Source organism: Scleropages formosus, chromosome 4 (assembly GCF_900964775.1).
Source record: "Scleropages formosus chromosome 4, fSclFor1.1, whole genome shotgun sequence".
Classification (NCBI taxonomy): Eukaryota; Metazoa; Chordata; class Actinopteri; order Osteoglossiformes; family Osteoglossidae; genus Scleropages; species Scleropages formosus.
Window position 1 is genome coordinate 22,047,179 of NC_041809.1, and position 133,072 is coordinate 22,180,250.

General features: G+C 47.1%; 3 protein-coding genes and 1 non-coding gene across 7 annotated transcripts; 2 read left to right on the forward strand and 2 right to left on the reverse strand.

The window, feature by feature from the left end:
* Positions 1–22,222: 22,222 nt before the first annotated feature.
* gig2o (grass carp reovirus (GCRV)-induced gene 2o) lies at positions 22,223–23,598 on the reverse strand. Its single transcript, XM_018755229.1, has 2 exons — positions 23,573–23,598; positions 22,223–22,915 (listed from the first exon to the last, which is right to left on the reverse strand). The coding sequence occupies exon 2, from the start codon at positions 22,904–22,906 to the stop codon at positions 22,283–22,285; it is 624 nt and encodes a 207-aa protein (XP_018610745.1). The 5' UTR covers positions 22,907–22,915; positions 23,573–23,598; the 3' UTR covers positions 22,223–22,282.
* Positions 23,599–25,272: 1,674 nt separating this feature from the next.
* On the reverse strand, positions 25,273–25,354 carry trnas-gcu (transfer RNA serine (anticodon GCU)). The gene has a single exon. It is a non-coding gene; the product is annotated as a tRNA-Ser (tRNA).
* Positions 25,355–25,702: 348 nt separating this feature from the next.
* On the forward strand, positions 25,703–56,948 carry LOC108936233 (beta,beta-carotene 9',10'-oxygenase-like). Of its 4 annotated transcripts, XM_018755483.2 has the most exons (13): positions 25,703–25,790; positions 27,011–27,118; positions 43,750–43,918; positions 48,957–49,168; positions 51,043–51,158; positions 51,311–51,413; positions 52,305–52,433; positions 53,108–53,268; positions 53,616–53,783; positions 53,916–54,053; positions 54,275–54,457; positions 55,498–55,608; positions 56,207–56,948. In XM_018755483.2, exons 1-13 carry the CDS (start codon positions 25,742–25,744, stop codon positions 56,366–56,368), a joined length of 1,809 nt encoding a protein of 602 aa, XP_018610999.2. In that variant the 5' UTR covers positions 25,703–25,741; the 3' UTR covers positions 56,369–56,948. The 4 variants fall into 4 exon arrangements, with proteins under 4 accessions (XP_018610999.2, XP_018611001.2, XP_018611002.2 ...); XM_018755486.2 differs by lacking the exons at positions 25,703–25,790; positions 27,011–27,118 and adding an exon at positions 33,539–33,621; XM_018755484.2 differs by lacking the exons at positions 25,703–25,790; positions 27,011–27,118 and adding an exon at positions 42,542–42,655.
* An 11,548-nt stretch (positions 56,949–68,496) lies between these two features.
* On the forward strand, positions 68,497–121,529 carry sorl1 (sortilin-related receptor, L(DLR class) A repeats containing). Its single transcript, XM_018755386.2, has 48 exons — positions 68,497–69,352; positions 84,278–84,394; positions 86,362–86,490; positions 87,286–87,447; positions 87,791–87,858; positions 88,883–89,063; positions 94,978–95,079; positions 95,928–96,097; positions 96,259–96,451; positions 98,283–98,400; positions 100,169–100,242; positions 100,497–100,585; positions 100,724–100,902; positions 101,206–101,392; positions 102,098–102,226; positions 102,656–102,741; positions 102,926–103,098; positions 103,212–103,343; positions 103,542–103,633; positions 103,947–104,193; positions 104,345–104,483; positions 105,554–105,727; positions 105,870–105,983; positions 106,255–106,377; positions 106,766–106,885; positions 107,119–107,244; positions 107,535–107,645; positions 109,544–109,675; positions 109,934–110,065; positions 110,263–110,397; positions 112,564–112,716; positions 112,966–113,133; positions 113,331–113,459; positions 113,993–114,119; positions 114,344–114,513; positions 114,726–114,838; positions 115,088–115,192; positions 115,351–115,417; positions 115,627–115,709; positions 115,834–115,924; positions 116,033–116,217; positions 116,410–116,529; positions 116,768–116,932; positions 117,257–117,431; positions 118,039–118,145; positions 118,375–118,567; positions 118,658–118,873; positions 118,998–121,529. Exons 1-48 carry the CDS (start codon positions 68,828–68,830, stop codon positions 119,063–119,065), a joined length of 6,894 nt encoding a protein of 2,297 aa, XP_018610902.2. The 5' UTR covers positions 68,497–68,827; the 3' UTR covers positions 119,066–121,529.
* Positions 121,530–133,072: the final 11,543 nt, after the last annotated feature.

Here is a 133,072-nt window from a genome sequence, read left to right on the forward strand (position 1 = left end):
TGCATGGACTAAAATATTTATTTTTTGTCCTGTAAGGGCTTGGTTACCATCTCAGATATTTGCAGTTCATTCACGTTGAAGAAAAAATAACGACAGATACAGCTACACAACCAATCCTTAATGTCAGAGTGATTTCATTCCATTGTTATTCCTGCTGGGGCATCAGATTTTGTCTATTAAAAATGTTTTATGCTCTGGTTCATAAAGAAACAGGGAAATAAGTGGTTTTGTACTCCAGAACACTGAGATAATCCAGTGTGCTAATAATTAGGAATCTTACCAGACTGCAGTTACAGAAACTGCCATTGTGATGCTGAAATGGCCATCAGCTACTTGGTTCCCATTCAAATTTAAGTGAAGTTTTCTTTTTATTTCTTTTTTGTAATATAGAGCTAAATTAATCTGGCAACATAAAGTATAGCACAGAAACTTGTCAAAAAAAAACAGAGAACCCTGACTGGTCGTAAGTGCTTGGCTGCTATGATCTGTCTCATAGAAAATAAAAAAACAAGTAGCTGGACATGACACATTCATATTAGGTAAACAAAAGGCCAGCGTCCAATGTATTCATCCGTAGAAGCAAGCCACATATTATTCATTAGGTCTTTATAAAAATCAATACATCTACATTTTATTGAGATCCATTTAGGGTCTGGTTCCTCAATGGCAAGAAGCACCTAAACAAAGGTTCTAAAGATGAAGCAAACATCCATTCCTCGGCAATAATCCAACATTCTGTTTAAGATGTCCAGTTAAAAAAAAAAAAAAAGAAAAACAATGCGCTCTGGATATTGCAAGAACTCAAAATCTGCATTTAGCCCATACTCAGTTTGGTAAACTATAGAAATGTTGAAGCTTTAAACAAAAACAGAAGAGCATAAAACTAGAAGTTATTACATTTCTAGTTTTTCTTGAAGGCATTTTCTTTTGTGAAGATATTCCCACAACACTCATCATTGCAAGGTATTGCATAAAAGAAACACACGCATTACTATGTTTCATCAGTTATTTATAACCAGTTGATGTGGCTGAGACTTGTCGTATGAACAGTCCACTCAAACAATGATAAGGTTAATTGGGGTTTTATTACGGGTTACTTTTTCCCCACAAAAATATGCTTCTGAAGTCCAGAAAAGAGGAATGTATGTTTGTTTTCATAATTCTGCTTGCCAAGCATGCTCACAATTTAATTTTTGCAGAAGCACGCAAGGAAAGTGACTGAGAACTTGAAGCAGGCCTGTGCTGTACTCAGAAATCAGAGGTACAATTCAGTAAAATGACATCTGTGAAGAATGAATAATGAGATGACCTTAACCTGTTTAAGAGCCAAGACTACTGGATCTCTTTGGACAGTAATCTTAGATCCAAAGCAATCACATGACACAGTGATTAGCTGAGACAATGAAGGGGAAAGATGTTTTAATTGGATTTACCCTAAAAGCATTTTTCCGCTGTGTTTTAAAAACAGAACAACCACTTAGATCAGTCCACTTCACCAATTAAAGAGCCTGAAAAGAATAAACACAAACAATTTAAGCGCTCACAGCGTAGGACACAGAAAGCTAGGCCGACAGAATGGATACAATCATATTTGTTGTACTATACTCCACAGGAGAGATTTCCAGTGCAAAAACAGTCTGCTTCCAACAAGACACACTGGCCAGAGTGCCCAGAGGAAAGTGACTGTTTACCCATATACGGGCAGCATGGTGGCACAGCGAGTAGCACTGCTGTCTGACAGCACCTGGGTGATGCAAGAGATTATGGGTTTGGTTTGCATGTTCACCATGTGTCTTCTTGGGTTTCCTCTGGGTGCTCTGGTTTCCTCCCACAGTCCAAAGATATGCTGTTCAGGTTCCCCCATTGTGTGTGTGTGTTCCACTGAGGTGTGGATGAGTGACCCAGTGTAGTGTATCTAGCAGTGTAAGTCACCTTGGTGAATAAGGTGTGTCAGCTGATAACACTACAAAGAGTTCATTGGAAGTCACTTTGGAGAGAAGCATATGCAAAATAAATAAATGTATGTATAGAGTGCCATACTAAACATCAGGACACTGTACCTGTCACATTGGAGTGCATGTTATGCTACTAATAGTCACAGATGGGGAGGGGGGTTATCTTTGAAAGCACTGAAAAGAGGCCAGTTCTTCAAGTACTTTTAGTTTCCAACAATATCAAGACTAACTGTGAACTACTTGAACCTGGGACAGATCCTGCATAGCAGGAGACCTTTCTCACTGTGGTGGGCTTTGAAGCACTGTTGGCTAACTTGGGGGTTGTGGGTAATAAAACAACCGGAAACACAGAACGGTAGCAAAGTTCTGCTGACGACAGTAAACTGCTCCACAAACTTTTCTGCACCTGATTTTCGGAGATGTCACTGCAGTCAGGCAGTTTGGAAACTGACAGTAAGTAGGCCCAGCGGCACAAGAATGGCTTGGCGACCTTGGTTGCTCTACTGAACAACAGTGCACATTTCATTGCAGCAGAGGATGAGCCGCACTTCTGCGATGTCATTTTCGCAGTATCGGAACTTTGAGTTTGCTAACAACTTTTAAATACCTTAATCTTTTTACCTTAATCCTTTTGGAGCAAAACAAGAAGAATGAAAAACGTCCAATACAATGCTGCAAATATAACACCATCTTAACACAGCATTTCATTTGCTTGCTTACCTTCAGATTTCTTTGTTCGATCCTATACATTCGATACATTTGTTCTATGTATAAATCATATTGTCTGAGTGGAAATGAAGCTGCCTCTAAGACAATCTGTGTAATGAAATTTGGTCCAGTTGCCCATGAAATGCCACTCACATCATATTAACAATTGAAGGAGTGACTAAAGGAGCAAGTGGAATTGTGCTGTGATGGACTGGAATTTCATCCAGAGCGTACACTGCTTCCCACCGTAGGCTACGGCCGACTACGACCCAGCATTGCACCTCTTATTAATTCTGTTTTTCTTTCGTTGTAGTAATTTTGAAATGCCGTTATATTTTATTTGGTTCGTTTATTCTGAAATAATTGTTGTAATTTTTTTTGCTTGAGGAGTAATACAAAGATTTTTCTTTTTTTATATTGTAAAGGGATTCGAGAGGTTGTTTTTTACACGTACTACACAATTTTCCCCACTTTACAAAGGGGATTCATTTCTGAAAAAAAAAAAAAAAAAAAAAAAAACATTTGTAAGGTGACATCAAATCAAGACATAACTACTTTTAGTTTCAAACTTGTATGTACATAAACCTTTAATGGAAAAAACAAAACAACATTAAAGACAAAGGAAATCAATAGAAACAAGGCCCATGAATTCATAAATTCACCATTGACAAATGACATTTTCTGGACAGTCCAAACAGGGGCCATGACTGCTGACTAGGTAGGTCATGAGTGATGGGCAAGTAAGTGAAGAACAAGGAGAGATAAGCAGATGAAATTGTATGCAAGCACACATCAAATGAAAATATGTGCTTGTCAGAAGACCACTTGGCATACAGGTTCTCTGATTTGTGTAACATGTCAAAGAGGAGATGTGTTAAGAACTGTTCATTGTCATACCCGTCTCGCATTTTCTTGTGACACTGAAGAAGGTGTTACAAGAACCATCTTAAAACACTGAGTATGTTCCTCGGGACACAGGAGTTTCCAAGATTGGGGAAGTACAAGACAAGCAGCAGACGCACAAGCAAAGGCCGCATTACGTCAAACAATCCAAACATCTTGTGTTCGTCCAAGGAAGCGTGACATCACAGCTTCCAGTAAACTCCTGCTTCACAAAACAAGACCAGAGAGAAATATCAGCCTGGCTGAGGAAAGGAAATTAAGGGTGCAAGATGTGGGAAACACCAGGAACAGGAGTCTGAGTTCTGAAAGGGAACTTGGTGCATCCAAGAGATGTTCTGATAAACTACAAGACAGTTTGGTAAGCACCCTGAGTGGCTCTCAGCCAAAGTGTGTGGAGTTCAAGCTGGACTGGTTCTACCAGTTATCTTACCACACCATTTAGGTTTTTAGAGTTAGAGATAATTTGAGTGGTGTTGCAAAAAGTAACTTCAAACAAATGCTCGCAGGAAAGTGTAGACATGCTACGTTTGTATGTTTGACTTTAGAGCAGATTATATAAATTTGTCCTCAATGTAGAAGGTAATTAATAGCCTTGTTCCAGTTTACCTTAGAGATACTACTAATTCCCATATTCCTGAACATTTTCTGTAATCCTTAGAAGCTGCATATCTTAAAGTACCCACAATTAATAATGCTTCAGTAGGAAAGCATACCTTTAGCTACAGAGCACCAAAACAGTGGAATAAAATGTCAGGTAGTACAGGGAGTCGCCCTTCAATCTCTGCCTTTAAATTCAGGCCTAAGACTTACTTTTTTCCTTTGTGTACCCACTGTAGAGTTACTTGATGGTGCTCTATTACGCTACTCATGGTGTACTGCTGTTTGTGTACCTTGGTGTGATGTGCTTGGTGTACTTTGCTGGTGGAGCCGATTGACAGTATAACATGCAAAGTAGAACCATCGGCCTTGGGCTTCGACAACAAATTATAGCCTCTATAAACAGTATCATAGTCTTTACAGTTGTGCTGCTCTTATTTTGTATTAGACACACATATACCCTTGACATGGGTATATGTACACATACATGCACATGTACCCCTGAGCAGGGTACTTACCCTAAATTGCTCCAGTAAATTGTTACCCAGCTGTACAAATGGGTAAATATTTGTAAGTAACTTGTCACTTTGTGTAAGTCACTTTCAAGAAAAGCATCAGCTAAATGTAAATGTCACGTATCCAAACAAGTTCTGTCAACACAGCCGAATTCCTAGGAGAAGTGAACAGTCACTGAGTCACCAAAGTTTTTTTTGTCACTCCCTGTTAGAAATTAGAAGCTTATTGTTTTTCCTCTGGGGGGGTTGCAGTGGCGCAGCAGGCTTGGCCTGTGCCTGCCCTCTGGTGGGTCTGGGGTTCAAGTCCCACCTGAGATGCCTTGTGATGGACTGGCATCCTGCCCTGGGTGCGTCCCCAGCCCCACGCTGCATGGCCAAGCCCTGGCTCGCTGCAATCCCGCTCGGGGCAAGTACCTCCAGTCAACGTGCGTGCGTTTTCCTCTCCACCTCTGCTAGCTGGCTTAATCAATTGTTATTTACCTCTGTTATAATTTTCAGTAACTGTCTTTATCACTCTAAATGTGTTTACCACACTGTTTCACTCTGGTTAGAAGAGCGCTCTATAAAAATTTACTGAAATTAAGTGAATTACTCTTTCAGTACTGCCCAGCAGGGGGTTGTGGTGATGCAGCGGGTTTGGCCTGTGCTTGCTCTCTGGTGGGTCTGGGGTTCGAGTCCCGCTTGGGGTGCCTTGCGATGGACTGGGTGTGCATCCTCTCCCTCCAGCCTTCCGCCCTGTGTTGCCGAGTTAGGCTCCGGTTCACCGCGGCCCCGCCTGGGACAAGCAGCTTCAGTCAGTGTGTGTGTGTGTGTGTGTGTGTGTGTGTGTGTATTTCCTAGCATCCTGTGAAGTGATTTTGCTTCTGTCACTTCAGCACCACTCTACACTAAAGCCGCGTTCAGTGTACTTTTAACGCTACAGGTAGAATTGAGTTCCATATCCATGAAAATATTTCACCTCCAAGAGCACTAAAACTCTATAAATCAGTACTCCAGACAAATTGTGTTCCATCAGCTGTACAGAGTTACACTAACACACACCACAGCGAGTGTTTTCTTGGAGACGACTGAGGACCTGAATCAGACAACATAATGCCACACACGAGATATCTTTACCCATACATCTTCTGTGTCAGTGTCTGCTGAACAGCCCTAACACACTTGACAAGCTACCCAACAGGTAGATCTGGCTGGTCAGAAGCATTTTTGCATATATTCTGGGTAAATTATGTTTTCTGGAAATGCTCACCCTGATGAGTGGTGGCTGTGGTGGTCTTGGGGGGGGGCGGTTGTGCAGAATACAACCGGGATCTGATAGTGTCACCACTGGTACTATGTGACCTCCACTCTGCACAACTCCTTCCATCTCTCCTGGAACCATTGCCTGTAACCCTCTGCGACTGTATCTAATGCACTTCCCTGGCAACAATGCAAACAGAGATGTGCATATATGCTTTTGCTTTTCTCAGAGTATTCTATTTGTGTCTATACTTATCTTTTTTAATCATAGGATATTCTTTGTGTGATTTTAAATCTATAATTTGAATGCATGTTAACTGTTCTCACTTTTTTTGCATTTGTGTTTTTCCAGTCTATAAGTTAAGTATGTGAGTGCTTTATCATCTGTTAATGTGAAGGTCCTGCAGAGATTCCAGCACTGTCTCACAGCCCAGTTTGTACTTCTGTAGACCAAGAAGGTCTGGGATCAGATCTGGGCACAGAGGGGAACCACTGAAATGATCCTACACATCCATGAAAATATTCCACCTCCAAGAGCACTGAAACTCTATAAATCAGGACTCCAGACAAAAAGCTTGGTGCTGTTGAAAACCATGAAGCTAACCACACAGATGTGTGTATTTCATATTTTTTCAAAACTTTCAGCTTATGTCATGGAACTGAATGTTTAGCTTTAATTTCTGACTGCTTCTGCCAGTTGTTTTTCTCCTTGCTCTCATATTCCATACGAGTGGCTTTGGTTATCCATCAGTGATATAAATGTGGAAAAAGTCAATGGCACAAGTGAGGCTGTTTGAAAAATGAAATGAATTAAATAATTAGTGCACTACGGAATATGCAGCTCAAAGTATTTCATTTGAGCATGAGACCTAACACTGGATGAAGTAATGCATTTTTGGAATTTTTTATAATTTGCCCTAAGTTAAAAAACAAAAAAAAAAAAAATGATTTGCCAATCCAAGCTTAAACTCTGATAAAACCTCTTCACTATCATTAATTCAAAGCACAGATTATGCAAACTATGAGTGTCAACACTTATCTTTAAAAGATGTTTAAAATAAACATTTGATTGAAATAAATAAATAAATAAAAACTCCAGCGTAATGACAGCACAAAACCCAGAAAATCCTAGGAGCTATTTGTTTCGTTTTCATTATTACTTGGTTAACCTAACAGAGTTTTAAGAATAATGATATCTAAGAAAGTTACTGACAGGAGCTGCCCATTGTCACATCTCATGTGCCCCAAAGGACACCATGTTGTGATTGCAGTCTCACCTTGAAAAAGGACCATGAGGCAAAGCATAGACTTCTGGCAAGAGGGCTCCAGAAGGCCTTCTGAAGCACCGGCAGGTAGTTCACTCTGCAGGATGACTTCCAGTTAAATTTACAGCTATTACAAAATCCTCTTCTTAACGTACTGTACCAGCTGAACTCGCTCTAGTTTTCCTATATATAGGTGGTCCCTGACTTATGATGGGGTTACGTTCCGCAAAACCCATCTGAAGTCGAAAATATTTTAAGTCAAAAATGCATTTAATACACCTAATACACACCTTTGCATGGCTGACTGGGACGTACAGATCGTTGCCACTGACCAACATCACGAAAGAGTATTGCATCGCATATCACTCAGCTGGAAAAAAAAATCTAAATTCGAAATTCGTACTATGGTTACTACTGAATGTCTATCACCAGCTCACCATCATAATGTCGAAAAAATGGTAAGTGGAACCATTGTAAATCGGGGACTACCTGTATTGTACCGTTTACACACACACACACACACACACACACAGTCAAATAACAAGGGATGCCCGTTGAAGTTATGGGTATTCAGCTTCACCAGGAGTTTCATTTCATCTAACTCCTGCATTTTCAGGTTAATTGGTAACTTTCAGAAAGGGGGTGCGGTGGCGCAGTGGGTTGGACCGCAGTCCTGCTCTCTAGTGGGTCTGGGGTTCAAGTCCCGCTTGGGGTGCCTTGCGGCGGCCTGGCGTCCCGTCCTGGGTGTGTCCCCTTCCCCCTCCGGCCTTACGCCCTGTGTTGCCGGGTAGGCTCCGGTTCCCCGTGACCCCGTAAGGGACAAGCGGTTCTGAAAATGTGTGTGTGTGTGTGGTAACTTTCAATTGGGCTTATTGTGTGTGTGTGTATGTGTGTGTATGTTAAGTTGCTTTACTGTATAAATTAATTAATGACTGCAGGTGTTTAGTGCAGTGTAATATCATAAATCATCTTGGATAAAAGGCATCAGCTAAATGCTGCGTGAGGGGGCACGGTGGCACAGCAGATTTGGCCAGGGCCTGCTCTGTGGTGGGGCTGTGGTTGAAAGCCTACTTGGGGTGCCTTGCAATGGACTGGCATCCCATCCTGGGTGTGTCCCCTTCCCCCTCAGCCTTGCACCCTGTGTTGCCGGGTTAGACTCCGGTTTGCCACCACCCTGCTTGGGAGAAGCAGTTGTAATCATTGTATTGTATTGTAAATGCTACTTAATAATCATTTTATGTGTCTTTGAGAAAAGTGTCTGCTAAATGAAGAAATGTAAAATATTTAGCATTGTTTCTTTAATTAATTTCTGCGTTTCAGGTTTACTGTAGCATACCCCATAAGGTGTATGCAGTCAGGGTGTTTGATATGGTTTTTGGCTTTATGCGCTGTCTCAGTAATGCAGAAATGCATCCATATCTTTGGACTGTGATTGAAAATCAGAACACCTGGAGGAAACCCTTGCTTTGTTCAACACAGGGAACATAATAGCTATGAAAGTGAGTGTAGGCCAGCAGCCATACAGAAATTTGTCCAATTGAATGGGATTTCTTGACATTTTAGTAAAACTGGGTGTCAGGAACACATCAAAATTTTTTACAAAAACAAATTGCAATTATGCCTTTGACTTCCGAAAAGTCACCTGACAAAGAATTTTTCAGAAATGCATTACTTTGAATGCAGTCAACATCAGAGCAAGGCCCTTGAACTGGCATTTTTTTGAAGTATGACATAATTAACATGATACCCTTGTGCAAGATGTCCAAACTCTTGCAAACACTCTGGAACATAATCATATTTAATGTAAGCAAGACAAACCCAATGACCATTAAAATAACTTGTTGCAGATGTTTTTGCAGCTTACAGTGCTGGAAACTCCACAGCAATTATTTTAGAAGAGGCCCTTAATGCACATTATCCCCAGCATTTCCAGTTTGTTCAGTGCATTTTGGATTGTCTGTTAGAATTCACTTTCTACATGCCACATGATATATATTTATCAGGAGCAGGCTTTAACGGCCATCAAGATGTACGTCAGGCTTGGTGGGGGCACTAATGTGAATCCTAATACTTTATTTACACAGTTTTCTTTCTCATCCTTCAATAACATTCTGTTCCATAACAGGGAAGCTAGCATGACATTCCAACATCTGGATGTAACCACCATGCCTGTCTGCAAAACAGGGATATAATGACTGGTTGTGACGAGTGGACCACAAGGAATCCTCACGGGATTAAAGCAGGCAAAGTTCTCTCCTATCCTGGACCCCCATTCCTTAGAATGGTGTTGGAAATAGTCGTGTTAAAGCAGGCCCTAAAAAATAAGTGACCTGGGAAGAAACAAGCAGAAATCTCAGCCTGGTCTAAGTTTACACTTGTTTTTCCTCTATAGCCTTCAGAACATGAAGATACAAAGCTGAAATGTCCCTAGAGCTTCTGACTGCTCGCTTTGCAGGAAAACATGATGTACATTTGAGTTCTGAGCGAGCCAGATGTACGGACCACGTGGCAACATGTTTTATGTCTTTGTTATTACATTACGTTATTCATTTTCCTAGCAGACGTGCTCATCCGGAACCACTTACATAGCTTGCAGTTTCACACTCTGCCCATTCGTACAGCTGGATATTCACTGGAGTAGTTCAGGTTAAGTACTGCACTCCAGGGTGGAATAGAAATGTCCCTGTGAGAATTAAAGCCCATACCTCATTTTCTAGAATAAGCTATTACTGTACGATGTCTGAGATAACTACGCCATCTTAAAAAAACTTCTCAGATTAAATGTATTTTATCACATTTTGTTTGTTTTTCCTAGTACACTTAAGAGCATATAATAATTTAGTTCTTTTTTGTCTTCTTTTTTATTTCTATCTTCCAGAATCAGTCCAGAGAAGGCTCTGTCCAAAAATATCCATTATGGACAAAAAAAAGTGGAGATGTGTATTTCTGTAAGGTCAAGTTTGAGACCATAACTCTGAATGTACAGACTAAACAACAAGATTAAAGGGCCAAGGAGAAGAAAGACGTTTCAAAGAAACTTGCTGACAAGAAATGTAGCTGCAAGGAAGAAGAGACATTCTCCACCATCCACAGTGCATCTGTTTCGTCTGCCTATCTGTGGTCTTTTTCAAGTCGTTAACAGCCAAACTGGGTTACTTTTTGGACGGGAACAAAGTTTGACAAAAGCACATTCTCAGGAGAAGGAGCAACAAATTTAAACGGGTTCTATATCATTAAGATGGAAGCCTACTTCAGTATCTTGTCTGTTCTGTTTTCGGTTTCATTCCCTTTAAATAAATGGACGGGATTGTGTAAGGACACAGAAGAGACCGTGGCACTCCCCACCAATGCTGTAAGCCAGCCACACTTTAGACATAGTCATCTGTCGACGCGTCACACTGGCACCACGTCAGTAAATATACGGAATGTATTGCCAAAGCTGCACTTAAACCATGCAACTCATTTGCCGAAGGAACCAAACTCCAGCTACAATAGTATGCCCACCCATGACTAATTTTTTGCAGAACGCTCATGAAAAAATGAACAAATTAATCAAATTTCAACCCAAACGTGTCATAGTTCCTTATCGTTTTTGCATCAGGCTGTCGGCAATGGGAGTGTGCCACCCCAAAAGGCTACCAGCTAAGCCAGTGATCTTTCTCCACGGCGGAGGTCACAAAGCAAGTAGCCCCAGCCCTTCCTCTTACTGTTATGGAATTGGAATTGCTTTGGGTCACAAACAGGAGAGAGCAAATCTCAGACCTAAAAACCAGCTAAAGAACTCCTGTGCTCTATTAAGACCGCATTTGAGGAGAGCAGCTTTATCAACCATATTGACCATTCCAGAAATCTACAAGAAACTTCACAAGTGAGAGGTCTGCCATCTGCTGTCTGGAGTTCACACTGGGACTTTGCACCAGAGGATAAAGGGGGCTGAAATCACAGATAACTACATTTAACTATGAAATCCCCCAGTGCAACTCCAGCCATGTTGCAGGGAAAGTGCACTAAGATATTTCCCTCCTGTACCTGATGTATAATCACAAGTTTCTGCCTTAAAACATCCATACATCAAAAGCCCCCGCCCCCATGCAAAATAAATTGTAATCTGAAAGAATTAATGCAGTTTTCATGGACTCAAAAGCACTTCGACAACAACCTCAGGCACAAGCATCCCTCACATACAAAACATCTGGAAGCCATTACTCGAATAAACAGAAAGATCAGCCAGTGGTGAAAAAGAACTTGCAAGAACAGTATGATAAATTAAACATCAGGACTAAGATGAGGCACTGCCAAGGTGTAATAATCCTGGCTGTTAACATAATGCAATGAAATTTAAAGAATTTCAAAAATTGGAACAATCTAGAAGAATTTCGATCAATAAAATAAGAATGTAGTCTCTAAATCTGTTTCTCCTCCAGAGAAAAATGCTATCAGTAGAGGAGTGGAACACTGGCAAAGCCACGAAATGCCAGTAGTGAACACACTCCTCGATTGCCTCACTTATTTTGGAGGGACCTCGGGGAAGAACAGTTCTCAGGAAGACAGGCATCGGTGCCCATTGGTTGAGAGGGTCCCTGAATTAAAAAGTAAGTATGCCCACAGAGGCTCCATAAAGTAGAGGACAGTGAGGGTGGCAAGCCAGCCGAGCAGATAAAGACCATGCTTTCATGAAGATATCATCTCATCTTGTCTGTTGAAACAAGACACCCATTTGATGGCCATTATTTAAGTTTTACATTCTTGAAAGGAGCTGGGAAAAAAATGGTTGGCTGTATTTCATACTCTGGCAGTAATGTCTGTTACTCTCTTGGGCCCAGTCTGCAAATCTCCAGTTTTGACCTTCCTCCCACAGTCTGCCCCATTTCCAGAGAAGAAACACCTGGTTCCTCAAAACAACGGCCGTAATGCGATCCAATCATTATCCAGAGCATTCTCCATTTGAATGGGTTCTCCTGGCCATATCTTTACTAAAAACTGAGGTCACTAAAGCCCCAAACTGACATTACACTTGGTCTAGGTTCAGGAATCTGTTGGAGAAAGCACCACTGGCTCATCTGGCTGGCCAAAGACCAATTGACAAGATCCATCTGCTGACAGTAGTTCTCAGTTGAATGCTACCATTTAGGGTCAAGCAACACTGCGCTGCCCACTGCCCTGTGCTTGGACCACGCTAACCTACACAATTTTTGTGATGGCTGACAGCAGAAATACTCCTTTTCATTTTTGGAAACGACCAGGGCAGTCTCCTAAGCCTCCCGTGATCCAGGCCCGGGATGAAAAAAGAGTGGCCAAAGGGGTAGGGTAGTACCACATTCACCAATGACCTCATGGAACTGACTGTTTATGACAAGCAATCTTCCCTGTCACATATCATGCTAATATTACTCCACAGATTGTGTTGCTGTTTAGGCATCTAACAATAGCCCCTTGCAGGCTGACCATGTGGTGCAGGGTTCTTACGTCAAATGTTTGGTGTTCCTTTGCATGAGGCAAGAATAAGTGCAGCAGTAGTCTTAAGAGAGGCAAAGTGCCCCTCCCTGAGCGTAGTCTATCAGCAGGCTGCTTGATATAGCGACCTCGCTGTGTGTCTGAGAATGCTCAGCTAATGTGTGAACTGAGCGCAGGTTGCCTGGTCTGCACCGTCTTTTACACATGGCCATGCTTTGAAGCAGCTCGGGACACAGGAATGGCTCAGGGATCTAAGACACGCACATAAGTTCGGCAAGTGAAATGACCTCATCAGAAACCTTCGTAAACCCCAGCCATTCACATTTCTCTCCCATGGTGGCACATCCATATGCTGTCATCCTGCATCTGCAGTCCGTGGACTTAAAGTCTAGAAGACTATAATGATGCAAAACATATTTTGGAACAAAAATGAACACATGACGTAGTGGCTCATTGGATAGGGCTGTCATTTCACAGCTCAAGAGTTGCGGGATTGGATCCAGCGATGGCTCTGCCATTGCAGAGCTTGAAATTCATCCCTGAGTTTATGATGGTTTTTGCTGGGCATTTCAGTTTCCTCCCACAATGTGAGCAAGAGAGTCTGTGTATGTGCCCGGTGATAGACTGGCATTTTGCCCAGGGAATTCACTGCTTTGAGTTCAGTGGTTTGCTGGATTGGCTGCATAGCACCCAGACGCTGTTTGCATAAGCGGTCTGTCAAAATGAATGAAAAAACAAATAACAAAAACACTGCACCATGTTGCACGCATGCTTCCAGACATGGGTGAGCCACGACATGCCAGAGTCCTGAAGTTCAACTTTTTTCCACACCACATAATGTGATGATGGTCCTGATGGCAAATGGGAGCAGACACCGTGGTTCTTAAATGCATGTGGCTCGCAGGGTCTGCTGCTTCCAAGAACATAGCAGTCCATATGCTTGGGCAGCATCCATAGCTGGTAATACTGCTCCTCTTCCTTACCAGGAAGAAGACAGAGGTATCCAAGGAACTTAACCAATTAAGGGACATTTAAGGAAAAAAATCTACACCTAGGCTCCCGTGCACAGCCTTCTTAATGTCAGTGCCTCTGGGAGGTATTAACATTGAGAGTTGAGAATCAGCGTGGGTGCAGATGTGGGTGGGCTGGGGTCGACTGGTGACAGGTTGAAAACACTCAGCCTTCGCTCCTCTCATCAAGCTGTCAACGGTGCCCGCCGGACTGTCTGTGAAAGCACGGATGTCCGCTCAGAAGAATAAAATAAAAGAATATGTCTCCCGGGGTGACAGGTGCAGCACAGGCCGTGCCAAAGAGGGGTGCCAAGGAAGAGGTCAAAACAAGGAGTGAGCCTGCAGCTTCCAAAATCAGGGAGCCACGTAGGGTCACCATTGCCTGCTCAACCTACCCATCTAAGCTGTCGTTCAATTCCAGGCCTATATCATCAGGCAGCGACCCCCTCTGGCTAAAGAGTAACACCACAGGACTGAACCGTGATCTCTTGCAATGTCATAGGTTCCCTGCAGTCCCCTGGGTTCGCAGCTTTTGGAAAAAGTGGAAAAAGCAACAGTGTAGGCTACTACTTGTTAATTTTACAATAAAAATACAGTAATTTTTTTTTTTACTTTTAGCAGCTTTATTTGTTAGACATTCCATCCATTGCTGCCAGTCTTCATCGGTGTAACAAAAAAATGACATTTGCCCATCAAAAGGAAAAAGCAGCTGGTTTAAATCAGGCCCATTCAATATTTCCTCTTTAAAGAAACCTTAGATGGTGCTTAATTTAACTAAAAATAAAGAAAATTGGCCATGAGCATTATTTTAATAATGTATGAATGGATAAATCACTTCTGACCCACTGGGAGTCAACAAACGATACGGCTCAAAACACATCATTTCCACTTTAACCAGGTTACACACATCCATGTGAAACTTCAAAACACTGATCAGATGTCTTCTTGGTTATCCTGAAGTACGTCTAGGGTTCCAAGATGCTTTGCAGAGCAGTCTGTAACACTGAACAACACACACCTTAACAGGAAATGTGGTATTTTTAACATGTACGCATCCCACAAGTCACTCACTGCCTTTGCCACTTAATGCCACCCAGGGACATCCGTACTATAAGAGGGGTACCGCTTATTTACCAACTGTGAAAATAAAAATGTGGCTCAATTAGAACATAATGACTCTGCCATTTTCCAAGAACCATAACAACCTTAATATATTCCTATAAATGGGAGTGCCATTCAAAGCAGCAGGACGGACCAATCTACCACCTGAGAACTGTCAACATCTAAAACAGGAAAAACTTCAGTATGTTACACAGTATTGGAAAAATCTGGATTTTTTCAAGTTGATTAATATAAAAATTGTAACTAAATTAGAAGACTGGAAACACCCCTAATAGCATAATAATGTCTGCCAAATTCGCAGCTTGATATTTATTGGTGCAATCCCACAATGTCACACCATAACCAATTAAAGCAAGTGTTACTGGTGTTATTTTGGTTTGGTTCATTACATCTACAACTGAAATTCTACTGGGGGGGGTGCAGTGGCGCTGTGGGTGGGACCGGGTCCTGCTCTCCAGTGGGTCCGGGGTTCGAGTCCTGCTTAGGGTGCCCTACGGCGGACTGGCATCCTGTCCTGGGTGCGTTCTCTCCCCCTCCAGCCCTTCGGCCTCTGCTGCTGGGTTAGACTTCGGCTCCCCGCGACCTCATATGGGACAAGCGGCTTCGGGTGGTGTGTATGTGTATGTGAAGTTCTACTGTAGCAGATAGAGTGCCTTAGTAAAAGTTGTATATTATGCAAGAAAACTCTGTCCATACAGTTGGTGGTGGATGTTGTCATCACTTGTTTTAACTTTCTCATCTGGATGAGCAAGTAGAACCAGACACCTGCAAGAGCCAGGTTTAAATCCCATTTGATGCTGTAGTAACACTGATCAAGGTACTTATACAAAGTTTATCCGGTGAAAATGACCCATCTACGTAAAGTGTTGGTTTATTATTAGTATCTTAAGGTTGCTTTTGAGGAAAAATAAGTTAAATTAATGCATAATATCTGCAACATAGTGTATCACGAACTACAAAGGCAGACGGAGTCTATTGATGAGTGCACCTCACCAGCCCAGTTGAGCACACAGACTTGTTGAAGATCCCAGCTGTTTTTCTCCAGCTGTCTGCATGCGGCTGGTCTCTGCAACCTACATCTCTCACAGAACTGCCAGCACTATTACTTTGTTGTCATAGATGGTGGAGATGTGCAGCATCATGCAAGCACCATGCACAAAAAAACACAAGTGACAATGATGACATTCATCCCATGAACCGTGACTCACAAACTGTTTCTACACTGTTTTTCTCCTATTTGCTTTCACCGCAGGATAATGGACGTTAACTATAGGCAATTATCCTAAGGCTTATGCAATTCTCAGTGGTCTGGAGCCATCCCAAAAGCTTATGGCACTAAATTAGTCAGGGTACGCACCAGACGGGACACCAGTCCATCAAAGCCCAAATAAACAGAATGAGCTAATCTTCCTGCTCACAATAACTTTTCTAGGGAAGGACCAGAAGTGACTCACTTCTCTTTTCATACCCTTCCTGAGAAAATACTGAATCTACTTCACAGTATTCATATGCATAATAAACTAAAGTAGCAAACATAAAGGTGTTCATCACGCATAGGGTGGAACTGGCGTTGGATTTAGAAAGCGGATGGAACGCCGATATTCTGCCTCTGGGCCCTTCCTCAGCTGTTGTGTTACTGGACTAGCAAGAGGTAACACCCATAAACATGATCGCTCCCTCGGGTCAAACAAACCAATACTATCCCGAAAGCGGCTTGTGTATTTTAGCATGTAGCATTGCCCCTGTTTACCTCGGTCAGCGGTAACTTAAGTGTCTTATTTTTGCCATATCAATGACATTATGTGATCTATTAAAAACACTTGTGACGTTATATAAGCCTCGGTCAAAACACTGGCTTATTTATTAGGTGTCTCTTGCAAAAGGTTTCGGAAATCTCTGAAAAGAGTGGAGGAATCCCACGCTAAAGAGCAGGTCAAGTGATGCACCTAAAATATGCAATGCATCTTAATGCATCTAAACATCCATCGTCTCCAGTTGCGCACTCAGTAACAGATGTACTGGAGGAGGATCAGTGTCAAAACAAGAAAAAAAGAACCTAATCCAACTAATCCTTACGTGTCACAGACTGAATCCCCTTCATCCTTCCACTGCACACCACTGGTTCTTGTGAAACGAAACACTGTGTACGGAAAACACTGCCAGTCAGCAGAAACAGACAAGTAGCTGATACATAGAGTACCTACGTGCACCTTTACACTCCTGTCCCACGTCTGCTTCAAGCACAGCACAGTGATCCCACACCCATTCCTTCTGCGCATCGATGTTGTAGCTATATACTGCAAACCCTCACACAGGCTGCAGTGCATTTTTTCCCAGCAAGGTAAAACTGCAGAAAATGTTTTATGGGAATAAACTGATAAATCCTACATTTTCTCAGATAAATACAGGAAATTGTGAAGGGGCTCTTTAGAAAAACAGCTACGGAATAATTTTGACTTGATTGGAGCTACGGAAAGCTTGCTCTATCTTTTTTTTCAGGCTGATGCCCTTTACAGTTTCTCCAAAGAGGAATCTGACCTTTCTGGGCCGCACCATTAACCTTTGTGTGGTGCAGTATTTACCGTATTTCGGTTTTCGACAGAAAATCTGTATTTAAGGTCCCATCAATGAAAAACTGTCACCTTATAAAAATACATACCCCTTTTTCACACATCAGGCTTATTATTCAGAACTATTGTTATGCACACAGGCAGGACACTGGAGGTAGGACCCAAAAGCAGAATCTTATTATTAGAAATCTGACAGGCAATGCAACAATTATGGTCAGGGTTAGGCGTGGGTCAAGGAGTCAAGGCACGAACTTTGTTCTGTAGGATGATTTGAGGTCGAAATCGAAGTGGGGAGCATTTTATACCCTGCCTATTATGTCTTTCACTCTTCAAGGCAAGCAGATGCAAGGCTTCTTCCATAACTAAACTGACTACCGTAAAAACTTCCTACTTTTTATTCACAGACGGTCTCTATCACGTCCAAGTCTTAAATAATACGGCTCTACTACATCACAGCTGAAACTTTATATGAAATATTATCATTAATTCATTTAGCTGACTCTTTTCTCCAAAGCAACCTAAAGTGTTAACAACTGATCCACACATATAGCGGGGGAATTTTTACAGTAATGCAGAGTAATTACCTGGATTAAAGATAGTACCATGGGAGTGGGGATCAAACACTCGGCATACTGTCTGTGTCCTTTTCAGAATGAAAGGCACAGGCAGTGATCTTATGAACTTTATATCTTTTTATTATGAACATCCATTAGCCAAATTGTATGTGAAAGTGAGTCACAAGGAAGAGCTCTGCACTTTAAGTATATAAAGATATTTGGAGGAGCAGGAGTTCAACTCTTTGTTTGGGTAGGAGTTCAAAGCAGAATAATTAAAGAATGCAACAAACATTATTGTATTATACACTGCTACTAGTAGGATGATGGTGCAAAGGTAACAGTGTTGTTTACCAAGTATGGGTGGTTCGGGCATAGGCTAAATGCAGGTCAGGATAAATGGAGTTTGCACATTCTCTCTATGTCTGCACAGGCCTCCTCTGAGCGCTCTGGTTTCCTCCCACAGTCCAAAAACTTTCAGGTACACTGATGGCTCTCAACTGCCTGCAGTGTGCGATTGTATGTGTGGCTATCTTGTGATACGCTGGCTTAGCCTTGCACTCTGTGCTTCTGGAATAAGCTCTGAACTGCTATGACTCTGACTTGGATAAGTGGTTAAGGGTACTGAGTGAGTTTTGCACTACTGCTCTCTTGTGTCAAACAGACTGTAGTGCAGCCTTTTCAAGTAGAATAACCCACTCAGTTTCACATGACTTCTCTAATGCAAAAGGACAGAAGTTGTAACCCAAGAAGGATTACAAATAAATGTAAATGTAAGAAGGAGTGCATATTTTTGTGTCCGAATATGAACAGAATGCTAACCTTTAACACCTTGCACTTAAGAGACACAAAGGGTGGGTTTAGAATTTGGATCAGGCACACTCTCATGTCACCTTGAAGGATATCTCTGCAAATGAAGAAGAACAGGATGAGGATAGTGCAAGCATCCTAGTGCTGTTTTCCAAGGGTGATTTAAAAAATTGGAGTAGTCCACATAAATTATTGCTTGGTTCTCCGTTCCATCTTCTCTCCATGTTTTTCGTCCAATTCAGGAACATGTAATTAGCTACAAAGTATCTGAAGTAATCTGCTGATTTTTTTTTAAACAGACTGCAAATGATCACGAAGAAGGAAATTCAAAGGTCAGGGTGACAGTCAGTGAGAAAGCATTTAGAGCTGTCACCTTACAAGTTGAAGGGACCCAGTGTGAATTCCCCTTCTGCTGCATTTACATTTACATTTATTCATTTAGCAGATGCTTTTGTCCAAAGCAACGTACATCTCAGCAAAAGTACAATTTATGCATTACATTAAGAGAAGGAGACATAGCTGCAGACATGAAAGTCTCAAGCAAACCTAGTTTGTTCCCCACCACTTGCTGCACCGAGGTTCATCGTTCAAGTAGGTACATAGGACACAGACAAATCCCGATACCCACACCAATCTTTTTTTTATTAAATATTATAAAAAACACAAATGAGCAGTACAATACCAGAGTAATGGCTGAATAAAGGTTGTATCTGGGGATGCTTCTGGAGTTACGATGCGTGAACAGTTATACCATAGATGATCTGAAGAGATCTTGGGCGAAGTGAATCTGGAAAAGTTGGGTTTTCAGACCCTTCTCGAAAATAGACAGAGTTTCCGCAGTTCTGAGTGACAGAGGAAGGTCATTCCACCACAACGGACCCAGAACAGAGAACCTCCAAGCTTTGCCTTTCGTGCATCATCCCTGAGTGAAGGTCCTTATTGAAGGTTCCTGTAAAATACCTTTCTGTATAGCAAGGCATATAACTGTAAGTGGCTTCACAAACCAAACATTTCATACCTCTTTGGACAATGGTGTCACCTAAATGATGTCTAATAATAAAGATAAGGACCAACCAGCCACTAAAGACTATGACTGAGGCTACAATTCCTTATAGAGGGGTACCTGCATTAAACTACTTCATTGCACAGGTTCACTGTCCCAAAAATCAATTTACTAAACTGACAGAACAGCAAAATGGCATTAAAATGCTCTTCACTGAGAGCTGGGCACTTAACGTAAAAACACATTAGCTGACTGAGTCCACACGGGGTTACAGATCTATGTGATAATAAGAACCTAAATGATTACCATCCCCCTGCAGCTTTCTGCTCTCCTCCAGCTCCACTGCTCTAATCAGCAGCATCTCAATACCCCTGATGAAGACCTCCAGGCCCACAAGGGCAAAGCAACTGAACATCATTTTATGCATGGGTAGAGATGATATTACTGGAAGACCTATTATATATCTGTGACATTCTTGACTGTGTAGGTGTACCGTGAGTGAGTCACCAGTGACTTATTTTCTAATAACATACGAGTCTTTTAATCCTTTTTTAAGTAGGGTGGGGAGAAAGACACTGAAGACTATGAGCAGTTCCCATGTCCTGGGTAGAAGTACATTGTGGCATGCCCAGGCTGATGGAGAGGGGGAGGGACTCGCGACACCTGGGGCTAATAACTACCTCTATTTTAACCCGTGCCTGACAGTGAAGGAGATATAGTCCGAAGGTGAACCAAGATCCAAGCCATACTCCAAAAACCATTACCAAGCTGGTGAACATGCAGAGATCCCATGCATTCACCAGCAAATAGAATAGGACCAGTCATTCTTTGAAGGCCCCAAAGCCCAGCATTTTCCCCTGGCCAAACATAATAAAATTAATGAATAGAAACAATAACATGTTGAGAACCCAGACTACAGCAATCACAAAGTCAGCCTAGGACTGGACCAAACACATTTATGGAAAATGTGAAGCTGTTAAAATATTAAAGAAATATGATTCCATATCGGGGGGCATGGTGGCATAGCAGGCTTGGCTGGGTCCTGTTCTCTGGTGGGTCTGGGGTTCAAGTCCTGCTTAGGGTGCCTTCTGATGGACTGGTGTCCCATCCTGGTTTCAGCCAGTGCGTATGTGCAGGTGGGTTTTCATATCAGGGGGATGTGGTGGCACAGCTGGTTTGGCCACTGCTCACTGTGTCGCAGGTCTGGGGTTCGACTCCTGCTTGGGGTGCCTTGTGTATGGGTATGTATCCCTTCCGCCCTGTTTTTCTGGGCTAGGCTCTGGCTTGTCAAGACCCTGCTCAGGACAATGGTTTGTTGATTTCATATCAATAATTTCAAATATGAGGAAGACATTTCTGGAATCACCTTGGTGATAACTTTGAACAATAATCTGGGGCACTTGCTAATCTTAAATTAAACTGCATCACATGATCTGCTTTTAGCCATCAACGTTTTTTGTGTTATAAAGCAGCCATGACCAGACTGTTGCCAAATGAATTATCATACGCTGGAATAACGGACTCATACTGAATATATCACAGTACAGGAATGCAGCAGACCTCAAACACAGTATAAAATAAAATTAAATAAAAGTAATATTGACAACAAAACAAACAGGAAAAATTCTTTATTCTAGTGACCTACTCTTAACAAAAAAATGTGCTAAGAAATATTCATGCTGTTTTTTTTTTCTTTCAATCAAAGCTGAAACAAGTTTTCAGAAAGGCCACTACTTTACAACCTTATGTTCCAAAAGTTTTATCACTTCATTTGTATGAACAATAAGTCAGACTTGTACAGATGTATGGTGGTATACTAGAAATAGTCCGTTGGACTGACAGAAAGAGTAAAGTTGTTTCAGTTATCTATCTGACATACAAAGGTAAAATTCAGTGGGCAATTTCTGATGTTTTGGTGTTCACCCATGCAGAAAATTTATATTTTATAAACCACTTAAAAATATTTAAATATATGAAACAATCTAATAAGAGAAACTATCTATACTATGCCTGAATACCATGTTTGGACAAAGCCATTGTAAACCTTTATAATGTATCACTGATTAAAGCTTAAAAAAACATCTTTAGCAGGTTTTTGCAGCTTTATGCAAATATTGCGAATGTGTTCAGCAGTTTTCACAACCAGATTGTCAACACCTGCAGCTCATTGACAAGGGAGCCCTGTAACTGGGATTCTTGCAAATGCCTGCTTGTGTGGATTTGCAGTCTCAGCATCCTTAGGTCCATTATTATTATTTTAAGCAAGAATATATGAAAAATGGGGGGTGTGGTGGCGTAGCAGGCTTGACTGGGTCCTGCTCTCTGGTGGGTCTGGGGTTCAAGTCCTGCTTGGGGTGCCCTGTGACATACTGGCGTTCCTGTTCTAGGCGTGTCCCCTCCAGCCTCGCGCCCTGCGTTGCCGGGTTATGCTCCGGTTTGCCGCGACCCCACTCAGGACAAGCGGTTTCAACCAGTGTGTGTGTATGAAAAATAAAACAAAATACAAAATCTTAATGAAGAAAATCATTGGAGTCAAGGCAAACTTATGCAGCCTCACAGATAAGGAGGTGAGCATCATCAGTGCTTACAGTGGTGTTTCTGCTGAAAGGCACATATGGTTTTACCACACTGCCAGCAGCTTTGGACTGGATGTGGGTTGCAGTCAGACTCCTCATGGCACAAGTCGCACTCCCCTCCTGACCTGTTATTGTGCTGTATCAGTCTGCGAAGCTCCTTGCGTGTGGCCGGATCCACACAGCAGGCCACATCCACGATTGAGATCCTGCTGGGGTCCCATACGCAATCTTCCTCCCTGCCTGAGCGGATACTGCTGATGCTAGAGTTGGGAGGCACCCAGGCACAATCAAAACCGTTCTGGTGCCAGGTTTTCTGCATGGGGTGGTTGTCGCAATTTATCTTCTTCACCTTGCCCACACGTACCTGCAGCTTGAACACTACCTTGTCCTTTTTGTCCACCGTCAGTGGGTAGCATTTTGCTTTTTCAATGTTGCGGCTGACGTACACCCCTGGGCCCAACAGGCCATCCTTGGATGGTTGAAAACCCCGGGAAATGATGGTCTTAGCATTCTGGAGATGTGTACCATGGTACATCATGTAGCAGTGCCCTTTCTTAGGCTCCTCATTTGCACTAAGGTTTTTCCTGTCCTTCACAGCCTCCCACCCAGAAAAAGTGATTGACATCTTCAAAGCCTGTAGGAAAGTCATGAAGACACCAATGACAAATTATAACAGCTAACAACAAAGACTAAAGTATATTTAACTAAAAAAAAATTCAAAAAGCAAAGTTTATTTCTACAGGAGTCTCATGTTTAAATTCAAATCTGCTCTATCTATGTATCTGTAAATCTATGACCAGAGTTCATATAAAGAATCAAGAGAACACATGCTGTACTTTACACATATGATTCCTTCTCTTTCTATTTCCATTTCTACACATTTTCAACAATTAATAACTTATCTCTTTATAAACCTTCTGGAAAGGCATTACATAAGATACGATGTATAATTTTATTAGATGTAAACTCGACATGCCAGTGTTGCACTCACTGAAAAAAATTGTTACAATAATCGCTGATATTCAACTATAAATTATTAGTGTATAATCATATATTGCATGGGTGCCTCCTGAGAGATTATTCAATAAATTATTTCTGAAAATGGACACTGCGTGGAGAAAACAACACAAGTCATAGAAAACCACACAATGTACTATACATAAACATATTAAGTTACAATATTCCACAACCCTGCTCTGGACAAGCGGTTATTGAAACTGGATGGATAGAAGCATATTAGCCATATGGATATTTAAAGTAATTATAGAAAATCTAGAGTAAAAATACAAACCGTGATCGTGAAGGAACCCGGTGTGATGAGTCTGAGCCGAGTTCTTTCGGTTTCATGGAAATAAAAACTGAAAGGACACGCAACTCCACCTCATTCGGTTCAACTTCTGAAAACTACAATTTTTTTTTTTTTTTTTGCAGATAGCAACAACTAGTATACTTGCATATTTCTATGCATTATTATTATGTACACACACATACATCTAAAAACTGCATAGAAATTTCTTTTAAATTTTAGGTTGCGACAGGTTATCTCGAGTGCTAAAAAAGTAGAGACAGGGAACATGTAGCAGTAATTACAGTAATAGTGATTATGATACTGTAAATGCATTAAAAACCGCTGTGGGGATTGTGGCAACCAGCCTCTATTCTAACTAACTTTGCACAAGCCAAGGTGGTACTAATTGACGTCAATTTTCGAATTCGTAACGTAGCGGCTTCAGTGCGGTGCCTTAGAACAGGAGAATAGCTGCAGATTTCCGCCGAAAAATATTTTTAGATTTAATTAATATCTCTTCTTAAGAAGTGTGGCAAAAGTAAGTGACCGGCGTCCCCTTATTATTAACTTACTCGGGGAAGCATCACACAGGCCAGCTGGAGATAGCTAGTGTTAAGTTTCATGACTTTTTACCCTTTTTCACACAGTGATCTTTACTGCCTTGTTAGCCGGGCTCACACATGTATGTGAATCATACTGTAGCTGCCTGATCGCTGCAGTGCCCTTCGGCTTACTACGACAAACCAAACGCTGCGCACACGGTCGTATAGCAGCCACTCGCTTATTACGCCGCTGAAGGACACGTCATAATTGTGGGCGGAGCCAATTTAGTAAAGACTTACTCGTCTGCCTTTTAAATGCCATGTGTCGTGTCACGTGAATAAACATTTAACGATGTATGTTGCTGGGGTTTTTGTGTCAGAGCTAAAGACCTGCCTTGTCGGATTTTATATTTATTTATATTGTAGCGTCCCTCCGCAGAGCTACTAACTAAAAACAGGCTCAGCAGTTAGGGTAAAAAGGAACGTGCATTTTATTTAGAGAAACTTTTTTGGTATTTAAAATGAGCTTTATTGCACAATTATAGATTTTCTGCAATTAACCACAACACCGAGGAACCAGGACCTCCAGCTGAAGACACCTCGTATTTACAGGACTGTTTTTTTTTTTTTTTCTTTCGGATCAGAATAGATCACCAACCCACCTAGGCGTGTCTGGTTCCACACATTTTGTCCAACTCGACAGGTAAAAATTTCTCCAGTCATCATTTCCGATAATGAAAGTCTTTATTCAACAGCTGTTATTCAATACTTGTTTTCTCCATCATAATAAATGGATCCTAAAAACTGCCATGCCAATAATAAAATTTTAAATAAAACAATTAAAAATTAATAAGACCAGCTAATTTGAAGACCGCATGACAAAACCTTTAAAACACTAAAAACATACCCAGGGCTTAAAATGATAAATAATTTAAAGGAAACTTACCCAGTAACATTCACCGCTCAGGAGGAGCGGTCCCCTGGCCTGTTCCCACGGTGTTACCATAGACCTTATCAACTGTTAACTGTTCTTGAGTATTTCTCTTTTCGCAACACGTTTTCCCTACAAAAATTTTAGTGAAACAGGTGAATGTATTTATAGCTTTTTTTTTTTTTTCTTCCAACGTATCATCAGCCCACCATACGGGATACCTGGAAACACGACGAGGATGGGATTCGAACCCACGCGTGCAGAGCACAATGGATTAGCAGTCCATCGCCTTAACCACTCGGCCACCTCGTCTCATCTCGTGTTGTGTCGTGTCGTCTCGTCTCGTGTCTTTTCACAGCAGTCATAACAAAGAGGTCACAAGAAGTCACTCCTGCACACTGGAGAATTCCCCTAAGACTTAGGGGAATTAAGTCACTCACAGTCCCCCTATCGCACCCAACGGTTAAGGGGCCACCACTAGAACTCCCCAGAATTTCCCTCGTGACGAACTGCGCATGAACAACAAAACAACCAATCAAAACGGAACACCGGACTACAGAAATTAATAGACATAAATCACCACTATCTACACCGAGCTAAACCAACTCTCCCCAGCAGGTGGCAGCAGTAATTTGACTTCCTGAGGATGTAATACGAGAGAAGGGGCTTGTTTTCTCCGGAGCTTCGCTCGTGGGCGTAATGGCTGGTCTCGTGCGGATGGTCGCTGTCTGTTCCGGGAGCTTGAGACGTACGTGCTTCGTGTCCCATGCTCTGCATAATGTCATTGGAATATAGACCCTTGCGGGCTGTTAGAGTGCTGGAAGTTGGATGTGGGCATTTTAGGAAGCGCATGAGAGTGGGTCAAGTTAGAGCCGAATGCTTACTTTCGTAAAGCTGGCGTTATGACTGCTGTGTGTGTTGGGAAGTGAAGTGGGAAGTAGTGGAGTTGCGCCGCTGCCCGTTTCGATGTTCAGCCAGGCAAGTCGACTGGTGAGGTGGTGCCTCCTGAGGTACCATAAGAGTGGTAAACGGCGTGTTCTAAAAAATTTGAACACAACCGGAACAACGTAATGTTCGAGTGGCGGCCTTTGGAGTGTGTGTTAGTATACTTCCACAGATTAAATACTCGGCGCAAGCCGTTTTGAGTTTTCCTCAACCGCTTCTGTCAGTACCGTCCGGAAGTGCCGAAATGCCAGTGGCGCGAGAGCTCAAGGCTAAGGCGGTGGGAAGGGGGGGGGGTATTTCTTTAAGGTTTGAGCCAAATTCCCATGATGCCCTCCAAGTGTAACAAATGTTCAAAAGCATATAAATATGTCACAATAAGTGCTTTATTAGCCCGCGGCACTGAACTGGTGTTCTTGAGTGCTCACCTCTCACAATTCCTGTCACTCAGTAGAGACTTTCTATTACAGAGAAATCTTACAAAACTAATAATACAAAAATATTATTGGGGCCAAAAACAAATTGTCTCTAGTGCTCAGTGGAGCTGCACACAAATTTTTGGATGGGTATTTTGCTGCTTTGCATAGTGGCAGGAAATGATTCCCTTTACAACTCTGTCTTTTTAAATGGGAAAGAGCTGCTCTGTATCTTGTTTGCGGCAGTCTTAGTGTAACACTTCTTATTTTGGTAAGGATTAAATGAACAAGTGAGCCATTAAATGCTTCAGTGTAAGGTTTATTTTGAAATCCATTGCGCTTTAAACTGTAATCCTAATACAAATCCCCCTTCTTAATTCTTGAAACAATTTTTCTGCACTGCAACTACAAGCGCCATCCGAATGCAATACGAAAGTTTAGAAGGGCTCGATTATGATGAGGTTCTTTTTCCCTTTTTTTTGAGTTTGATAAATTTTTGCATGGTGATCATAACATTGTCATTTTAAATTAATATGAAAATGTCTGGCTCCCAGAATATTCTTGGTTGAAAAGCTAATTCAAACTGTCAGTTTGCTTCTTCCTCCCACAGCTTTGTTCCTCAACTCTTCGTTCTTTGTCCAAGCCCTGCCCGCACTGAGCAAATATGACAGACATGCCCAGCTGACCTTCCCGATCCATGTGCTTCCCTCTTATTCCAGTGAGTACTGAAAGAAATGGCACAATATCCTTGGCATGATAACTGCTGCCTACCCGTACCCCAGCCTAATAATGGATTATTCTTTGGCTGTTGCTGTCACCCTACATGGGCACTCCCCCTATGCTGTGGGTGGTGGAGTGGTTGTAAGCATTGTACTCTTGACCTGTATTATTGGGTTACCAAGGTTGTTGTTTCCTCGTTTCAGAAGTCTGTTCTTGACTTCTTTAGCTCACGTAATTTAATACGGGACTTAAAGAAGTTATAGTAGCATCTTTCTGGTTTCAATACATAGATTCACTGCTAGTGTTTCCTGTTTGTTTCCAACAGTGACAAGTTCTGTTTCCTGTACAGTAAGTTATGCGATGCAGGTTACTAGTATTGAGAAGCGGATGAGGGGCCATGATGCTTATCTGACACTCTGCTATGCTATACGATACCAGACATGTTACACAACTACTGCAAATTTGCACTCTGCAGTTCTTTTTCCTCTCTTCAACTATTTGCCCATACTGGATCATTTAGCTAGTCACTTGTTGAAAGCGACTGTGATGGTCATAACTAAAATTCTCTAAGGGCAATATTATCCCTCATTGCAACTTCTTCATAATGCTGAAGGAAGCCTCAAACATAGTGTACAATGAGCTTGCTTTTCCCACAGGGTGATAGGGCAGGTATTAATAAATTACATCCATGGTAATCTAAAGATGTGGGTGCCTGCAAGGCTGTGGCCATGTTGTGGGGCTTGTAAACTAAGCTATGAGGTCTGTTCCATATAAACATTAATATTAAAGGGACTAAACATTTTGTGTAATATACTGGGAGTGTCCCTGAACAAATTAGTCATGTAATTGTATCTTAAAGCCATTAAAAGACGCAACATGACTGTCTCTCTGATGTTAGCATACACCAAAGCAGTTTAGATTGGCAACAGCCCTGACTTGATCCTCCACATCTGCTTTTTATTTAAAAAGGGCTTTAATGAAAAGGTTTGTTTAAAAATGACATTTTTTCCTTTTAGTTAGGGGATGTGTGAGGATTAATATGGTAACCTTTTTCTCCCTCTTTTCCACCAAGTGCAGTTACACCCTTCCTTTGTCATTGTTCTATTTATGGTGTGTGTGTGTGTGTGTGAGGTTTTTTTTTTTTTTTTAAAAAAACTTCCTTCAAAATTGGTACCTCATTCTTCACAATGCATCCTTTGTAAAATTTGTGCTGGACCTACCCTTCAAAACTGATGGGTGGTGAGAGAGGGAATGTTATAGTATTTTGAACAGTGAAACTTTGTGTCTGGTGCTTGATGCATAGATCGAGTATTTTCCCACATCACTATAATTGGTGTTTGTAAATTTCTTTTTTCTTCTAAAAACTGACTTGCTCCAAATATTTAACGAAAGAATTTAAATTCTAATTACAATAAGAATTACTCAACAGCTTATACATTAATTATAAGAACTCAACTGTAGTTTTTTCCTCCCCTCAGCATGATTATTCTTTCCTACCTTTTTTATGTTTGAAGATGAGCTGTTCAACAGAAATTGGTGTGACAAAAGTCAAATGAGAATTTCCAAATATGCTGTGTGGTATTGTAAAGACACTCATTTAGTTTTTTCAAGTGTCCTAGTTATTTGTGAAGTGAAATGAACTTATCATTCAGTGGCCTAATAAGATACATGGCCCTACAACATTGACTACAGCTCCATGTTGAGATTACTTTTGTTTTCTGGAACTGGCTTATTACCTCAACTGTCTGCAAAAGTTCTTTAAAGCCATTAAAAAAAAAAAAACCCTATTTAGCTGAGGTGACTAATACTTTCCAAATGAATCAAAATACACAACAGTAGCCATCTTAGGGAAGCTCCATTGTTTAGAAGAGACTGATTAGCAGTTATCAGCTACCGGTATAATAGGTAGGGATTGTTGAATGTTATCTTTTACAAAAAATAAGAATATTGAAACCACAGCATCTCAAATACACTAGATTACAACTTGAACTGGTACATCATGCAAGCTTATACTAAGATGGTCACCTACATGAAGGGTTTTAGCTCAAGAATGTTTCTGAATCTGTTTGCCGAATTCAGCAGTTCCATACTAAAAGAACTCACAAACCTCCGTTTTAAGCTCCACTGGAATGTGGTTGCGTGGGAGATTTGCACCATGAATGTGCATCCCACATGTCTGCAATTACATATACACACACGCACATTTCCTGAACCGCTTGTCCCATTCGGGGGCGTGGGGAGCCAGAGCCTAACCTGGCAACACAGGGCATAAGGCTGGAGGGGGAGGGGACACACCCAGGACAGGACACCAGTCTGTCGCAAGGCACCCCAGACCCACCGGAGAGTAGGACCCGGTCCAACCCACTGCGCCACCGCGCCCCCCTTGTCTGCAATTATTACATCATAAAATGAAGTCAACATGGACAATCATTTTTTGGGAATTTTTCCAGCACCTTCCTGAATATATGCCACAAAGAATTCAGGCTGTTCTGAGTGGGGGGTCCTATTCAGTATTACAATGGTGTTCTGAACAAAGTGGCCAGTAAGTGTGTCAGTGTGTATGTGTAATATCTATAATCTCGCACACACACAGCTTTACAGTCCTAAATCTTTGGGGTTAATGAGCATAAGGCTGAGTCTCTCGATGCTCTCATTTGTATACTCCCTTAGGACAACTTTCTGTGGGTCAGTATCATCCCCTTCACTGGAGCCCAGAAAATGGTTTGGCCATTTTGCAGATTCCAGGACCCGCATGCCACTAAGCCCTTGGATGTCTCTCAGGAAGAACAGTGCATCGTGTTGGAGGTCATGAATGGCTGATGGCACAGGAAAGTCCTGGGGGACATGGAGAAATGTGTAACATTTGTTGTAAAAACTGAGCACTAGGGATAGTAGCCAGGACATCATGGTGTAAGACAGCTTGCATTCAGACAGAGAATTATTTTATAAAACTGAATACTGTCCAAAAAAATAGCAGAATTAACTGGGTGACTGGAATTTCCTAATTTAAATATTTCTTAGCTTTTATAGTACATGGGGGGAAGCATGCAGCACAAATGAGTGGCTCTTTATTTTTGTAATATTTTTACAGTTAAATCCTGCAGGTTTACTTTTGAGGAATGAACTATGCCTATTTCATCTAAAATGAGTTTCAAAACCTGCTTTGAGTAGCTTACCTGTTTCACATAAACACCTGCTTCCTGCTCACAGCAGCACACAGTGAAACTATGCATTTGGTCTTTGTCTTGGAACTGAAGAATGACTGGTCGTCCCATGGGAATGACTTCACTGGTCATGTTGTTGTAGAAGTGGATAATAAATCTGCAGTACACTAATGAAAATTTAATTAAAATACTAAACAGTACACATATGGTTCACATGTAAGTAATAAGAAAATATAACAATTATTAATGAACAGTACTACGAACCTAATTAGGACAAGCAGTTAATAAAAATGGATGAGTGGATTAATAAGTGGTATGCAATAACTCTTTTTTGTACCGCATAAAATATTTGAGTGCTTTTGTAGCATTAGAGTATGAAAAGTTTCAAATCACTCTGCTATATATACATATATATACTATATATATATACATACAGTATATATACATATGCACACACTCTCCTTACCTCTACTCTTCTCATTCGTTGATATGTACTTATACTCGAGAAGGCCCCCATCCATGCACATAAATTGGAGTTTTCTGTTTTGAATCATTTTCTCAAAGTCTCTACATTTCACCAATCCGTCACACTCATCTACAGCAGAAGATAAGATGAAAATTATTAGATGGGTGCTATGGAGGACAAGAAAGGGATAATTTTGCAGTCACTTGAAACATAACCAAAGCCATTGTTTTTAGTTCTGTCCAACCATGTAGATATTAGTGACATGGGTGGGATGAGCTTGTAAGTCTGGAAAAAACTCAATGACATGCGTCATAAAGCAAATCTGCTGTGTCAGCAACGCAGGCTTCCTGTGCACAATTTGTTTTCTGCCATCTGTAAATCCACACTTGCATAAACAAAGTAGTAGATTGCGCATGTGTATATGCAGGTCAAAGAAATTGATGTTTTACCTCCATCTTCATTGTCCAAAAGGTGTATCGCTGTCATGGATGAAAATATTAAAAATATAAGAAAAAAGAGCTATTAATCACATGGAAGGTTTTTTGGCAAAGGACAAATGCTATTACAGCTGTAAAAGAGATACACTTTCTAAAGTTGTTGATGTATACAATCTGGGATAGATGTTAAAAACCACATTTAAAAAATCCACAGAGCTAAAACATGAGAAAGTTTTCTCATTCTGACTTCATCAGAAAGTAGTGCCAGGTACTGCTAATCCAAATTTGTATTCTGTGTTTCTAGAAGGAGCTCACTGACACCAGTATGCCAGCCTAAGCAGATGCATATAAAGCATAATTTATTCATTCGTTGGCAATGTCTCTGGCAGTTAAAGTACTGTTAATTTGTTGCTTCTTCAGCTTGAACATTAGATGTAAAACTCGTAAAATAAAACCGCAGTGGGTCTATCATAGATACATTACAAGATTGACCTTTTGACACTAAGGTTAGAGGTCAAAGGTTAATATTTTTCACTCACTTTAGTTTCTTGATGTGACTGAGCATTTTCTGCAGCCTATGCATGCATCGCCTTATAGTCAACCAGAGGAATATTGTAAGGAAACTTCTTTTAACTCCTCAGCAGTGAATTACTTTTGCAATTTGTTCAACGAATGTCCATCTTTACTGCTGTGCCATGTTCTTACAGTGAGACATTATATGCAATTGTTGGTTGTGCAAGTTATGCAAGTCAATACTGACACCACAACTTCGTAAAACTGTTAAAGGGGCTTAAAAATCCTGGCTTACCGTGAAAATTGATTTCATAATTTTTTAGAAATATGAGATCGAAACCGGAGGGGTGTGGTGGCGGGGCGGGTTTGGCCAGAGCCCGCTGTGTGGTGGATCTGGGGCTCGAGTTCTGCTTGGGATGCCTTGCGATGGACTGGCATCCCATCCTGGGTGTGTCCCTTCCCCCTTCAGCCCTGTGCCCTGCGCTGCCGGGTGGGCTCCGGCTCACCACGACTCCGCTCTGAACAAGTGGTTGTACACATTGGTTGGTTGGTTTGGTGAGACTGAAACCAAAAGTATGTTGCACTTCCATCCAGGCAGACCTCAGATGATGCTCTGTAAATAAACACAAAGTCTGAATGAGTATAGCACAGCAGTCAAACTCCAGTACATAATAAAACCATGTGCTTTGAGTGACATCTATAAAGACATCTCAACAATGAATTCAAGGCTACAGTTGCACGTGGGTGTATTGCATGAATGCCAGAATTTCATTTGTTGTGGACTGCAATAAAGAAAATTCCCCATTATTCTGGGAAAACACCTTAACTACAAGCAGCCTGTGCAAGAATAGAGGTCTTTCAGTATAAATGACATCACGTTTCTCCGCTATAGACACTATCTCTGCGCACTTCACATATGCCACGGAGGCCAGTGACTCATTTATTTACAAAATTTATATTTATTTTTCTTATTCTCATTTATTCACAATTTTTAACTATTAAATCAGGACATTGCTGAATTAACAAAGACAAAAAAGAAAATAATTAGGCAATTTACAATATTAGGTAATCAACTTTCAATAATATTTCCATTTATACAGCAGGGTATAAATGTTACTTACAGTGTTTATTCAGAGTAAGTATATTAAGTGAGGTTAGTAAAATTCAAACAGCAACTTTAGCATTTCAGGACAAAAGCCCTAAACACTACACTACCTGCTGTCTGCACGTCACTAATATATATTGCTGTAATATCTGCCCTTATATACTGTATATGTTCGTATTCAGCCCTCTTGAACCTTTTCATCTTTTGATCTACAGCACTGAATCAGTGGATTTAAGTAGGCTTTTTTGACACTGATCAAAAGAAAATACTATTTAAAGTCAATGCAAAAACATGTTTCTACAAATCAATTTTGAATTAATAACAAATATGAAACATGAACACTGCAGCGTTTTGCCCATCGCTCTCTTCAAAACTGTTTATGTTCTGTCAAGCTGGATGGGCAGTGAGTGAACTGCATGTAGCCCCTACTAAACTTGTTCCCGTGATGTATTGTGTACCTGGGGTGTGAATTCTCATTGGCGTAAAATAGTTTTGTTTTAATATAGAGAAGGGTTATGGCTTTGTAAGCTTATGTTTTTTTGTTCTCGTATTGCAAGTATTTTTTTTTTTGTGTTTATTTGGCAGGAAAGTGACATTTAAAGATTACCCAAACAGTGCTAATTGGCGGAAAGGTCCGGAGAGGGTTCAAGAAGAGTGGAGTGAGAAGAAGAGGGTTGGAGAACGTGTGAAGAGGACTGTGGTTTTATTAATTGAGGAGACCGGGCTAGGAGAGCGAGCTGTGTTGGGTTCGTTCTCGCTCCAGTGAGCGAGGATGTAAGGACAGGTCGCTGACTGTTTCCTGCATCACACAGAACAGTGAGTACCAACAGAGTATTTTTTCCTCACGGAGGACAAGTGAGCTCCAACAAGCGTGTCAACAAGACGGTACCATAGACTGAGTGATAAAAAAAAGAAACCCGGGTATTAAGTTTTCACTTTCTGTAGTTGAGGGTACTGTAATGTTTAAAGGTGTGAATTATTAGTTTTTATATTAAATGTTCTTTGGTTTTATCTTTAACTTGGATGTTGTGATATTCTGTGTGTTTGTAATGTTTTTTTGGGAAAGGAAAAAGGCCTGTGGTTGCTAAGTGTGATGCATGGGTCGGGAGATCTAATCTCACAATATAACACTATAGCTTTTCACTACGCTAACTGGGCCTTTCCCCACCCTAGCAAGAGTCATACCCCTCAGATTGGAAAGCAACAGTAGACGCGTGCAAATACCGAAAAACCAGAATGGGTGAGTGGGCTACATGCAATTTTCACTTCCTGCCACAAATTCCAATGGGATGAAGATGTATCTGACCCTGGCAAATGAGCTATAAACAAAAATAGCCATTGTCTGACCTGTTGGACAAAGATAACAAGCCCAAAGTAAACTGCAGTGCTACCTGGCCCTAAAGAGACAGCGGAACGCGATACATGGAGGTGACGGGCAACAGACCAAGGACAACCTTGACACAGTACACCCCCCCCCCCCACACACACACCATTATTAGAGATTATTATTCCACTGTTACAGTAATGATCACTCTGTTGTTGTTGCTAATACTAGTACAGATAATACTTTGTTCAGCTTTGATTTTTTTTAATTTATTTAAAAAGTCATGATTTCTTATAATTACAATAAAATACTGTTTGTAGAAGTGTACACTATTAGTAATGGCAGTAAGGTATGTGGTGATCAGTTGTTGTTTCTGTTATTACCTATAGAGGGCAGAAGTGTTCGGTAGGTACAGGAAGGATACCTAGGCAGCGAGGAAGCGGATTTAGTGGAGATACCGAAAAGCACATGGTAGTGAGAACCCAGCGTGGACATTAAACGAGGCTACGTACCAGTTAACAAAATCATTCTCAGTGTGTTTATTGAGTAAACACAACATGGTACCAGGAGTGCTCTGAGCAGCTAACAGACGTGAGAATTACGATGGTTTACGCTGGGTTCTCACTACCATGCGCTTTTCGGTATCTCCGCTAAATCCGCTTCCTCGCTGCCTAGGTATCCTTCCTGTACCTACCGAACACTTCTGCCCTCTATAGGTAATAACAGAAACAACAGCTGATCACCACAAGGTAGCTAGTGGTTACAGCTGCTGTGTTTTGACACTGTGGTCACAGGCTCAAATCCCCTCTTCAGCTGCAGTTGCCTTGAGTGAAGTACTTCCCCTAAAGTTACCCAGCTGGAGGTAATGTACGAGTACCAGCTGCTCTGGAGAAAACGGATGAATGTGAAGTGATGCTGGATTGACTAGCGTGGACGTTAACGTCCGTTTAACACCGTGAGACTTGTGTGCGGAGAAGGCGCTCTGCACGGAGTGTGTCGCCCTGCACAAACACAAACAGAGAGTGTACGGGCAAACACAACAGACCCAGCCCGTGGCCTCTGCTAATGGCCGGGTCCTGCTTTCTGGCGGGTCTGGGGTTCGAGTCCTGTTTGGGGTGCCTTGCGATAGACTGGCCTCCCATCCTGGCCCAGTGTGTGTTTGTACCCTCCCCCACCGAGCCCTGTGCCCTGTGTTGCCGGGTTAGGCTCCGGTTTGCCGCGACGCTCCTTGGATAAGCGGTGCGCGTGTGCGCGTGTGCGCGCGGGCTCTTTCCACATGTAATCTGGAACGCCAGCCGCGAAGTGACATCAGTTCAAAAACATAAGCCTTGTTTCCTACAAGCACCACAGCTGCTCCGCACACGTGCTCACGACCCCGCGCATACTATAGCGGCGTCTCGTCATGCGAGCAATGAGTGGTTACAAAACAATTGTGTGGGAAAGAAATGAGATGAAAAGGAATCAACGAGACGCCAATCATTCTCGCAAGGTGAGGCGGCGGCAGGTCGGCCGTTCGACTTCCAAGAACGCTAATTTGCAAAAAAAAAAAAAAGGGAACTGACAGTAAGACACCACACTCGCCCAAGGGGGAAACACCGTTTCCCCCACAGTAGTAGTACGACCACTGGACCAGCGGACTGAGCACCGCTTTTTGAACACGACATCACCCGCAATCGCAACCAATAGCAACCGTAATCGCGCCTGAAACGGCAGATTCTATCCCTGTATCATCTTCATCATTATTATTATTAGTGGTAGAAATAAATAAACGATCGCGCGACTACTAGTAAATAAACGAACGCATGCCATGGCATGTCGCCGCTTCCCTTCGCGCTCCCTACGTCACGCGCACGTAGCCACGAGCGCGCCAGAATCGTACACAGTAAACAGCTTTGACTGTCGCCACGCGAGTGCAAAATAAAGCCTTGATCTCGCGATCAGGTGCGGATTAACCCCAAACTGTAGTTATTAACACTAGGGGGGCTGTGTGCTGCGAGGAACTGCCGAGAAGAAGGGCACTACAGTATTGCAAGGCACTTATTTCTGGATTATTTTTGGTCATAAACGGGCACGAGCAGAAATGACCAAAATGTCTCCTTGCCACATCAATCAATTATATTTTAATTAAGTACGTAAAACATCGAAAGACGGGCTAGAATAGCACTTCTCTGCACCAAAAACTGTACCGCAGATGAATAAACGCAGCGAGGAAAACCCTGATCAAGGCTGATGATGATGTGATGAAGCTGCTGGTTGCGCAACTTCTTCTCCAATTCAAAAAGCTCCTCTTTTAGCCGTCGGCCCACGAGGTGCGCTGATCCGAATGCAGAAAGAACACTTTACCTCCGTGTAATGTCAGCGCACAGCCTGTGTTGGGGAACAGCGATGCTCGCTCCGTCCCAGCTTCTCCAGCTGCTCCAGCTGCTCCAGCCTCCTACTGTCCTCCTATCGTCAGTTCAGCTCGAAACGCGCGCGCTCCCTCTCGCCACACGTGTCCCGCCCTCCCCCTGGGAGTGTCCCCGGACCCCGCGCTCTCCCACGGCGTACAATGCTTACGCTGCACTTACACTACACTTAGACTAGAGACTCAGTGAGACTGCGCTTACTGTACGCGTCCCAGGAGGGTCCGCGAAGGGACACAGTTATTCATTTCCAGAGTGATGCAAAAAAATTCTCAGGGTGGGTGAATCAGCTTTCTCGCAAAAATAAACCTCCCCGAAATTCAGAAATGACTGTTATGGCGTGAAATTTTATTTGCGGCCGACGTTCACGCGTCCCGAAAACGGAATGGAAATCCTTCCGCGTTCATTGAAGCGCAACAGGTCTGAGTGATGAAGACATGTCTGAAACGAGCCTAGAAAATGCGGACCGGCATCTTGTTATGCAAAAATAGGATCGCTGGGTGGCGCGATACGATCAAAGTATATTTAGCTGTCTTTTGATAACGCGTGTCAGAGATTTAACGGTGTTTGATTTAAAAAAAAAAAAAAAAACTTCACAACTGCGTGGCCATTTATCCAGCAGGTTATTTATTCTTACTGTACCAAATAAAGGCAAGTTCCTTGGTCAAGGTACTGCAGCATGAGTCGGATTCAAACCACCAACCTTCAGGTTGCAGCGAACACCGCATTGCAATGATCTCTCGTTTGCTTTACTCATCTTTGCTTTGGTTCAAAGGTGGAACTTGGGCGGTAAGCGGAGGTAAATCATGGTAAGTATATTGCTCATGTTACAGGACCTTGCAACGTTCAGGGTACACAGCCACATCTGTGAGCGCTGCTGTCCACTGGGATTGACGTTCTGTGCTATGTGGCAGATTTCATACCCTTGCTGAAATCTTCTTCGAGGAGGTGTTGGAGGAGGAACAATAGATAGCATAATTAGGCTAAATAATAGATGTAATTATCCTGCAATATACGTTTCACTGTAAGACATTAATTTTTTTTAACGACAGGTCGCACAGAACACTTGAACCCAGGTGCTACAAGAGCGGGGCCCGCAGGGCAATTGGGGGGCTTCTTCTCAGCCAAGGGTGCCTTATAATTTAATGTAGAAACTTGTGGAAGCAGAGTGCCTAAAGCTAAATAAAATTGTGGTGTAATTCATTCTACAGTTTTTTTTTTTTTACATGCCATTTTTTACTTAAAAATGTCTCCTGTTCTGAAGCCATAGGGGAGCCTCACAATGTGAAATGGGTCAGGCCTCACCGGAGCTCTCCGGGGGCCTACCTACTTGTGTGTGACCTCTGTAGCGAAGCAGCGTTACGAGAAACAAAAATCGGTTTTTTAATTTTTTTGGCAGTACTTCATGTTTTTTTCTATGGTGTTCCATTCTCTATGTATACAATGTCATTCCAAACATGTTTTAACTGTAAAAATCTGTAAAAAAAAAAAAAAGAAAAAGAAAGTATTTTTCAAAAGGTTGCATTTTGTTTTCAACATCTGTTTTTTGGAGGTGATTGATAACATTTACCACACCTTTGGGAAAACTAGGAGTGCTCAATGTAAATTAACAACATTTTTCATCATCTCTTAAGAAAAAATTACCCCTGTATACAATATGTATTGGGTTTCTATAAAGTGAAACATTCTGGTCTATGTTAACATCATAGCTCAGGGAGCCACTGTATTCAGTGTGCAGATCATGGTAAATAGATAGCAATTAGTAAACAGTGAACAGCTGGAGCTGTTAATCATGACTGGTTCACAAAACACACACCCTTTAAGTGGTATTGAAGCAGCAATGGTGTGTTTTGTTAAGCAAGACAAGTCTCTGTAAAAGCATCATAACGCTGATGACATTATATCTCTTTCTGTCCAGATGTGATATGTCCAGGCCCATCTTACACCATAATCATCTGAGTGTTCCAGTTTGTCTCATGCTGCTGGTCAGAGGAGAGGTGGCAAGGCTCACTGTCCCTTTGCTGCTGAGTTGCACCCGGGTCACACCTGTGCCGGGGGCCTTGTACTGTCAAATGTATAGTAACTGGTACAGCCACCACCTGCCTCAGCAACATCATCCAGCTAACATCTGTTTGGACGAGCCCTTGCTGATCAGCTGTCTCTCTGTTGTGACTGCGACTAATCACTGTGGTATTTCCTGGACTTGTGAAGAGCTCTGCGATTTTTATTGGTTTTATAGAGTTCACAGGGTCAGAACAGCGTCCAGAGAGATGGTACAGTGAGAAATTGCAAATGTGTCCACTTACGTAGAGCAAGGGCTCGGGGTGTAAAGGTCCCAATTTATCACAGGTATGATCATGTAGTGCTTGCTAATATCTTCCAGAAAGGTGTTCAGGGATTCCAGGATTCCTTGTGTTACGCGGAACCGAGGACGCGGGGATGACCGGACCCAAGTGCAGGATCGTTTGTCAGGAACCAAGGGGTCAGGCGAGTTCTCGTTGTCAGGGACGGGCGAAGAGTCGGGCGATCGGAGGTCAGAGTGGGAGCGAGGATCCGTGGACATGGTCATGAGACGAGGCGAATGGTCAGAAGACAGGGAATGAAGAGTAGGAGCTAGGAACGAAGGAGACCAGAACATAGGCACAAAAGGGACAGTTGTCTCAGTGAGATTCTGCAAGCATGAAGGGGCTGAGGAGGGTCTTTTAAAGGAGAGCACTTTGATTATCGTCCGATGCTTGATCTGCATCAGGTGCTGTCGATTGTAGTGCGGTCATGGATGTGACACCTTGAAATTACCATGCAAATAAAGTGTGACTTTTTCAAGTGGGGGAAATTTAAACGCTCCAGTCATACACATATTTATAATAGAAACTTGTTGTCATGGCAACAGACAGACTGAAGACAGGCAGGTAGGTTGTGAACCCAAGTGCGGGTTGGTTTTATTCATTTCTCCAGGTTCAAAGGGCAGAACAGGATTGAGGTCAAAGACAGGCGAAGGATCTTCAATGTGCGAACGTCACAACGAGGACAAGGCAAACTTGGTGGTCAGGAAACGGGATGGTCAAGAATCGGGAACAGAGGTCATAGGCACAGAACAAGAGATCGCTGATACCACGAGGGTGTTTGCAAGAATTCGCGTTATCTTGCCGACATAGAGCTCCTTTTATCCTGGGTGTCATGAATTAGTCACAGGTGTTGCCGCTCCGCTCATTCCTGGGGGCGTGACACTTGTGGTTTAGACCACAACATTAAAGACGTTTCTTCCAAATATGTAGGAGTTGTTAGCCTACGTACCATAACATCATCAAGGAAGGAGTTTGGGAGTTGTGATTTAATTTTGTTAGTTTCTTATAGGAAAAATGCACAAGAACAAAGCACGTGAACAGGGGACAGCTGGTAGTGCACCAGTTAGAGTTGCTGCATTTCAACCTAAAGATTGCAGGTTCAACTCTCACCTCCGGCTATAGTATACTTGAGCAACATACTTACCCTAAATTGCTCCAGTAAATTTACCTGGTTGGATAAATAATTACACATAGTTCAACATTGTGCATTGTTTTGGTGAAGAGCATCAGCTAATTGTTCCTCACCCACAACCATCTCCTCAATGGATATCAGTCTGGATTCAAAGTTGGTCACTCCACGGAGACAGCGCTCCTGGCAGTATCTGATGCTCTCTAGTCGGCTAGAGACGCCTCCCTCTCCTTGGTCCTCATCCTCCTCGACCTGTCTGCAGCATTCAGCACTGTCAACTACCGAATTCTACTCCCCTGTCTTAGTCAGCTTGGGATCAAAGATGGTTTGAGTCCTACGTATCTGACGGATCCTATCAAGTGGTCTGGTGGGGCTCCTGTTCTTCTTCTGTGCCTGTCTCAACTGGTGTCCCGCCAGGCATGGTACTGGGTCCTCTACTCTTCTCAAGCTACACCTCGGCCCAGTCATTGCCTCCCATGGATTCAAATACCACTGCTACACTGATGATACCCAGCTCTTCCTCTCCTTTTCACCGAAGCATCAGACATTTCCGCACACATTGCTGCCTGCCTGTCAGACATCTCTGCATGGATGTCTGATCACCACCTACAACTCAGCCTCTCCAAAACAGAGATTCTGCACTTCCCAGCTGGCCTGTCTTCCTGTCACGATCTCTCAATCAAACTGGACAACTCACTTATTTTGCCTACCTCCTCGGCTAAGAATCTAGGAGTGATGATTGACTGAAGTCTATCTTTCCCTCAGCACATCAAAGCCACAACCCAGACCTGCAGATACCTCCTGCATAACATCCACATGATTCGTCCTTACGTCGCTACTGACTCTGCCCAACTACTTGTCCAGGCCATGGTGACATCCCATCTGGACTACTGCAGCTCTCTCCTGTGTGGCCTTCCTGCTACTGCCATCAAACCTCTACAGCTAATACAGAATGCTGCTGCATGAGTGTTTGACTTGCCAAAGCATTCCCATGTATCTCCTCTTCTCGTTTCTCTGCACTGTCTTCCTATAGCTGCCCGGATCAAATTTAAGACCCTGCTTATGGCCTACAAATGCATCAATAGAACTGTTCCCAGCTATGTACATGACTTGATCATCCGCTACAGCCCAACCAGACCACTTCGCTCTTCCACATTTACGCGCTTGATGATCTCACGAACGAAAGGTATAGCACGAAGGTTCTCGATTCTGGCTCTGTTGTGGTGGAACGACCTACCGCTCTCACTCAAAACTTCTGAATCTCTGTCCTCAGTTATAAAGGGTCGTAAAACTCACTTTTTCCATGATCTCTTAAGTACACGTAAGGTGTAAATGTTCATGCACTATAACTTGAAGATCATGCCTGGATAAGCCTTTACGCAGCTACTCCTCTAATGTATCGTAAATGTTTATATGTGTCTCCAAAAAAAAAAAATTACTAGGAAGGCGATCAGGAATCATCGATATTCTGATAAAGTTTTATTCAGCTACTTGTGTGATGAACGTCAGTGCATATGGTGGAAAGAAACAAGCGTAACTGTACTTTAGAATCATGCATCGGTATCTAAGTCTCTCTTTCTCCTAATGTAATGCACACATTGTATTTTCTATGAGATTTATGTCGTTTTGGAGAAAAGCATCTGCTAAATGAATAAATGTAAATGTATCCATTGCTCTCCAACTGTGCTACTAGTGATCATGTATCAATCAGGCACCTTTTCTGCCTTGTTTGCCTACTATATTAATATCACATAATTCATGTTTGCAGAAAATATTTGTATTTTATTTATTTACACCCGTAGTGTCTAAACATTGCACTTGTTATTCCAAGTTATTTAGAATGAATTGATTATGGTGAGTGGAGCAAAATGGTTTCTGTAGTAATGCTTCTTTTCCATGGAAACCTGTTACCAGCAGCCCAGTCTGTCCACTGGGTCGCACTTAAATGAATAGCTCAAACTGCTGATGGGAGCAGGGTCATTTGTTCAAACAAATTGGGAATGCCTTGAACAAAAGATAGAAATCTGTGTGGAAGCTCTTCAGTCTTTATCTCCAAAACCTACCTCAGTGTTCTTGAACAAGTTGTTTGCCAGCAGACGTATAAAACTTCTAATCATGGTAGCATTGCTGTCCATCTGAGTTCCCACAGAGTTTTGCTCTTGCGATATAATTAACAATGATGTGTGTAGTAGGTTAAAGAGCTCTGAGGCTTTTGGTCAGGCTGAGGTGTGACTTCCTCTTTTGTATTTTCTGTGTATAATAGCAGAGTATACATTATACATGGCAAATTTCATAAAAATTACAACTGATATTACTGTCATATGAAATCCCAAAGGCAGCTGCACAACAGACAAATGCCACTGTTGCTCTGCAATGCTCAAAATCCCACCCCACCTCTCGAATACCATTCATTTCATATCTGAATTCATAGTTCCTCCACGTGGGGCACAGACAAAGGCATGTGCTCTGGGCCATCTCTGATACCTTACTCGCGATGCGTTACATAACAGACACGTGATGCAGTCTGGAACAGAGGCTTATGTGAAGCTGAGGCTCCACCTCCTATGGGATGTAAAAAGGGCCCGGATTTGAGAGAGCCACAATGTGCTGAACTGCCTGGCCATGACGTCCCTGAAGCTGACTCAACAGCGTAAGGCTTTTTTACTCTCATTTTGCTTCATCCTGCAGTTTCTGTAGCACTGAGGTGTGTGTGCGCTTCGTGAGCCAGCGGCCACGCTCTGCTGCGTTTTCGAGGGCTGCTGGCACTCTCACACACTGTTCTCAGGTTGCCCTCACGTCGCGGTGGGGGTGGGGTGCCATCAGATGGGGCGCACTCAGAGGGCCAGCTCACGCTCAGCGTTTCTGGTCTTTCCACACGTGCTTGGCTTCAGCTCATTGTCGTGACAGCAGTCGCATTGGGTGTGGAGCATCTCTGAAGTAAGCCTTCCTGCTTTCTCCTGCATGTCACCCAGGAAAACAGCAGAACATGAGTCTATGAGTCTTCATTTCTGTGAGCTCGTGTTTTCATTCAATCAGTATTGTGAAAAACTGGGATGGCAGCTGATGTATGTGAAACTGAAGTTGTGTAAGTCCCTTTGCGTGAAAGGGTCTGTTGAGCAAGTTAGGCAGGCGACTGTAACTGTGCGGGAATTCATGGTAGAGTCACCTCGCTGTTTTTAAACAAATCCACATTTGCGCATGGACCGCAGCTCTTTATTGCCACTGCAGCCAGGGGCCATGTGCGGATAAATAATACATTATACCCAAATGCCCCAACATTCCTGCAGAGTGGAACCTTCTTTGTCCAAAGACTCCTTTTCCTGGGTACAGTATGTCTGCAGCATACAAATTCACTGTAATGAGTTCTGACATATGTAATTATGAGGATCTGGAATGTTGGAATTATTCGTTATTTTGACCTGATTAACAACACATGATAGCTATAGTCACACAAAATGGACTGATGCTCCCAGTTGTGTTGAAGCGACACATTGTAATCTAAAATAGCGCAGTAAAAATATTTTAAAATTGTAAAACTGCGTTGTAGAAATAGCTTTGCATGATGGAATTCATGCATTGTGAAGTGACTAGAATACATCATTGTCCACATCAGTCACATTACTGTAAATCAATGCATTCGATATGGCACATAACTTACCAAATATACCACAAATGATGAGGATGGGGGGTTTCACTGTCCTCTGTAAAGGACCTGTGCCTCACTGTGAATCCCCCCATACACAGGTCGGAGGGTTCCTGCTGCGAGTGGTCTACAGTGCATTGCCCCACTGGTACAGTCAGTTGAGGAGACCCCCGAGCCCATCGCCACAGAAGTTCACGGCTGCATCCCCTCCTGGATTGAGGGCAGCTTCCTCCGGAATGGGCCTGGCAAGTTTGAGTTTGGGAGCCACAAGTGAGTGTTTGGGGTTGGGGGGTTCCAGTGTAAATGTCCCCACTGATCAAAGTCTCACGTTTTACTATTACATATATTCGATGAATACAGTGAAATTTTGGTGCTACAGTTGTCTTCATACAGTAGTCTACACTGGTAATGGCAATGGAAAGTTATGAACAAAAAAAGTAAAACGACCTGGACTCACTTCACCCATGATCTCTTAAGTTCATGTAATGTGTAAATGTTCATGCACTATAAACTCTGAAATCATACATGTTAAACAATGGATAGACCTTCACGCAGCTACTAATGTAATGTAATTCAAATGTTTATACAGTATATGGGGGGCTCAGGGACGTGGCGGCGTGGTGGGTTTGGTCTGTGCCCACTGTGTGGCAGGTCTTGGGGTGCCCTGTGGTGGACTGGCGTCACATTCAGGGTGTGTCCCCTCCCCCTTTTCCTTGTGTTGCTGGGTGGGTTCCGGCTCACCATGACCCTGCTCGGGACAAACAGTTATAGACATTGGTTATACTGTCTGTGTGTGTGTGTGTGTGTGTGTGTGTGTGTGTGTGTGTGTGTGTGTGTGTGTGTGGTGGTAAGATTGCTGCCTTTCACCCGGGAAACTGGGGTTTGAATCCTGGTCATGGCCTACCTCCAGTAGGGGGTCCTTAGGCAAGACCTCTTTACGCTTGGCTCTGCCTACCTCTGATATGAGAGCAAAACAAACAAAGAGAGTCATGCTGGCTCAGATGTTGCCTGGATTAACAAGGTCTGCGCCAGATGTGGGGGAACCAGGACATACTGACGATAAGTGGGCTACTGGAACTAGAACAAGGCATGCATGGACAAGAGATGAGAATAGGGAACTGTTGGAATGCTACTACACAAGTAACCCCAGTGAAAGGGGTTACATAAAGAGGATGTGGGACCTATGGATACTTTGAAACCCAACATCAAGACTAATGCCTAAACAACTAGTAGCTCAGTGTTACAACATCCGCAAGAAACAACTGCTATCACAACTAGAGATTGATGAGGTACAACACAAATGTTACGGCAAGGGGGAGCCAGGACAGGTCAGGGGGAGATATCATCATCCCCACACTCTGAGATTGGGTACCAAGCCCCAAGAACAATGAGCCCTTGTAAGCTGAATGCAAGAGCAGCTGACCTAAAAGATAAGATCATGGCTAAGAAGGACACCTGGAGCCCTTGTGGCTGATTACCAAGACCAAGTGAAGTACCTACTGAAAGTCTACTAGAAGATGTGAATGCTATGAACAATCCCTACTGTGACCATCACTGAGACCAACCAGCTGATGTATAACACAGCAACAGTGATCCTTGAGATGCTTGGATACAAGATGAATACCAAGCATAAGAAGCAGTATCCTCCATGGAAAAGAAGGCTAGAGGCTAAGATCAAGGCAGCACGAAGGGAAGTTAGCCAGCTATCGGAACTGCAGAAAGGTGTGATGAAGACCCTGCCTAAGAAGTACAGCAAGCTGTCTATACCTGAGGCCTTAGAAACTGCCAAGCAAAGACTCACAGCCTTGGCTAACCGCCTAAAGAGGTACACAAGAGAGATAGAGGGCAGAAGAATAAACCAGATGTTCTCCACAGAACCATCCAAAGTGTACTCTCAGTGGCAGGGTAATAACATGAGAGTGGACCCACCAAGGTTGGAGACTGAGCAATACTGGAAAAACATATGGGAGAAGGAGGCATCACATAACAACAAAGCCCAGTGGCTAGTGGATCTAAGAGCAGACCACAGCAACCTCCCTGAACAGGATCCAGTAACCATCACAGTTGCAGACATCCAAGAAAGAGTCTCAAGTATGAAGAACTGGGCAGCACCAGGCCCTGACATGATCCATGCCTTCTGGCTAAAGAAGCTAACTGCACTCCATGAGCGCCTGGCTACACAAATGAACCAGCTGCTAATGGATGGGACCCACCCTGAATGGTTAACAGAAGGCCGGACAGTCCTGATCCTGAAGGACCCCCAGAAAGGAGCAGTCCCATCCAACTATCGCCCGATAACCTGCCTCTGCACAACATGGAAGCTGCTCTCAGGTATCATAGCGGCTAAGATGAACAGGCATATGGCTCAATACATGAGCGGGGCCCAGAAAGGAATTGGTAGAAACACCAGAGGAGCAAAACACCAGCTACTGGTAGACAGAACAGTCACTCGAGACTGCAAGACCAGACAGACCAACCTGTGCACCGCTTGGATTGACTACAAGAAAGCCTATGACTCGATGCCTCACTCATGGATCCTGGAATGCTTAGAACTATACAAGATCCACAGGACACTAAGAGCCTTCATCAGGAACTCAATGGGGCAGTGGAAAACAACCCTAGAGGCCAACTCCAAGCAAATTGCGCAAGTCACTATCAAGTGCAGCATCTACCAAGGAGATGCATTGTCCCCACTGCTGTTCTGCATAGGCCTGAACACCCTCAGCGAGATCATCACCAAGACTGGCTACGGATACCAACTATGGAATGGAGTAAACATCAGTCACCTCCTCTACATGGATAACATCAAGCTGTATGCCAAGAGGGAACGAGACATCGATTCCCTGATCCACACCACCAGGATCTACAGCAATGACATCAGAATGTCATTCGGATTGGATAAGTGTAGCCGGATGGTAACAAAGAGAGGGAAGGTAGTCAGAACTGAGAGGATTGTACTACCACAAGGCAACATAGCAGATGTTGAGGACAGCTACAAGTACCTTGGAATCCCGCAGGCACATGGGAATCATGAAGAGGCCGCAAGGAAAGCAGCAACCGCCAAATACCTGCAGAGAGTAAGGCAAGTCCCGAGAAGTCAGCTGAATGGGAAGAACAAGGTCCAGGCTATCAACACCTACGCCCTGCCGGTCATCAGATACTCCGCTGGCATAATAAGCTGGCCAAAAGAGGAGATAGAAGCCACTGACATCAAGACAAGGAAGCTCCTGACAATGCATGGAGGGTTTCACCCCAAATCCAGCACCCTGAGGCTGTACGCTAAGCGGAAAGAAGGAGGCCGAGGACTACTGAGCGTCAGAGCCACTATCCAGGATGAAACAACAAAGATCCTTGACTACATCAGGAAGATGGCCCCGACTGATGAGATACTTAGTGAATACCTCAGGCAGCAGAAACCCGAGAAGAAGGATGAGGAAGAACAGAAACCATCATGGAAGGACAAACCCCTACACGGTATGTACCACCGGCAGATTGAAGAAGTGGCTGATATCGAAAAATCATACCAGTGGCTGGACAAAGCTGGACTGAAAGACAGTACAGAGGCACTAATCATAGCAGCACAGGAACAAGCTCTAAGTACAAGATCAATAGAGGCCGGGGTCTACCACACCAGGCAGGACCCCAGGTGCAGGCTGTGCAAAGATGCCCTTGAGACAATCCAGCACATAACAGCAGGGTGTAAGATGCTAGCAGGCAAGGCATACATGGAACGCCATAACCAAGTGGCTGGCATAGTGTACAGGAACATCTGTGCCGAGTATGGGCTGGAAGTCCCAGGATCAAAGTGGGATACACCCCCAAGTGTGGTCGAGAATGACCAAGCTAAGATCCTGTGGGACTTCCAGATCCAGACTGACAAACTGGTAATGGCTAACCAACCGGACATAGTAGTGGTGGACAAACAGAGGAAGAAAGCCGTAGTGATAGATGTCGCCATCCCAAGCAATGGCAACATCAGAAAGAAAGAACATGAGAAGCTTGAGAAATACCAAGGACTGAGAGAGGAGCTAGAAAAGATGTGGAAGGTGAAGGCAACATTGGTCCCCGTGGTAATCGGAACACTTGGGGCTGTGACCCCTAAGCTGGGAGAGTGGCTCCAGCAGATCCCGGGAACAACATCAGAGATCTCTGTCCAGAAGTGCGCGGTCGTAGGAACAGCTAAGATACTGCACAGAACCCTCAAGCTCCCAGGCCTCTGGTAGAGGACCCGAGCTTGAAGGAGTAAGACCGCCCACCAAAAAAAAATGGGGGACGAGTGGGGAATTATTATTATTATGTATATGCATATACACTATGTAGCCAATGTCTACAACTGCTTGTCCCAAGCAGGGTCACGGAGCCGGAGCCCACCCAGCAATATATGTATAGTATAAATTATTACGAATATGATCAGGAATCGTCGATATTCAGAGAAAGTTTGATGCAGCTACTCGTGTAATGAACATAATTTCATTTGGTGGAAAGTAACTAACTACTTAAGAATCACACATCTGCAGCTATGTCTCTCCTCTTAATGCAATGCACATATTGTATTTTCTATGAGATGTACGTCGCTTTGGAGAAAAGCGTCTGCTAAATGATTACATGTACAAGTAATGTAAAACAAAACAGCAGGGCAGGACTAGGTAATATAGGGCAGTTCAGTGCAGGGGTGCAAAAACCTTCCACAGCAGTTGTGTAGCTCACAGAACTGGGGAGTATAATATAGCAAATGGATTTTTCAATTCAGTTCAATTGAATGTATCTTTATAGAGCGCTCTTCTCACGCAGTGATGCAGCACTGCATTTTTACATCTTTAAGTAAGCGGTATAAGAGTGCAAGGTGGCAGTGTGCAAACTGACAGCAGGACATGAATATGAAAGAGCAGTAGCGCAAGGTCACACACACACACACACAGCTTACGCACTGCATCCTAGGCTGACCACCTAAAATGAGTAAGTGTGCAGATAATGTCTCAAACACGTGGACAGCAGCACAAAACACAAAGCCATATTCAGTGTTCTGTCCTTTGTTGTGTTGATTATATTTTATTTAGAATATTTTTTTCAGCAAAACTGGGGTTGAACTGTATATTGTCCTACAAACAAACCAGTAGCTGTGGGAAACATGTGCCAGACACTCCTGCCCTATGTAAAATTATCATGACATGGTAAATTCGAGTAAATAGAATATAAACATAGTCAGAGGCAGTTCAGAAACAAGTTCTTTATATTTGGTTTTACCTTTAAAGTGTAGCTGACATGCTTGTTCCACACTGCACTACCACCATGTGCTTGTGCTCTCCAGCTACGACCACTGGTTTGACGGGATGGCGCTGCTCCACCAGTTCAAGATCTCGAGCGGCCAGGTGTCCTACAAGAGCCGCTTCCTGCGCAGCGACAGCTACCGGGCAAACAGCGAGCACAACCGCATTGTCGTGTCCGAATTCGGCACGCTCGCCGTGCCCGACCCCTGCAAGACCTTCTTCCAGCGCTTTCTTTCATGCTTTGAAATGCCGAGTGAGTTGGGTGTATACAGGAGAACACTTCAGAGCCTTTTGACACACACTCAGAAACTGGCCGTGAAACGCAGCGCTGAGTTGCCTCCAGTTCTTACATTCAGAATTACCTTTTACATTTACATTTATTCATTTAGCAGACACTTTTCTCCAAAGCGACGCACATCTCAGAGAAAATACAATTTGTGAATTACATTAGGAGACAGAGAGACAGTTGCAGACGTGATTCTTAAGTAAACCTAGTTTGTGTCTTTCACTTTATGCGCTGATGTTCATTGCACAAGTAGGTGCATAAAACTCACACTCACACACACACACACACACACACACACACACACACACACACACACACACACACATACACACATACACACACACACATTTTCAGAGCCGCTTGTCCCATACGGGGTCACGGGGGAACCGGAGCCTACCCGGCAACTCAGGGCGTAAGGCCGGAGGGGGAGGGGACACACCCAGGACAGGATGCCAGTCCATCGCAAGGTACCCCAAGCAGGACTCGAACCCCAGACCCACCGGACAGTAGGACTGTGGTCCAACCCACTGCGCCACCGCACCCCCTCCGCCGCATAAAACTCAGGATAGACTAATCCTGATCACCTTCCTACAATTTTTTTTTGAGATATACAAACATTTACGTACAATACGGTAGTAGCTGTGTAAAGGCTTATCTGGGCATGATCATAAAGTTACGATGCATGAACATTTGCACCATTCATGAGCTTGAGAGGTCATGGGTGAAGTGAGTCCGGAAAAGGTGAGTTTTCAGACCCTTCTTGAACGTAGACAGAGTTTCAGCAGTTCTGAGTGAGAGGGGGAGGTCATTCCACCACAACGGAGCCAGAACTGAGAACCTCCTCGCTTTACCTTTTGTGCACGGGATCACCAAGCGAGCAGAAGTAGACGAGCGAAGGGGGTCTTGGGGTGTAGCGGTTGATCAAGTCTTGTAAATAGCTGGGAGCAGTTCTATTCATAGATTTGTAGGAAATAACCAGGGTCTTGAATTTGATCCTGGCAGCTATATAGGAAGCCAGTGCAGAGAAATGAGTAGAGGAGATGCATGGTAACGCTTTGGCAAATCAAACACAACTCGTGCAGCAGCATTCTGTATCAGCTGCAGAGGTTTGATGGCAGTAGCAGGAAGGCCACACAGGAGAGAGTTGCAGTAGTCCAGACGGGATGTCACCATGGCCTGGACAAGTAGTTGCTCAGAGTCAGTTGTAAGGCAGGGACGGATCCTGGGGATATTATGCAGGATGTATCTGCAGGTCTGTGGCTTCGATGTGCTGAGAGGAAGATTGATTTCAGTACATCTTTTTAGATGCAGCAGTTTGATTTGTTTCTGTTTCTGTTGAAACCAAAGCCAGCAGTTCAGTACAATGCATTCAGTAGAGCTCTATTGTCTGAACCCCTGGCATAATGTACACGCTAAGGACATGTGTGTTTTATCATGTAGGCATCTATACAGATGACTGCTTGTTGTGTTACAGAAAACAGCCATACTAGAATAAACCGTTTCACAATCAAAATGCTACTTTTACTCTTGCACCAGATGAGAAACACAAGCCTTCTGTCTGTACTTCATAAGGAGGAGCACAGTGCCTGCAATATTTATTCTCAACTGCCACTGGCACCGATCCAGAACCTGCCCCATGACATACAGGCACACAGCTGTGGAGCACACATTAGGACTACTGGAACATCCCTCCTTGTTCGCATTCCAGCAGAAACGCTTCAGAAATGGCCATTGCATTGTCAATATGACCCACTCCTCATGTTCACTAGCTTCTCTGTCAACTGCTGATCCATTTGCCTTCTCTCTTCTGCATCCACTTTGTGTGTCAACATGTCCCTCAGAACCTACTGACAACGCCAGTGTGAGCTTTGTCAAGTACAAGGGAGATTACTATGTCAGCACCGAGACCAACTTCATGCACAGAGTGGACCCCGACAGCCTGGAATCTAAGGGGAAGGTATCCAACCGGAAGCAGGCAGGGGGGTTTGTCTCCTGAGGCTCAGGACCAGCATCTTCATCTTCAACTGTCACTAACAGTAGAACTGACACTGCTTTGGTTGTTTTGAGCGTCTATGGACAATGTTCTGCTACCACCCCACCCCGTTGCAGGTAGACTGGAGCAAGTTCATCGCGGTCAACGGTGCCACAGCTCATCCACACTATGACCCCGATGGCTCTGCGTACAACATGGGCAACTCCTACACCAAGAAAGGTCAGCAGGCCCTCCCCAGTCCTGTATGCGTGTCTTCAAAGACAGACGGCAGGTCACACCTGCCTGACATTCAGGATCTATTCAGCATCTGCTACGGGTCCAGAAATGTCCGGTGCAAGTGCCAGGAAAGGACTTTATTGTTGTTCCCTTGTGCAGGGAACCACATCCAAATCTCCTTAATAGAAGTGTAAAATCGTTTCCAGTTAGACATACAGTAAGAATAACGAAAGTGACAGGCCAGGACATGCCGGAAAAGCCTTGGCACAGCGTATCACAACACACTGCAGTGTAACAACCGCTCCACTGTTCTCTACAGTGGTGAACAATCTGCTTTCCATGCCATTTTATGCACTTAACATGCGCAGAAGGACCTACGTAATTATGATGATACACGAAATTGATTTTTTTCAAACTTCCTCTGCTTGAGGGTTGATGAATGAACAAATTCAAAATAAGGAGCACTAAATCAGACGGTTTCTTGTCCTACAAACAAGTAGTATGGGGGTTTCATCTCAAAAACTTTGCTTCAGGATATCAGCTGATCCTAAGCTAGAGATTTGCTCTGAGCAGCCGTTTATAAGCCTGTGCAGATGAGTGCGAGCCAACAAGGGTCATAACGAAGGCTCTGTCCTGGTGAACAATGGAGCCCTCTTTGTCATGGCCAAGGTCACCAACCAAAACATACTTCGGAAATTGACAGTCCACCACTACACGAGCGTGGATTTTTTTTTTTAAATAACCTGCATTACAACTGTTACATGCATTTAGATTACAGTCCCTTTGAATTTTGGTAGAAATTAAGTGAGGATGAGAGTATTATCTAAGCAAAAGAAAGGTATGTGGTACGTGCTGGAAAACACTAGTGACCCAAGCTGTGTACTCTGATTTCAGGTGCCTTTTACAACATCATTTGTGTGCCTCCGGAAAGGGTGGAACCCGAAGAAACCCTGGAGGGAGCTAGGATTGTGTGCTCCATCGCGCCAGTGAACAAGTCCAAACCATCCTACTACCACAGCTTTGGTGGGTGTGGTTACGCATCCGTGTTTCTCACCTTGACATGTGGCCTGTAGCAATCGATTGAAGAAAAGATTAATTATAACGCAAGAGAACAGTTACTTTCTTTTAATCGCAATTTACCTGCTTTTGGCAGTTAAAACACATTTTCTTCGTTGTGGCAAATGTAACTAGGCCAGAGGTTATATTACAGTTGCAGATCTCTACTAGGTTTGACCACATGTTGCCTCTGGTAACAAAGTACCACGCTTCAGAGGAAAAATTGGTTGTGTGTTATGGTTGAAGACAGGAGACGGATGCGACGGACACAGTTGCAGGTGCTCTGATTCGCAGATCGAACAAGGAGTAGACAAAAGATGTAGTGAGGGACGGGCGAGGTTCGGTCGAAGTACAATCTTTGTTTGTGGGATAAGAGACGTGGTCGAGTAAACGAAGCCAAGGGTCGAAAAGGTCAGAACGCGGAAACGGGAGTACAACGAAGTGACGGAGGGAGATCGGGAATGGCGAGGAGAAGCGGTTGTGGACCGCTTACGCTGGAGCTGTGGTTTCTCTGAGTGAGGTTCCACCAACAGGTGTGCCAGGGCAGCCTCTTTATACCCTGTCTCCCTGTTTCACAGCAGGTGCGGTCATCATGGACGAAGTTGTGGGCTTGACTATGTGTGGCGGGCATGTCGTTGCAGCAATGTCAGAGAACTTTGTGGTGTTTGTGGAGCAGCCCATCAGGATGGACCTGCTAAGGATCCTGACCTGCAAGTTGAGGGGGAAGGGCTTGAGTAAGGGGATTTACTGGGACCCCCAGCAGGAAACCATCTTTCACGTGGTCAACAAACACATGGGCACGGTGAGCTTTTGGGATCGGCAGATGGATGACATTTATGCTTTATCTACTCTGAATGGCCTTCACTGGCGCTTTACCGAGAACTTTCAATCAGAGCACGAAATTATAGTGCAGACACGTAAAAGCTTAAATAGGCAAAAACAACCTTTTGCTAAAAACTTCAGTATGACTGCATGGCCTACATTCAGCAGTAAAAATATCACTTTTGTTTCTGCGATAATGCCGGGCATCTGAAATATAATCCTACCCTGTGTCGCTTTTAGCCTGGCTGAAAGGAAATCGTGAGCTGCCAAGGCTCCAGGAAACAGACTGGACCTCTGTGAATGACTTCTTTGTCCTCCGTGTCCCAGCCAAGTGCCGTGAAGTACTACAGCAGGCCGCTGTCCACCTTTCATCAGATCAACACCTTCGAGGAGGACGGCTTCCTAGTGGTGGACCTCTGCTGTTCCGATGATGGCAGCGCCATTAACAACTTTCTGATCCAGAATCTACGCCAGTCTGGAGAGGCCCTCGATGAGGTTGGCACACACCCAAACACAAACAGTCACCCAAATATATTCATACAGGGATAAACCTGAGCAGGGTGATGAAAGTCTTGAAAATCAGTGTCTGTATTTTTCTGAGTGCCACGATACATGTTTTTATATTAGATGTATAACTCCATGACTGGCTCGTTCCCACGGCGATTTGTCCTGCCCCTGAATGTGGATGAAAACACACCCTGTGGGAAAAACCTGAACACACGCTCTGACAGCCCGGCGACAGCTATTAAAGTTTCCAACAATAGGGTATGCTGGAAAAACTGGTCTTTATGGTGTATGACAGTATTTCAGAATAAAATATACGTCCTGATGTTTATCTCTTGTACCTTCTTTTTTTAAAAGCAAACAATATAATGACTGTAAGAACAAAATTGTGAAAAATGTTTTAAAAAATTAGATGCTGCAACAAATTTTGTGTAATCGCTCAGTCCCTTCTACGACCTGTCTGTTCACCTCTTTCTACACAGGTGTATTGTACTCACGAAGATCTCCATGGAGAAGACCTCCAAGAGTTCGGGGGCCTGGAGTTCCCACAGATTAACTATGCCAAACACAACACCCGGCCCTACCGTTACTTTTATGGATCTGGCTTCAGGCACCTGGTGGGAGACAGCCTCCTCAAGATGGATCTCCAAGGCAAACGGCTGAAGGTCAGGGCATACTCACTCGACATTGGGGATAATTAAATCAATTCTGAATTAGCAGACTCAAGAGGTAGGTGGGACTCTCGGCCCTCTTATTTTTTTTTTTTAAACATCTATTTGTCTTACATGGAGGGTGCGGTGGCGCAGCGGATTTGGCTGGGGCCTGCTCTCTGGTGGGTCTGGGGTTTGAGTCCTGCTTGGGGTGCCTTGTGATGGACTGGCATCCCATCCTGGGTGTGTCCCCTCCCCCTCCAGCCTTACGCCCTGTGTTGCCGGTTAGGCTCCGGTTCGCCACGACCCTGCTTGAGACAAGTGGCTTCGGACAGTGTGTGTGTGTGTGTGTGTGTGTGTATTTATTTAATTGTTTTTACTTAGAAAGGGCGATTGGTGGCGTCGTAGCTGGAGCAGCTGTCTTTGGCTTCGAAGGTTGCCGGTTTGATGCCCCTCTTCAGCTATAGTGCCCTTGAGCAAGGTGCTCGCCCTGCGATTGCTCCAGTACCTTCACCCGGCTGTGTACCTGGGTACCTAATTGTGGCCCTGTGATGGACTGGTGTCCCATCCAGGGTGTAACCCCCCTGCTCCTTCAGTCTTGCGCCAATTGTCTCTGGAATAGGCTCTGGCTCACCGCAACCTCGCTCAGGACAAGCGGTTATTGAAATTTAGTTCTAATTTAGATATTTCTCACTGCAGTTAACTCAAAACCAAGCTATGAACAAACGTAAATGAGCAGATCAAAAGTGCGAAATTAAATTAAAACAAAGGTAAATTATTACCAACTGCGCAGTGAGACACAGGTTAAGTAATAGTCACTGAGTGACAGAATAGGGCACGTGGTGGGAATGAGACAAGGAACACAGTCACACACACCGTTTAGAACGGGCTCTTCACCCTCTGTAACAGATTTCTTTTTTTTTACTGGCATACAAAAATGGACACAAGTATCATTTGGATTAGCGTAAGGAGGTTTTTGCGGTAAAAATTAAAGTCATAAGAAAGCATCCAGATACAGGACACAGGTGCTGTTCACTCCCGCTGAATGGAACCAGGTGTGGCAGCAGCCCGGATTCTACCCTTCAGAACCCATCTTTATCCCATCACCTGGTGCCACCGAGGAGGACGACGGAGTCATCCTGTCTGTGGTCATCACTCCTACCCAGGTGAGATGTAGGCCTCCACAAAGGGTGTGTTTTTTCTGGTATTCTGTGAATTAGTTCTGAACTTTATACGACTTTCTTAAATGAGTAGAATGTGGCAGTGGCTTTGCATCTGGATGATAATGTTGAATTAAAATTCCGGTGTTACTACTGGGATTCTCATAGCGGTTAACAGAGCAACAGCTCACAGGAACACCAGTGAAAACCGCAGAGCAAAACCACCGTTAAAACTTCGTGTTACATTGACACTCTATCAAAGGATCTATCAATGGCCAAATCTGTTTATTTCACATCCCTGGCACCACGGGAGGCGGTCAGTGGCTGCGCTCCAGCTTTCTGAGCTGCTGACTAAACTGTTGATGACTCTTCAAGCTAATTACACCATTAACATGTGCAATAGTTTTTTTTTCTGAGACACTGAATATGTTATATAATGTTATGGCTGCTATTGCCAGACATGTCATTATCAACAGCAACACTCTTAATTCTCCTCAAGTCCAAAACAGAACAGAAAATAATAGAAAGACCAAAGAGACTTTTTTCTTTTCTTTTACCAAAGCTGGCTGCACACTGACGTGATCGTCTTTTGCTTCTGGTCCAGGAAAAGGGCACCTTCCTTCTAGTTCTGGATGCCTCAACATTCAAGGAGCTGGGAAGGGCTGAGGTGCCAGTCAACATCCCTTATGGTTTCCATGGAGCTTTCAACGCCAGCACCGTAGCATGCCATATTAACCACAAACAATCAAGAGTGGCACCCCTCTAAGATCCCTCTTCAGACCCAGAAATAACAAAAAAGGCCTTCTATTTTCTAAAAATATCATACATAAAATATAGAAAGCATATGGACAGCATACGCATGCCTTATACATTTATACCCATGCCTTTTCTGTTTCATTAAATTGCATGAAAATATTGAAAAATCACAGAACAATGTATGAGAAATTACTGACTTGGTAAAAAGATAAATTTCCAGGTGTTGTAGTAGGATAACATGGAAACAAACTCTGGGGGCTCCTTATTCTGGATGTCCATTTTAAGTTTCATAAAGTTTATCTGAAAAGTGTGCTTTTTCTGTCAGTACTCTTCTGTCAACTCGTCTTCGGTTGCTTTACATGCCTGTAGAAGTCAGTGTAGCTGTAAAGACGCTACGCTTTCCATTTTATGTTAGCATTACACCAAAGTAGCCTCATCAAAAGCGGTAAAACATGGCCACGATGAGCAAAACCACAAAGCAGCTGTGGGTCTCACAAAACTTGAAACAAACTTTAAGTTACACTATTTGACAAGTGGGGGGTGCGGTGGTGCAGTGGGTTTGACTGGGTCCTGCTCTCCAGTGGGTCTGGGGTTCGAGTGCTGCTTGGGGTGCCTTGCGACAGACTGGCATCCCATCCTTGGTGTGTCCCCTCCCCCTCCAGCCCTACGCCCTGTGTTGACAGGTTAGGCTCCGGCTCCCTGCGATCCCACATGGGACAAGCGGTTTCAGACAATGTGTGTGTATTTGACAAGTTAACATCTTGTGCCCAAAGTTTTATCAGTCATTAAAATCATGTCTATTTTGACTGTAACAGCTGTCCTGGGAAAGTTCTTGTTGCTCTATTGTTTCCTTCATGAGTCTCTCCAGCTAGGGCAGATCTTTGAAATCCAGTTTTCACTGAGGACTAACCTGTTGGCGGATTGCCCTTGGCTCTCTTACCCTTGGGTGTGTCTACATATACCCTGCAGGTTGATATGTAATTCTTTAACATGTGATTAAATAGTTGTTTTTTTGCTCTGGTGACACAGTGCACGTCCCAGATGGGCCATCCCTGTCTTGGGTGATCAGGAGAGACAGGAGCACAGCCGTATCAGTGCCAGCTTCCTGGACTGGTGTCACTGAATCCCCAGTAAGACTCAGCAGGTCCCGTCTTTCTCTGTTAAACTGTGATCTTTGCATCATTTCAATTCGAATAAGTGCATTTCATACATAAAGCAGTAATAAAACTCTCTCCAGCTGTCAAACCCAGTTAACATTAATCTCTAATTTAAAAACAGAATTAAAATATTTAAAGCTTTATGCTACTTTCTCTAGAATTACATATTACAGCCAGTTGTCCAAAAAATACCAAGGTAGACAGAATTTGACTATTAAATTCTACATTATGTTGTTATGTCTCCAGCTACGGCTGGTGCCCTGATCATCCTGAGTCCTCCAGTGCTGTAGTGGCATTGTTTCTTGTTGGCAGTTTGGAATACAGAACACGCCAGAGGGGCCCCAGCATCGAGAAGTGGCTTTTATTCTCCCTAATGTGACTGCGTGGCTCCAGGCCATGGGATAACATTGAGTCCTTCAAGTCCTTCAACGTCTTTGCCTTAGGGTGGCAGTGACCCCGTGCCACTTCACTAATGCATTGTTTCCTTCTCTGTAGTCCTACAGTGTTTGACTTACAGTGGACACACTGACCTGGCCACATCTGAACAGACCTTCATGGAGAAAGCACTTTTCACTACTCTCTGCAAGTTCGCATTTAGCACATCTCAGCTATACAGGATTTTTGATTTCCAAATCCTGCCTAAATGGGTGCCACAGTGTTGTGTACCACTCGTTACATGACATTTGCCTGTCGAGGACTTGTACACATGTGACACAAGAGGTCGCTGTACACAGTACAGGCAATTTCACTGGAGCCGGAGTAGCGAGATGTATGCATTTCTGTAAAAACAAAACAAAAGACAATTACTTCACCATTTTCTGCTACTTCCTCATAATTTTGTATAAATGTGTCTAAAACATCTCTGAAGAATATTGTGGCTTTTTGAACAAATGGCCTCCCTGAGGCAGTGAAACAATAAGCTTTTTAAATCCCATTAGGAGAACTCTCCTCCCGTATCTGAGTTTAATAGGCACCTTTAAAAAGCTGCTCAAAATGACTCTTTAAAATTGCATGCCCCTGGTGTACCATTGATTCTCAGGCTTAAAGAACAATTCTGAAATGGTCTTTCTCGTACTGCACCTGCAAAAGCTTACTTCAGAGTCAAGCAAGAAAGTATTTGGTATTCAGTCACTCTTTTTGCATTGTTCATGGTTAAGTAACTACTACATTGTCTAGAGTGGCTATGCAGCCATTAAACCATGAAAGAGAATCTATAGAATTCCAAATGCTACAATAAGCATTGATGATTAGATGTAATGCATAAGCTCGAATAAGTTAATACCTGTCACTTATGGTGAAGATTGTCCCCTCTCCCAAAATTGAGTGGCCACTGATTTCAAAAAGTGATATTTCACTTAAAGTCCCCATAACAGACAGAAAGAAGGATCATTTTTGTTCATTTTGTTTACCTCTCCATGCCCCAAAACCACACTCTTGCTCTTGTGTTCATATGTTTAACGTTAATGGATACAATATGGGGTGGCACAGTGAGTCGTGTCTGGGTGGTGCGAGAGAAGATGGGTTCGATCCCTGCTCACTCTGTGTGGAGTTTGCATGTTTACCCCGTGTTTGGGTGGGTTTCCTCTGGGAACTCTTGTTTCTTCCCACAGTCCAAAGAGATGCAGTTCAGGTGAGCTGGTGACTCTAAATTGCCCATAGTGTGTGTGCATGTGCATGTGTATGTGCGTGAGTTGCTTCCCTGTGATGGACTGACATTCCATCCGGGGCGTATCTTGCGTCCACTCCTTCGATGATACGCACCGGATCACCATGACCCAGATCAGAACAAAGCGATAACTGAAACTGGATGTTTGTATGACACAATACAAAACAGAATTTGAAAAAAATAATAGTAAATAAATAAAAACACGCAACAAGGGTTTCCACTGTTTCTTGGGGGTTTGCTGTGTGTTTACCAATTTGTCACATTTATACTTATATGCTATTAATATTTCATAACACACATGCAAAATGCTCTAATTCACACTCAGATGTTAATACAGGAACTGTAGGAAGGAAACAGAGCGCCATCATTTGCAAGTTCTTTCAATAGCACATAAAAAAGCTCATTTATTTCCTGCCTCAGCACACTTATTGTGAGGAGGCACAGCCTCGTCAGCAGGTAGCTAATTAGTGGGTTTAATTATCCCTGTAGAGGCCAGGAGAAACCACATAGAGCAGCTGTAATGAAAAGATTTTGCTTAATGAGTGTCGGGGGTTGAGAGGGATTGTTCTGAGCTATTGGGTTTGAGATGTTAAGAGTTTCTTCACAACACATACAGTCATGGAATGTCTCGGGCACTCATTGGGGAGCAGGTCACAAAAGGTGGGCAAAATTAGTCCGGGATCTTGGTCTTACACAGATTTACGAAGAAACAATGAAATAAGTAGTGAGCACTGCTCATGAGAAAAGATTTAGCTCTATAAACATGATGACAATTCTAACCAGACACGTAGCGGTGAGCGGAAAGAGATGTTTGTGAACTGCGTGCGTTTGGCGGTTCGGGAATTTCTGCTTTGGTGGCCAAAATAACTGAGCATTTCGCTCTTGAGGAGTAACATTTGATTTAGTTGTGGGGAAGAAAAACACAGTTTCAGTTCTAAATGCAAAAATTCTTAAACCGCGTTCAGACAAAACACCTTGTGCTCTTCTAGCTCTTGACCGTTGACATTATCGCAAAATGCCATCAGCCTGTTTGAGTTTAGGCCATGTGGCTTCTGCATTCCTTTTCGCAAACACCACGCCGCATGCTTTTGTGTGTAAATAAGGCCGTCGCTTTGAATAACCCCATTGTTGAAGAACGGTGGAATTATGTGACATGGCAGCTGCGAGGAGCGAAGAAGACTGGAGGCAATGAGCAGTTGGAGCAGGTACATTTCCAGCTTTCTGCTGCAGGCAGCTTCCGCTGCCCAGGACACAGTGTGCCCATTAGCCTTGACTGGACTTCAAGCTCAGGGCTCTTCTAGGAATGACATCTTTGTTAACAATAAACAAGGCTTACAAGGCCTGTGCGGATGTGGATTTCTATTGCACAGCCTGAAAAAAATCAACAAAAAATACAGTGTGCTCTGATCAATGTATGATAATTATCCCACACAAAAAAGTTAACTTACATTAATTTTAATGTTACCCTTTATTTAGCTGGCACCTTTGTGCAGGGCAGCTTGTAATGTTAGGTAGACATCTTTACAATGGTTTACTCATTGACATGGCAAGGTACTCTTACTGTATCCATTCATGGTAAGTACCTTAATTAAGAGGACTGCAGCAGGAGGGCAATTGGAACCAGAAGCCTTCAAATTTCAGGACAATAAACGTGACAGGACTGTTCACCTAATGCTAGAAGTGGGGAGTCAAAAGCAGTACTCAAGCAAATACGCTGTTACGTTAAGAAATACTAAGTAAAAGTACTCACCTAAAAATTTACTTGAGTTGAAAAAAGAATTTGTGAAAAATTACTCAAGTAGTCAAATTAATTTGAAGTGAAGCTTTTTAATATTCTGAATCACTATTAATAAAACAGGGGGGCGCGGTGACGCGGTGGATTGGACCGGGTCCTGCTTTCCGGTGGGTCTGGGGTTCAAGTCCTGCTTGGGGTGCCTTGTGACAGACTGGTGTCCTGTCCTGGGTGTGTCCCCTCTAGCCTTATGCCCCGTGTTGCTGGGTTAGTTTCTGGCTCCTTGTGACCCCCGAATGGGACAAGCAGTTCAGACTGTGTGCATGTATTAATATAAACAGTTTCAACTCTTATTTAAAAAACACATTTTCATCCATCCATCCATCCATCCATCTTCCTCCGCTTTATCCGGGGCCGGGTCGCGGGGGCAGCAGTCCGAGCAGAGTACTCCAGACTTCCCTCTCCCCGCACACCTCCTCCAGTTCCTCTGGGGGAACCCCAAGGCGTTCCCAGGCCAGCCGGGAGACATAGTCTCTCCAACGTGTCCTGGGTCTGCCCCGAGGCCTCCTCCCAGTGGGACAAGCCCGGAACACCTCCCCAGGGAGGCGTCCAGGAGGCATCCGGAACAGATGCCCGAGCCACCTCAACTGGCTCCTCTCGATGCGGAGGAGCAGCGGCTCTACTCCGAGCTCCTCCCGGGTGACTGAGCTCCTCACCCTATCCCTAAGGGTGCGCCCAGCCACTCTGCGGAGGAAACTCATTTCTGCCGCTTGTATCCGCGATCTCATTCTTTCGGTCATGATCCAGAGTTCATGACCATAGGTGAGGGTAGAAACGTAGATCGACCGGTAAATTGAGAGCTTCGCCTTACGACTCAGCTCCCTCTTCACCACAACAGACCGGTACAATGACCGCATTACTGCGGACGCCGCACCGATCCGTCTGTCGACCTGCCGCTCCATTTTTCCCTCACTCGTGAACAAGACCCCGAGATACTTAAACTCCTCCACTTGAGGGAGCAACTCCCCCCTAACCCGGAGGGAGCAATCCACCTTTTTCCGACTGAGAACCATGGCCTCGGATTTGGAGGTGCTGATTCTCATCCCCGCCGCTTCGCACTCGGCTGCAAACCTCCCCAGTGCACGCTGCAAGTCTTGACTTGATGAAGCTAACAGGACCACATCGTCCGCAAAAAGCAGAGACGAGATCTCGCGGCCACCAAAGCAGACACCCTCCGTTCCCTGACTGCGCCTAGAAATTCTGTCCATAAAGATAATGAACAGAATCGGTGACAAAGGGCAGCCCTGGCGGAGTCCAACATGCACCGGGAACAGGTCTGACTTACTGCCGGCAATGCGAACCAAGCTCCTGCTCCGGTCATACAGGGAACGAACAGCCCGTAGCAACGAGCCCCGAACCCCATAATCCCGAAGTACCCCCCACAGGATGCCACGAGGGACACGGTCGAATGCCTTCTCCAGGTCCACAAAACACATATGGACTGGTTGGGCAAACTCCCACGAACCCTCCAGCACCCTAGTGAGGGTATAGAGCTGGTCCAGTGTTCCACGGCCAGGGCGAAAACCGCATTGCTCCTCCTGGATCCGAGGTTCGACTATCGGTCGGATTCTCCTTTCCAGTACCCTGGCATAGACTTTCCCAGGGAGGCTAAGGAGTGTGATCCCCCTGTAGTTGGAACACAATCTCCGGTCCCCCTTCTTAAAAAGAGGGACCACCACCCCGGTCTGCCAGTCCAGAGGCACCGTTCCCGAACTCCACGCGATGCTGCAGAGGCGTGTCAGCCAAGACAGCCCCACAACATCCAGAGACTTGAGAAACTCGGGGCGGATCTCATCCACCCCCGGAGCCTTGCCACCGAGGAGTTTTTTGACTACCTCAGCAACTTCAGCCAGGGTAATGGACGAGTCCCCCTCCGAGTCCCCAGCCTCAGCTTCCTCTACGGAAGGCGTGTCGGAGGGATTGAGGAGATCCTCAAAGTACTCCTTCCACCGCCCGAGAACATCCTCAGCTGAGGTCAGCAGCGCACCACTTCCACTGTAAACAGTGTTCGTGGAACACCGCTTCCCCCCTCTGAGTCGCCGGACGGTTTGCCAGAATCTCTTTGAGGCCGACCGAAAGTCTTCCTCCATGGCCTCACCGAACTCCTCCCAAGCCCGAGTTTTTGCCGCGGCGACTGCCAGAGCCGCGCTCCGTTTGGCCCGTCGGTACCTGTCAGCTGCTTCAGGAGTCCCATGAGCCAGCCAGGCCCGATAGAACTCCTTCTTCAGCTTGACGGCATCCCTTACTTCCGGTGTCCACCACCGTGTTCGGGGATTGCCGCCGCGACAGGCACCGGAGACCTTATGGCCGCAGCTCCGAACCGCCGCACCGACAATGGAGGAGCGGAACATAGTCCATTCGGACTCAATGTCCCCCACCTCCCTCGGGACCTGGTTGAAGCTCTGTCGGAGGTGGGAGTTGAAGACCTCTCTGACAGGGGCCTCCGCCAAACGTTCCCAACAGACCCTCACTATGCGTTTGGGCCTGCCAGGTCTATCCAGCTTTTTCCCCCGCCATCGAATCCAACTCACCACCAGGTGGTGATCAGTTGACAGCTCAGCCCCTCTCTTCACCCGAGTGTCCAAAACATATGGCCGAAGGTCAGAAGAAACGACTACAAAGTCGATCATCGACCTCCGACCTAGGGTGTCCTGGTGCCAAGTGCACTGGTGGACACCCTTATGCATGAACATGGTGTTCGTTATGGATAAACCGCGACTAGCACAGAAATCCAATAACAACTCACCGCTCGGGTTCAGATCAGGGAGGCCGTTCCTCCCAATCACGCCCCTCCAGGTATCACTGTCGCTGCCCACGTGGGCGTTAAAGTCCCCCAGTAGAACGACAGAGTCCCCAGTGGGAGCGCTTTCCAGCACGCCCCCCAAGGACTCTAAAAAGGCCGGGTACTCTACACTGCCGCTAGGCGCATAAGCACAAACGACAGTGAGAGACCGTTCCCTGACCCGAAGGCGTAGGGAGATGACCCTCTCATTCACCGGGGTAGACTCCAACACATGGCGGCTGAACTGGGGGGCTATTAATAAGCCCACACCAGCCCGCCGCCTCTCACCTTGGGCAACGCCAGAATAGTGGAGAGTCCACCCTCGATCGAGTAGAGTGGTTCCAGAACCCAAGCTGTGAGTGGAAGTGAGCCCGACTATATCTAGACGGTATCTCTCAACTTCCCGCACCAGCTCAGGCTCCTTCCCCGCCAGTGAGGTGACATTCCAAGTCCCAAAAACCAGAGTTGGCGCCCGAGGTTTGGGTCGGCCGGGCACTCGGCCCCGACCACCGCCCAACTCACAATGCACCGGCCCCTTACGGTTTCTCCGGCAGGTGGTGAGCCCACCGAAGAGCGGCTCCACGTTATGGCTTCGGGCTGAGCCCGGCCAGGCCCCGTGGGCATAGACCTGGCCACCAGGCGCTCGCATGCGAGCCCCCCCCCCAGGCCTGGCTCCAGGGTGGGGCCCCGGTGACCCCATACCGGGCGGGGTAAACGGACGCCTTGCTTTTTCCTTCATAAGGGGTTTTTGAACCGCGCTTTGTCTCGTCTGTCATCCAGGACCTGTCTGCCATGGGAGACCCTACCAGGGGCATGTAGCCCCAGACAACATAGCTCCTGGACTCATTCAGGCACTCAAACCCCTCCACCACGATAAGGTGGCGGTTCACGGAGGAGCACATTTTCAATGAAATATAATAAAGTTTATTGCAGTTGACTAACTGCTATGAAAAGGATATTAGATTGTAGTGTTGACGTTGAAGATCTGGGTAGAAAACACAGTGTTACCTAATTAGTGAATAGTTAACAAGTCTGCAATACAATGCAAGAAGAGTAACTGCTCCAGTAAAATTACTCAGCTGTATAAATGAGTAAATATTTATAAGTATCAACTCCAGAAGTCACTTTGGAGGAAAACATCAGCTAAGTGAATTAGTGTAAATGTAAAAGTAAGTATAAGTACATATGCAGCAGGCACATCCTTTAGTTTGCATGTATCGTTGCAAATGAATGTGTAGTTAGTGTACCTTTCGAGTTTTATTAACCACATGTAACCAAACTGCTGGTTTCGATAGGGTGTAGTGCTGTACCATGAGGAGAAGCAGAACTAAAGTGCAAAAAACTTATCAGTTTAACTATTTATTTATTAGGGGAATGTGGTGGCGCAGCGGGCGTGGCTGGGTCTCATTCTCTGGCAGGTGGGGGGTTTGAGTCCCGCTTGGGGTGCCTTGTGAGGGATGTGTGTCCCCTCCAGCCTTGTGTTGCCGGGTTAGGTTTTGGCTCCTTGGGACAAGCGGTTTCAGCCTCTGTGTGTATATTTATTTGTTAAAAAAAAAAAGTCACAGTATTCAAGGAACATATGCAAAGAAATTAAGATTAAAGATAGAAACAAGGTGAGTTGTCTTCTTTTTCATGCCCAAGAAATCTCTGTATATAATAGCATGGATCCTCATTACTACAGCAGAGTTTTGTTGAAAATCTTAAGGAATTTAAGATAAGATTATTAAATATTTAGAAAGACAATGAGGGGTGTAAAACAATGTTAGGAAAACTTACTAAATCATCATGACTGCCACCACTGTTTGCAAAAATCCTAAGGATTTATCAATACTGTAATAAATAATCCTCATTACCATGCAACTTCACAGCCTGTTTCAGTAACGAGAAGTCAAATTGTGGTAATGACAGGTTCTGTCAAGGTCTAAATGTAACAATATTTACAGTAATTTACATTATTTGTAACTATAGTAATACTTATGGTTGTATTTATTTGACATTTCATAAAGTTATTACTGTGGCAGAGCACAAACTTATGATGATAGTTAACTAAGTGAGTGATTAAGTTAATTAATCCCATCTTTTCTCTCATCTGAAGACTGACAGGCACTGCAGAAAGGAAGACATTATCACAAGCGAGAGTTCACACATTTAAAGGAAAACTGCAACAACCCTCAGTTGCTAGAAGACTATAGAAGGAAGGAAACAGAAGTAGTTCAAGGCAACAGAAATGCTTTGTTTTGTACTTATACTCAAGAAGGTGTCATTTCTAAGATGCTTAAAATAGTTGAAGGACTGACAATAGTGGCTATATAAAACACCTAAAGCTTCATAAGAATGTCAGAAGCATAATGTGCACAGCATTTGCTTCATAATATGTGTCTTGAATGCATTCAAAGCCATTTTTATTTATGGTAATATGTTCTCTGTAGGATTTGTCCTATAAGGAGGTAGCCAAGGGGGCGTGGTGGCGCAACAGGTTTGGCTGGATCCTGCTTTCTGGTGAGCCTGGGGTTTGAGTCCTGCTTGGGGTGCCTTGCAGTGGACTGGCATCCCATCCTGGGTATATCCCCTTCCCCCTCCAGCCTTGTACCCTGTGTTGCCGAGTTAGGCTCCGGCTCGCTGCGACCCTGCTTGGAACAAGCGGTTTCATTTAGTGAGTGTGTGTGTGTGTGTGTGTGTATGTGTGTGTGTGTGAGGTAGCCAAGCTCACACATCATATCTTTGAACTCCCCAATATCAAAAAAGAAAACAGAATAGGCCTTTGAAAGCAGCAGAGGAAATGCAACGTGAAGAACGCCAAAGACAAAAGAAACAATGGAGATAGAAGTGAGCCAATAACAAAAAAAAAATGAAAAAGAACAATTTGCATGCTGTCCTTGATCTCACACAATAATCTTGCCTTTCAATGAACCAACTAACATAAATGTGACTTTAGACCAAATTCAAATATCAAATGACAGTCTGCCTATGCCCTCCGGTCCTTTGAGCCCAGTGTCAACATCCACCCCAAAAACAATCAGTTCTCAAGAAAACAATTTCAAAATCAAGAGCAATGATGGAGGACACTGAAAAGAAGCCAAAGAGGAAAAACCAAGATATAGAAAACCTAAAGAAGAGAATCAAAAGAATGGAAATTAAAGTCACAGTTTGAGACACATTAATAAAAATAAGAGCGGCTGCACTCAGATGGTGTGTCAACAAGGGCACATGGGAGAGCAGAAGAAATGAGAAGGAAAGGTCAGATCATCTGAAAGAGGTTGACTGACACCATGGCAAACCTGAATTAAAAATTTTTCACAGAGAATCCTAGATGCAAAACTGGAGTTCTAAAAGCAATGGCTGTTCTGCATTCTAAGTCCAAAGCTGAGTGATAGGAACATGTGTGTAGCAAAATGCATGTCACTGATCAGCACAGCACACAGGAAGATGTCATATACACTTATGAAAACTCGTACAGCAAGTATGTGTTACTGATAATCTTCGCACTTTTATACTTTTGTCACAGCATGCAATTACATGTTTATTGAAGTGCTTGGTGACAGCTGACTGATTAGTCTGACAAGAGGACAAGGAGTCATCTGAATTTGGTTCCTCTTCGTCTCTCACTCTGGGGGGGGGTCTACTGTTTCCACTATCAAGCAGGGGTTTAAATATGGAAGTCACAGCAACTGCATTTAGCACACTTTTCTCCAAAATGACCTCCAATGAACTCTATGTAGTGTTATCAGCCCACATCCACCATATTCACCAAGGTGACTTACACTGCTAGATACGCTACTTACAATGAGTCACTCCTCCACACACCTGTGAAATACACTCTATCACTCACACACTATGGGTGACCTAGAGCCACCAATGTACCTGAACAGCATGTCTTTGGAGTGTGGGAGGAAACCAGAGCACCCCAAAGAAACCCAAAGTGACACAGGGAGAACACGCAAACTCCACACGGACTGATCAGGGATCGAACCCACATCCTTTCACACCGTCCAGGTGCTGTGACACAGCAGCCCTACTTCTGCCACTTCTGTAACACATTAATAATACACACGCTACCGCATTAATACAGCATCAACTGGGGTCTTCCATATAGAACACGAGGGTTACAATATGGCAGGAGCACACAGCGAGATGTCACGGCCACACATGTGGTTTGCGTTACTCGGGCAACGAGGCTGATGATCCCAGTGCACAAAACTGCTGGGAGTTTGGCTGTGAAGCCGGCTTGCGGCGAACCACAGAACAGCCCATTACAAACCACAAATAAGGCTCGGAGGAGACCGTGTCATAGCAAAACACCCACCGTGACCCAAGAACACGGGCCTTCTTGGTTTTAAAACTGCTGTTTTTCTTTCTTTTTTAAAAAAAGTCTGCTAGATCTCCCTGATGTAAAAAACAGGCCGAGCTTCTTCTTGCCTCCTGCAGGTCGTCGCGGCTCCATCGCAACATCATGCCTCACCTGATGCTGCCGAAATCTTTTCCTCTGGAGAAAGTGTCTTGATACATTTATATCGTTGACAAGAAGATATGTTTTCAAGCATTTCAGATGAGAAGCACAGGATTGTATTGAAAAACACAGGAAATTAGAAACTGTCATATATATATAGAACACACAGGTAGGGAATAATTTAAAAGAAATTTTTACATCCAACTTGGACAGAATCGCGTTTCTGTGAATTAATCGGTTTAAATCTTTAAAATACTAACTTGGCTAGTTTTTAGTTAGAAAGCCAAAACATAAAGCAATACGACTGGGCCCCGTCTAAAATGTTAAATTAAGTGCAGTCGATCCAGTATTAATAACTGTCATATCATTCACACAGGAAGCACGTATTTTTTTTTCATAAATCATAGTGGTTGATTATTCATGTGATCATCAGGAAGCAGGGGAATGCGAGTCGTCTCGTATTTCATGGATATATATGCAGTCAAACCTGGAAGTGTAACGAGTTAACGTGAATTTAATTCACTGTTAGCGTGTTAGCAACGAATTCAAAGATATGATGAATTATTGAATAGCAGCGTGTTTGGTAAATCAGTCAAAGTAACGTCCGTGTTTCTTAAAGATCCGCATGCGTCACTCATCCATGTTTCTGTCACGGATACGTAGGAGTCACCGTCACACTGAACTCCGAGTAATTTTTCCTCCGATCCGTGCTCGTCTGCAGAGTCGCCCGCCGGTCCGTCCCTCCGCTCCGGCCGCCCGCCCGCCTGCCTGCCTGCCCGTCCGCCCTCCCCGCCCGTCGCTCCCCCTCGAGCGCCACCGCTCAGCGGCCGCCTGGAGGCGCCTCTCCGGCCCCCTCCGCCACTCACTGCACGCAAACATGGCGACAAGGCGCTCATTGAAGATGCGGCTCCTTGCGCTGTGCTCCGCCGCTCTGCTATTCATCGCGCTTCCTGGCTCTTTCTCCTCCACCCTGCGGCTTCACCCGGACCCGCGGTTCATCATGCTGCCGCAGGAGAGGGGCTTTTCTTGGGTGCACGCCAACCGAGAGCATCCCGGAGCGGGGAGCGAGTCGAACGCCGCCCCGCAGTCCCCGCAGCACCGCGCCCGGCGCAGCCCCGCGGAGTCTCCCCGACTCAAGGTGTACGGAAAGGTAGGACTAGGCTAGGAGGTCGCCGCCGCAGCTGCTGTGCTGGGGGTGTTGGTGGGCGCCTGTGCCTCTGTCTGTGTGCGCGGACTTATTAGTTTAAAACAAGTCTTCACCCTCCACCTTACTGGGCTCGAGCCATTCTTACGCGTGAATTAAGAACGAGCCGCGACGATGGTCACTGCTCCTGTGTCCGACCGCGGTGACCAGTGGGAACTGCAGCGGGTGACCGGACCCTGGTTATCGATCATCACATGATCAGTCCGATAACCGAGCAAGCACTTGACATCCTGTCAAGCAGCACCGCCACCGAATACTGTTTGTATCTTATACGCTGTTCCATTGCACTTTTGAAGTTATTATTAGGCACACCGATATGCGGGCGCTTTTGCAGCAGGTAAACATGTTTGTTTCGGTTTAGAAAAACTGGGTGCAGCATTGGAACTAGTGCTTTCACTTCGTGTGTGTGTGTGTCGGGAGACTGAGAGAGTGACTGGGGCGGACCGCTGCGTTGTGGTTGCGTTGAGAATGTCACGGCTGCCCTTGTTTGTTGTGCCCGAACGCGGTGTTTGTTTTCACATGATGTAAAACCCAAAGGCGCGGAGAGGAGTCCGAGGTACTCAAGGTGGACGGAACACTGACGTCACAGCGAACACGGCGCGAGCGAGTACGACCCGCGCCTCCGCTCCTTACCTCGCAGCTCGGGCTTTATTTTATATGAAGAGAAAAAGAGAATTCACGGGCGTAACAAGACGTGTCCCCTAATGTTCAGACAAGCCCAACGCATTCCCAAATATTAGTGTACAACTCTGCTGATTAATGTAATTAATATTTGGTCCTCCAGTCCCTGACAGGCTGTTATCATATGCTGACAGAATTTCCCCGCCTTGTTTAACTCGGAAGGGGTTTGAGGCCCCTTGACCTCCCTGTTGTTGTTGTTGTTGTTGTTTACTTCTAAATCACTATATTGTCTCACAACTGACCTGGAAACAGTTAGCCTTTATCATCTCACTGACACATTTTGAAACAACTCAGACATCAGGTTTGAAGCACAAAGTCGACTGTTTCCCTCAACACTGAAATGGTGGTACTTGGAGTGAACTCTTCTGCATTTTTAACCACCACACTTCCCTCTTTCAGCTCAAATTAGCTGTTAGAAAAAGTGCTGAAGCCTTATCTCTAACGCGGCCTAAGCGTCAAACTCATGTTCACTCCCGTCCCGTCCCGTCCCGTTCCTGGGGGACAGCGGAGACGCTCCGAAGGGAAGGCCTGCTTTGGCTCTTGCTGGAGACGTGTTTGACATCCTACACTTTGCATTTATCCTTAATCTCTTCTGTTTACACGCAAGTCCGTTTCTTCCTCGCCCTCTGCAGATTTCCATCTGAAATGCTGACGATTTGGTTTTGGCTCCGCTTTGCGTTGTTTATTCGTGAGCCCTTTCCTCCTCATCCTTGGGTGACCATCCGATGTTGTGAAATTTGGTTATAGCGGAGAAATGTTTACACATGAGCCCCTTTCCTTCTTCTCAAGGCATCCATCTGAAAGGGTGACATTTTGATTTCGGTTTCATTCTGAGTTGTTTTAGTTTACAAGCCCTGTCTTCCTCCTATTCCGTCACCTTGCACAACCATGATGTTTTGAAATTTGGTTGCATCCAGTGCCTGTTGCAGTCTTACGTGAACCTCCAGCTCCTACTGATGACCATATGCAATGGTGACATTTTGGTTTTCACTCAGTTCTCTGTTGGTTGCTTATGAGCCTTTTCGTCCTGCCCTGAGGATGGATCTCTGAAGGCCTCAGTGGTAGGACTTCTGGAACGTCCAGGTCTGTGGGCTGAGACCCTAGGAGTTCCAAGTTTCACTCTTCTGTTACCCAGAAGGAATGTTTCCCTGTTCACCCTTGTTCTAAAGGTAATACTTCATGAATCCCTGCAGGGAAATTGTTTCCACCATCTCAGCTCTTCGAGTTCCATTTTAACAATGGGGAATTGGCACGCTACACAAACTCGCATCTTCTTTGCAGCAGCGGCTTAATATTTACACATCTTTACGATTTAAAGTGTCTAAAGCCTTGACATTACAACTAAATCCTATCTAGGATGGTGCTTTTCAGTCGTTGGCAAAGTCACGTGTGGATGCGTTCTTTTCTGGCTGGGATGTCGAAGACCCTCGACTGATACAGGGCCGTCTTCCGGTAATCTCTGTAATGAATGCACTTCTGTTGCGAGTGTATCTACCATGTTTATCCGCAAACAAATTGAGCACTTCAAATCCCTTTCCCAGTCTCCGGTTGCAAGACAAATTATTCCTGTAATTCAAGCTGTACTTCTCCCGAGAAAGAGAAACAAAAAAAGGCAGGATTTGCAATGCAGCCTTAGAAGCAAAGACCGTTTTATCGAGTACCTTACTAATTTTAAGATTTTTGGGAATGCGGTGAAAATTGACATATTTGATTGTTTCATTATTTGGCATTGGTAAAGTGTCATTTGGGAGCAGCTAAATTTAAGGACTGTTGCACAGTTTCTATTGTGTAAAGTGGAAATGCCTTGTGTGTGGCATATACCGAATAATAAGCGCTTAAAAGATAAAATAACTATCCAAGGTAATTTTGGATTGGGTTCAATTCCATTTTGCTGTGCACATGGAAATTTATCTACCATGTCCCCCCTCCCAGTGAAGCTGAACAATGAGAGCTTGCTTTAATGTGACCTCATTAGACATTAGATTAATTGAACGGCATATTAATTAGTTTTAGGTTGTAGGCAAAATTTTTACTGTACAACCCTGCTGCTTTTCAAATGGAAGATCTTTCAGCTGAGTGAGAATGGTATAACAAGGAAGTGCTGAGTAATGTTACTGCTGCTACACACCAGGGAAGGGGTTCCTACAGATTTACTCCCAGAGTTTCAACCCGCTCTATTCCAAAATAGCGAAATGAAGCAGAGTGTTTGGGTTCCACGCCACTTTCAGGGGCTGCGTAAAGTGTGTGTATCTTTGTACGTGTGGCGTATGCATATGTGCCCTCTTAACCTTTAGCTAGAGTGCACATGTCCAAATGTAATTAACCAGACTAATCCTGTAAAAGCCTGCCTTTCGGAATTTTTGCACGTGTGTGCGTATGTTTGCTGGTTGTGTGTGTGTGTGTGTGTGCGCGCCTGCCTCTGTAGCATGATCAAAAGCAAATCTGCAAGGATTTTCGTTCAGTTCTCCCATCTTTCAGAAGCCAGTGATGTCGTAACTAAGCAACCAGTCATGTAGCCCAATGGTTGCTTTTGACATCCTTCAAGGGGCCTTGCTGTTGTACCCTTAAGTGAGATCTTTTTGTAACTGGAGTGGAAAATAAAGTGTGACCAAAATGCTCTTCCAGCAACCACTCCCAGGTTAACAAGCATTTTCCAAGAACTGAACAGTGCAGTCCCCCCTACTCTCAGCCCCGTGCCCCTCAGGTGAGCATTTGGGTTTGTTTAGGGATAGGCTGCAGGAGATGGTTTTCAGGAATGTTGCTGGCAGGGCAGGACGGACAGGATGTTTGCATGTTACAGAACTCCACAACCAAAGAGGAATAGTTATTCAAATGCGTTCTGTGCGGGAAGATAAGTGTGTTTCTCGGAACCCACGTGACCCATGCACGTTTTTTGTAAGAGCATTTTTGTGATGCATTGCCCTTCTTCTGTGGCACACGGTGAAACACCATGGTGCTCTTGTAGCTCTGTAGCTGCATCTGGAGGCTGATGATGTTTAAAAGGCTGAGGAGTGCTCTTTCCCACAGCGGTACGACTCTATATCGGGCCTGTGCCTGTGGATCAGAACAAACCATATGCGTGAATGATGACAATAAGTCCTTTTTTCTGCTGGTTCTTTTTATTCCTTTAAAGTCAATCAATGAATAAATGTATGCCTTTGCTTACAGGCCCAGTACTCTGAGCCTGCTCCATCTTGTCTCTATTGATCTGAGTCACCTGTGTGTGCAAATGGCATGCCCAGCGAGCTCTACTTCCTTCATCTCCTCTGCCATTTGACCACCTTCCCACACGTACTTTTAAGCCTCTGGTTTATTCATAGATTAACACAGTGTCAACATGCTAGGAGCTCCTGAGAGAAAGGATTGCCTGGAATCATGTGAGCAGTGATCTCACCTGAGCAAAGGACAGACTCGACAGCAGCAAAACAGCTTTGCTGTTTGCCTAATGCGGCTGGCAACGTGCACACTTTTACCTGTTCCGTTTAATCCAAGTTAGTACAGTAAACGTTCAGGAGAGCAAATTGAAGAACCTGGGTTTGAATCCCACGTCCACTGCAGTGTACTGGGTTCTTGCCAAACGAAGCCAGTTGGGACAGGAATCCAACTCGGTTTTGTTTGTAAGTCTAAAGTCACTTTTTACCACTGTGCCGCAATTGATAAAAGTATTGATAACCCAGACCAAGATCACTTGATTTATGCAAGGGTTTGGTTCTCTAAAAGCCACACATAAAACTAATGGATTAAACAAGAAAACATTCTACGTGAGACTTTCTTTATTCCATTTTCTTCACTTGCCCAGTGTGAGGTGGCTGAGCTCTGGAGCCTAAAAACACAGTATGCAGGGCGTGGTACACCATGGCAGCTGGTCTGTCGCAGCACTTCTCTTTTATTAACTTGAAAGAACAAGTCAGATATCTGAAAATACGATATTTTCACAACCTTTTATTCGATGTAGATTGTAGATGTTTAATCCCATAAACCTCTGGCAACTTTCTCTTTATCATGTGTATAATCAATAAAAATGTAATAAGAGACATACTTGACTTTTTTGAGCAGGCTCTGAGTGCTATTGCTTGAAAAATTAATTGTAAGACTTATTTTAACATTTTTATTAAATAGAGCTATATTAAGAAGAAAAGCAATAGTTTCTGAGCGCCAGTACTCAAGAACATCAGACACGAGCTGAAAGCCCAGTAAAAGTGAGTTGAATTTACCTGGTCTCTCAAGCGTCGTACTGTTTGGTTGTGTTTTGCCGCCAGCCTTTGGCGCAGAGACTTTTGCTCAGCAACATTTTTTGTTTTTCCCCCCCACAAAAAAATAAGTAAAGAAGAAAGAGAAAGAAAAGTGTATTTGACAGTTTGTAGCTCAAACTTTCATACCACGGGGACCCAGGGTACTCAACTCGCGGTGTTTCGGTAAAACTAACAGTATGCAACTTAGTATATAAATGTACAAGTCAACTTGAACGAACTTGTTAGGTAAGGGTTAATAATAGATATTTTGCTCAATTATACTTTTTTTTTTTTTCGCTGAAAGGACGGCCACAGGCATGAGTCCCGAAGACGCTTTCCGCGCCGATTGTTGCATTGCGGCCTGTAATTCTTTGAAGGGCAACGCTGGGCTGGGCAAACTGTCTGAGAAAGTTGTTTATCGATGCTCAGCTGCTTTTAGCTCGGACTGGCTGCCAAGAAATGGTGTTTACATATTTTAATAGCACACGGGTTTGAGGGTGTTGAAGTTCTACAAGAGTTTATGCGACCCTCCACACACACACACACACACACACACACACACACACGCACAGACCTTGTGTCTGGGAGCCTGGCGGTATTACTTCCTCTTCTGTTTGCATTCAGGAAGTCCTCTGTGTACAACTGGCCTGTTGCTGCAAGTTATCGCCCCGTTTGAAGATCTGATCATGGCTTCCCCTCCAGCCCTTGGCGTGCGCCAAGATCTGCATGTCGCCTTCGGAGGGGTTCCCTGAGTGGCGTCTCGGCAAGCGATTAGGGGCAGACTGCACCAGCCTTAATTGGCCACTGACACATACCCCCTCCCCCGTCTTCGGCGCAAAGCCGTCGCGTTGCTGCGGCGACGTCACGGTGAAGCATCAGACCTCCGGCCATCCAAAACGCCACTCTCGAAACTCTTCTGATGCCATAGCTGCAAGTATCCTGTAGAGAAATGATCTGCGGTCGTGTGTTCGGCGCTTCTTGGCGCGCGTGGGTTGCGCCGGCGCTGTGGCGCCAGCCCGGGGTGCGAGAAGCAGAGGTGGTGCGAGAGAAATAGGAAGCGTGGCTGCCTCCGAGGACCGCGCTTCGTTCGGAGAGGTGGATGCCCTCCTGCTTTGTTTTCGCTCCGCTTTCCCTTTCTCTCGTGAGGCCGTGTCGTCTTATTCATCAAGTAAGCGCCGAAGGAGGAGCGCCGTCTGCGTGGCCCTATAGCGTACGCCGCTGGCACTTTGGCGAGACCGAGCGGGTGCGGACCGATGCGGCATTTAACCACAACGCCAACACGTTGCCGTGCGGTTCACGAGTCCCCTCGGACCTCGCTTTATTTTACACCGTTAAGAACAAGCGGCACGGTAAATAAGTTGTTTTGATGGTGTTAAATAGTTTGAAATGCACAAGCCGTGAGGGCGCCTTGTTTCTCGAGGGACGAAGAGGTCAGATTATCGCATGTCGTATGGACACCGACGTACTCGAGTCTCCTTGTAGGCCGTGGCGTTCATTTGAGAAGGACCAGCATCTGCTTCTCGTGCTGCTGATCTCCTGCAGCGAACAGCTTTGCGGGCCGGAGGCTCGACTTCCGAGGGTCTGCTCTGGGAGGCTTCCCATAAAGCTGCGTGTGCGCGGCCACTCGCGGTCAGGTTTTGCGGTCCCCTGGGGCCAGTTGCAGGCGCTTTCGTGGTATGTGGAGAATGTTTGCATGCGGTTAAAAAAAAAAAAAAAAAATTAACCCACAAGAATTTAACAGTCATTTCTTTTTTCTGGTTGGGTGTGGGTGTATTTAACACAAACAAGTTGCTAAATCAATTGGCCACTCCCCCTTACTGTCTATACCTCCCTCTGTATCCCTCTGGTTACTATCCCCTCACCCCTCCCACGTCCTCTTCAGGGCAGGCAAAGCCAGACTACACATACATCTACACGTAAATATACAGATGGGCTACAAAGCCGAGGAGTGTCTGTGTTGAGGTGCCATTTACATTACTTCATTTACTTGACTTACAGTGTTAATGGAGTAGTTGAGTTTGTGGAGGTGCAGTGTTTGTTGAGGGTGAAGGGTTCGTATCGTGTGTGGAGTCGGGTGAGTCTGGGACGCCAGACTGCGCTGTTGAGCCTTCCGGAGGTGTCGTGGACCTAATTCAATGAAACACTGACAAAGGGAGGTGCCCAGTTGACAACCTCAATAAAATACCCTGGTTTGTACCATGTGGTTGTGCTGGGTAGGGAAGGAAGTTGAGCTGCTTGGTCTGGAGTCATGGAGATATATGTTGGCAATGCTGGATGTTTTTCTCTGTGGCTTCATGGCGAGGTTGGTCGGACTGGGTCCTTGTCTACAGCCGTCGTAATATACGCACGGGGTGTACCATCTCGTCCTGTGTATCCTGAATGAAGCTGCTTACAATTATTTATCCATTTATACAGCTGGATAATTTTACTGGAGCAATTTAGGGTAAGTGCTCAAGGGTGCTACTGCTGGAGATGAGGCTCGACCCTGCGACTTTGGGTCCAAAGGCAACGGCTCTAACCACTACAAAACAAGCTGCCCCGAGTTTTACCAAGTGGTGTTGCAGCTGGACTGGACAGCTTTTCGGTTGCATCAAAGCAAACCTGCTTTGTCGATGTGTAAGTGCTGAATGGCATTTTTTTTTTTTTTATCTGAGGGAAACAAAGGGTGTGAGTGTGTGAGGGGTCTCTCCCTTGTACGGGTGATGACACCTCGTTGCTTTCGGAGCACGTGAAGGCCCACCCAACTGGTTCTTCGCACTGGGTTCGGCCTCGAGAAGAAGGAGCCGTCTCTGCAGACGCGTCCGAGAACGCTTGGCAGGTTGGACGGGTGGCGGTGGAGGTACTGCGCGATCGATGGTGGAGTTCAGCGCATGACGGAGCCCTGTGGACCGTGTGACAGCGGGAGTGATGGGCCGTCAATGATGGACGGTTTCATTTAAGATGAAGGGCCGGGCAACCGTGGCGAACGTCTCTCTCGATATCCTTGTGCGCTCTCCATCCTGCCACGGTGCAGGGGGCACGCCGGAGCGCTCGGTCGTACACCTGCCGTCCTGTTGTGACTATGTCTCAACCTGCCCCGTTGGCGCCGCGCGCGTTCAGCGTGCGCTCTGCTCGCGGATGTGCGGAGGAAGGAGCGTTTCCTTTCGCTCTTAGTAGAGGAGATCGTCCGAAATTGGTGGAGACGTGACATCGGAGCAAGGCGTGTGAGCGGGAGTGCGGCGTGCGGCCTCTCGGCCCTCTGACGTTCCTCCAGTAGAAGGAGCCTTATCCAGACAGCAGGTGGCGTAGTGTTTCGCGCTGTGGCCCTGCAGTCAAAGGACCCAGGACCCAGGTCCCTGCTCTTGCTCCTGCTGTAGCACCCTTGAGCAAGGTACTGACCCAACTCGATGAATGGGTAAATCATTGTAATTTGGTGTACTAAAAAGAAATGAAGTAAGGTATTAGATTAATGAATTCTTATTATTAGTAATAATAATGATGATAATAATGTAGAATCAGTGCTCATCCATCCAATTTAAATAACAGAGCAGGGTCGCAGTGAACTCGGGGAGGGTCGCCCTGGACGAGACGCAAGCGGTTAGGGAGGTTTTTCTTACACGCGGTGACTCTTTGGTTGACGTGATGCTGTGAGAGTCGCTCGCATGGTACCGAGCTGTGGCTTCCAGTGAAAACCCAGCAGGAATGAAAAGCGCGTCGTACACCTCGCGAGGACCATGGTTCGACACCCTGGCTTACGCGCTCGTGTCACGCACGCGTCAGTTACGGCTTTCTTCAAGAGCTGAGCCGTACACTCCTGCGACGCGGCGCTGATCCCGTCGCGTCGCAACGTCGTCATTCTGCTCATCCCCTCCGCCTTTCCCTCCGTTTTGGATTTAGGTGCCGGTGGCCTGGGTTACCAGCGGCCCTCACCCTGGTTGTTCACGGCCGTTGCCTGGTAAACGCTGTAAATGGAACCGCGCGCGCACACACCACACGCGGTGTTTCTTTGTGGTCATGTCAGCTGTCTGAGAGAGTGCGTGTGTGTGTGAGACAGAGAGAGAGGACTATGGATACAGGTGAAACCAGTAGCCGCTGTGTTTTCATGGGTTACTGTGCTGGTGAAGTGCGTCGGCGGACGGGCCGGCGAGAGCAGCCCTGTCACGGCGCGCGCCCGCCGTCCTTTCGGATTGACCTCACGCACCACGCCGTCCGTGCGTGGGAACGCAAGCAGGGGAAGCGAACGCAGCCGTGCGCGGCGTTACAGAAGTCGCTATGTGCGCTCCCTGCCTCGCCGGTTCGGTCCTCGGTCCGCACCTCCCGCCCTGCGTCATCGTGAGCAGCAATGCAGAGGGTGTAAATCTTGCCTTCGTTGTGCTGTGCAGGAAGTGCCTCCTCCTACCCAGCCCACCGTGCATTTGCCACAAGCGTGTGTGTGTGTGTGTGTGTGGTTGTGCCCCCCCTTGCCAGCCTGCCATCAGTAAAGCAGCAGGTGATGAATAGGTGCAGCGGCGAGGCCATCCGCTGCTCCCCCTTCCCGTCACAGCCGCTTCCTGCAGGAAGTGACACGTACACAGCGTTCCTCCGGCTGCTGCGGTGACAGGTACGACATTTTGTGTCGCCTCGTCCCACCAGCTGCGTCTCGCTCGTGTCTTCTGGATGGCCCGTATCTTATCGCGATGCATTTGTCTCCGGTTACGGTGACGGGACCGGAGCCCCAGGGGGCCGTCAGGAGGTGACGGGCCCGTCTATCTCGTGCAGTAGCGACCTCGCCGTGCCCCACGCGCCAACAGGACCGCGCACACCGGTGCTCCGCGTGGCGGAGACGTTTGAGACGTTGACAAGGCGGACAGGGTTGACAGGGAGAGCTGGCAGGGTAAACAGTTCCTGAGGGTTGGGCAGGGAGGCGTGCTGCCCCCCCCAGCACTTTATCACCCAGAATGCTTTGTGGGAAATCGATTTGTCCAATTTCCCCAGCGTATGAACGCTTGTCTCACACTGTTACCTTTTACATTTGCATTTCTTCATTTAACGGGGTTTCCTCCAGAGTGATGCATAACCGGGAAAACCGGTGGAGCGGTGGTAACGCCTGGCGCCTTCGGACCCAAAGGCCACAGGTTTGAATCCCACCTCCAGCCCTCGCGCCCTCGATCGAGATTCTTACCCTAAATTGCTCCGGTCAGAATGTCCAGCTGTATAAATGGGTAAATCATAGTAAGCAGCTTAACACTGTAAGTCACTTTGGAGAGAAGTGAGTTGAATGAATGAATGAATGTAAAGGAAAGTGCACTTCATACACGATGGAGAGCGATACAAAGGTGCGGTTCTGTAAGTACAGTCCGTTAATCCAGTGGCACCGTTTTCGACAGCTTTTGTTGGACTAATAACTGCGTAGAACTGATAGGGAGCAAGGTCCTTCGTTTAGCTTTTATGAAAACAAATAAGCAGTTAAAGTTCGCGGAGCAGCCAAGAGATCGGCAGAGAAGCGGCTCCGAAAGAGACGTTCGGAGACTCTTCTGGAACGTCTGTCCTCTTCGCTGCGATTATTTGCAAGGCAAATGCTCTTTTCCCTGCCTGATCACTGTTTCCTGGACAGATGGCTCCCGGTGTAGTTTACATGAAGCGCGGTAGTGCGCGGCAATTGGACGCGGAGTCTTTTCACGACCGGTACGGTTCCCTCCCAGGCGCGGCGCGGCGCGGTGCTCGTCGAAAGGGTCGGCTCCATGTCAGCGAAGCTTTCAGCAGCCTTGCATCATATTTAAATAACGCATTGCCTCGAACCTTCATTACAGATAACCTAGATGAGAGTCCTCTCCGAGAATGACACGCTGCGAAGCGTTAAGGGACCGTCTCAGGACAGCCGCTTTGCCGCGGCGAACTTTCCAGCTCGACGTGGGGGAGGTTTGATAAAAATTTCTGCCGGTTTTGACCCCTCTGGCCGATGGCTGCTCCCGTTCCGTGGAACCCCGTGCTACGCGCTGCGACGCTCCGCTTCCCCCTCTTGCGAAGGTGCCCTGTCTTTGCGCGTCGCCCCGGCAGCTGAGGTTGCGGGAGGGCGTCGGGTCGCGACCCGGAGGAGCTGTGATTTGTCCACGCGTGGCATCTCCCTGTGCGCCCAGAGGTTCGTCTTGAGCCGCGCGCAAGTTCTGCTCCTCGAACGCATCCCGTGGGCGTATGACCTTTCCGCTGTGTTTCTGTCTGTTGCACAAACATTTTTAATAGGTTTCTTTAATTTTTTTTTTTTTTTTTTTTGTTCCGGCTTTGGGCACCGAGTCGGGCTGTGAGCCGGCAGGAGCCTCCGCTTCCCTCCTGAATCTCACAGGAAAAACTTCATTAGAGTTGAGCAAATCGGCAGTCGCACAAGGAGGTTTATTGCGCCGCTATTGCCTCCCCTCTCTGCGACAGCCGCTCGGCACCCCTTGGCTCCGCAGGGCCCCTTGCACCGTATCCTCCGTCACGACGTGGAGTCTGACTAATAAAATGCTTTGCAGTTTTAACACGTTAAAATTCTTTATCGCTCACTTATTAGCATAATTACTGTAATTAGGGAATTGCCGAATTATTGGAGCGTCTGTTCAGTTCTGTCCCCTTTCTCGTCCCTCCATCGGCTTTCTGTTTACGCCCTGCGAAGTCCATCAGTGGATCTTCTGCCCAATACCTGCAGACCTCACGACACCCCAGCCGGATTCTTGCGTTCCTCCACCTCTGCCTGCATTTTGGTCCCACGCGCAGGAGGTCCAAAATCTAAAGCCTGGAGGTTCTTAGTTGCTTCTCCAGTGTGCTGGAATGATCTCCCTCTCTCACTGAGAACTGCTGAATCCCCATCGGCATTTTGAGAGTCTCGAAACGGGTCTCTCTCTCACTTCTCTCCAGATCTCCTACGCGCTCCATAAACCTTCGCTACGTGTCTGTTGGGGGGGAAAAACTTGCTCTCTACCAGTGCGGTATGCAGCCATAATAAACGCAGGCAAAAAGTATGGTATTGGACCGACTGACTCTGTTTGGAGAATCTCATGTCTGTCGGGGAAGTGCACTTTTACCCCGAGTACAATGCGTCGCTTTGGAGAAAACGCGCGCACACACACACACACACACCGTCTGAAACTGCTTGTCCCATACGGGGTTGCGGGGAGGCAGAGCCTAACCCTGCAACACAGGGCGCAAGGCTGGAGGGGGAGGGGACACACCCAGGACGGGACGCCAGTCCATCGCAAGGCACCCCAAACAGGGCTCGAACCCTAGACCCACCAGAGAGCAGGACCCGGTCCAACCCGCTGCTCCACCGCGCCCCCACTTTGGAGAAAAGCATCTCCTAAATAATAATGCGGTAATGCAGGTCCAGAGACGAAGCGTGTTTACCTGTCCGCTGCTGTCGCTTGGACTAGTGATTGTTCTGGACTCCAGACACACCGGGGTGTTGCAGACCCCAGAATCGCTGAAAGGGTGTGCGTCGTCCGCTTGTCCTCCGCTGCGTTCGTACGGGGGAGGGTGTGTGAGACCGCATCCCCGCAGACAGGCTCATCCCAAAGGGAACGACGGGGTGCTGTCTGAGACACGGATGAAGGGCTTATGCTGTGTTCACACACACACACTTTTCCTCGTCAGACCAACGCAGTTACGCTATAAGTAAACTTTCTATTAGCTCGTGCTTTTATCTACGGCTAAGCAGCTTGTACCTTCATTTATTTATTTATTTATTTATTTTTAATACGCTTGGCATTTGTATGTATGGGATTAAAGTGCTTATTGTAATTATTACAGCAAATTTCTATATCCTTTTTTTTTTTTTTTTTTTTTTTTTAAACTGACTGCTGTGTCGAAGGGCACTGATAAGTAACTGAGAATTTATTTGGAAAGTGCCACAGCAGGGTCACTCCGGGCTCTAAATGCAAGTTGTCAAGCGCTATGAAGTAGGTACATTGTGCTCCAGAAGGGCTGTTTTTTTTTTTTTTTTTTTGTCTTTAGAGCTGATTCACAAACAGGTTGTTCCGCACACACATTTGCAGAACCACTTGTCCCATACGGGGTCGCGGGGAACCGGAGCCTACCCGGCAACACAGGGCGTAAGGCCGGAGGGGGAGGGGACACACCCAGGACGGGACGCCAGTCCGTCGCAAGGCACCCCAAGCGGGACTTGAACCCCAGACCTACCAGAGAGAAGGACCCGGTCCAACCCACTGCGCCACCGCCCCCCCCAGGTTGTTCCAAAGTGTGATAAAACTGAGAATAGCGGGCAAATGGTGGCGCGAGGCATCGTGGGTTGCAGAAGTTTTCTTCGGCGGCATCAGTGCCCTCCAGGAGCCCCGTTACGGTCCGTGGGGCGTGCGTCGCTGCCGAGGAAGCCCACGTCAGCAGTAATTTAATAAAACGCTCTCATCATCGCTCTGCTCGATGTCCTGGTTCATTACTGCTGGGTTATTACTGCGGTGGCACCGGCGAGGGCATTTACTGTATCGCCGAATCTGCGGATGGAGCCCCAGGGTCTGGGGCGGCATGTTGGGGGACGCTGCGGGACCGTACATCTACCGATTGCTGCTCGGACTTGCGTCCGTCGAATGCGGACTGCAGCTCACCTGAAAAGTGCACCTTTGGAATGTGGGAGGAAACGGGAGCACCCGGAAGAAGCCGGGGAGACCGTGCAAACCCCACAGAGACTGAGCGACTGGATTTGAACACACAAGAAATCTCATGTAACATGGTATGGGAAGGGTGCCGGGCCTGGGCGTGCCTGGGTGTCCCGCTTGTTTATCCCCCCCAAAGCCAGGAGGGGAACATATAAAGTTATAAAAGCCAAACGCAACCCACATAGGCTATTTTTGCCGACATCAAAGGAAACGTAGAGCTTCCTTCTGTGGGCTTTTCATACCGCTTCAACTGCTGGTACAAGGCAAATAGGAAAGCACGATCTTGGCTTCCAGGCTCTCGGCTGTTACATGTCCCAGCTGATGGACCGACCGACCGACGGACGGGCTGATGGACAGAGAGAGAGGCAGGTCTTGAGAGAAAGTGGGAGACTGCCTAAATGAAAGGCACCGACAGGGAGACGATGTCTCTTTGAAGGCATGTTGTCCCCCTGCAGATTCATGCATTATAGATGGCGGCGGTGGCGGCGGTGCCGGGCCCTGGCAACGGGAGTCTGAGCGAGCAGAGATGGGTTTCCTGTCTGATGCGCTGCTGTGATCTCAGACGCTCTCTCCTCCGCCACCCCCTTTCCTGTTCCCTCGCTGTCAGGCTTTATTGTGGCTTTGCACCCTGCTGTGCCGCTGGTTTTTGCAATACAACGGGGTGGGGGTTTTTGGAGTACAATTGTGGGGGGGGGGGGGGGGGGATGAGGTCGCAACGATATTACCGCTTCTCGTGTTTGAGTGTGTGGAGATGGGGATGCAGATACACACACACACACACACACACACACACACACACACACACACACACAGGGCTCTTGCCTGTAGTGAGTCTGTGTCCAAGGTCACCATAACATAGAATCCCAGCAGGGAGGTTAATGGGCTACGTGCTACAGGGGGTCTGACTCTGTTTTGTGCACTCAGTGGGCATGTTCCTTCGAGGTGTGGGGGGGGGTTACCGGATGTGAGGACTGTGGGTTTCAGTACCTCATTCGACAGCCCAAAGAGTGCATTGCGATCTGTGGAACAGATCTGGCGCTGATGCGGTCCTGCACCTGGGGTCCGAAGGAGAAACAGCCACGGAGTCGCTGTGGAGGTTCATCCTTTATGCCTTGGAGCGGGTTGAACGGTCAGCATTACCCAGAAGCGGCCGCGGGCCCACCTGGGATGTCCTCAGCGCCGCCGTTCCTCTGTCTAGATGCCAGGGTTGTGCGGCCTGCGGGGTGAACGCTACGTCAGCCATGTGTAAACAAGCCTTGTTGCCCTTGGGAACCGGTATTGCGTGCGCCAGTTTTCCCTCGGGCGTGGAAGCCAGGCACCACGGCGTGACCACCTTTCATCGCGTCTCATCCTCGCAGGTCAACCTGAACGACTCCCACAACCAGATGGTGGTGCACTGGGCCGGGGAGAGGAGCAACGTCATCGTGGCCCTGGCCAGGGACAGCGCGGGCTCTCCGGGACTCAAGACCAGCGCGGTAAGCGTGCCTGATTCACCCTGCCCTCTCTTGGATCTTCACTCTCGAAAAGCAACATATGGTAGAATAACACATGGTAAATCCCAGCATGCTGCTGAGGTTCTCGTATGTACAGTAAATATGCACGCTCATAACTGGTTAAACACTCCAAGTTCATACATCCATTTAGTATTAATGACTGTTCTTCTTGCTTTGAAGTTCTTTAATGGCCTAAGCGATAAAATGCTTTCAGTCCAGCTATTCCACAGGGGCACAGCTTGTAGCACGGCGCTTAGAGCTGCTGCCATTGGACCTAAAGGTGTCTGGTTTGATTGCTATCGCCAGCCGTAGTACCCTTGAGCAAGGTACTTACCCTAAATTGCTCCAGTAAAATTATCCAGCTGTATAAACGGGTAAATAATTGTGAATGCCGTAACATTGTAAGCTGCTTTGGAGAAAGGTGTCAGCTAAATGAATAAATGTGAATGCTGACATTCGAAAGAGGGGTATTAAGGATTTAATTTGGAAAAATGAGTGTAGGTCCACCGCTGGCTGCAATCAGCACCTTAAGCTTGCGAGCTGGAGAGGCGTCCGTGCGTCAGACGTAAATCGGCGTTCGCCTCCGACAAAGGAAGCGCTCGTGTTCAGCACGCCGTTGACTCCGGACCCGATTCGAGCGTGCGGCGCGTGAGCGACCGGACTGATTGTCGCCAGGGATAGCGCCTGTTGGACAGATGCTGTCTCAGTGGAAGATGAGTGCAGTGGTGGCACGGCAAACACACGTGTACTGGGCACGCTACCATGTGGTGCACAGTGTTGGAGTACAGCGGCAGGTCTCCTACTTGCATGCACGTGCGCGCACGCACGCACACACACACACACACACACACACACACACACACACACACAGCCTGCCATCTGTAACATCACGTTGATAGGGAGGAACAGGGAACTAGTTCTCTCCAGTGAAATGCTGGACGGGGCGCCTCCGGTATTCAGTTGTTCGCTGTCGTGTTAATCAAGGGCGGTTTGCCCGACTTACTTCCTTAAGTGGTAACTTTCAGCCCTTCTGAGAATACTCACTGGAGGTTCGTTTGTCAGATAACGTTGTGTTGTTTAGGACTTGCAGTTTGACCACAGTTTTCTTGCTGCGAGTGTTTCCCATGCAGGCGAACCGCAGGACGCGCGTTGCCCTGCTACGCTCGGATCTGCACCGATACGTTTCGCCCAGGCCGCTCGCGGGTGAACGAAGCTGCGTGCGCGCCATTCGGAGGTGCGAGGCTGCCGGGAACTCGCGGCGAGCCTGGAGGCGTTCCTCTCTCTTGCCTGAAACGTAGCTCAGAGGTCCAGATTTACGCATCTCCCCATGGATCGGAGCAGCGTGTGGGAGCTGCAGTAACGAGCGACGCCCTGGGCACTGGTCCCTTCGACCGAGTGGCAAACCAAAGCCTCAGCAGAGCTCGCATTATGACAGAGGGCTCATAGCCTTTATTTACATTTATTTATTTAGCAGATGCTTTTCTCCAAAGCAACTTCCAGTGAACTTTGTTGTGTTATCAGCCCACACACCTTATTCACCATGGTGACTTACACTGCTAGATACACTACTTACACTGGGTCACTCATCCGTACATCAGTGGAACACACTCTCTTTGTCACTCGCACACAATGGGGGAACCTGAACAGCATGTCTTTGGACTGTGGGAGGAAACCAGAGCACCCGGAGGACACCCGTGCAGACACAGGGGAAACATGCAAACTCCACACACTGAGTGGGGATCAAACCCACATCCTTTCACACCACCCAGGTGCTATGAGACAACAGCGATACTCGCCGTGCCACCGTGTCGCCCACATTTCACCACAAGTTCAGCTGTCAGATGTCTTTAGTGGGCGGTCACTTTGGAACCGCAGGCCCCGAAGGAAGAAAGCATTCGCCGGTTTAGTTCACGTTTTTGATCCTCATCCGCACCCCTCTCCGGCCACAGGTGTACGTGTCCTACGACTACGGAACGACGTTCTCCTTCATCTCTGACAAGTTCCAACTGAACGGCAACAGAGCAGGGGCTAAACCGGCCATTGCTCAGTTCTACCACAGCCCTGTGGACAACAAGAGGGTAAGTGGTCAAAACGCGGTCACGGTTGTGCTCATGGGGGACCACTAGTAACAGCGGAAGGTACTTTACCTTGTCCTCCTTTTTTTGGTGGTGGCCAGCACTATACAACTGAAGCGAGACACTCCTGGAACATGGTTTTACCGTCTAATAACATAGTGAGTTAATGCATTTCCCGAAAAAAAAAAAAAAAAGGCAAGAAGGCTTTTCGGGTGTGTTTCGCAGGAATGACAAAACGCGGAAATCAATACGGCGACGAGCAGCAGACACAGAAATGTCTGTGCAGGCAAAGCCGCGGGGCGTGGGTGCGGGAACGCTGCAGTCTGAGCGCCAAGCCTCTTTGTTCCTCCACCTCTGTGGTCACGAGACAGACCTGACCGTTTCCGAGACCAGAGACGAACTCTCCGGAGTGAGAGGAAGGGGAAGGGCTTGTTTAATCAGTTTGAAACCTGTATACAGTTTATCGCGTACAGCTTGATGTGCTCTCAAGGCTTGAAGTCTAGGGTCCCTCTTGGGGTTTTGATGAGCGGTGATACAGTGGCACTTCTGAAATCGTCCAGGTTGCTCGTTGGGCCTTCAAAGACATTTCTTCCCGTATCCAGCGTGTGTTTTTTGTGACTTTAACTGAAGCCCAAATAAAGGGAACTCTAAGCCTTGGAATGTGGAAATCTGGCAGGGGTTCCAGCTCTTGTCTAGATCCCGCAAAGACGCGGCACTGTCTATGTGTGCATTCTTGCTTTTTTTGCGGCAGGTGCGTCCAGCAGCCCATCCCTTAAGCTCTCCTCCTTTTTCTCGTAGTACATCTTTGCCGACACTACGAACAGCTTCCTCTGGAACACGTTCGACTTCTGCAGGACCGTGCAGGGCTTCTCGGTCCCCTTTAAGCCCACCGACCTGCTGCTGCACAGCACCAAGCCCAACCTGGTCCTGGGCTACGACAGCCTGCACCCCAATAAGCAGGTTCGTAACGCACCCCGCACGGCTCTACTCCACCGCCCCCGCTTGCAACAGCCCATAACTTCGTCATAGAAGTTGTTTAGGCCTTGCCGCTGACCCTAACTGCTGCTCCCAGAGAGACGCTGGAATCCTTCACCCGGTGACATATCGCTCGCGTGCTAATGACAGCTTTCTCCCAGCTAAGAGCCGTAGAAGATGGAAACTCGTTGAGCAAATTAAAACTCTCATCGCTCTTCCTTTCTCCTTCTCTAATTCGCACATGATTATGAGGGTGGAATTAGATACCATGTGCTCCTGAGAGCCAGTGTTTTTGGCTCCGTGTCACTGTGCGTGCTTCTCCTTGCAGCTGTGGAAGTCAGATGACTTTGGTGAGACATGGGTGCTGATCCAGGAACATGTCAAGTCCTACTTCTGGTGAGACGACCGCTGCCTTACAGCATCCTGTGTGTATGCGCGTGTAGTCTTGTACAGCCTCGGTGCCCATATGGCGGACTGACTCCTGGATGTTCTGGCCCAGCGCTTGTTAGAGCCCATCAGTCCTCGGTCCAGGGCCATTTAAACGGCTTGCTAATCCCGTCACGTGGCTCCACGCTCTCCTGCAGCCAGACACCGCGGGGCTCTCTGCAGGCTTTCTCTGACGCATCGCTTGGACCTGGAGCTGGCGGCGTTCGCCGGGAGCGCTCTCTGTAGCGAGCCAGCACTGCTCACGCTTCAGTCTGTCCGACACGCGAACACATTGCACGCCTGATCTGCTCTGAATCCCGCGGTGTTTGTGTGAGCGTGCCGCTTTTACTCGCGCCATTTAGCGAAAATAGACCATGTTGCAGTGTGTTGCCATGGATCCAAACGAGCGCTAGTCCAAGGAGAAGCGATAACAGCCTCGAAAGGCTTCACAATGTGTTTTGGTCCTATAAACAGCCCAAGCAAATGTGAACAGCGCAGGATTTTATGCTGGATGTTTTAGGTAACATCCCCCAGATGCACACAGCATGTCCTGCTCCCAGCTGCTTTGGGTACTTCAGCACTCAACCATTACCCACTGACATCTTCTTTATTCCCTTCGCTGCTCCCCAGTAGACAGGCTGTGTTGATCCTCCAGCGGGCAGCACTCCTGAACTTCTTGTCACACACATTACCTCAAAGGCCCTGGTCCTCCCCGTGCGATTTCACACACACCTTCAGACTGATCCTCCACTGTGGCAGTTTGGATGGTCGCTCCGCAGCAGGTGTACTTGCTGCAGAGACGACACGCAGTTGCCGGTGCCTTGTCAAGCCGGGTGTTGTATGGGGCCAGGATGGTCGGTCTCTTTGAGGGTCGTGGGTGTTAAACCTGAGTCTGAAAATCAGTGCGCCTCACCTGTGGACTTGTACTCATCTGTACTGTCCTTGCTCAAGACTGGCACAACTGCGACCGCATGTTTGCCTCCAACTTCCACAGGGGCGTGGAGCCGTACGACCCAGCCACCACGGTCTTGGTCCAGCGACACGAGCCGTCGGGTGCCTCCAGTGTCCTCAGCAGCACAGACTTCTTCCAGAGCGAGGAGAACCGGCACTTGATCATGGACCGCGTGGACAGCTTCCAGCTCCGGGACAAGTACATGTTCGCCACGACCACCAGGGTTAGTGCTCCACCCTAGCCGTGCCTTCTACACCGGGCCCCGCCCCCATTTCCACCTGCTCCGACAGAGGTAGCGCTCATTCAGTGCTGTCAGCCAGCTTGTAGCAGCACTTGGTTAGATCAGTTTATTTGACGCAATCGATAGTAGCAAATGTGTTCGAATGTGACTAAAGCCAAAGTCCTTACTATACCAAGGACTTCCTTACCATACTAAACAGTGGTTGAAGTGTTACCAGACTACTCGAAGTGGACAGATCAGTGGGAATGTGAAGAATTTGGTGTTATTAAACACTTCTCTCTCTCTGTGTGTGTGTGTGTGTGTGTGTGTGTGTGTGTGTGTGTGTGTGTGTGTGTGTGTGTGTGTGTGTGTGTGTGGACTGACTTGCTTCTCTCTCTTGTCCTGCTTAAAGAGCCAAATCAGGTTTTGCTGTTTTCTCTGGTGTGATCAGCAAAGCTCCAGCGCTGAGACCATCATAATGAAAACATGAGTGTGCATCATATCCCATATTTGAACTTCATTTTCTTCTTCATAACTTGAGAGAGACAGAGAGACATCTTTTCAGATTAAATTGCTCGCAAATTACTCCGGGGGCTTGAGAATGAAATTGAAATTGTGCGGGAGAAAGAAGGGAAGGATGCGGCTCCGGATGCCGAGGTGGCCGTGTCCAGCCTTTGATGGGGTTTTATGCTGCCCGCTATTTACCGATTCCCGTGAACGCGTGAGGGAGATAATTTTTAAAAAATGAGAGACTCGTAGGATTGGTTTGCTGAGCAGGAAGACAAACTAGAAATGATGGCGCACAGACATCCAAATGGAACATCTTGGTGATGGAAATGACCCTGTGTGACTCACTCCAGGGACAGCTGAGTCTATGCAATCTGCTGTTTCGGGAACAGGCCTGAAACCCACTATGTCCGTCGTGCGTCCTCAGGCCGGGGGGCTATGAAACATCGCTCGACTCTTTCTACGTAAACATCTGAAGTTGTCTTACAATGACTTGATTGCGTCGGTGGCTAATGGATCGGGTCACCTGTGCTCCACGGCAGAGGAGAGCAGTGGTCCGTCCCCATCTTCCCGTCCTTGGGCGGGCTCCTCGAGCAGCGGAAGAGCATCCACAGCGCTCTAGGTTTCTGTACGCGGTGTTCTGAGCTGCTAACTGCCGAGGAGGGGGCTGCGGTCGCCATGGAAACAGCACCCATCACGAAACCGCGGCGAAGGACATGAGTTCGGAAGCCGGCGCAGGTGTTTCCTCCGGTGCCTTGGAGCCCGTGGCCATGGATCTGCGGCCCTGCGGAACCCGTGTCCGTCATATGGACGGCGTGCGAGGAGCAGATGGGCGCAGTAGAAAGAGGCCTGCTGTTTGTACACTGTGAGCCAGGCGTGAGGGAAGGGGGCAGATGGAGTCCGAACCGCCCGGCTTGCTGAGTGCGGATGTCCAGCGCAACGCGGCGAGGGAGGGATTGCGGGCGTCACACTGCCGCTCTTGTAATCAGCCGCTGCTGTTCTCTGCTCTTCCCTCAAATTCAGCGCGCATCCATGGGGCTGCTTTCCATTCTGCGCGGGCTTTTACTTTCAAACGGAGAGGTGGGAATACCCTATTAGGGCCGAATTCTCGCGATGTGACAGGATCCACCCAGGAAAGTGGGTCACCTGTCAACCTGGGGCTGTGTTGTCAGGCGCAAGCTGGCGTGCAAGAGAGCCGAACTCTTCCTGTGTAAACATCTCCCGACGGTCCCGGAGCAACCCCCGTGTGTAAAAGTGGTGTACGGGGAGTGTGAGCTCCTCCATCCACCTGGTCGGTCTGCGATCCCCCCTGCGTTTCTCCCACGCGGACGTCAGATATAGATTCCGGATTCTCTTTCTGCCGCCGACGGCTCTCTCATCGTTACATTTACGTTTATTTATCTGGCTGACATTGTTCTCCAAACAAGCAACTTAGAGTGTGGTAAGATGCGTAACAGTAATTTACCCATTACACAGCTGGGCAATTTTTGCTGCTACGATATACGGTGAGTACCTTGATCAAGCGCTCTACAGCAGGAGGTGGTATTCAGGCCTGGTTTCTTTGAGCGGAGGTGGCAGCTCTGACTGCGACTCTGTCTGGCTCCCCAACCTCGTTCGGTGCTGGGCGAACGCTTCATCGGACCTGACGCCTACCGCTGTCTTGCGGTTGATCTGTCTTTACAAGACTGGCTTCTTACAGGAAACCTGCCAGCTCCGGAGGGTTTGGACCCAAAAACCAACCTCCATCATTCTGCGGCCAAGAGCTGTCCTGGAGCGTCAGGGTCGCCTCGGGGCATGCTGGGATTGAGCGCCTCCCTCGGTCTGGCTGTGCCCGCCTCTCTGTCTCAGCTCCTTGTAGGTAATAGGATTAGCATTAATGAATACCCCAAATCGCTGCCGACGGTGGGAAGCCGCTGGGACTAATTAAAAGCCCCCCGATCCTGAGAGGCTGCCTCGTTTTGGGCTCTTATGGAGGGCCCGACAATACTGATCCTCCGGAATAATCCCGCTCTCTTCAGCCGCGCCGACCCCAAGTAGCGCTGTCTGAGGAAGATAACTGGGTTAAAGCCTTCGTTGCCAATGTGTGCTTGGGGCTTCGGGAGTCTTTTTGAAGATGATTTCGCATTATGCCGCGTTCTGGCTCTGATGGGATTCGCAGATACGCACGCTTTGATGCTAAACCAACAAAGTGAACATGTTGTTTCCCCCCCCCCCTTCCCTTTAAACAAAACTCCTGGAAAAAGCCATTCGCTGGCACTCCGTCAACATTTTTAACGGTTAACGCTGAGTCCGTAAGCGGTTAACGCGTTTGTGATCCTGCTCCTTGACTGGGCGTGGCTTACCTGCGCAGGAGCTTCTCCTAGGGATCTCGTGCCGTGGTGCCGGGCCGGACCGCACCACAGGCGGATCTCAGAGTCACGTGCCGCACCCGCTACCAGCTGGCACATGGCACCACCCCGGCTGGAGGAGACGTGTATGCAGAGAGGGCAGCGTGTTGGTCTACTGCAGGAACCCAGCTTCGTCACCTCGTGACCCAATGGCTCCCACCGAAGTCCCGACGGGAATCTGAAGCCTGCGCTCTAGCGGGGCTCCACGCTTCTGTGTTCCATCAGAATCAGAGCTCAAACATGTGTGTGGCTACTGCCTCACTGCACCTTGGCTGAGATGTAGGTTCAGTAGTGGCTCAGTTTCAGTGGCGTTCGTGTGTTCTCTCTGCATTCATGCGTTTCTTCCAGGTGCTCTGGTTACCTCACACTGTCCAAAGACGTTTCGGGTGAACTGGGGATTCTAAGGAGGGGCACAGTGGCACGGCGGGTTTGGCCTGCGCCCACTCTGGCGGGTCAGGGGTTCGAATCCTGCTTGGGTCCCGTCCTGGGTGTGTCCCCTCCCCCTCCAGCCTTGCGCCCTGTGTTGCCGGATTAGGCTCCGGTTTGCCGCGGCCCCACCTGGGACAAGCGGTTTCAGGCAGCGTGTGTGTGGTGACTCTAAATTTCCTTTCCTGTGCGTGTGTGCCACCCCCCACCCCCGCTACATTGCACAGGCATGTAGTACATGGGTGTATCACTGTAGGTAGTTTGTTGCAGTGTATCTAGCACTGTAAATCTCCTTTGATAAAAGTGTCAGTTAAATACTACATAACTGTATGTGGCTTTACATAAGTGTGCTAAATGAGTAAATGTAAATGTTCCACCAGCTGTGCAACGCAGATGGATTCTCTGAAGACATTGAGCTTGAGGGTTAGGGTTCGATACACAAGAAAACTTTTTTTCTCGCTCAGCCAATTTGCAGCTCTTAATTTTTCTCGACTTTATTTCTGGGACATCGTTTGATGCAATTCAGAGCACATGTCCATAGGTAGAAGATGAACTGAAGACACAGCGGTGCCCACCTGGTCTCGGTCCAGGCTGCGGCTCGTCATCGGTGGCTAACCGCTCTTTGGTAAGCGCGGCACCCTTGGGTTCCGGGTCTGCTTTCCTGCCAGGATCGGAGGAATGGCGGTGACGCCTCTGCTTCTGCCACTAGTCAGACCGGTTCTGACGAGAGTGGAGGCGCAGATAGTCTTGCGGAACTTAAGCGTTGCACAACCGCATTGAGAGAAAAACAAAAAAACCGCAACGAGGAAGGGATGGACGGCGCAAAAAGGAGAAGGTTTTTCGGACAGAAGAGCAGCGTGGAGAAAAGGAGGAAGGCAGACGGGTCCCCGAAAGAGTCTGTTCCACTTCTGACGCCGAGCTCTTGCAAGACCGCCGCTGATGCGGTACGAGCGGAGCACGCCGAGCGACCGCACGTGCGCTTCGTGCATCCGTTCCTGGAATGCTGCTCAGCCGACTGGATGAGGTCGGATCCCGGCCGACGCGTTTATGCACTGCGGCTGCTTTAATTAGAGCCTGTGTAAAAGGGGTGGCGCCCAGAGACGGTGCATTCCCTCGGGCTCTCCTGCTGCTGCAGAAAGGATCGCTCGCCTTTGCTCTGCCACATGGGACCTCTTGAACAAGGGCTCTTGGCACCATGTTGCCGCTGCCCCTTTTCCTGCTGCGTGTGTCTCCGGTGGCCCGAAATCGCCCTCTCCGTCTCCGAAACGGCACAGCGGCGAGCCGCTGGTGTCGACGGACGTGGCGCTACCGCGGTGCTTGATACCGTATGCGGAGCGGAGGAGTCCCCTGGGGCGTGAGACAGGTGTACTCTATGTTTTGGGAAATGAAAGGTTGATTCTCTTTAAAGGTCTGGTTTAGTCTAACCACGCCTGCGCTGCAGTGGGTTTGTCTAGTCTCTCTTCCTCCTACACGATCGCTTTTGAGGGAAGTCAATTGTCAGTAACCCCGTAGTTCCGTTTCTAGTAATCCTGGGTTGGACTGCTTGTCCCTACTGTGCTGCGCATCAGCTGAATACAGGGGCTGATGTGCTTACCCCCCCTACGTGGCCCAAAGCAGCCTACCTGTCAGATGGACCGACAGACGTTCGCACGGACCCGAGGACTGATCCCGTCAATCCCATCCAGGGCCTTTACCAGCATTGCTCTGGTAAAGTTTACGAGAGAACATGAGGGCCTCCCATCCGTGGCTGCTGATCCAGATTACGTTTATTCATCCATCAAAGGCTTTCCTCCGAAGTGACATACAGTGTTTGCTACGTAGTGTTAAACGGACAGCTTAATCCAATGCGATTTAGAGCACCTGGTTTGCTGCACTAAACCCCCTGCAGATCAACACATGTCACACACCGCAGAAGCTTTTGGGTAACTGGGAATTGCACTGTGGTGAGCTTTTTACCACCGTCGATGCCCGATTCCTCCAGGACAGACTCTGGGCCAAGTTGGGCCGACGGGGCGGACTATGGCCCACGCTAGTACCGCGGTAAGGGGCTGCCTGGGCCTTGAGAATGCATGACACCTTGGCAGCTCATCTGAATAAACTAATTTGCCCGTTTTATGGCCCGGTATGTAATACTCCCTGGCCCTAGAAGCGCTTGGCATGGGCCTCAGCGCAAACAACCCCCACTCTGTTTCTGGGGGTAATTTCTTGCTCCTGCACATACCTCTGGGCGGCTTTCAGATACAGCCCACCATTACAAAGCCGCAACATAAATCAGATGCCTTATAAGCATGTGATTCATTCTCACGTTTCGTGCCAGCCGAAGGCCGTTTCTCACAGGGCTGCAGTCGGCGGGGGTTGGGGGAGGGTGGTAATCATAGAAGCTGCGAGTTTTGTACCTTGTCGGGAATGTAAGCAGCGTGGTTCGTGATGAAAATATTTCTGCTGTCTAAAAAGCTTATCGCTGGATGGTTTCGCGATCCAGCGACGTGCGAACGCGCCGTCATCTGTCTTGTTGTCGTCACGGGTTCTTTCGGGTTCGGCTCTGAACCCGGCAAGGCGTGACCCCGTCTGCCGTCTGGCTGCTCTTTGTCCTCCAGGTGTTGCTGGGAAGCCAGGAGCCCTCCTCCGTCCAGCTGTGGGTCTCCTACAACCGCCAGCCCATGAGGGCCGCCCAGTTCAACACGCGGCACCCCATCACTGTGAGTTCCCACAATGCAACACTTCACTACAGCTGTACTGCGTCGCGAAGCTCGGCTGTATTAGACGCTTAGAATAACAGCATCCGCTGAGCATTGCAGCGCTGTAGAAAGAAATGACGTCGTAATTTTGGCTGCATCCGCCGCCGTACGAAGCGAGGGGTTGTGCCGGGTGCCTCGGCCTCCCTCTGCTTTGCATCCTCTTGAATAATTTAAATCCCACTTCCTCTGCCTCGTCCCTGGGGCCTCGCTGTGCATTCTGGTCTTCCTTACGATCGTTGGCTTAATTAGCCAAGACAGATGATAACCAGGGTAATTCTTGGAGGCACCGGTTAACCTCGGCGCATTTTGTTGTTTTCCTAAGAACAAAACCAGCACAAACACCATAGATCTTCCACAAAGGCCTTTGAGGTTTCATGTGATTTTTAGCTCGGTAATCATCGATCGAGTTGCACGCATGGGATTCTTTTGTAAAGATTTAACTGTATTATCCCAGCAGCGAGCCCACGATATGGATGGGCTGCGTCCTGCGCTAGATGTAAATATGTAATATCTCCGAGTGATTCTGCATCATCAAAGCAGCATGCCGGCCTAATTACGCAGTCAGATGGAGCAGAATCTGATTTGCGACGCGCGAATCCACGATTGAAAAAAGCATTTTATTTCGATGCTTGCAGCTTAAAGATGCCCGCAGGCACTTTTATTCGGCTGGAAGCCTGCGTGGAAGTGGCTGGCTTTGATTAGAGCTCTCTGCAGGGGACGGCTCGAGGGCTCTTGGGACACACAGGGGGTTGGTGCACCGACCCAGTGTGCTGCTCTCTCCTCACTTCGCATGTCCCCCCCCCCGACAGGAATACTACATCGCAGATGCCTCGGAGGACCAGGTTTTTGTCTGTGTGAACCACAAGGACAACGTCACCCACCTGTACATCTCGGACACCCAGGGCCTGTCCTTCTCGCTCTCTCTGGAAAACGTGTTGTACTATAGTCCTGACGGCACTGGCAGTAATACCCTCATCAGGTATGAAGGGGTTGGGGCGCACGGTGGAGGCCGTGGCGAGGAAGGTGGTGGTGGTGGTGGTGATCAGTGTGACAGTGACATTGGTGGTGGTGATGAATTTTGCTGATGTCCTCTGTGTGATGGCGATGGGGAAGATGATGATGCAGGGATCCTGTCGGCAGGTACTTTGCAAACGAACCCTTTGCTGACCTTCACCGGGTGGAGGGGCTCCGGGGGGTCTACATCGCCACTCTCATCAACGGCTCTCTGAGCGAGGACAACATGCGCTCCGTCATCACATTTGACAAAGGGGGCACTTGGGACCTGCTGCAGCCACCGGTCACCGACAGCCTGGGAGGCACCCTGGACTGCCAGGTACCGCCACTGCGGAGCTACACTTAGGTTCTATAGCAACCTCAGCTGAGCTCTTAATTGAATAGCATCGTGAAAAGTGAATAGTATAATTATCTGCAAAATACTCACATCCCCACAACAATGAAAATGTGACGTGTTTTTCCCCTCATAAAAGATTTAAACAATTATGAATGATTCAGTGATTACAATGTGTACCTACACCATTGTACCTGTGCTTTGATCGCTTCTGTAGTTTACATTATATATCATTTTTAACAAATGATATGACCTGATAAATGAGCTGAAATGAAGCTGCTGCAGGTGTCGGCTTTCACTGTATGTAGGTGCCTGTGTTTTGACAGGCAGTTACACATTTTTTAAGATGTGGTCATTTGCATTTATTCGTTTAGCCGACACTTTTTTCCAGAGCGACGTAGATCTCGTAGGAAATACATGTGCATTACATTAGCAGGAAGAGACTTAGATGCAAACACGTGATTCTAAAGTGTAGTTAGTTACTTTCCACCATATGAACATCATCGCACAAGTAGCTGCATAAAACTTTGTCCAAATAATCGACCATTCATAATCACATTTCTTTGAAACGTGTACATTGCATGAGTAGCTGCATAAAAGTTTGTCTATTATTTAGCAATTTTGATGTCAAAGGTGTAGAGCGTGATCATCGTCACATTATTATGTACTAAAGAGATCATGGGAGAAGCGAGTCCGAAAGAGGTGAGTTTTAAGACCCTTTTTAAATGTGGACAGAGATTCAGCAGTTCTGAGTGAGGGGGGAGGTTGTTCCACCACATCGGAGCCAGAACTGAGATCCTTTGTAGTTTTGCTTTTGGACCTTTTGTGCGTGGGACCACCAATTGAGCAGAGGTGGAGGAGCAGTCTGGTTGGGGTGTAGCGGATGATCAGGTCTTGTAGGTACCTGGGAGCAGTTCCACTGATGCTTTTCTTGACCATAACCAGAGTCTTGAAGTCATTTCCCACTTTTCAGTTGCATTTTCTACATTTTTTGCTGCACCTGATCTATCAATGTGTCCAGCTGATGGGTGACAAAAAAATGCACTCGGACACAATGGACTTGGAAAAGGGCTGTTGAACTAACTCGGTTCAATTGGCTTCCGGTGTTTCTAGCTGGTGTCAGGAGTGCACGGCACATGTTTATTAGACACAAGAGTCAACAGTTGGCATTGAATAGCTTTGCACACAACATTGTGGTTTTTTGTCATTTTACATTAGTTTTAGCTTTATAGCTCAAAATGCATTTAAATAATAAAATCAACCCATAAATAGACCAAGGGACATATATATGTGATAATATAAGAATATTTGGTATATTATTACCAAATATTATTATATTGTCACGTATATATGTCCCTATATATAGGGACATATAGCTTACTATATGTAAGCTATATGTCCCTATGTAATATAGTGTGTGTATATGTGTATAGGGACATATTGCTTACTTTATTAAGCTTTTTCTGATTGTGATTTTGTGCTTAAAGTGACTTTGGAGTTTTGAATATCGTGTTTGTGCTTTGAAGAGCGAGTGTGTCATTCCTCTGTTTTGCATGGCTTAAAATGTTTCACGCGCCGAGTTCAGTTTTCATTGGAGTATTTAGTTTTAGTTAGTAAACAGTTCAAAGTGGCTGAAAGTTTTAAAAGAAGTGTCAGTATACATAGTGGCACAACAACCAGGACTAAGGGCCTTTGCCCTAGTGCGGTTGCGGTGAATTTTTTCAGGTTTCGCTGTTGTCGGCGGAGTGTGTATATTATATATGTGTGGGTGTGTGTTTATGTCTGCGTGTGTGACTGGCCCTTCCCCTGTCCACAGCTCTCCAAGGGTTGCTCTCTGCATCTGGCCCAGCGCTGGAGCCAGCTGCTCAACGTCCAGCTGCGGAGGATGCCCATCCTCTCCAAGGAGTCGGCACCCGGCTTCATCATGGCCACAGGTGATTGTCTTGTGGGTAGCTTTCTCTTAGGTTTAATGTTAATATTCATTAGTGGTTTTTGTTTCTTGGGGATGTCTCTTTACTTTGCAACATGCACCAACGGCAGCTGAGATGTGTTAGAAGGAAGCCACACAGGGCTGGCAAACTCTGCAGCGCTTCCTCTTCTTTCAGCGTCTTGTCCCCGTTGCCCCTCCCATCCCCCCGCTCTCGTTTTGTCCTCTGTCTGCCTGGAGAAGGACGACGGCTTGATGCCAAATGGGTCTGTATACAGAAGAGAGGCTGCCGCCCAGTGTTCTGGAATCTGCTCTGTCCAGGGCACGTCGTTCGAGTTGGAGCGGTGCTCCCGATTCCGATCACGTACAGCCAGCTGACTCGCACCCCGTGCTTAATGAACTGCGCTGGTGGCCTGAAAAGTTGCAGGTTCTCTGAGCCCGTGCACCGCGCCGGAGTCACCTTGATCCAGCTGCACAAACGCATAATGCATAAAAGCATTAAACTAAGCTGCGTGAGGTGCTTTGGATACGAGCTACTACTTTGTAATTGATCTGCGGGTGGGGGTTGGGAGGGGACACTCTTACAGCGCAAAGAGTACAGCAGATAGTGTCTGAAGTGCAGTGTTTTGATTTGTTTATTTAAAAAAGAAAAATAAGTAAAAGATGTTTGTGTTCCTAACAAGCCGTGTTGCTCCCTGAAGAGCCTCGGTGTTTAATTGGGCTATCATTCGATAAGAGCGGTCACACTCGAGGCCTGCGGGAGGCCTGCCCTCCTCCCGTTATCGCTGCACCACACACTCGGTAATGAGGTGTCTCCTTCACCAGCGTGGTAATTAAGGTACGCCAAGCCCCCCACCATGCCTAGCCAGCAAGCGGCGGCTCGTCGGAGACGTGCCCCCCAGAGTCTGCCATCCCGAGCTCAGCAGGCAGTACCGTCTTTGCCAACTCTGGGGCATCTTGCACCTGTGAGCTCTCGTGAGCGTTTTCCCTCTATTCGCTTCGCCGTCATATGGTCGAGCGTTCAGCTGTGAAGTGAAATTAAACGCAGGTTTGGGTTTGGCTGAGTAAATGCACTCATTGTGTTGGTCAGAGTGTGGCCGGAGTAGATGGCTGGAGCGCGTCGACACGGATCTCGAAGCCCCGTGACTAACTGTCATCCGGGGGAGGGTGGGCCAGTCAACCGCGGAAATGACGACCCTTCTTAATCTTTTTCTCTTTGTACGCTTACTTCAGAACTCGAATGAAGTTCACAGTCAAATATAGGCACGACGTCTGAAATTTGTGCTCGTATCTCTGTTTTGATGAGATGTTGGCCTTTTGAGTTTCATTTTGCGTTACATTTTCACGCATCGCCTTGTAATGCTGTGGCACAGGTGACGTGTAATTATGTTGAAAAAAAGTAATAAACCGCGAAGCTCGTGGCTGAAGTGTGTTGCCTGCGGTCCCGACATTCAGCTCCGCGCCAAGCTGTCAGATAGAAGTACTATCAAGTGCAGACTTCTCTTTTTGAGCACCATGGCTAAATGGATCGATGAACAGTCTTACGGTGAAGCAAAACTCACACGGTAATCCAAACGTTTTCAGAAATACTTGCAGCTATGATTTGGCTCACCTAAACTGAGTTGGGCCAGCAGGTTTTCCACCAGTGCTGTAAGCCCTGAAGAACTGCTGCCTCCATCCAGCATCTTAAACGTGTACCAGGAGAAGGTGACTGCTGTTGGACCCTCTACCCTTCAGTGACTGTGATCTTCACCGTTCCTTCACACTCTTCGCAGGTTCTGTGGGTCGCAGCCTGGCTAACAAGCCCAACGTGTACATGTCAAGTAGTGCGGGGGCCCGGTGGAGAGAGGTGAGCAGTGGTGTTCCAGTACTACAGTGACCCGGTGAATTGTGGGAATTTTTTTTTTTTTTTTTTTTTCTCTTCCTCCTGATGTCACATGGTGTGTGTATGTGAGTAACGACAAGTGGTGTTTGATACTAGGGTAGTTACAGGTGCCGGGGTAATGCAAAGGATGAAGTTAAGAGCAGGAATTGGGACATATGGGAACAGTGATTGGATTTCTGGGATGTGGCTCTGTGATGTCATGCCTGTCTGTTCTCCAGGCCTTGGCAGGACCCCACTTCTACACGTGGGGAGACCACGGAGGGATCATTATGGCCATCGCCCAGGGGGGCTCCACCACAGAGCTCAAGTATGTTTTGCTCTCTGTTCCTCTCCAGATCTTTCCTGATCTAGTCTCTGATCGATAAATGGTGTGAAAGTGAAGTAAGGATCCTCAAAGGCCACAGGCTGCTCCAGCGCGTTGCTCACGGTGTCGCCCATCTGGCAGGTTCAGCACCAACGAGGGAGAGACGTGGACGCCGTTTGAGTTTTCCAGCCAGGAGGTGTTCGTGTACCAGCTGCTGACAGAGCCTGGGGAGAAGAGTACTGTCTTCACCATCTTCGGCTCCTATGCCGACCAGGGCCACAGCTGGCTCATCCTGCAGGTCAACGCCAGTGACGTCCTGGGTGAGTTGTTGGGGTGGTACGGCGTGATGTATTTCGCACTACGGTGGGAACGCAGAGGATGTGACATTTACGGTAGTGCTCCTCCGAGCGCGTGATGCCCCCTCCGCCAAGATGAAGGGGACAGAAAACTTCTCATGACAAATCTAGTAAATGTTATACCTGAACTGAAATGCCACGATTCGTTTATTAATTCAGTGCAGAATATGGAGGTATGACTGAGTAGTCTCTTGGGTAAGGCTGTATGTGTGCTGGTGCTGGGGCAGCGTGGCAGCGTGGCAGCCTGCGTTGTGTGTACCCGTTCAGGGGTGCCGTGCACAGAGGGGGACTACAAGCTCTGGTCTCCATCCGACGAGCGGGGAAATGGGTGCCTGCTGGGCCGGAAGCTGGCGTTCAAGCGCCGCACGCCCCACGCCACCTGCTTCAACGGGGAGGACTTTGACCGGCCGATCACTGTGACCAACTGCTCCTGCACGCGTCAGGACTACGAATGGTTAGTACCCTCATCTCCGTGGAGCATCGAGGAGAACAGTCTCCTCCCCAAAGTGCCACATCAGGGAGGGGGGAAAAAAAAAAAAAAGCTAGAAAATTGATAACATTTTTTTTAAAGCTTATTTCATATTAAAAATAAGTACCAGGACTTGTTCCTGACTCCGATATGCAATATTTCTTCAGGGAGTTAATGGGAGACAAGCTTACTGGAAATACGTTCATTCAGCCGTTTAGGAGAATCTTTAGCCATAACTCAGTTTTTTCTTGTTGAATCACAACCAATTTCTTTTGTTCCTTTTATGTCCGTGATGGAGCGTAGGCAGAACAAAGTTATGGAACGTAGGCTGATTTCTCTTGACAAGGAAGTGTACTTCAGTTATTATGGTCTCCACCCTCTGCGAATATATGGATTAACATTTGATTTGCGTGACAGCTGGAAGGCGTTCTGGAATGTCTGGACGTGTGGAGCTTACCGGACGGTGCAACATGACCGCCCCTGTGAAATATTGTAACCTCTCAACCTTTCAACCCTTGTTTTATGTACTTGGGTGTATTTGCAATTTCTCTGTGTTCCGTTTTATCTGTTGCTGAGACCCAGTGCTGTAGAGCTTGTCGTGTTTCATAATGACATTACTGGTGCGTTTTCATAGAGCGGAGTGCATAATGGCTGTCATTTATCACGTTAACCTTGTCTGCCTTGTTGCAGTGACTACGGGTACAAGCTGAGTGAAGACCTCTCTCTGGAGGTTTGCATCCCTGACCCAGAGTTCTCTGGTCGCCTGGATGGCCCACCTGTGCCATGTCCTGCGGGCACCATGTACCGCCACAGCAAGGGGTGAGGAAGCCAGTCGAGCCTCATCGGTCAGCTTCAAACGGCCAGGAGACACGGGGCAAATAGGCCAACGGCAGCCAGCCCCACCCTCACGTCTGTTAACGTGGGAATAGCCAACACCTGTTGACCTCGCACCCACGCAGCGTAGCCTATCGCTCTGTGTTGCGGCCTAACAGCTTTCATGTTTTGTAGAGGTTCTGGTTTTTAAAAAATAATACCCACTTCAATGTTTACTGTTACGCTTCTTCATGTAGGTGGTATCGCCACCTAGTGGCTATGAGCAAAAAGTGGTCCCTGGCTGCAGAAAGTACAAGATTGTGGAATTCTTTCCATAGTGACTAAACTGTGCAGCAGATAATTACAAAGTACGTTTAACATGTTTGATCAGTGTGCATGTTCACCTGAGTGTGTGTGTGTGTGTGTGTGACTCAGGTACAGGAAGGTATCTGGGGACAGCTGCAGCGGTGGTGACGTGGAAGCCAGGCTGGACGGAGAAATGCTACCCTGTCCTGTGGGAGGTTAGCGTCGCTTTCGTTTGTCAGGGTTTGGTTGCAGGCAGCATCACATCATCAGGCTCGCTGCATTTTACCGGCAACGGTGCTGTACAGACATTACACTAAACACGGAAGTGTGTCGGATTCTTATTTGGCAGAGACCTTCGCTGTTCTGATAGTCGTTGCATCGTCCTCTATCCCTCTGTAGAGAGTAATGAGTTCATCCTGTACGCCGTGCGCAGCTCCATCCACCGCTATGACCTGGCCACCGGCATCGACCAGACCCTGCCGCTAACCGGCCTGCGTGAGGCTGTGGCCCTGGACTTTGACTATGACATGAACTGCCTGTACTGGGCAGACATTGCTCTGGATACTATCCAGGTGGTCCCCCACATCCTTATACCGCTGTGAGCCTGATAAAAACACCCTCTTTCTGCTCCGTGTGACTGAACCCTGTTCCTGTGTGTCTTACTCCACTCTTCCTGCCCGCGTAGAGGCTGTGCATGAACGGGAGCTCCGGCCAGGAGGTAATTGTGAGACGGGGTTTGCAGAATGTAGAGGCGCTGACATTCGACCCCATCAGCAGGCTGCTCTTCTGGGTGGATGCTGGTGCTCAGAAAATCGAGGTGAGTTGCGGATGCGTGACTTGGCCCGGACTAAGGAAAATAAAAGGGAAGAACAAAGAAAAACAAACAAGCCTCAAAATTCAACATGCGTGTTTCGGGCTTGGAACCGAAAGACCCCCCGCTTGCACTAGCTATGCTGCGTGATGTGTCCGTGGCAAAGGTAAGCTCTACTTCCTGCTCCCCGCTGTGTCCCTCAAGGTGGCCAACCCTGACGGGGACCTGCGGCGCACTCTCTTCAACTCGTCCGTGCTGGAACACCCCAGAGCCCTGGCACTGTTGCCTGGGGAGAGGTACGGAGAGGCTCACCCAGCCAGCTTTTAACATGTGTGATGACGCGTGATTCGTATTAACAATTCTGGGCCTTTGCCGAATGAACGTGCTGTCTCAGGAAATGGAGTGCGTTTCCCCAGTGGGGCCTCAGTCGTTGGCACGGATGAAATCTCGTGCTCTGTTTCGGAGAACTGGTCCGAATTGTTCTTCGTACAGCTTCTGGTACAGAACCTCCTGAAAATGCCAGCTTTTCCCGCACAGTGTGTAACAGTGTACTGTGTTTCTGTGTGTGTGTGCGTGTGCGTGCGCGCACGCATGCGATTGTGTCTGCAGCCTCATGTTCTGGACAGACTGGGGAGACCGGGCAGCCGGCGTGTACCGGGCCTGGATGGACGGATCCAACGTGTCCTGCATTGTGTCAGAAGGCGTCCACTGGCCCAACGGCCTCGCCACCGACGAGCACTGGCTGTACTGGACCGAGGCGTACGTCGACCGCATCGAGAGGGCCGACTTCTCGGGTGGTCAGCGCAGCGTGCTCGTGGAGGGTCTGCCGCACCCCTACGCCATTGCCGTCTTCAAGGTGCGCTCAGAAACAGCCTGGCGTCCCATCTGCCAGACCTAAAACACTGCTGCAAACAGGATATTCCGTGTGTTGTGTGCAAAATATTGTTGCCATGGTTGCATTGTGTCATGTCCTAAAAACAAGTGTGTGCATCCTCCCTTTCCTTCAGAATGACATCTACTGGGATGACTGGTCCAGGATGGGCATCTTCAAGGCCCCCAAGTCTGGTTCATCAGACAGCGAGCAGCTGGTGGGGCGGCTGACAGGGGTGATGGACCTGAAGGTCTTCTACAAGGGCAAGACCACAGGTTTGTGATAAGGATGCATGTGTCCTGGAAGGGCTGATTGTCCCATATTTTACTCACTGTAAAATCCTTTCAGGTTCTATATTTCATCGTTAGATCCTTTTTGCTTTAACTTCAACTTGGGTGGTAGCTGCAAAATTAAAGAATCACAATAGAGGGAGAGAGTAACACTCAGCCAGCTTTATTTCACCACTCTGTCTACACACTCGCAGGAACTTACAGAGATCCAACTTAGAGCAGTTTCTCTCGCGCTTATATACGTTGTAAGGGCGGCACAGTGGCACAGCGAGTAGCGCTGCTGTCTCACAGCGCCTGGGTGGTGCGAGAGAACGTGGGTTCGATCCCCGCTCAGTCTGTGTGGAGTTTGCATGTTCTACCCGTGTTTGTGTGGGTTTCCTCTGGGTGCTCTGGTTTCCTCCCACAGTTCAAAGACATGCTGTTCAGGTTTCCCCATAGTGTGCGAGTGTCACTGCTGTATGGATGAGTGACCCATTGTAAGTAGTGCATCTAGCAGTGTAAGTCACCTTGGTGAATAAGGTGTGTGGCCTGATAACTCTACATAGTGTTTATTGGAAGTCGCTTTGGAGAAAAGCATCTGCTAAGTGAATAAATGTAAGTCACATACACACTTGATGAAAAAACTTAATAACCACATTACACCACTTTTTTGCCAGACTATCCCACGAGCAGCACTCTTTAACATCGTGTCCATTCCCATGAGAAAGACAAAAACACCTTTATCTCACCCACATACTGTATGACCCAGTGTTTAACCCTTTCACCTCCTCTATTATACTTCTTATCCTAAAGCAACGAGGCACATCTGCAGTGCAGGGTGTTCTTGCTCAGCAGTTCTATACGCTCCATAGGTTCCTGTTTATTAGAAAGGCCACCCTTTAATCTCTGCAGTCTTTTAAACTAATCAGAGAAAAGTTAGAGAACTGATCTTTCTCTGACGCTCAGCCAGGCAGCTTCATGAATTTGTTTTCCCTCCCAGTCGCCGCCAGTCGCCAGGGTTCCGTTTGCCGCATGATAGTGGTGCATAACGGTCTGGTCTACCACATGTCCCCCAGGGCACAACGCCTGCGCAGACCAGCCCTGCAGCCTGCTTTGCCTCCCCCGACCCGGGCATCGGCACACCTGCGTCTGCCCCGAAGGAGCCCCCTCAACTCGCCTGCCCTCCGGCGAAGTGCAGTGCCAGTGCCCTGCCGGCTACCGGCTGCGCAACAACACCTGTGTGAGGACAGGTGAGCAGGACTCTGCCATTCAGCTGAGGGGACAGGTTCTCTGGAGATTGCCTGTGGAATGATGGTCAGGCTTTGATGTTTGTTGTCTGGCTGGTCACCTTACTGCCCCCCTCCCCCCCACGCATACCCCCATGCTTCCCAGAAAGCACCTGTCTGCCGAACCAGTATCGCTGTGCCAACGGGAAGTGCATCAGCAGTATCTGGAAGTGTGACAGCGACAATGACTGCGGGGACATGAGTGACGAGGAGGAGTGCCGTGAGTGCCCAAACCCCCCCCAGCAGAGAATCAGAATAAGTGCCACGGTTCGGCTTATTCACCCTAGCGCCGTTAGCAGGGCGTGGGCATTACAGGAGGCTCAGGTTGATCTTTATGCACTGCGGGACTGTCGCTTGAGGATGTGCCTCTCTAAGAGAACATCGGGCACACTGTGCGCCTTTTTTAGTATTTAACTATTAGCGTGGTGACTGCATGCGAAGGGGCGAGGTCTCCAGGCATTTCGAACGCAGCGTACTCTCCTGGCCCACAGCCACCACCATGTGCGACCCATCTGTGCAGTTCCGCTGTGTGGCATCAGGTTCCTGCATCCCGCTGGCCTTCAAGTGCGACCACGAGGACGACTGCGGCGATAACAGTGATGAGGAGCACTGCGGTGAGCTCCCGCTCTGTGTCTGACTGCGCACGGTCATCACACTCGTACGATGCACTTGTACAAGAACCGACGAGTCAGGTTTGGCAGTTTCAGGACGTCGAGTCTTGCGCTAAATGTTTAGGCCTTTTTTTTTTTTTTTTTTTTTTTTTCCTGTCTTGTTGCATTGAAGGGTAGAGTATGTGTTCATGGTGTCAGAAGGATGCTCTGTGGTGTGACTTGTGGTTGGACCACCTACTGTTGTGTGTGTGTGTGTGTGTGTGTGTGTGTGTGTGTGTGTGTGTGTGTGTGTGTGTGTGGGCTCATTGTGGCTTGGCCTGCATGTCTGTCTGTTCTGGCTGTGCGGTGTGTGAGACGTTCTGATTGGAGCATTGTCTGTCTGCGCCGTCAGAAAGCCACCAGTGCCGGCCAGGCGAGTTCACATGCGCCCGTGGCGTGTGCATTCGAGATGCGTGGCGCTGCGATGGCGACAACGACTGCCGCGACTGGTCTGATGAAGCCAACTGCACGGGTGAGTGGAGCAGGGGCACCACAACCCCACCTCGGAGGAGCCCATATTACAGTCCGCATTTACAGAACTATGGTTTTCAGGCTCTGAAGTGTCACTTATGGAGCTCCTGGTTCTTTTCAGGAATTTAACCACGATTTAGAAGTTAAAGTAGGCTTTGCTGTCCCTCATTGGCCAGTTGATCAGGTAGCGATGTGCAGGTTCAACCTCTCAGTGCCGCCTTTCACCCTCTGTAGCAGGGCACCATACATGCGAGTCCAGCAGCTTCCAGTGTCGCACAGGCCACTGCATCCCCCAGCGCTGGGTCTGCGACGGCGACGACGACTGCCAGGACGGATCCGACGAGGAGGCTTCGCATTGCGGTGAGTGCTGAGCCGCTGTAGTACCGCTCCAAGACCGTACTCTGTCCTCTGTGGGCTGTACCATGCTGACTGTGCCGACAAACGGCAGATGCGCCCCCGTGCAGCATGGCACTGCTCCTCGCAACAATGTTCAGGTCCAGAAACCAGAGCTACAGTAACCTGTACTGTGTTTGTGTTCACACTACAGCCACTGTGTCATCACACTCGCAGTGGGCTGCCCCTTTACTGCAACAGTAAGGGGTGTGTATCGGATAGGTTGGTAAGTGGAGTGTGCGGGCGTGTCTCTGCAGGAGGCTCCCATTGCAATGGCTTCCTGTGCCCCAACGGCACCTGCCTACCGGCCAGCTCACACTGCAACGGTGTGGAGGACTGCACAGGGGGCGATGATGAGAAGCACTGTGGTGAGTCCTCTCGTCGCTCATAGGCCAGCTGGACGCCTGTCTGTTATTGTGTAAGTCATGAGTGTTTGACGCAGGTCTGGAGGCCCCCCTTGTATCCAATTTTTTTTTTTTAAATTGCAGTTGGGGGCTAAAAAAAATGTGCTTAATGGAATTGTTAATTAAATGTGCAGGTCTAATTATCTTAATCTGAATGTGACCGCTGCAGAGCGCAATGTTTTCAGCAGTGGTCAAAGAAATTAGTGCTATTCCCCTCCAGTACCTGAAGTGGTAAAAAGGTCACTTTTCCTTGAATAGCAGTCATTCCTCCAGTTAACTGATTTCGTAGCCAACTGAAACGTTCTTGGCGTTTCGTCAAATGGAAGGTTAATCAAGAGATCCGGTTTTAATTCTTCCGCTTTACTTGAGGACAGGTGGTAATGAATGAAAGAAACTTACCTGCGAAATTCATAATTGTTAAAGTACAGTCCTGCGAAACGGTACTTGCCGTCCGTCTTTCCGTCCGTTCTACTAGTACGCGAACGGAACCTGAAAGGGAGGGGAAAAAAAACGACACCGGTGTTTTTTACGTTTCCGTGTTATGGAAGGTGATGAAATGTGGAATCGCGCATGTTAAAAAGTAATCGGCCCAAGTACAACAAGTAATTATTTGTATCGCCTTTACATTTGTTAATTTAGCGGCTGCTTTCTTATAGAAAATACAATGTGTGCATTACATTAGCAGAAAAAGAATCACTTGTCAGCATCCAAGTCTCAAGTGCAGTTAGTCTCTTTCCAACATATGAACCAATGTACATCATATGAGTAGCTGCATTAAACTTTATCCGAATATCAGCTATTCCTAATAGCCTTCCTAGTAATTAAAAAAAAAAAGTGTGTGTGTGTGTGTGTATAGTAGTGTCCCCCCACAGAGCTACTGGAAACAGGCTCAGGAGTTAGGGTAAAAGGAACAGACTCTTTATTAACTGTGTGCATGTCTCTGACCGCAGCCTTAACAAAGACGCTACAGACGGTACAAGTCACTCCCGAACACTGGAGAGTTCCCCTAAGTCACTCACAGCCCCCCCTACAGCACCTAGCGGTTAACGGGCCACCCCTGGAACTCCCCAGAATTCCCCTCGTGATGAACTGAATGAGCAACAAAACATCAAACATCAGCATGAAAACAGAACATCGAACTATGTACAGAAATCGACATAAATCACAACTATTTACACTGGGCTAAATCAGCTCTCCCCAGCGCCGTTGCTATATATATAGTTTATGTTATGTTTGTCATTTATGTTACGTTACAGGAGTAGTTGCGTGAAGGTTTATCCATCGTTTAACAAGCATGATCTCAAAGTTATAGTACATGAACATTTACACATTACGTGAACTTAGTAGATCATGGGCGAAGTGAGTCCGGAAGAGGTGAGTTTTAAGACCCTTTCTTAAACGTAGACAGAGATTCAGCAGTTCTGAGTGACAAAGGGAGGTCGTTCCACCACAATGGAGCCAGAACCGAGAACCTTCGTGCTTTACCCTTCACGTGTGGGACCACCAAGCGGGCAGATATGGAAGAGCAAAGCAGTCTGGTTGGGGTGTAGCGGATGATCAAGTCTTGTAGAAAGATACCTTTTAGCTGCAATGACCGCAACTAAGGGCTCTTTTCATATTCTACGATCTGATCAAAATTATAATGGGGCAAATACGGTTTCACAGCAATGTAAGTGTGTCTCATTTCACTATATGGTGGCACAAGAGTGACACCATCACAGTATGACGTTTATATCTTATCAGGTTACCACGAAGTTGTCTATGGTGAGATTAATACTCCTGTGCAGTTTCTGAAACAGGTGTAATGCCAATGATGAATATTTCAGATTTTGTTGTGGATGTTGCCGATAATCTTCCCACAGACCCGCTCTGCACACGCTACATGGAGTTTGTGTGTCGGAACCGCGCCCAGTGCCTTTTCCAGTCCTTGGTGTGCGACGGTGTCCGCCACTGCGCGGACGGTTCTGATGAGGACGCCTCCTATGCTGGCTGCTGTGAGTCTCCATGATCCTCACCCCTGAAACTTTCGGTGCCAGTCCAATAGACCGCTGAGCCGCCACCCCGCTCATTCACCGTAGAACATGACTGCACCAACATTTCAGCCGTATCTGCCTACCTACCAAAGTGCCGTGCCTTTGTGATAGCAGCTGAGGCTTCGCGGTATTGTAATCGGCTCTTTTTGAGAAGCTCTTTCTCTGTGCTTCGCTGAATCTTGTGAGTCCAGGTTCTTTCTCCACCTCTGCTCAATGCAGCCACGCGGCCCGAGTTCGAGAGGACGTGCGACGCCTACAGCTTCCAATGTGCCAATGGGACGTGCGTGAGCCTGGAGTGGAAGTGCGATGGCATGGATGACTGCGAGGACTTCTCTGATGAAGCCAACTGCGGTGAGCCCCATACACATCATACACATCCCCATACACATAGACACCCCCCGTGTGTCTGGCTGATCTCAAAATATGGAGTTCAGTGTGTTGTGCGCTCTGCACTGTGCTGTTGTGTCTGAGATGTGTTGCTGGCATCAGACTCGCTTTCTCTTCGATTTGCATTTCTTCCGGCGCTCTGACCACGCTGCCCTGGCCAGATTCCACCACAGACGTGCCCGGCTGTTCCCACTTCTTCCAATTTGAGTGCCACAACGGTCGCTGCGTGCCCAGCTGGTGGAAGTGCGATGGGGAAAATGACTGCGGCGACTGGTCCGACGAAGCCGGCTGCATAGGTAAGGGGGATGGGGTTTGGTGGCACGGTCGTGGCTACACTGCCCCCTTCTGTCAGTGAAGTGCTAAGGTCGGTGATGGAATCATCTTTCAGCTTTGAAAAATAAATACAAATGACCTGTACAAAAGGAAAATAGATCACTTTCACTCACAGTTAAGTCTATGGCTGTTTAAATCATCCGTGTTTACTGGCCTGAAATGAAAAGCCCATGTATGGTGTGGCTCGTGGTTGACCTGCTATACTGAACCACAGGTTAGACGTTGTGCAAGTACTTGCTTCTATTTATGGTCCAGCAACACTAGGGTTCTCATTTTACTCTTTCATTATAAATGTTGATAGTTGTTACAAAGGCATTTGTTGAATAGGTATCAGATTTTGTTAGCTGTAACACTTTGTTAACATTTATATGCAACAGGAGACCAGCAGGCTGTTGACAGCAGCTACTGAGCTCCTCAGAAAGCTTCTAGTGTGAGAAATGAACCTTTTGTTTTAGCTGCACTAGTCTCGAAACGTACTGATTTCTATAAGGTGCATCATTGTCTAATGTGCACATGCCCTTTTCAGCCTGGGCTCATCTCCGAAAGCATCGAAATGCCCCAGTGCTGTGGTGGTGGTGTTGACTTAACATTTACTTCAACTGAGCTCACTGCTTATTGCTGACATATAAACATTCACAGCGGACAGATCAACATTTTTGAATGGTGTCTGTCATGAGAATGGTCATCGGTTGGTGGACAAAGGGTAAAACATGGTGGGCGGCACAGAGAGTAGCGCTGCTGTCTCACAAAAGAATAACTGTGGCAGATCATAAACACATATACAGATAAAACAGGTTGTCTGAATTTCTACTGGTGGCTGCATTTCACCGCTAGAGCACAATATCACTGCCCGCGTTTCCCGTCTTGGCCTGTGTGGCTCTTTTTGTCATTGGTGATGCGATCTGGGCCGTCAGTGATTTATTTGGAAGTGGGTTTGTGCGCTGGTGTGTTTATGCGTGTACGCAAACTGTAAGGCAGCGCTAATCGCACGCAGCGTTCGCCCCGAAATGTGAAATCGCAGTGAAACGTGATGGTACGAATGCGGAAGCATGAACTCGGCTCGAACTTGCTGCAGGTGGCAACTCGGAACACGTTCCGCTATGTGCCATGGTCAGTGACCGAGCCCTCAGTCACAGCACAGTAGGAGTTCGCTCTGCCAATGGACACCTTTATTGATACTGAAGTAAAGATGGGAGAGCGCACACGAGCTGTCTGAAATAGTTTTATTTTTCGGGCCGGAAGTGTAGAACAGCGTTTCCTACTGTACGATCTTAGAATTGTATGTATACAGTATGTCGTTGCCTGCACAAAATATGGGTACGCTGATGATGACATCCCTTCGAAATGCATCCTTCCTGAAAAATACACTTATTTTGGTGTGTTCACCCATCTTTTGCTTATAAAATTTTTATATATATATTTTTTTTATATAATATATATTATATAAAAAAAAAAATTCCCCACTCACCCCCTTTTGCAGGCGGTCTAGCGTGTGAAAGGCGGCAATCTTACCACTACGCTATCCAGCCGCTTATATATAATATATTATTTAAAGAGTGTTGTAAAGTGTACTGCTTGTTGTCTAAGAGCTCCTTTCTTACTCACGCTACTTAGAACAACCTTTTGCTACAACCTATTGCCATAATTATTAATAAATCTGGAAAAAAAACAGAAGATGCACTCCATTTACTGTACTCAAGTAAAGAGGTTGGGTGTTCGGAACCTCCTGGTTTATGTCAACTTAAGCAAAGATGGGTGAACACACCAAAATAAGTGTATTTTTCAGGAATATATATATAATAGAGGGAGGTGCGGTGGTGCAGCGGGTTTGGCTGGGTCCTGCTCTCTGGTGGGTCTGGGGTTCGAGTCCCGCTTGGGGTGCATTGCGATGAACTGGCGTCCCGTACTGGGTGTGCCCCACCCCCTCCAGCCTTGTGCCCTGTGTTGCCAGGTTAGGCTCCGGCTTGCCACGACCCCGCTCGGGACAAGCGGTTTCGACCATTGTGTGTGTGTGTGTGTGTGTGTGTGTGTGTGTACAAGCAGAATTGAATAATCTGAGCACGTTTGAACCACATTAGTATTTTCAATAGAACGTGACAGGACTCCTAAACCGCTGTGCAACCTGCCAGGTGGAGTCACGCCCTGGCCCACCACGCCCGGCTCCCTCTCCTGCTCCCCCAACCACTTCCGCTGCGGCTCCGGGGCCTGTATCGTGAACACCTGGGTGTGTGACGGCTACGCCGACTGTCCAGACGGCGGCGACGAGATCGGCTGCTCCGTAGGTGAGAAGAGAAACCTGCGTGAAGCCTTCAACCAGCGTGCCACCTGCCGCCTCTGCACGAACATGTACAATTGTCACTTTAATGTCCTTGGACAGTAAATTTATGCAGCTGTTTTGCACTTTCATGCATTTTTCATAATGTTGTACAGGTGAGTGATTTATGCTGTTGCGTGTGCACAGAATATATGTGCACCGTGCTTGTCGCAAACAGCATACATGTGAAAGCCTTCATGTCTGCTGGTGTCTCTAGGTTCCAACGGAACCTCTGCCCCAGGCCCTGTGCCCACCCCACCCTTCTCCCCGGGACGCTGCAGCAGGGGACAGTTCCGGTGCCGCTGGCCGCCCGTCTGCATTGCAGACTGGAAGCGCTGTGACGGACAGCGCCACTGTCAGGACGGCTCGGACGAGGCATCGTGCCGTGAGTGCGCTGCGGGGGTGCAGCCCTCTCTTCTCTTGTGATTATCTGCTCTAATGTCCATTGTGCAAAAGGCATAAGAGGAAACAAAGACCCATGAAGCTCTATTAGTGGCTGTGTGTCAGTAACAGGACATGATTACGACACTGCAGACACTCTGCATACTAAGGTTCACCCAAGTGCTGCCCCACTCCTCACAGCCACCCAAGGGCCCCTGTCTTGTGTGAATGGGACTCTGTGTGCCGACGGCGAGGCCTGCGTGAAAGACAGCGAGCGTTGCGACGGCTTCATCGACTGCTCTGACCACAGCGATGAGGACAACTGCTCGGGTAAGACGGAGATACTTCTTGGGCTCAGCGTGTCCATCGGTGTATGTCTTTAATTAAAACAAATTAAAACAAATTAAAAAAAAAAAAAACGACAGTATGGAGAAAAGTGCGCACTCGGTTCTATAGTTGTCCCACGGTTACGCTGATCTGTAGCACTCTGATTTCAGAAATAACTGCTCTTCATTACTATTTTTTTTCTAAGGATACACTGATTTCATGCAGGGTAGAAAGAGGATGTAAAGTTGAGAGAAAATTACACGACTGATTCTAGCACAGGCTTTACTTTTTCCACTCGAGATTGTAGGCCCTGATGAAAGGTAGTGAATAGGAATCGGGACTCTTCATATAGGAGAAGATTAAACTGGTAATGACTATAATACTTTTTAAAAGACCATAATGATGAAAACAAGGTAATAATTAACTAGTGACTAAGCAGTTTTCCTTAGCCCACTCTGGTGGGCAGACAGGTGATGACCCTTTATCCCTCATTGTGTCTCAAAGAATCCGTTCCTCTTTTTTCCTCCCCTCTTCAGCTGACACCCGCGTCTACAAGGTCCAGAACTTGCGATGGAGTACCGACTTCTCCGGCACAATCGCCCTCACCTGGTCTCGGCCCAAGAACCTGCCGCCTTCGTCCTGTTGCTACCTGGTCTACTACAGGTGTGGATGTCCTGGGCCCAGAGCGCCTGTTTCCAAACAGTGGGTGTTGGGGGGGGCCTGTAGAAGTGTTCATGTGAACAGCATAATCCTCAGGCCTGTAAGAGCTGGTACCTTTTCTCGGCCCCAGGTGCTACTGTGGCATGGTGCTGTATTACATGTGCGAGCCTCCTGCGTACAGGTCGGAGTGTATGAATGCGAGTATCTGCCCGTCTCCATCTGTGCAGGCTGGTTGGTGCGCAGGCTTGGACGTCGTTGGAGACCCACAGCAATAAGAGCAGCTACGCTCTGACGGTACTAAAGCCGGACACCACCTACCAGGTCAAGGTGCAGGTTCAGTGTCTCAGCAAGCTGCACCGGACCAGCGAGGTGCTGACACTACGCACACCGGAAGGATGTGAGTTCTGGTCCCATTTCTCCTACAGTGGCACCCAAGGTTGGGGTAGCCTTGTTGGAGCGTAGCTGTTCATTCAGCTGAAGCCTCAGCTTGTTCTACAGCTCGTTCTCAGGCTGTCAGACTGGCCATTGTGGCTAGTTGTGATCCAGGTGTGATGAGATGTGTTGCATGAGACTGCTCCTGATGCTGCTCCTCTAAATATTGTGCTGCAGTGCCGGACCCGCCCCGGCACCTACAGCTGTCGTGTGACAACAGCCAAGACGGCACAGTGGTGTGCTCATGGCAGCCCCCAGACCAGGCCCATGGACTCATCCGGGAGTACATTGTAAGTGGTTTACGTTGGATGTGGTTGTGTAAAATCATGTTTTCTGTCTCCATGTGAAACGCCCATTGCCTTAATACCTGTCAAACTTGGCTCTTGAACGTGAGGGAAGCATCATTGTAAAGGTCATGTAATTTACCATTTAGTCTTAGTTTTTACCGGAACATTTGACCCCAAATCTAGCTGTCCAGTTGTGACCGTTTTGGTGTCTGTGCCTCCCCCTTGTGGTCCTTTGCTTCCCCCTTGCGGCAGGTGGAGTACAGCAGCGGCAGCAGCACAGAGTGGACGTCACAGCGCAGCACCGGAACCAGCACTTCAGTTATGAACCTGCAGCCCAGCGCCCTCTACAGGTTCAGGGTGAGTTCCCGCATGGTTTGAAGAAATCAAAACTGGTTGACGCCCTGCAGTTTGAATTATGGGTTTAATGTTAAGAATGGTATAGTAAGTGTGTGTGTGTGTGTGTGTGTGTGTGTGTGTGTGTGTTTGTTTGTTTGTTTGTTCGCCTGCTTATCTAGGTTGCTGCTGTGACCAGCCGGGGTGTAGGAAACTGGACCGATGTCAAATCCATCACTCCTCAAAAAGGTAAGCGCCCTTCTTACCAACGTTTCTGAAACCCCCTGCCTTGATTGCACCTCTGCCACAAGTGCCTTTGACTAAGGTGTTCAGAGAGCACAGTAAGAATATCCTGTTGGGTAAATCATTGTAAAGTTGATCACACGGGTATCAGTAAATGTTAATAATTCTCTTCGGCGTGAGTGGTTTCATGCTTTTCCTGCTTTTAAATCTGAAAGCCCTGCCAGCCCCATCAGTGAGAGTGGATGGCATTACTGACAACTCTGCCAGTCTGAGTTTTTCCTTCACTTCCCAGTACCAGGTAATACCTCTTAATTTTGCTGAGTGTTTCTGGGAGTGTGTGCACATGTGCAGGATTTCTGAGAGTGGTTTTCAGCATTTGTCCTCTGAGTGGCAGCATAACTAGTATGTGTGTGTGTGCGCAGGTGGAGCAGTATGTCCTGGTCCTTTACTGGGTGTTTGATGCCCATGTGAAGGAGAGCAGGAACTTGACGGTAACGGGGAGCTCCATGAAAGGTACGTTGCCTTCAAGGAGATCATTCACGCAGCCCGGAGTCTCGGTGAATGTGCTTCCGGATGGAAAAGAGGGACTGTCCAGTAATGCACATTTGCGTGTGTTTATAGTGACCAACCTAACTGCCGGTACAAGCTATGAGATGGCCGTGTGGGCTCACACCAGTGTAGGCGACAGCCCGACAGCCCTGTCCAGCATGCAGACACCCGGCACCCAGCCAGCCCCACCCATCCTCAAGGCCCGCCCCTTAAACCAGAGTGCCGTGGACTGTAGCTGGACCGGCCCTCACGGAGAGGTGAGGCTGCGGTGCCAAAAAAAATATAAATAAAAACGTTTGGGTTTTTATTACTCACTGTAGAGTTAGAAGGTTGTATGATCAATAGTATATTTTAATATTGTAATATTTAAATGGGCTGTATTTGTAGGACTCTGTGTTTCTGTAACGTTTACGTGAAAACGTGTTTGGGTTTTTACAATCGTGTGACAGCTGTATGGCGTATTCTTCGCCACCTCCTTCCTGGACCTGTACCGCAACCCTCGCAGCCACAACAGCACCACCAACAGCCTGATAGTCACTGTGGACACCGACGAACAATATCTCTTCCTTGTAAGTGTGCTTCACCTGCCTCCGTCCCTTGGCACAGGGCCCTCCCCAGTCTTCGACCGTCCCCCTTAATTTGTCACTGCAACCCAGCTGCAGCAATGAGACCGATCCTGCTCTCAAAAGGACACTGTTAAGTGTATAGTGTTCTGCTAGCTTGGGTTATTGAATTTGTGTACACACTGATCAGGCTGTGTGTGTGTGTGTGTGTGTGTGTGTGTGTGTGTGTGCGCGCGCATGACAGGTGCGGGTCGTATCACCTTACCTGGGCCCCCCCTCCGATTATGCCGTGGTGAAGATGATCCCCAGCGGAAGGCTTCCTCCCCGTAACTTGCACAAGGTGCATGTGGAGAAGACCCAGGCCACCCTCAAGTGGCAGCCACCCTACGACTCCCCCAGCGATCCTTTGGTACGGACCCCCTGCAGTCATTTCACATACGTCTAATGGTACAGACCACATCTGAACAAATGGCGTAAAACTTTATATTTTAATTTTCCACTAATGGTGGTGTATTGCAGTTGTGAACGTAGACGTGTTGAGTGCAGTTTATTCAACATTAATTCAGGTAATTGCTGCAGGTGGCAGTCAAATGTCACAGCTATAAGCATTGTAATTGATGATAAAAGCTGGTAAATCCTGGTGTTTCTGTGAGCGGAAGGCAGGGCAGTCAGCATTGCTTATCTAGGCTCTCGGTGTGCCGTCTGAGCCGTGTGCCCCCACCCATCTGCGCAGACCTACACTGTCCACGTGAGGGACATGGTGCGGCGCACCGAAGCCAGCTATAAAGTGACCACGAAGAGCAACACGGTGGAGTACTTGCTGCGGAACCTGGAGCCCGGGGGTCGCTACAGCGTCAGTGTACGACTGCGCAACATGAGCAAGGAGGCGAGCTTCACGCTCAACACAGGTAGCGGGTCTCCCTGCACCCAGACTCTCTATTGCAGCGAGTCCAAACGGGGTGTAGCAGAGATCAGCAGTGTCACGGCGGGTTGTTTTATTTAATTTAAATTGTATTATTGTTAATATGATGCAGCCGGTTGTGGGATGGCGGCAGCCGCAGGGTGGTATTTAGACGCGGGAAAGCACGTTCCCCAACCAAAAACAGACTTTGTTGCAGACCAAAAGACCCAGAAACCCACCCCCTCTTGGGCAAACCGAAGAGTAACAGAAAACCATACACACACCCCCCCCCCTTAGTCCTTAGACCAGCTGCCTTATAAGTCGGGGCTGATTACCCCTGAATTGGCAGCAGCTAGTCTTCCTTAAGCCTGTGCGGCATGGCAGGGGCAGGCAGTGGTGTGCTATCCATCAATTCAGCCCCACCCCTAACAGAACAGCTCACAAAGTTACTCAAAGCAGTTACAAGCGGCTTTGCATGAGCCTCCGGTCCAAGCTTTGTTTGGGTTTTGTTTTCTCACAACGAATCAGTGTGTGTGTGTGAGTGCGAATGAGGTCAGGTTCAGTAGATTGAGAGAAACACACAGCATTGTCTCATCCTCCTACCCCGCACGCAGTACCCTTGCCTGCCCCCGATGCGCTGAAGCTCCTGGTGGAGAAGGACCACGTGTTCCTCCTGTGGAAGAGCCTGGCAGTGAAGGAGCGTAGCTTCAATGAGAGCAGGGTGAGCACATGACGCCTGCGTGTACTTTTCCGTTACGGCCTTTATCTGTCTGTTAACTCGGTTGTTGTCCTGCTCGTGTTTAACGGTCACGTCAGAATCTTTTACTGCAGGACTTTTAGCTTCGTTTACTTTCAAAGTATGACTGCTGCCTTTAATACTCACTATAGCAGTGGTGATGACTGTACGCCTTTATGTGTGTGTGTGTGTGTGTGTCTCTCTGTGCCTTCAGGGCTACGAGGTCCATGTGTACGACAGCGTGACCAACTCCTCCACCTGTCTGGGCAACACCACCGAGACCTTTTTCCGCGTTGGCAGCCTGCTGGCAGGACACAACTACACCTTCTCGGTCCGTGCGCGGTGCCTGATCAACGGGCAGCTCTGCGGGGAAGCGGCGCTGCTGCTCTACGACGCTCTAGGCTCAGGTGAGGTCGTGCACAGTGCAGCAGTGCGTACGCAGTAGCGTGCGAGCACAGATCTCTATATATCCCATTCCCTCTTTCCACCACCTTCAGGCGAGAACAGTGAGCCGTCCTCCAAACCAGGCGGCTCTGGCGACGTGGCAGCTGTGGTGGTTCCCGTGCTCTTCTTCTTGCTCTTAGCCATGTGTGGGGGGATGCTGGCACTGTACCTGCGCCACCGCCGCCTTCAGCACAGCTTCACGGCTTTCACCAACAGCCACTACAACTCCCGCTTGGGCTCTGCCATCTTCTCCTCCGGGGACGAACTGGGTAGGACCAACAGCAGACCATCTCCTCACGTCCTGCCGCTCTACCAAGTGCTTCTCGCATTGCTTTGGATTAGTGGGACGGTGCATTGGCTGCTGTGAATCACCTCATCCTCCCTCTCTCGCAGGCGACGAAGACGAGGACGCACCCATGATCAGCGGCTTCTCAGACGATGTTCCCATGGTGATAGCGTAAGGGAGGCTCGGCTGAAGCCCTCCCCTCAACCCCGACAAGCTTTCTTCCCCCCTCCCTCCCTTTGCCATCTCTGCTCTCTCTCTGCCCCTCTCCAGTATGTGTGCCAACGGGGTACAGCTGCAGGGTCTCTGCTGTAGTGCAAGGGTTCAGGATTTCAGGAGGAAAAGCAAAAAGATTCGATATTTTTTAAATCTACGATGCACTTTTTGGATGCGCAATAACTTATTTTTTTAAGATGTATCACCTATATGTGTGTGTGTATGTATGTCTATATACATATATATGTGTGTATGTATGTATATATATATATGTGTGTGTATATATATATATACATACATACATACATACATACATACGCACACAAGCATAATAAAAGTATGTATGTCTTATGCATATATGTAAGGAAAAGGACTTGTAGGCGGAAACTGAAGCAGCAAACTGTGAAGCATATGTCAACCAAAATTTACCCCGAAAGCTGGGCCTGTGAGGGAGAGGATAGTGTTGGACTGCACACCCACCCTACTTTAGAGCACCGCACGGGTAAGGCGCAAAGAGCATCTCTGGTACGGCTGACACAGGAGAGAAACCGGCCTGTTACATGTATTCTTGTTTATGGCTCATCGCTTAAGTGACCAGTGAAGAAGAGAAAACACTTATAAATTCACATGTGACGATTTTAGTTTCGGTGACATTTTCAGGGAAATTGCATCCACTGGTTGCCCAGCTTTGTAAAATCCTGCTTAGAAATGACAGAAACGGAAGAATCCGGAAGCGTAGTTATGACAGAGTGCACATTGACTGCGGCTGAGAGACGTGTTCACGTTCGGATCATAAGTGCAAACCAGCGTGGCGAGGAAGATTCATCTTCCCCGGATGGCCGCTTCTTCCAGCGAAGGGGGTTAGTGTGACGGCTGACCTGATGCACTTCGTGCTTGTGAACGGACGGTTACTGCAGGTGAGCGACCGCAAGAGCGCAGCCGTGGTTCGAATCGGTGGCCTGCGGTCGTGCTCAGGGAACGAGCCGGCTGAGGTGAGTGCGTCTGCGTGCGGCAGTCGTGTGGAAGGAAGGGGAAACGTTTGAAGCAGGAGGGCGGGTGTTCCGCCACATTTCTGCGTGGGACGATGGGACATGAGAACGCAGCGGATGTTGAGCCATTTTAACTGGAAGTTGGGTTTTATTTTTAAAATTTTTTTTTCTTTTTTTTTTTTTTTTTTAAAAAATTTGATTTGTTATGAATGTATTTTATAAATGTGCGATCTTTGAATGATGAATGGTCATTGTACAATCCAGCTCATAACCATCAAGAAGGGCACTCACACACACACACTCTCTCTCTCTCTCACACACACACACACACACGCACACGCACACGCACACGCACACTAATGCACACGGTCGGTTGGTCAGTCAGTGTCCATAGGAGGTGAGAGCCATATCCAGCCCAGGTCCCCACCTGTCTGCCAGCGGTGAGGACTGGGGTTTACCTCAGGTGGTAGTGCTATGTCCGTGACCTCATCCCCCACAGTTTCCACTCACCTTCATGTGCCAACCTGTCGCTCCGGTTCATGGCCAAGGAAATAGACTGCTGTGCCCAAACGGTAACTGTTGCTGAACTGTCCTGGTCGTACCCTGGACAGGTGTGCAGTATGTCCCCAGTCCTCAGCCACAGGTGGGTTAGGGTTATGTTGCCAATCGCAGGTGTGTCAGGTGTTCATGTCTCTAGTCTCCCGGCACAGTTACCTGGTATCGATGTGCTTGGCCACAGGTGTGAATGTGTGTGTGTGTGTGTGTGTGTGTGTGTGTGTGTGTGTGTGTGTGTGTGTGTGTGTGTGTGTGTCGGGTGCACATTCCCCCAGCCACCCACCACAAACATGTGGCCCTCAGTGTGTTCATTGTGGTCTTCCTGAGCTAGTGATGTGGTGTTCCATGTAGTTTTATTTGCCTTAATGGGAGTTGTGGTGGTAGACATGGTGACAGCACTGTTTCTCACTTCAGCATCGCTCTCTCTTGGTTTACCACATCTGCCTTCTCTAACAGTCCGAGATTGTATTTGTAAACCACACACCATACACATGTGTGCACGAACACGCACTCTCACACACTCGAGCTCACTGTTAACGCATCCCATGTAAACCGTACGCTATTTTGTTACGAGGCAGTAGGTGATTTTTCATTCATCTCAAGTGATTAACTGCATTTTTTTTTTTTTTTTTGCATTTTTTCACAAATCAAAATGTTGTAATATTTCTAATGTTTCGAGCATTTAGTGGTTTGTTGCTTTTCATAGGGTCATACCTTTGTAAAGTAGGAGAGCTTCATGGCGTTTACTGCACATGACGTGATGCTAACGGGACATTCTAATATGCCAGCTGACATTGGATTTGAAGGGAATGAAGAGTGCTCTTCACACGAGGTACAGCCAAGAGTATGCTACAAAAACTGCTTATACTGAATAAACTTGTAGAACATGTCTGATACTCGTCTTTTTTTCTGCCTGGAGGGAGGTGGCCCTGAGCAAAGGGGAGCGTGGGATAGCTGTGCTGTTCTTCCACCGGGGGTTCAGTTCATTCAGGGTAGTTCTTCTGCTGCCCTATAAATATAGGAAACTGGTCCAGATGGGCTGGGGGATGTCCATTTGTGTGCTTTTCTTCTGTCCTGAGTCCAGAAATTGTGTGCAACCACAAGTGGTGGTGGGGGGGGGTGGGGGAGGAGGGAGGAAAAAGGGGCAATCGCAGTTTACGTGGTTAAACACCCCATGGCCCCTTTTATGGGGTTAGACGAAATCCAGCTCACATGAGGACTGGAGAATAGCCGGAGAGGATCTGCTGCGGAAGTGCCGCGCTTTCCTTCGGGGCTGAACGAGTGCGGAGCGCAGACAGGAAGTGCTCCGCTAGCCGCTAATGGAGCGCATGCATTTCTGGGGCCCCGTCTCCCGTATCCAGACGGCGATGTAAAGCCGAGTGCCGCATTTCTACGGCCTTTGAAATGAGCGAAACGACTTGTGTGTCCTGGAAGGACCTTTCGGGCGTCCGCACGGAGAGATCCGAGCAGGAACTGGAAAAGCAACATCCACGCGGGCCAACCTGGAATGTGCCAGTTAAATGTGAGCCAAGAGTGGGGCCTCTTAGGGGGCCGGCCTTCTCCAGGCTGCCCTCGTGTGACCCCATCTCATCGGCACTTTCGCACGTCATCCGCAGCTGTGGAAAAAGCGCGGCAGAACCACCGAACCTCTCGACGCAGACGCCGCTTCCAGAAATATCCGTCCTCGTCCGTATCCTGGCTGTCAGTCGCCACTAACGGCTAATCGAGCAAAGCGAGTCTTGGTTGGATATGGGTGGAAAAGGGCGTGGGGGGGGGGTGGATCAGAGCTGCCGGTAGATGGCAGTATACCACTAGGGCAGCACCTGCACCAGGCTCCGCTCAAAATACAGGGGCCTTGAGGCAAAGGGGGCAGACGAAGTGCGGGGGGAGTAATCCTAATCCGAGTTTTTCGTATTTTAAAGCTACGGGAATCGCAAATGGAGCAACGCGCAGTTTTCCTCATAGCTCTCGCAGTGGAGTTACATAAGTGACTTATGTAATGGGTTTGCCAAACGGAACAAGCGCTTGGATGGCAGGAACAAAGCGTAACCTTGTATTTGCGACGGCATAATCGCGCATCTCAACGTGCGCCGTCCAAATATATGGCCCGGTCACGGGGGCGCGTGCTGCTGGGCGATGGTCTTCCAGCAGTGACTTCTACAGCGACACGTTAAAAATACCCGCGTGGAGCTGGTGCGCGTTAAAAAAGCCGGGACGTTGACTCGGCGAGGATGTCTCGCGGCGCGTATTTATAGACCGTCCGCAGCCTGAGCGCAAACTTTCATCTGACGAATTGCATCGCGGGGCGACGCGACAAAGGTGTTGCCGGCGCTGCTTTGAAGACGACGGATGCCGTCATTTCGAACCTTCCGCGAGCAAGGCGGCGCGTCCGTACCGCGGGCTGTGACCTACAGTTGCAGACTGACGCAGGCACACCGCATGCTAATGCGATCAACCGGCCCCTGTGCCTGCATGCGTGACCCTGCAGTGACACCGAGGTGGGACGAAGCAGACGGAGGGGAAACGTGTCCTGATGTTATGCAATACGATGGCATCCAGGCTCCTTTTGACAGTGGGGCCAATGTGTGTGTGTGTGTGTGTGTGTGTGTGTGTGTGTGTGTGTGTGTGTGTGTGAGTGAGTGAGTGACCTTGTTTCAGTATCTCTGGGATTGCTAAAATTAAAGCTCTCACATTTCCTGTAATCCTGAACCTGAAACGGCTCCATCAGCGCCGAGCACGACCGAGTCCTGACAAGAACCCCGTGTTTGGGCCAAACTCGGCTCGCTTCGGCGCGTGCTGGAAAGCTAAGCATAATATTGCTTCCTGTCGACCACAGCTAGAACTGCTCACGGCAAATAAACAAACGGACAAAATGCGTGTGCGTGCTTCTCTCTTTGTTGTCCTCTCGTTTTTCTTTTAATAGACGGCGCAGCCTGACCTGCCTCTTTTTTCCTGAGCGTTCGTTCGTCGACCACACGCGGTAAATTTGGACGCGCGGTTTGCCCGTGTATAACAGTGCGTTTGTCTCGTAGCCATTTACAGCACCATGTATATATATATTTTTTTAAAGCCAAGTCTACAGCGGGGACCATCCTGAACTGTGCCACGGTCGCGACCTCGTCTGACCCCCCTCCATCTTCTCACCCAGAACAAGGACGCTTGTATCACCTTGGCGTTCGACTTATTTCCTTTCTTCCGTAAAATGGCAGTAATGCATTTCTCAAGAACCGAAGAGTCTCCCAGGACGCCACAAAACCGTGATTTGAAAAGCAGCAATGAATAACAGCTGTAACTTCCGTCTAAACTCTTAATAATGGCCTACGTTTTCGTTCATAACACACACAGCTTTGCTTTGATATTCAGACTAAAATGGGCCCGGAAAGCACCAGAGAGCATTTTGAGACGTGCGGCGCTAGGATGTGGCCACTAGAAGACGCTGCTGTGTAAAGTAGCCTGTTCAGTTCCCTTGTGTGTGACAGATGGGTGGCATCATGGAGGGAGGGTGACAGGAGATCCCCCAGTGCTGCGCCGCAGTTGGCCTCCAACTCCCAACCCTGCGTGATTTGCTCTCTGTCACCCTGGCACCCCCTTGCGCCAAAGAAAGCCATTGCTCCGTGTGTGTGTATGCGCCGGATACACAGTGGGGGAAGCGGCTCTCTGCTTTAGGGAGAACAAAAGACAGGCAAAAGGGAAAAAAGTTTCACTTTTATTCGCAGGGGAGCCAGTCCAAGAGGTGAGGACCTTCACAGCAAACCACATCCTGCAGGTTCCCTCAGTCCCTCAGGGAGTGATGCCTGCACTTACACCTGATTTCTACCGCAAGTTCATTCAAAATGGTCCGATATACATGATTTTTTTTTTTCCTTACATCTGTGTGAATGGTGGTGATGGCAGTATCGAGAGTTTAGTGTTGAATATCTGAGCCAAATGTAATTAAGTTTGCATTGCTTTCTGGCAAAGTCAACATGGGTTTATCACTTCTAGGCCAGTGGCCCCAAGGTTCTTTCTCTCTAGCTTCTCAGCTGCTGTACCCCTGGACCCCGAATGGGACCCCTCTCCCCACCAATGGGGCCCTTGAGGACAAGGAGCCCGTTGTTGCATCTGTGACACCTCAGCAGGCCAAGGATGTGCTCTGGTTCTCATCAGCTTGTGGACGGAATGAAGATGGGGGCTGGGGGAGCAGGGATGAAGGAGACACCACAGTCACTGCCTTGCCACCACAAAGGCCCAGCTGAGGACAATCCTTGTTTCCCCGCCTTCCTTCCCTGCCTGTCTGTCTGTCTGTCTGTCTGCCTACAGCTGCTGCCAGTCCAGCCTGGTCACCACCTTCCTCCTGTCCCGTCCCGTCCCGTCCTGTCCCATCCCTTCCCATCTCCCTGCTGGCCACTGGCTGGAGTAATAAATAGCCCATACAGGCCCAGGCTCCAAACACATCCAATAATTGATGGCAGCTCTGGCCCATGAGGAATCCACATAGAATGTGATGCTCTGGACTGAATTGCTGCAGCAGCACTTCTGGTTAACAGCATTATACCATTAGCTTTGTGTCGCAGTGCATGCTCATGATTTTTTTTTGTAAAAGAAGTGAGTTTTTATTTATTGAAAAAATAAATCTGTGCTTTTCAGTTTGTACAGGATTTTGTTCATAGTGCCATGTGCTGTCTGCTAATGTACTAGGAATTTACCTTGGGACAAAAAGGCCCGTGTCTAAAGGTCTCTCTGGGAATAGGAGACATGAAAATATGTTTTTTAACATATGCCACAGTTTAAATTGCACATGTTTAGTTAAATATCAGCTGCAATAAGGTTGAAATATTAAATCTCATATCCATTCGTCATCAATCTCAGCTTGTCCAGTGTAGGGTCTCAGTGGTCTGGAGCCTATCCCAGAAACACAGGGTATGAGGCAGAGTGCGTCCTGCATTGTACACCATCGCATCACAGGGTAACCAGACACACTACAGGCAATTTTAGACTCACCACTGGATGTCTTTTGACTGTGGGAGGAAACTAGAGCACTCAGAGGAAACCCACATGAACATAGTGAGAATATGCAAACTCCATATAGAATTAGTTCAAACCTGCTGTGCCTCCATACTGCCCTAATATATTAAATTTATTATAATAATTCCTGTGTGAGAAATAGCAGTACAGGTGTTTCATTTCAGTTCTTTACCGCTGTTAAACTTCCATATTCACTGCCATAACTTAATGTTGCTGAGAAGATAGAACTATTCTCTGCTAAGATCAAAATACAATTCAAACAGTAAAACTAAATATCTTTTTGTGTATAAATCTGCAATCAGTATAAAACTGCTCAGCCGAAGAATTTTTAGCAACAATGCACAGCAAAGCTAAGGTAAAATTAAAAAATAAAGATGAAACTCAAAAGGATACAGATGTGCATGGGCACTTGACCATGTGAATGGGCGTCATCCCAGTGGATCGTCGCTGCCGCTGATGTCGGGGGTTCGCAGGTTGTTTAAGAAGAAGGACAAGCCGATGTCCAGTCCCATGCTGGAGGGGGTGGCGTCACCCTACGGCCGCCTGTTCCATCAATTCCAGATGGCCCTTTCATAAAAGTCGGGGGTTCAGCCACCAACCGAGTAAAGAAATAAGCTGGGGAGGACAAAACAATGCTCGCAGCACGGTCTTCTCCGGTTCAAGGAAGGAGCGGTCACCGGCAAAGGTTGAAGCACTCCACTGTCTCTGAGTGAGGAATTTGCAGGTTGAAGGAAGCCGTTGCACGGGGCAGTATAGCAAACGCATCCCGGATATTCGCCATGCACTCTAACACGGAGCCATGGGCTGGGGAAGCACATGAAAGCAGAATGCTAAGTAGGGAACAGTTTCAGAGATGGGTGCATGTAGGGTTTCACACTGAAAATGCTGAAGTGAGAAAAACAAGGCAAATATCACCAATACGAAGCACATCTAAATTCAGGCACTGAGACACAGAATAGTGTACGCTTCCCTCAGTTGGTGCGCAGAGGAATACTGTAAAGAGATATGTGGCACAGGAGGGGAGTTGAGGCGGACGAGCACCAAACGTCCATAATGGCACTCTGGTGTGCCGTCTTGTGCCAAATCGTGCCTGTCCTGGTGGAGTACTGGGTGCCCCTTACCCTTGTCTCCTTTCCTGCTGGGAGGGGCTAGTTGAACCCTGGGCCACTTACTGCTCCCCTGTCACTCAGCAACACCACATACCAAACTGGGACAGGAATCCACTGCCCTTACATGCCAAAAATGGGCTGCTGGTGTAATTTGCATTAAATCCAGATCTTTATTTAATTTTCCTTCACAGATTTAGAGATGGCTCACTTGTGGGCTTCCGCTTCCTTAACTGCTGCTCCATGCTTTGGCTGAAGAAGGGACCTGCAGAGAGAGAAGAACCGAAGGCACCTGGCAGAACCGATAGAGGACCATCAGATTATTATCATCCTGTTGTGTGTGAAAGTGGTGAGGTTCAGCGCAGGACAGTACGGCAGCGAGTGGCAAGACACACACGTGTGCGCGATAATAAGAATGCGCTTATTTTAGGTGAAACGACTCTAAACGTGAGAAGGTTCCTCATCCTCTGATGCTCCCACTGAGAGCAAAATTTAGATGTAGTTAAAACATGCTCCATTCTTCCAAATTCACGCATGGCCATGGAGAGACTTACCAGCTGGTCTCTCCAGATTTGTATCAAATGAGGACGCATTGAGAGAATCCATCCCCTCTGTGAGATCATCACCACATCCATCACCTTCTCTGTCAGCCATCTCTGCTCAACAACACCATGTACAAGTTTTTTGAACTAATAGAGGTTCCCCGAGTCAAGACTCTCAAATGCGTGTGAGTGACATTGTCGTTATGACGTACTGCACCGTGTCCGGCTTCAGGTATCTTCACGGTTCGAAAGCTTGTTTGTACTGATGCATCTCCCCGAATTTTGCAAACCGTTGTTTCAGTGTGTTCTCTTCACCCAGTGTGCTTTGTCAGGCACAGGGAGAGTAATTTATCTGTTTTGTTATTGCTTCCTCCAGTACACAAAGGCTCAGAGGCCTGCGCCTTAGAGCTGCTGTGGAGAGGAGGGCTGGAGGTCAACGGTCATGCGGCTGGGGGCCACGTGAGGTCACAGACAGGTCATGGTAATGAACGCTAGTGAACTCCAGGCCACGTCTCGCAGGCGCTCCTGGCTGACCGTGACAGTTCTGCCCCTGAGTAGATGACAAGGGCACGGAGGTGCAAAGGGGCCAACGTCGGATGAGAAGTATTACTGTTTTATTTTTTTTTTAAACTTCAAATAAGAAACACGTTAAACTTTAAAACCACATTCCTTCTTGACTTTAAATATCACCTGCTTGCACCGTGGCAAAACTGCACGCAAACACACACACGCTTTCCCCACGCAAACCATTTCAGGAAATTTACTTTCCAATAGTCCTTCGAACCCCAAACACGGATAACACATTAATTGTGTCTGCATGGGTTGCACCGTCTTGGTGCCTCGAGGAGGCTTATTGGATGAGCCGGCGGGAGCGCTCGGCCAATCAGAGATGGAGGTGCCGTTCCTCTCCTAGCAACAAGACTCCTTTGCTGCACAGCACTGCTAGCAAACTGACACCCAGAATATTACATCATGAATAATGGCAACTTAACAGCTTTGTAGTGGGGGTAGGGATAGAGCGAGTCTTTTTTTTCTTTACTATTTTTGCTGGCTTTTCTTGTCCTCAGCCTTCCATTCTTGGCTACATTTCTCCCTTTAGAAACAGCTCTGAGTGTGTTCTTATTTCAGTGTGTCCAAGATCTGTCCCTATATTTGATTATATGCACGACAGTTTTTAGCACACTGCAGTCGCCAGCGGTCTCATTAACTCTGGCTCCCTCGGTCGACAGACAGGATTACGTGCGTCTCCCCTGCTGATGAGCTCAGGGGATTTCTGGGTATTTTCACAATGGCCCTCGGTCCGGACCTGTCCAAATCGAACCCCCTGTGATTCCTTATCGGTGTGTCCGTCTGTGGCATCCCCCAGTGGCCGTCTGGGAGACAGAAGGCATTGCTCTGATTTAACACCGAATTGCTTGAGTGCACGACAACGAGGAGCCATTCACAAACACTGCAAGACAAGGACACGGTGGATGGAATCAACCAGTCGATAGTACCGGTTGATATTTGCTTTCACAAATGCACCCGGCACCCGTGCACACGTACACCCATCTATGGACTGGTACGGTGACCAGGAAACAAAAAAACTGCAAAAAGCCCAGCCTACTTTACACTGTACACGTAAATAATGACCTGTGTGGTGAACTGACATTTATTCGGCAGCTAACTCATTTTGTCTTCTCACACCCATTCTCTTCGTAATTTAAATTTGAATCTGAGCTGCAAGTATAATAAATATCTAATCAGACTGAACAGCCAAGAAATATGAACATAAATAAAAGCACCGGCAGATTTGGTGGCAGAGATGCATGACTCGTATTGACACTCCGTTTTCATGGGAATCAAGTGTTATCCTTGCCTTCTACCTTTTTGACAAGGGCCTTCCTCATTGAGATACGAGGGCTCCATGTGTAACTGCAGTTGACCGCCAGCATTTATAGGTTCACGTCTCAGAAGGAATCCTGTTGTTCTACCCCTGAATTGGCCCAGTGAAACATCTAACAGTTGGCTAGGCGAAAACTGTAAGATTGTAAGCTGTGCAGTTTGTGCTGAGCAATGAATATGAAAGTAAAATGCTATATTTACAGCAAATTCACACTCATTTGCAAGGGCCTCATGAGAACAATGGAGATTCAGGTGGGAACATCTGAGGGGAAAAAAGTGAACTCTTCAGTTGCAGTTTCAGCAATAGACACCGTTAGAAAAGCACTGGAATAGGAAGTAACAGCACAAGAACGAAAACAGGGTGGGAAGAGTAAGCACTGGCAACAAATAGCAGGGTATTGGAATGCACAGAGTGAGCTAAGAAGCTATTCCCTGTATCCTGGGTCTGTACTTCTGGATAAAGAACAATCAACTTGACCAAACATGGTCTTCATAGGTTAGAGTTCTCTCGCAAACAATGTCTCGAATCCATGTACTTTGTCATCTGATGAGAACACAGCTGCTTAGTGCTCCTTTAAGTGTTGGTTTTGTATGCGTTTCAGGGAGGGGTGGGGGGGGGGGAGGAACACTGATCGCTGTCCAGAAACTGCACTCGCCTCCATGACTGCGGCAACATGAAAAGAGGGTTTGTTTGGAACCTTGAGGCCACAAGCCCAGCCCCCACCGCTAATATCCATCACAAATCTGCTTATTTTCAGATTCCATCAATACTGGCAGACAAAGGCATGGCCGTGCACCCCTCAGCTCCCCCATTAAAAAACCCAACGCTGCCAATGCCAGCACTCCCTGACCCTTGCAGATCCAAACAATGGAGTCTGTGTGTACCGGAAAGCAGACGGATCGGTATCCTGCTCCCTGGTGTTGGGTCCAGTCGGTCCACCCCAGCGTGGAAGAGAGCATCTGAGAAGCACCCTCTGCTGGATTCACTCAAGTTGTAGGGTCGAGTGGGCACCTGTCTTTCACGAAGTCGTCCCTTTAGGTGTGATGGTCAGTTGTTGCGCATTCAAGCCAACCCTCCTGTTAAAGTGACCCGAGTGACCTGAGCGCTAGCAGATCAACAATACTACAGTTCAGACTCTAAAACCAGGAGTGTTTATTCTTTTCATTTTGGACTATGATCCATGTGGTTTTATGCTTTCCTCATACTGTAAACAGGAAAAGACTTTGGGTCAGTGTGTGAACTAAAGTAGGTGAATGGGCCTCTTAAATATGTACCGTGACGTGTATTTTTGTGACTAACATAATTTCAGAGCAAGATAAAAATAGTAGGTTTTTATTTAGCCTTATAAGTGTTATTAATAACCCTTTCTCGGGTTGTCTAAAATTGAGGTAAATCATTTCTTGTACAGGAGTAAAAATATGCATGTACATGCCTATATTTGAACAGCAGTAATGAGTCAAACTTGAAGGCAGGTTGCTAATAAAAAGGTATCGGTACCTTCTCATTGTGCAGCCATGTCCACGATTGCAACCAGAAAGCTTCTATTTGAAGGTGGGGTTCCTGTCATCATGTTTCTTTACCCCTCTACCACTCCACCTACTTTGTTTTCCCTTTCTAAAACCCGAACAAAAATATTTCCTCATTTTCAGTATTTCCTTCCTTCGTTGTTCATTCTTTCCATTCCCCTGTGATGCCTCTGTCCCTCTTCCCCCTGATTTTCAGTCCCTCCATGCTTTTTTCTACCTTTACAGTCCCCGTGAAAAAGAGCTAAAGTACAGCCCCGTGTTTAAGTGTCATGATAATACAGACATCTCCCCCCTTCAGCCCATTTCCATTCACACGCTGCAAGCGATTACAAAATACCCTGTGGGTCGGGACTGAGACGGGGGGCAGGATCTGGGAGAAGGGGTTGGATTTTGTGCCATATGACAGTGTGCCAGCTTCCGCTATCAGGACTTTAGCTGAATGCCCTGCTATGCTTTCCAAAGGAAAAGCTCACAGTGAGTTAAAAAAACACCGTCCCATGAGCTCCAGAGCAGTTACATCAAGCATAGTTTTTTGATTGGCCATTTGCAACAATGCACAATAACAAATGAAATTTTACTGGCTGAATGAGTTGATTGACAGGATACTACAGCCAAGTGATGTAGATAGAAACCTGTTGTTTGTGATGTTTGGTGCATGAATGCCGGCGCTGATGGTCCATTGCAAACCGAAACTTCAACATCACAGGGTTGTCCCTTAAGACCGGCCACTAGGAAATACAGTAGCACGAGATGGAAAAGATAAAAAGAACCAAAAGCAAATCTTTTTGTCCTTTACCCTTGAAAGATACAAAGAGCTTTCCCTTCCTTTTTGCAGAAATACAAGTATCAAGGCCACTGGACACATAGCAAAGGGTTAGGGTTCATTTTATGATAAGTGGCCTAGAGACACAAGATTGTTACACATGATATGAGTACAAAATAAAAGAACTGACTGTATGAATTTAGGTAATGAGTTCTAATTCTGATTTGTGGAGGTCTTTTGAGGGCCCTAAAGGCTGTACCATTTGTGGGCTCAAGCAACTGTGCAGATCGGCACCAACAAACATTTCCTAAAGTATCCCTTCCATCTGTTTCAGAGCACAATTTCTGTTCAATGGTAACTCGGGCAGTTCTTGAGGTCTCGTACAGGTTGATGGTGATGGAATCTCCAACTTTGCTCAGATGCCAAAGAAAGCAAAGATTTCCTGAAGGCATAACTGCCTTGTTTTGCAGATGGCCAAGGTCCGGGTGGGAGGTGGCCCAGTTCAGGAGCACATGTCATTTCAGCAGAGCAAAAAGCAAAGCAAGGACCTGTGGCCAATGAACTGCCAGCATCACGCTTTGCTGTGTGGCGCTGGCACTGTGCCATCTTTAACCTCTGCTCCGCTGTATGTAACCTGCTAGACAGTGAGCAAACTCAGTAAGGGTCGAGGACAGGCTGGAGCATTCAGCCCAAGATATGTGGAATCCAGCAGTGTGTGTGCCCTAGTGCATTCTTTGTGTGGGTCTCTGCATTCTTCTGTATTTGTATTTGTGTGACAGAAGGAGTGTGTGACAGACGAATTGTGCGTCAGCTCATGCCAACAAGGACGACACAGCAGTCTTGTGACTGGCCGAGCTTCCCCCCTGCGCATACCTGATATGGGTCCTCCGCTAATCAGCTCTTTCCGCAAGTCAGCCCTTCTTTGAGCTTTTGCCCTCGTTCTCTCTCCCTCTGTCTTTTCCTCCTTGTTGTGGAGATCATGTTGCAGGGAGGGAAACTGATTTTCACTGCCCCCCACTGTTTTCCCCTGCTCTTGCTCGGGGATCCGATTAGGGCCCCACGTTTTCCCTTGGCGGCTATTGCACAAGACCTACAAGATGGCTGCCAGGGTTCACAGCTCTCTCCACCCGCTCCACGCCTTAGGCCACTCTGCTGGGTGGTGGGAACCCTGGAATTTGATAGTGGGCGAGCCCCATGAAGCTGGGCGTGGGGAAAGATACGAAGAGCTAGGGTTGCCTATGAAAACGTACCGTTGGGAATGATCGGGCTGGTGGAGTTTGTCAGTAAGTGAGAAGGAATCCTGAAAACGGAAGGATAGATCTGAGGTCCTTGGATGAGGGTAACTTTGATGCCAATAGTGCAGGCTTGGGTCCTGGTCAAATCAAACACAGGAGAACAAGTGCAGAGCTCAAGACAAACTGCTTATTTTCTTACTATAATGTGCATCATGTGCTCATATATTTGCAGAGACTGTAGAGGTAACGCATATTACACAGGACGCTCAACAGTGACTAACACTTTACGGTCACAGCTCCAGTGCACAGCTTCCCATCTGTAGTTATCCATCATCAAGCTCATATCTATAGATCTCTGAGGGGT

What these genes read in the sequence shown, in the direction of transcription:
- gig2o (XM_018755229.1), bottom strand. Translation starts at nt 22,906, where the DNA reads ATGTCAATCACTTTTTCTGGGTGGGAGGCTGTGAAGGACAGGAAAAAC.
- LOC108936233 (XM_018755483.2), top strand. Translation starts at nt 25,742, where the DNA reads ATGGCTGGTCTCGTGCGGATGGTCGCTGTCTGTTCCGGGAGCTTGAGA. An exon ending in TTTGAGTTTGGGAGCCACAA is followed by an intron (nt 43,919 to 48,956) that starts GTGAGTGTTTGG and finishes TGTGCTCTCCAG; the next exon opens with CTACGACCACTGGTTTGACG. An exon ending in TCCAAGGCAAACGGCTGAAG is followed by an intron (nt 54,458 to 55,497) that starts GTCAGGGCATAC and finishes GAATGGAACCAG; the next exon opens with GTGTGGCAGCAGCCCGGATT.
- sorl1 (XM_018755386.2), top strand. Translation starts at nt 68,828, where the DNA reads ATGCGTCACTCATCCATGTTTCTGTCACGGATACGTAGGAGTCACCGT. An exon ending in ATGTACCGCCACAGCAAGGG is followed by an intron (nt 102,227 to 102,655) that starts GTGAGGAAGCCA and finishes TGTGTGACTCAG; the next exon opens with GTACAGGAAGGTATCTGGGG. An exon ending in TGCTACCTGGTCTACTACAG is followed by an intron (nt 114,120 to 114,343) that starts GTGTGGATGTCC and finishes CCATCTGTGCAG; the next exon opens with GCTGGTTGGTGCGCAGGCTT.